Below are 121896 nucleotides of genomic sequence, written 5' to 3'. Positions count from 1 at the left end.
GAATTTTAATTTCTTACATCGCATGCAAGTAATTGCGGGTAGTGGCAGATATATACTGGGACTTAGGTGGCCTCAAGATCACTCAGAGTCTGAAAATATACAAATAAAGATCTTTCGATGGTCGATCCGATGTTTGATACAGGTATTTTTGTGCTCGCCAAGAGTTAAAGAAAATACCTTTGGCATGTTGCGTCCACACTACTCTTAGCATTCGGCGGGGGCGGATTGGCGGGCCATTCAAAATTTCAGAGAATCTGGAAATAGAAATTAAAATAATAATATAATTACATATCTGGAACATGCCCATCGTTTTATCTTTTTATTTATTTATTTATTGATAATTATGTCTGCCATTTAATTCTGATTAATTCTCTCCCTCTTCCTCTCTAGTCGCTGGCTCTGACACTTTTTCAGAGCTCTCCCAATTTTCAACCCCTCTCACAAGCGCTTTCCAGACGATGAAATTTCACAAAAATTAGGGTTTTGTGGGGATTCTTGTGATCCCGTCCTAAAAGGGCTTCCATTCCACTTAATTGCGGAACGTTGTAGAAGGGAGGATTTGGGTGTGTGGATATATATATATATTTTTTGAATTTGAATTTGAATTTGAATTCGAATATATATTGGGTGGTGTATGAAACAGAATCTGAGAGTTGAGAATGGAAGTGGGAAGGAGAATATCGGCAAGTCCTCGTCCGTGCTCCGTCCGGCGAGTGGTGGCGAAGAAGAGGGGTAGCTCCGATGGGTTTGTAAACAGCGTGAAGAAGCTTCAGAGGCGTGAGATTTCTTCGAAGCGTGATCGAGCTTTTGGGATGAGCAATTCCCAGGAGAGGTTCCGCAACATGCATCTCGTGGTTCGTTTTCTTTTCATTTATCTCATTTCCTATTAGTATTATTAATCCAATGCAATTGAAAATTTTCAATTCTTTTCGCCTGAAAATTTGTTGAAATTGTTTTGTGCTTGATGTTTTAATGGGGATTCAGCTTAGAGCAATTCTTGTAAGCAAATTAAAGACTTGTTTGATATTTTATTTGAAATTTTTTATCATTTCTCAAAACTTTTCTCGAAAACAATTTTATTTAAGATTCAAAAACTTGTTTGATATGCAATTTAAAATTTTTGAATCTTACAACTTAAACTCAACAGAGAGATTCAAAAAGAGAGGAACGAAAAAGAAAGAGGATAGAGGATAGAGGAGGAAAGAAAATAAGACATGATTGGAGGAAGGAGAAAGAAGAGAGGATCGAAGGAGATAGAGAGGAGGATAAGTGAGAGAAAGAACTGAGAGAATAAAGAGAACAGATTGAATGAGAGAGGAAAAAGGTTAAAAAAAAAATAAAAAAAAAGAGAAGTGGGGAGATAGAAAGAAGAAAAGAGAAAAATAGATTTAGAGTGAGAGGGGAGGAGGGAGAAAAAAGAAAGGTGTAACTTTAAGTTTAAAAATTCTAAAAACTCATTTTTTGTTTTTTTATATAATAGATTGTATTTTTGAGTTAGTTCAGTTTTTGAAAATAGTCATACTAAACAAGTTTTTAAGGTCTAAAACTTAAAAAATTGTTATTGAGTTTAAAAAGTTTAAAAAGTTTAAAAAGTTGGATTCGGATTTTGTGATAATCTTAACATTTTAGAGATGTTTTGGTCTGGTGTTTCCCACCCGACTCATATCATTGTGGCCTCGGTTTATGTACTTTATGAATGCCCAGGGTTTGTTTCTATAGAGTCTGCTGAAGCTGGCCTTAGAGTAAATCTTGTGATCATATTAATTACCTACTAAATATGGGGCATTAGAACTTAGAAGCTCAAGTTATGGAGAAATTTTATTGTGGCAGTCACATGATGTTGCTAATCCATGTGTTATGATATGAGTGGGTGACGGGGTTGATTTATTAGGGGACTAGTGCATAGTGTTGGGTAAACAATTAGAGTGGTAAAACATTGGTAACATCACGTGGGGATATGACTGTCACACTGTAAGCCTCTGCCAAATATAACCCAACATTTTTTATTTTATAGTTTAACAGTAAATTTGATATTCATGGTAATCCTTACTTTATCTGTCAAGCATATCATGGTGGTTATCAATATCATGCTGTTTTTATTTTATTTTTTTGGGTACCTAATTAGTTAATTTCTGCTTCAGGAGGAATATGATACTCATGACCCCAAGGGACATTCTTCGGCCATATTGCCTTTTCTGATGAAAAGGACAAAGGTCATTGAGATAGTTGCCGCACGTGACATCGTCTTTGCTCTCGCACACTCTGGTGTTTGCGCAGCTTTTAGTAGAGGTAATAACATGCCAAATGGTATTGAATATTGTACTAACCAAATGCAGAACTTTATATTCCGTATTTCCAGTCTAGTAAATATTACAATAGGTTAGGTCAGTCCATTTGGATTATAAATCACAACAGTTGAAGGAGGAGATACGCATTTTAAATAGAAGAAGATCCAATATATAATAATTGGATTTAAAATGACTAGAAAAGTAGAAATAAGACTGGGTGAGCAAGCATTAAGTCCCAATCGTGGGTGAATGGAATCTTACTTATTCTCAGTTGGCTATTCATATTGCAGAGAAAAACGAGAGGATTTGTTTTATGAATGTTAGTCCTGATGAAGTCATTCGGAGCTTGTTCTATAATAAGAACAACGATTCGCTCATCACAGTTTCAGTTTATGCTTCAGACAACTTCAGCTCTTTGAAATGCAGATCCACAAGGATTGAGTGGGTAGATTGAACTCAATATTTATGTGTAGTTTTTCATTGCCTTCATTGGTTATCTGTTTCTTATGTTCTGTTATTGTTTATCCTTTGGCTAGATATATAAGGAGGGGACAGCCAGAAGCTGGCTTTGCTCTTTTCGAGTCCGAGTCTTTGAAGTGGCCTGGGTTTGTAGAGTTTGATGATGTTAATGGCAAGGTGCTGACATACTCAGCACAGGATAGGTATGTTTTCATTGTGTGACATTTCTAATATACGATTACCAAATCCATTAGGATACTAACGGACATCCCTTTTTTGTGGTACTGGGCCAGTATATACAAGGTGTTTGACCTTAAAAACTATACCATGCTGTACTCTATATCAGACAAACATGTACAAGAAATCAAAATCAGGTATGTCTCTTTCTTGTTCCCTACCCCTTTTGAAACTGTTGTGCTTACTTTGCATAGTTTGTTGACCAATAGTGATGCTTAAGTTCTTAATACAATTCGTCTGTATTCACTATACCCCATAATTTCTGTTGTTTGTAACAGTCCAGGCATCATGCTGTTGATTTATAACAGAGCTACTAGCCATGTTCCTCTGAAGATTCTATCAATAGAAGATGGCACGGTTCTCAAAGACTTCAATCATCTACTTCATAGAAATAAGAAGGTGGACTTCATAGAACAGTTCAATGAAAAGCTTCTTGTCAAGCAAGAAAATGAGAACCTTCAGATTCTGGATGTAAGTAAATTATAGCAATTATGTCGACAGTTCTTTTGCACCCTTGATTATTCATGCCTAATCAACTTCTGCAGGTTCGAAATGCTGAGATGATGGAAGTTAGCAGAACAGACTTCATAACTCCATCAGCATTTATCTTTCTGTATGAGAACCAGTTGTTCCTGACATTCAGAAATCGATTGGTGTCTGTGTGGAACTTTCGTGGAGAACTTGTAACTGCGTTTGAGGATCACTTGTTATGGCATCCTGACTGCAATACCAATAACATTTATATAACAAGTGATCAGGATCTTATCATATCTTACTGCAAGGCTGATTCTGATGATCATTGGGCAGAAGCAAATGGTATCTCTTTCCACTTCCTTTTCAGTTTTTATACAACTAGTGATTTTAGAGTTCTTGGCTGGGCTCAGAACAACTATCTTGCTTAATGATAATGTGTGTCCACTGTCTAGTTAGTAACAAATATAATGGAATTTTACATGGCAAACTAGAACATCCTTTTCATGTCTAATTTTTTGAAGTTAAGCACAGTGTTGGCCTTGTTCTCTTCCTGCTCATGATGGTTGTAACATATAGTAGGGGGTGAAACCTGGAAACCAAAACTTCATTTGGTTTATTTTCAAATGGACATAAAAACACTGTAACTTGATATTCTGTGAGACTATAATGAATTTCTTTACCTTATGTTTCTGCTCGAGCAACTCTCCCTGGCATCTTTCTAGTAAATACAGACACCTATACACGCAGCTCATAGATCAAAAGATGATAGTTGACATTTTCTAACAACATAAGTTTGTTCATTTGATATGCTGAGCTGGTTGTTTTCATGAATGCTAACAGTTGTTGGAAGTTTTATCCGTCTTTGCATGTTCCAATTTCTCCATGAAGCAAGAACATAGTAATCGCTTTGTTTACTTGTCACGACTAAGCATTGATGTTATGAAAAAAGTTTGGAGGATATTATTTTGTCATCTCATATCTGGTTTTTTTAGCAGCTGGATCTATTCATATTAGCAATATCTTAACTGGAAAATGCCTGGCCAAAATAAATCCTAGCAATGGTGGTCCCAAGATCGACAACCGTGAAGGCAATGCTGGCTCCTCAAGGAAGCAAAGCAACTCATCTGTGGTGAGCAGCACCGTCGCTGACGCTTTGAAAGACGTAACTGCTCTCTTCTATGATGAAGATCGCAACGAGATATATACAGGAAATAGGCATGGTTTTGTTCATGTGTGGTCAAACTGAAGTTCAGGTTATCTTTTAGCTTTTAAGGGCTATGAAGCTGCTGTTAGAGAAATAGTCTAGTTTGGCAGCCTAGCTTGTTAGTGGATATGGGATATTGCCAGTGGCTTTGTATCATTAGCTTTCTTGAAAGTGCTCTCGCATTGTATCATAAAATGATTTCAAATTGCTAATGTAGATTTCAATAGAACTGGATTTTTGGTTTTGTAAAAAATGTTTACATGCAAGTTCTGTATTTCTTTCAACATGTGAGGTATGTTACTGACACTTCAAGGGTATTGTTTACTACACTTCCAAAAAATTCAAGGGAATGGTTACTAACATTCCTAAAAAAATTCATCATGCGCTATTTTTTTTTTTTTATTCTTTTATTAGCGAAGACAGTATGACGACTTTTTTGATGTGTCATCAACAACTCTCCATATCTATTGTGAAACTACATTTTTATGGATTGTTAACCACGAATGTCTAAAATGTCAGCTTAACCTTTTTATGTTAAATAGGTTATGTTTGCTTACGTCGTTAAACTCTTTACAAGAAATTTTAGTCTCGCGACAATTAAGGCGATCTAGTCTAGCAACGATATAGGTAAAGCTCTCAGCGATTTAGGCTCTCAATTTTGGATCTGATCTAAGACGGGCAAATCTGAGCGATATCAATAGGTTCTTGTTGGAAATAAGGTACAATGTCTTCTTGTAATTAATTGCACAACTCGTTTTTTCGGTTTAATTTTTTTCTTATGAGTTGAAATAAGTTGCAGCAATTCATTCTGAGTTTTTGTGCGAATTTGTTTTCTTTATTTTATAGTTTGTAATTCTAATTTGTTTTATGGTGTAGATGCTTTGTTTATCCAAGCCTAATTATGTGTTGCAAATGTGTCTTGATCTTTTGTGTGGTGGAATATTTTATATTTAGATGATGTAGCTGCTACCCATGTAATTACCCTTCGTGACTATTGTTTTTTGACTGAAATATATGAATTCTCATTTAATACAAGAAATCACATGATAATAGTACTTATATATATATATATGTATGTATATATGCATATATGTGTGTGTGTGTGTGTGTGTGTGTGTGTTTCCTCTTCTGCCACAAATGGCTAGACTCCTAAAAAACTGAAATATATGAATTCTCATTTAATACAAGAAATCACATGATAATAGTACTTATATATATATATATATGTATGTATATATGTATATATGTGTGTGTGTGTGTGTGTGTGTGTGTTTCCTCTTCTGCCACAAATGGCTAATCTCACGGATGAGTCTCGAATTTGTATGTGCGGCTTCACAGAGGAGGACGAGGCAAAGGCAATGCAGCAACAAGAACACAAACTCGACAGACTTAGACAACAATATCCTCGTCAACGTTTTGTCTAGGCTTCCGATGAAATCATTTGCTTGGTGATACTCTAAAATATATGTAGCAGCAAATTGTTCCTGTTGCACCATAAGCTCCATTGAATAACAAGAATCAAATCCTTTTCGTTTCTTGTTCTGCTCTCCAATATTCTCATCGCATCAACCAATCCTTCAAAGAACAATCGACAGCTTCTCGAGATCGTATTCCAAAGAGCTTATGCACCAAACTGCCACGATCGATGCAACTGCTATCTTCTAGGATGAAGATGTAAACCGGAAATAGGCATGGTCTTGTTCGTGTGTGGTCTAACTGCAGTTCATATTAACACTTTGGTTTTAAGAGCTATGAAGCTGCTCTTCAAGAAATAGTTTAGTTTGGCAGCCTGGTTAGTGGAATATGGGATATTATCAGTGGGTTGTATCATTTAGATTTCTTGGAAGTCTTATTCGATATGGTGATTGATGACATGAAAATTGCACTATTTATTTATTTTAACTGAAAAATTGTATAAAAACAATCAAAATCTACAGGCAATTTCATCAACCTGCAAAAAAAGAAAGTGATTAAAAATTAAAACCCAACCTTTAAAGATAAATTCCTACAATGAATTTTTGCGACAATGTAAACCTTCACTACTAGTGAGAAGCAAATCTACATTACTGGATCATCTTTTAAATTCCCTTAAAAGAAAAAACAACAAGATCTTTCTTTTTTCGTATTTTTTTTCCTAATTTTTAAATGCATGGTTCATTGTAACTACAATTTTTAATTTTTTTTTTTTCCAAAAAAAATTCATCATGCACTCATTTCTCTCTTATTTTTTTTATTACGGATGAATGCATGATAACTTTTTTGGTGGACCACTAACAACTCCCCTTATCAATTGTGAAATTACATTTTTATAGATTGTTGACTAATGAACGCCTCAAAATGTTAAATTTACCCTTTTATGTTAAATAGGTTATGTTTGTTTACCTTATTGGACTCTTCACTATAAATCTGGGCTCGCAGCGGTTTTGGATACATGCAATCTAGGCTCACGATGGTAAATAGGCTCTCGGTGATTTAGGCGATTATGGCGATCTAGTTTCTCGGTGATTTAAGCGATCTAGTTTCTCGTCGATTTAAGTGATCTAGTTTCTCAACGATTTAGGCAATCTAGTCTCTCAACGATCTAGGCTCACAAGTTTATATTTGATTTAAGACTGGACAAATCTGAGTGACAGCGGTGAGTCCGTGTTGAGAAATAAGGTACAATTACTCTTATAAATGTTAGTAAAAGTTGTTTTTTAGGCTTTAGTTAGCCCAAAAAGTTGCAGCAATTTATTCTGAGTTTTTATGAGAATTTGTTATCTCTCCTTTTAGAGGTATAGTTTTATTTTTCATGGTGTAGATGCTTTGTTTATCCAAGCTTAACTTTGTGTTGCAAATGTGTACTCTTGGTCCTTTTATGGTTGGGGTTGTGCCGGGATGAATTCTTTATTATTTTTTATTTATATGATGTAGATATATACCATTCTTGTAATTTTATTACCGTTTGTGATTATTGACCATTTGTGGCTGTAATTCGTGAAAACAAATCTCATTTGATTACGAAAATTAAATAAGATAAAATTGCATTTTTTATTTCTTTGATTGAGAATATTAAATATATATTTTTATTTTGTTTGAATAAGGAGCACTAAATGGAGACGCGGAGTATAAAAAGATTGAGACAAAGGCAAGGCAGCGACAGCAAGAAAACAAATTTGATGGACGTCGACAACGATAACCTCGTCGACATCTTTTCGAAGCTGCCGGCAAAGTCACTTATTCAACTCGGATGCATGTCGAAAACCTTGTCAAACATCGTCAGCTGCCCCTATTTTGTCAAGCAACACATGCATTTTCTGACTGCGACAAACGCCGCTTCTGAAGTGCCTCGGCTTATGGTTGTGGCACAATCAAAGAACAGGTACGCTGGAGAGCTGACGGTGTTGCAATCACTGCAATACGACGGCACTTCTTTGGAAAAGAGCAGGCATACCATTGTCTCAAAGGTTATATTTCGCAGGCAAAATTATTCTTTTGACCTAGAGTTTTTTTTCTGCAACTTGGTTTGCTTGAAAGACAGCAATTATGGTTATGGACGCCGGTGCTTGCTGTTGAATCCGTTGAAGGGAGAAGCTGTTATACTCCCAGTTGATAACACCATTCGTGCCGATGTTCCAGCAAATACAATTCCCAAATCCTATGAATATTGGTATGGGATGGGATTCGATAATGCGAACAACAAGTATAAGATTGTTCGTGTTTTTGGATACAAGTTTGATTATGATTTTGGGTATACTGTGTACAAATATTTGGTCTCTCATGTCCATGTGCTGGGAACAAGCTCATGGAGGGAGATAGACTCAGTTCCTCCTCGAAAAATAACTGATAAGAAAGTGTCAGCTTATGGAGATATGCATTGGCTAACAACGCACTCAAGAAGAGTTCAAGAAGATATCTTCTTCTACATAAGCATATTAACCTTCGACTTCAAGAAGGACAAGTTTTGTTGGAACATTCCTGTTCCCCCCTCAAGCAGAGGGCCCCGTAACTTCCCTCCTGTCGAGCGCTTTCAGTTGGTCAATCTGAAGGGATCTTTGTCCCTCATTGACGCTTCATCCGATAAGTACCTGGAGATTTGGATGTTGAACAATTATGATGAGAAAGAGTGGATTTTCAGCTACAGAATTGATGGCAGTGCGTTTATAGCAGCATGCCCGTACAGAAGTTTTAGGTTTTGGACTTGCGGTGAATGGGAGCACGGCATATTTTTTAAGAAATCCGATTGCACCACGCCTGATGTAATCTTTTTGGATCTAAGAAGTGCTTCCATCAACTGTGTAGAATGTCCGGTATCAAAAAGGGGATTGCATACGAGCGTACTGAGTTATACCGGTGGTTTGATTTCCCTAAGAAGTTATGGGTATCTGGTGGAACCGAAAACAAGCTCCCGGGATCTTAATGCATTTTCAAACCTGTGTAAGTTTGATTAGAGGAAGCTGCTTATTGTTATCTCATTATTTGTACCTTAATGTATTGTATTTTCCTTTTTGAATAATTCCTTGCTATAAATTTCAGGGTACTTTCCTTTGAATTTGTCTCTGATTAAACTGAATTTAGAGAACAACCTTTTAAGCTGTTCATCCATATTTCCTTTGAATTATATTCCCAAGAGTAAAAAGGACCATTACTCGGTTGTTTCTTTCTATATTTTTGCCTTTTGAGAAATATCGGGACTTCTCTGGATTAGTATTTTATTTTATTGGTACAAGAAATTATTATTCGCATTTCAAAAAATCATTACGCATTCATTCTTTCCTTTGTTTTCCTAATTGTTATTTTCCTTTAACAAAATCATTATGCATTCATTTTTTTCTTTATTTTTATATTAGGTAATGCATGAAAACTTTTTTAGAATGTCAATAACTCTCATTATCAATTGTGTAACGAAAGTCTCAAATTGTCAATTGTACCCTTTTATGTTTTGTTAAATAAACTATGTTTATTGTCTCATTGAAATCTTCACTAGGCCATATAGGCTCGAATCGATTTGGGCTTGCCGCGTTCTAGGCTCTCGAATATCTGAGACGAGACGATTTGATTTGCGACAAGCAAATCCAATTTGAGACAAGCAAATCTGAATTGAGACAGACATAGTTGAGCGACATTGGGTGGATCTTTATTTTTCTATTAGGTAATGCATGATGATTTTCTTGGTGTGTCAATATCTCCCATTATCAAATTGTAAAGTACACTATTTTATGTTAAATTATGTTTGTTTATCTCATAGGCTCTAGGCGATCTAAACTTCCAACAATTTTAGCTCTCGAATTTGAATCTCATCTGAGACAAACCGATCTAAACAGAGACATGCAGATATTATCTGAGATAGACTAATATAACCAACATTAGTGAGTGTTAGCTGAATAATAATTAAGGTACAATGGCTCCTCGCAATTGTTTGTACCAAAGTTGTTTTTTTCGATTTCTTGAATCCGAGCTAATTCATTATGAATTTGTTGTGCGAATTTGCTATCTCTTAATTTTTCTCCAATGTTGTTTATATTTTGTTTATCAAAGCATGACTTTATATGTTCCTAATGTGTCTGGCCCTCTGTGAGTTGTGACACCTGTTGTCTAGGTGATTAGATGTACCTTTCTTTCTTGTATTTGTATTGCCCCTTGAGACTCAAACTTATGAACAATTACCATTTGATAAAAGATTTTAAATCTTACAAAAATAATAATAAATAAAAAACAAACAAAAGCTTACCCTTCGCTGCCTCTTGGTTACGAGTTTAACTCTCAAATTTAGACCATTCTCTACTGGTGTTTATAAGTAAAATTTCTAAACCGCTCCTTCCCTTCTGTTATTGAATTTTTAATTTGTTTGAGTGAGACTATTAAATTTTTTATTTTGTTTGATTGAGTAGGACTAATGGAGATGCCGGGAACTAAAAGGATGAGACGCTGCAGCACCAGGAAAACAAACTTGATGGACCTAGATAACCTAGTCGACATTTTCTCTAGGCTGCCGGCGAAATCAGTTTGTTCCGTTGGATGTGTCACGAAACCCTTGCGAAACATAGTCAGCTGCCCCTTGTTTCTTAACCAACACATGAATTCTCTTGTTACTACGAACGCCCACTGCGGAAGTACCTCAACTTGTGATTGTTTCTCAGTCCAGGAAAAAGTACACCGAATAGCTAATTTCCATGCAATCATTCGAATACGATGGCAATACTTTGAAAATGACCAGCAGACCCATGACGAGGATTGTCTCGGAGATTTTGTCTTGGTGGTACGAACTTTCTTTCCAACTACATTTTGTTTTCTGCAACTTGGTTTGCATCAAGGACAGAAACTATGGTAGCCGGTGCGTGTTGTTAGATCTGTTGAAGGGAGAAGCTGCAATGCTCCCAACTTGTATTACCCAAATTCCAGAACATCTAAATCTGAAAATAACAGCGTTCTCTGCATATCGGTATGGTATGGGATTTGACAACACAACTTGTACGCACAAAATTGTCGGTGTTTGTGGAGATGCGGGGTACAACTGTTTCCTTGCTCATGTTTATGTGTTGGGCACAAGTTCATGGAGAGAGATATTCTCAGTTCCACCCTGTAAGTTGACGGATAAGAATTTATCTGCATACGGAGACATGCACTGATTAATTCGTCGTGCAACAACTGGAGGAGTTCAAGCAAATATTTTCCATTGTATAAGTATCTTGTCATTCGACTTCAAGAAAGAGGAGTTCGGTTGGAATATTCCTGATCCCCCTTAAGAAACATGCCGCGTAAGTCCCCCGCCATTGATGCTTCATCAAATAGATATCTTGACATATGATATGGATGCTCAAAAACTATGATGAAAAAGAGTGGATTTTAGGTCACAGAATAGAGGCCAGAATGATTAATAATGCAGAGTATCCATATATAAGAAGTTTTAGATTTTGGACTTGGGGCGAATGGGAGCATGGGATATTTTTTCAAACGTTCCAGAAATAGCAGCAACGTTATAGTCTTTTGGATCTAAGAACTGGTAACATAAATCCCATGGAATGTCCAGTATCCCAAAAGGGAGTGCATACGAGCATCTTTAGGTATACCAGCGGCTTGCTTTCCCTAAAAAATTATGGGAATTTGATTCCACTAAAACGTTGTGGGAAGCCAGATGAAGCAGAAGCAGATCACCGGAGTTGCAATCCCTTTTTCAACATTTGGCATAATTTTTATTGAAGCGCAAGATAAGACTCCAGTTTTCCACCAGTTTGCTAGAAGAAGTTGCTTATGTTACTATTTCATTAGTTTGCTAATTGTATATTCTCTTTTGAACATTCAATTTCTTGCTATGCTCTTGGTTACCTTCGAATTTATCTGATCAAACTGAATATATCAAACAACATTGTAAGCTGTTGATCCATATTTTCTTGAATTACAAACGAAGATCTTGGCTTAGCTCTGGTTGATCACTCCATTTTCCTTCGAAGCGGAAGCACATGAAGACTCGTTATAATTTTTTTTTTTATTCGAAGAAGGATGAACCGAGCTTAAAGAAAATCAGCCAAATCCGGGAAAAAAATTGTAAGCAAGATATCAGAAAAGTTATATGTATATGACGGTTTTATATACACGGACAGCTTTTTAATGCTTTTGCTTGCAGGAATATATGCAAAAGTGCTTTTGGCATGCATATTTGACTTCTGTAAATTGTATTCAAATTCCAGAGCTCCCCTGTTGCTTTAGAATCATTCTACCTGAAAAGCTTTCCCTCTCCAAGGTTTCACTATTTGAAATGAACAAAGCAAACTGGCATCGACACTCATCAATGCACCTGCATTGTTGAACTCTCCACAATAGTTTGGTGCCGAGAATATGGTCACCAACTGCCGGTCTGCAAAGAACTCATATCCGTCTTCTACGACCTGTCAACAAAGGAAAAGGAAGGCTTCAGCCTTAATGCGACAGCGGCAAAGATCATTTACCAAATGTGGACGGTAGATGTGGTACATAGGAAATGATTTCCACACTTTCTTTTTCACCTCTGCATTCCCCTCTTCTTTTCTACCCACTTTCAATTGATTAAATCAAAGGAGATTCAATTGACAGAAAAAAGGGTTTGCAGAAGGAGAAAAGGAAGTGCGGAAATCATTTCCGTAACATGACTCGTCATAAAATAATGCTTGAAAACTTGATGTTCTTCTTTCCAATCACCGGTTGCATACAATCAAGCGGCATACCTCTCTTATTATGTGATCTAAAACATGTTGAGACATAATTGTATACAACTGGTGATACGATAAAATTACTCTTTGGAACGTTATAAAATATAAAAAAGGGAAAGATAGAGACCTGGTGAGCCCGGCATATGAGATCCATATCATGTTTCATCAAGAACTCTGCAACCCTATCTGCCCCAAAGGTAAAAGAAACACCCCTATCATTCTCACCCCACCCTTTAATGTCCCTGTCCGGATCCGACCAAAGTAGGTCACACAAAAGCCCTTGATCCGGCACGTCAACCGGCCTTTCAATCGCTCTGAGCTGTTCCAAGCTGTTTAATTCAGGAGAAAGGCCACCATGCATGCAGAAGATCTTGTCATCTATGACTGCAGCCACAGGTAAACAGTTAAAGCAGTCTGTGAAGATCTTCCATAGCCGGACGCTGAAGCGGCGTTTACACTCATCGTAGAATCCATAGATTCGGTTGATGGAAGCGCATTCGTGGTTCCCTCGGAGGAGGAAAAAGTTGTCCGGAAATTTGACTTTATATGCAAGGAGAAGGCATATTGTCTCTGTGCTTTGTTTTCCTCTGTCGACGTAGTCTCCAAGGAATACATAGTTGGCTTCCGGTGGGAAGCCTCCATACTCAAATAATCGCAAGAGGTCAGGATATTGCCCGTGTATATCACCTGCACAACCGAAATATGATAAGTAAATGCGGTACAAATAGCAGGGCTCTTTAATATGATCTCATTGCTTGCATTCCAAGTCTACATTTTACTAGATCAACGACAAACAAACAATGCAACGAGATCGAAAAATCTAGCTGCCGGAATCATAAACATTTTTATTACCACAAACGTTGATGGGGGCTTCCAATTCGAGAAGATTAGGCTGCCTGAGGAAGACTTGTTTGGCAGTGATGCAAAGTTGCCGGATTTCGGATTCGGTTAGCTGAATCCTCTTACCTCTGTGAACCCTGCCTTCCAACAGTCTCTGTATCAGCGCATCCAATCCTTCCATCCCCCACTTCCCTATCTTCTTCACTATTTTTGTTTTATGATTTGATCCTACAATTAATTATGTATTAATTTTTTTATAATCTTGAGGAAGAGAGAGAGAGAGAGAGAGAGAGAGAATTGGTGGAATTTTTTGATGTTATTTGGTCAGAGGAATTAAGAGACTTGTTCTGTTTTTGGGTTTGTGAGTTGTGACATGAACCTTAATTTTATGGAGAGGTTCAAATGTTGCCAACCAATTAGAACAAGAAATCAGCACCCCACAACCTTTCCCCGACTTAGATGGGCCGTTCTTCCATGGAAAATGGGATAATTAGGCTGTAAATGATCTTGATATTGAGATAGATCGTAACCAGATTGACTACCTTCTTGTTTTGTTTAGTCAGTACGATATGGAGAAAATTTTAGCTTGAAGATCACACTGTCATGTGACGATATCGACGATATCTATTTATTAATACACACCCTAGGTTTATGAAATATCAAATTTGTCGCCCTTAAGACATAAGACATGGATTAGTTAACCAGTGTGACGGTCAGCTAAATTTTTTTTCCCTATAAACCATGTTTCCCGTAGTAGTAATTTTCTTAGGTCAAAATGTCACATCCCGGTCCAGAGCGGATCATTTTCCAGGTCCGTTCCACCACCATAGCACGATATTATCCGCTTTGGGCTTACCAATGGCTCATGGTTTTGTTTTTTTGGGAACTCACGAGCAACTTCCCAGTGGGTCACCCATCATGGGATTGCTCTAACCCCCTTCTCGCTTAACTTCGAAGTTCCTACGGAACTCGAAGCCAATGAGCTCCCAAAAGGCCTCGTGCTAGGTAGGGATGAGAATATACATATAAGGATCACTCCCCTGGGCGATGTGGGATCTTACAATCCACCCCCCTTAGGGGCCCGGCGTCCTCGTCGGCACACCACGGCCAGGGTTAGGCTCTGATACCAAATTGTCACATCCCAGCCCGAGCGGGACCAGTTCCCAGGCCCGACTCCATCGTAGCACGATATTGTCCGCTTTGGGACCCGACTATGCCCAAAGCGGTTTTGTTTTTAGGAACTCACGAGCAACTTCCCAGTGGGTCACCCATCATCGGATTGCTCTAGCCCCCTTCTCGCTTAACTTCGAAGTTCCTACGGAACTCGAAGCCAGTGAGCTCCCAAAAAGCCTCGTACTAGGTAGGGATGTGAATATACATATAAGGCTTACATGATCCACTGTAAAACAAGCATGCAACAAAAACCAAAGTCCCCAATGGCATAGCCATGTTAATATACACTCGAAATTTACTGTAAGCCTTATATGTATATACAAGGTATAGCCATGTTAAGGGCTACCCTGGCATAGCCATGTTAAGGGCTTATAGGGATGTGAATATACTCGAAATTTACTGTTAATATATACATATGTATATTCCCATATGTGGGATGTTACACAAAAACCAAAGTCCCCAATGGCATAGCCATGTTAAGGGCTACCCTGGGCTATAGCCCAGGTAGCTTTCCGTAAAAAATTAAAATTTTACTGTAATTTTTATTGATTTTCGAATGTAACCCATTATATATTTAGTCACTAATCTTAGTTTTCTTGGTTTAACCATATAAAATTATATAATACAGTTTACAAACCATCTCTTTTTGTTACATCATTTTTCTCATCGCTTCTTGTACATGTACAAGTTTGGATTTGTTTGAATTTTAACATGTATTTGTTTAATAATGAAATTTCTCGGCTCACCTTGTGAAATTTTCTTAAGCTAGAGCATACTCTAAAAAATACAGTTTCAAGTTTCTTTGTTTATAAAGATTAAAATTTTAAGTTAGCCCACCCAGTGAAAATTTCCTAGCTCTGCCATTGAAAGTACCTAATCATCCATGATTTTTCTAGTTTTTCAATCCTCGATTATAAGTTCTCGTTGACCACGGCCTACAAAAACTAGTGGGGTGCACGCGCCTGACAGAAAAAAAATACAAAAAGGGCTTGATGCCGGGCTAACGTCAACCCTAGCATCACATCCACTCGGGCTGGCAATTCTTCACAGGCCCGAAGCTCAGGCCTCCACCTCCACTCGGGCTCCTTCACGCTGGAGTGAATCCACAGGACCTCGGGCCCTTTTCACTGGCCTGTCCCCTAACAATCCACCACGGTGGAGTTGCTCTTAACCTTGTTTGCATAGGCTCGTGCACAGATTTACATTCAATAATCCCAAGAACTTTCACTTCGACACGTCATCGCTCGTGGTCGCTAAAAAACGATTCTTAAATCGATAAACGATGAGTACCTACGGCTATTTAAACAAGCATGCAACATCAAGAGATTCAGAAACAGTAAATTTCGATCTTTATATCTTCGCTATCGTCAACCACGGTTGCAAATTTTAATTGATTAACACCCAAATACGATACTTAAAACGACGATGATTTGTCTAACAAGGTAACCGTAATGTGATTTACATAGCTGCAAGCATCATAGGATAATTTTGAATCACCAAGATGATGACGGCTGACTTTCCCGGACAACGGTTGAAAAACGGCAAGGCAGCACTGAATTCATCTCGTCCTAGATATGAGAAAGCACTTCATGTCATCTTTGTGTTCATGGTGAAACCTCAGAACTGAGACTTATCGAGGGTGTCGAAATAGGGGTGGTCAAGGGCGGCTTTGGCCGAAATTCGCTCAGCTGGATCGTACTTAAGCATTTTCTGCATAGTCCAAAAGCAAGACAGTATTAGACTGAGCATATGGAGCAGACAACCAATGACACAACAAAGCTACAAGTCGATTCGAACTCCAAGGTTTCTAATCGATGTTGAGAAATGAAGATAACAAACAGAGAAATTGCTGGCAAACAGATAGGTAGATCATCATACAAGTAATTTGATTCTTATGCATCGTTCCATTGTGTGTAACGTTGCGAAATGCCAAATTCTTCGAAGGAATATATGAATATCAAACAAAACAGTTATGGGATTGAAAAATGCTGTTGAGAAGAGTAAACCCATCGTTGGTTTCTAAGCGATAAGTTAATCGAAGCGAAGAAAACTTACGGCTAGGAGGTCAACTCCTTCAGGCCCCAGAGCAGGAACAGCACGAGCCAAGTTCTGAGGCTCCCACTGCGGATACACATGCCAATCTCGCAGAGAAGAAACTCCTGGCCACTGCTTGTCAGATGGTGTTCCTAGCAGCCTACACATATAGTAAAACACCAGCAAGATTTTATCTTTTCCTTCTTCATAGTCCCAAAAATTAAATTTGAACCGAAATGCGAAGAAAAATGAGAGGAAACATAACACAAATACCTGAAAATGTGAAGCAGCTGCTGGAACTCAGAATCTCCCGGAAACAGAGCCTGCCTCCTCGCCATCTCGGCTGCAATTCAAGACCCAAATAATAACACAATCAATTGAATTGAACAATTAATCAACCAATTGAAGATATTTCAATACGATATTGAAGAAATTAGGAGTGCAAGAAAGGAGTACCGAAGATGCATCCGACAGACCACATATCAACGCCGGTGGAGTAGTGAGCCGACCCTAGCAGAACCTCCGGCGCTCTATACCAGAGAGTAACAATCTCATGCGTGTAGCTCTTGAGAGGCACAGTGAAGGCGCGGCCAAGTCCGAGATCAGCAATCTTCAGAATCCCCCTTTCCTTGTCAAGCAGCAGATTCTGGGGCTTCAGATCGCGGTGGAGGACGCCATGGGAGTGGCAGTGCGCCACCCCCTTGCACAGTTGGTACATAAAGCTCTGCACCAGCGACGGCGGCATCGGCCGCGGATTCGGCCCCTTCCGGTGCGAATCGATGAATTTCTTGAGATCGGTGTCCAAGTACTCGAACACCAGGTACAGGACGGGCTTCCCCTCCTTGCTGTCTACATGCTCGACACAGAGCAATCGGACGATGTAGAGCGACTGAGAAAGCATCTGGAGGAGCGAGACCTCGCGGAGGGCGGTGGGTGGCACGCCCTCCTCGTCCATCTCGAGGCGCGTCTTCTTCAGCGCCACCAATTGGCCGGTGGCTTTGTCCTTCGCCTTGTAGACCTTTCCGTACGTGCCTTCGCCGACCTTCTCAAGCTTCTCGTACTTCTCCATTTCTGACAGATCGGGAAATCGGAAACCCTAGAAATTTGAATTTCTGGTTCTCCCTCTTGTTTTCTGGATCGAAATCGGACCGTCCGCTCGTTCTGTTGGGGAGTTTGGATTTTTAAATTTAAACGAGGCGGAAGGGAGCGTAGGGGGACAACTCCAACGGAACGGAAAGGAGAGAGGGCCACGTGTCCCACCGTAGCGATTTTTTTTAATTGGTTTGTGTCGTTAGAAATTTGAATTCGCTTGCATATGAAAGATGATATAATAGCGGTGATTATTCTAATAAAAACAAATAATTACGTTCAGAGTCAATCAAATAAAGAATGTGAAAAATTAGAATTTAAATTTATCAAAACTCGTGCCAAATTATATAGTAATATTTCACGTTATGAAATACTTTGATTTCACTTGCATATGAAAGATGACATGCTAGCGGTGATTTATTCCACTTCCACAAAAAGACAAAATCACTTTCAAAGTTGATCAAATAAAGTAAGTGAAAAACTAGAATTCAAATTGATTATCAAAACTTGATCCAAATTATACAGTGACATTCCCGTGTCATGGAAGTTCTACTCTGATCACAAAAGAAATGACTTCCATAGTCGACCAAATATGAAAGGGAATGACGATTGTTGGAACGTAAGTTTGATTAGCAAAACCCGAGCCAAATTATATAGTGACATTCCCACGTTATGTAAGTTTTCGGCTTTGCCGGAAGTGAACGACAATTGTTATATCAATTAAGGAAGACGAAAAATTATAAACTGAGATTTAAACCGTCAATCCGAAAAACATCGTTCTTCATAAACCGATATTTCAAGACAACAAAACCTAAACGGTAATCGATAAGAGCATACAAATAGCAAAAATTCCAGTTTTTGATCTTTCTTGTTCTGTCATTCTCCTGAGAAAATGATCCAATTACCGGACCGGCTCACGGAAGCTGCTGTGAGCGGACATTGTTCGAACTTATTTAATAAAACAACAAACTGTAATCGACAAGCCTCTTTCCATGGTGTTCGGAAACCTAAGTCAAAATTTAGGAAATACTAGACGGAGTTCTCTTCTTTGCGCTGCTGCTGCCTTCCTAGTTATCAACAACTTCGATGAGGGATGGCTCGTAGTCGCTAGGAGCCTGGAACCCGTGCAGGTTCATCACGGTTGCAGCAACATTGGCCAGCCCACCACTAGGAAGATCCTTGCGGAAGCGAACTCCTGGTGCAAGTCCAGGACCTCCAATTGCAATTGGAACCTTCACAAAGAAAAACCAAAACAATCAAGGACTGAAAACCTGTGGAAGTCGACAATGTTTTATACTATGAATCCATGGTAAACCAACTGCGGCCTGGCCAATGACAAAGCAAAACACATTTGCTCGGCTACAGGCCCGACGTCCATTAATATTTCATTTGTTATAAATTTTCCAGAACGAATTTGAGAGTACTTACTGGCTGTAGAGTATGGGAAGTAAGAATTTGAATGTTGCCATTCTTGTCAAGAAGAGGTTGCCCAGTCTTGTTTCTCTTCACCATATCTTCAGCATTACCATGATCTGCAGTGACGACGTAAATTCCACCAGCTTTCTCGATTGCATCAAAAATTATCTGCATGTAGACAAGACCATCTCAGTAAGAAGACGTGTAACTCTCAATACAGCAAGGGGTGAGGGGAAATGCAAGGTAAGACAGTTCAAGAGACGAGAATTTGGGACACAACAAGCACAGGGTTTTTTTTATATCAAATTTGACTTCAAACTCTTACGTCGACCTATAGCTACCGTACCTTGACAGCTTCATCAGCAGCCTTGCAAGCTACAACTGTGGCCGCAATGTCGCCAGTGTGCCCGACCATGTCTGAGTTTGGTAGGTTAACACGTACCTAAACAAAAGAAAAATATCCAATCTGAAATATTTTCTTTGGATAATAGAGATTCTTAGACATCAATAGTTGGTCTTTTCATTACCTGCTCAAACTTTCCACTAAGAATAGCATCCCTCGCCTTTTCAGCAATCTCAATTGCCTTCATTTTTGGCTGGACGTTGAATGTGATTCCACTATCACTTGGAATTTCCACATACTCCTCCATTTTATCGTTAAAATACCCAGAGCGATTCCCATTCCAGAAGAAAGTGACATGGCCAAATTTAACAGTCTCACTGTACATACAAAGATTTGGAAGGAAAGAAAAAAGTCATGAGTACGAGGCCTCAAATTCGACCACAAAAAGAATATTCTGAAATAAGCAAACTGGTTAAAATCAATCACTCTCCCCAACCCCAGATATGGCATTGAGTCAAAAACAATTTTGAACAAAGAACAACGACAAAAAGAAACACTGATTGCTTCTTCCTAGTTCCAACTCATATCTGGGTTTCTCCAACACAAAGTGAAAATTACATTATCCCAACAAAAATGACGAAAACCGACACCTTTATGTGGGATGGGGAGAAATCGTAAAGAAATTTGTCGTCATTTGGAGAAAACACAATCCTAGCACTTGACAGATACACAGATAATTAACTTGGTGAGAAAAACAAACCTGCAGGCAAAAGTACGGACACCGTTGTATGTAAGATATTCACCAGATGTTCTATCAATCTCTGGGGGTTCTACAAGGTATTTGCTTGGAAGCTTCAGCTCACCATCATACTGAAGCATACCAGCATAACGAATTTTAGGGACTCTAACCCGATCAAACTTGTCAAAATCTGCATACTCAAGCGCCTTGGCAAGCATAACCATACGGTCAGCTCGGAAGTTGAATGTAACAACAGCATCACCATCCACAATTGGGCCAACAGGCTTTCCACTGTCGTCAACAATAACAAAAGGAGGTAGGTACTGGTCATTGGCGTTTGGTTCCGCCCTCAATGTCTTGATAGCTTCAACTACATTCTTAAACTTTATAGGGAGCTTCACCAAGAACTTGGGCATCCCATCCTCGCTTTACAACACTCCAGTCATTCTGCATAATAGCCAATTATCCATTAGAATTAATACATTTAATTAATAGACCATAATCTTGAACAGACCAATCTTAAATTTTCTTCATGGTTCCAAAGCAACAATACAGAAAAGTATTTTCAATCATACTGATGAATATATCATGCTGGTTCTCGGCATGGAAACAACTAGTACATTTTAACATTTACTAAAAAAACTACGGTAATTCTAGGAACACATAATAAGGGGTAATGCTAGTGAGACTAAATTTGCAAACTAAATGATGTGCCACCAATAGGAATGAGCAAGTTTATCCACGCTTAAGTAATAAATCAATCATCAACTTCCATGTCCTTTAGTTTCCAAAATTTAGTCTACACATTTAGTCTCCCTAGCATTACCCCATCATAAAATAAGTGAATGGAAACTTTAATAAACCCTTCTTAAGACATAAGAAGAAGGCCAGCAACATGCAGAACATCAGATTCAAAACACTTTGTTAATAGAGATTATCCACACATCCCAACTAATGATATAATGTTATATCCATGCGATACGTGCAAAAAGATTCATAGAAAGGAGTATACTTTAAACAAACTGGGGCGATGCTGGAGAGGCCATCTTTTTCGACCATATATTGTAGCAGTTGATAATGGGATTCTTTCTCTAAATTATTAAACATGGAACAACCGTCAACCGCCACATAGTTTGGTTTACAAAATATGGTCTCCCTAGCATTTTCCAAACAAACTGTTATATGCAATATACACATACCAGTTCAAAATACAAAAGAGAAGTTGGACCCAATCATGCATACAGAAAGACCTAAAGAGTTTGCTTCAATCAATACCTCATAACGATCCATGGTGACATACATACGACCACCACCAGATGCAACCTGTGCATCCACACCTTTCTCACGCAATTTCGCAAGGTCATTTTCAAGGATTTCTGCAAATCCCACACTTGAACCATCGAGAACATCACGTCCATCAGTGAGAACATGCACACGGATCCTTTTAGCACCTTGCTCACTAGCTCCTTTAAGCAACAACTACACCAAGAGAGAGAGAGAAAAAAAAAATATAAGACAAAATAGGAAAACTATGAAAGAAAGTAAACCAAATCCAAACAAAGGAAAAACAGCCTAGTGCTTCGAAAACTCACTAGCAGTTGATCGAGCCGAGAATGGACTCCACCATCACTCATTAAACCAATGAGATGCAATGTGTTAGTCGCAAAGGATTCCTTAATGTACTTAAAACCTTCTCCCTCAAACATTTTCCCGGAAGCAAGTGCAGCGTCGACAAGCTTAGCACTATATTCATTACAAACAAAGCAAACCACAATTGATCAACAAATCCGATATTTTGAATCAAAGCATCGACAACAAGTTTAGCACTATATTCACTAAAAACAAACCACAATTGCTCAACGAATCCGATATTTTGAATCACAGCATCGACAAACATAACGAAAACCACAAACAAACATCATAATTAACATAAAGTAAGCAAAACAAATTGAAGGGAGCCCAAAACTCACCCCTGGGCAAAAATACGCCCGGCACCGAGAGCATTGTGACCCACTTCACTGTTGCCCATATCATCTTCTGTGGGAAGTCCCACGGCAGTTCCGTGAGCTCTCACTAACCTCCATCTTTCAGGAGCACCCTATATCCATAACACACCACACCACACACACACACAATCAATACGCATCGAAATACAAATCTAACAACAAAAATCTGAGATGTAAACGAACAGGGCAATCGAAATTCGAAAAACCAGATCTGGAAAATCACGAAAATCACCTTCTTGAGAGAATCCATGACGGGGGTCTCGGCGACATGGATGCAGTTGTACTGGTCGGCGTTGGCCTCGCCCCACCCATCCAAAACGATGAGTCCGATCACCTTCCCCTTCGGCAACTTAGGGTGATCCGGTAACTTCCAGTCGATTCCTGAGCTCCCCATTTTCCTTTTTTTTTTCGATTTTTCTGATCCGAACACAAATCAAAATTCAATCAAAACCCAATCCACCAATCAATTTTATATCACAAAACTACAAACAAATCACTCTCACATTATTATCACTAATAATACAAACAAATCGCACTCGAATAATTAATTAAAAACAAATTTAATTAAATAAAAAACTTGGAAATTATGAAAAATATGGAACCTTGTGGAAGAGAAGAGCTGCAGAGAGCGAGAAGTAAAGGGAATGCTATGCTTCTCCTACGGCCGGTATATATAACGGAACCCAACTGACGGAAGAGGTTCGGGACTTAACAGCGAATCTGACGCCGTAGATTTTTTTAGTATTTTTTGCCTTTCTTGGTTAACCCCTTGGCGTGGGGGTAAAGCCCTGCGGTATTTGACTCGGTGGTTTGCGGTCCATGGCTGTAAGGTGCTCTAATTCAATCTTGGCGCTACAGGTGGCGCGTAGGATTGAAAAGTCGCGACCATTGGTGCAGCGGAATCCACGTGAGTCGAAAACCAGCGGCGGGGTAATGCACGTGATAGCTTTAGCAAAGCGGCGACCGATACCTACCTACCGTTTTGGCGTTTTAGCGTTGGGAGAACCGAATATTCGAGAAGCATCTAATTTTGTTCCAATTATGTACCTCATTAGTGAAAATATCCTGAAATTAGAGATATTTTTCAGTATGCCGGGAATACAACTTAATACAGCTTGATACTCTAAGTGTAATAATATAATGGGTTAGATACTTTAAAAAAAAATTAAATCAATTATATTATGATACTTAGTATACCAAAATCATATTTTCAACACACTAAAATCATACAACAAATGAAGTATAGATGTTGAACTTATTCCTTTTAATTGTGAGTAGCGAGATGTTTCTGGTTTGTGATGTGTTGGTGCATGCGTCTAATTTTGTATAGACAATTGACCCTTGTGTGTGCCTACTTCATGCTCTTGTTGTACTTAATTTAAGTTTTTCAACTACTTAACAAATATACTTCATGTTTCAATAATGTTGAGGTCATTGAATTACATTTTAGTAGAAGAGTCAAAGCACTAGAAAAGGGCATGCGTGCATATTTTATATAAGAATGTAACTCATATAACCTTCAAGGGGACGTATCCATCTAGTGATATCATTTGAACAGAGAACTACATTATTAATGAATCGTCAACTCAAATATGAGAAGTCTTGGAAGAAGACGTCTTGGATAATGTCGGGAGGGTCTTCAAATCAAGCCAAACTATCATGAAAACTAAGGCCAAATCTGGCAACACAGTGTGCAACACCATTAGAAACCGAGGGACATAATTAAAATTAGAATTCTGCACTTATTTCTTCTAAAACATAAGCTTATGATGTCAAAACAAAAGCCAATCGGACGAAAAAGAAATGGTACAACACTATAAGCATGCCTAGAAGAGATTTTTCAGTCTAATCGCCACCAAATACAGGAGATGTATTGAGGGAGTGTGTATGGTGTTTTATGTGTGAGGCCATGATGACCACTTGATTGAGTCGTTTGCATCGTAGTCTGGCTTCCTCCATACAAGTCAATTTAATATTGGGCTTGTATGGGACTTAAGTCCACACACACATAGATCCGTTTTGGAAGTAAGAAGCCCCCTTGACATCTCTTCATCTGAAAAGAATTCTCGATTTCTCCATTTTTGGTCAAAAACTTTTATGTAGTTAATGAGCAAATCGATACCAACTGAACTCGAAACTTGTTGGACTTTGAATGTAACACAACGCCAACAGGTTACTAGACAACCGGGGAAAAGCTTCCCTAATCTTGTGAATCGTTCAATCATCTCTTCGGCATTTGACATGACAATGAATTGTGGTTTTGCTTGGGCTCAAGTCCCTTATTTACGGTTTCAACGAGCAGTCATTTCTTCTCGGGACTTATATGGGCCCTAAATCCTATAGGATCTTCAACTTGGGGAGCCAAGGGTACTTCCTCAAGGCCCAATCTGGCTTTTGGAAAATGATGATGTCCAACGGCTTCCATAATCGTTTCCCTTACTTTCCTCTATATGGATCTTTGATTTTACTCTTAATTACACAGTTCTAAATTTTTTTGCCTAATGGACCGCCTAGCGGGTCACTGCCTCGTCTTGATTAATTTTTAAGCGTTTGAAAATTAAGAAAGAGCGTCTACGTTGCAACTCTTACTTTCGACAGGAAATAGATGACTTTCATTTTGCATTTTACTTTTTCAATAAATTGTAAGATACTTGTTTAATATTTAGATGACTCTTATTATATGCTTGATCTGCATTATGGGTCCTAATACTTATAATCTATATATCATTCTACTTTGCAATTTATGAATCGTAATACAATTATGTATATTTTTTTAAGTATATATAGATATTTATTAAATGTTATATAAAAACTTGATTAAATTTATCTATATAAAAAAAAGGCCTAAGCCCCCGCCTGGACTGGGCTTGTCAAAGCCGTTCTTTAACCCAATTTGGTGAACAACGTCAACATCTTGTCCTCCGTCAAACTCTTAAAGGAGGTCATCAAATCAAACTCTCCGATGGCTTCTTCAAAGGCTTTTAAATGCTTTTGATTTGGTGAGCCACTTCAACCAATAACAGTTCTAACACAAGAGTTTGGTCAATACTTTCTTAGTATTAAACTCAATTTTCTTCATCAAAAATAAAACGTTGTGCTCATTGGAAGAAGAGAAAGGGATAATTATAATAACGAATTTAAATTTTATAAACTAATCGAGTTTGAAGAGTCTCTTGCAATGTAAATATTAATCAATATTACCCTTTACATTGCTTAATAGTTGAAAACAAAGTACCATTTGAAGACTAAAATTTGTTTCTTGAGTTGGAGATGCTCTTAATAGAACGACTTTATATTCTTCAATTGAATTTATTTCTTGGCTGGATATTCTCTTTAAACTATCTTCGATGCACATGAAAAGTTACAGTTAAATATAACTTTTAACTTTTAAGTACGACTCATTTATCTTCAATGCATAAAAAATGGACTATATATCTCTAGAGTCCAGTGTAAATTCATATTTGATTTTGCAGATAACCTTACTTCTTCGCTATTTTTCACTATATAACTTTTAGGGTAAAAGGAAAGAAATTTTGGTTTTTAAAGCCAAGTTGTGTTTGAAGAGCCAGTTGTGAAGAGTCTTCTTCTAGAAATGCTATTGCACAATTGATGTTGATGTATCAACAATTCAAAACATGACTTGTTCTAGTATTTAATCACTAGTCCATCAATAGGGTAGTACTATCTGCACACTTATTTTTATTTCTCACACATTTCTCTCAATTTTTACCTGCTATATCGAATGAATTGAAGAAGATTAATGGAAAAAATTAACAAGGGTGTGTAAGAGGTAAAAATGGATGTGTGAATAGCACTATCCATCTATAATAAGTGAATTTTATAAACAAAATTGTATAGAATTAAGAGTGCGAGTTCATTATTTATATAAGTGGAAAAAATTAACAAGGATGTGTGAGAGGTAAAAATGGATGTGTGAATAGCACTATCCATCTATAATAAGTGAATTTTATAACAAAATTGTATAGAATTAAGAGTGCGAGTTCATTATTTATATATCTAAGGTTTTAAGCAATAGTCTAACTTACTCGAATATAAGAAGAGAGTGATTCGAACTCGATTAAACTTCAGTGTTTATAAGCTAAAACAGAAACTCATTAACAATACATATACCAGAATCAACTTAATTTCAATCGAAAACAGCAACAAGATAATTGCTGTAAAAATTTATTCATGGTATCAACTTTTCAAACTTACATATATTTTTGCTGAAATTCCTTAGAACTAAAATATAAATCTGCGTACGATAAAACTTTTTGGTCTCTAAATCATATTTACATCCCCACTTAAGAAGCTTGGTTTTTTATATAAAAGGAAAAAACAAAGCTTCTTGGATTTTTTTGGAATTAAAAAAAAAAAAGAAAAAAGGAAGGGGAAAAACGATAAGCGTACGTGGGAATTTTGGAGAGACAACAAGAGATCGACGAGATGACAGATTCAGACCCAATACAAAAACCAAAAAAAAAAAAGATTTTGAGCAGAAAATTTATGGAGGAGGAGGGGATGTGAATCCACCAAGGGGAAAAAGGTGGGTGACGAAGAAAAGGTTTTATCTTTTACCGCCTCGACGTCCCGTACATCTGGTCAAGCAAGATGACGAGTGACATGGCCACCGACGTGTCCATATCGGGCTGCACGATGAGGCGGAAGACGTCGACTCCCAACGCCACTCCGCCCACCGCCTCCTTCCTCTTGATCTCCGCCACCCTCCTCCTCTTGCTGTCGTACACCGCGCAGCACCGCTGCGCGTACGACCCTTCCATCTGATAAAATACCGCGTTCTTGTTGTCGTAATTTTTCGACGCGTCACTACCTTTGCGGCTGTTGGCGGAGGTCACGTGCGCCAAGCACTTGTTCTTGAGGATGTTCACGTGCTTGGTCGCGCAGAACCGCGGATTCTCCGTGGTTTCTCCGTCGTACACCACCCAGTTGTCTCCCAAGCTCAGCCGCTGATATAACACGTACAAAAATTATGCACAACCATCAGCAACCAAACAAAGAAAACCAGCAAAATGTACGTAACACTAATTTACTGTCGCCCGTAACGTTATAATTGCGAGTATATATACCTTGCGACGGATGGTGAGGAGAGGCTTGCCGGCGGCGTCCATGAGGACGATCTCGCCCTTATGGCCGGCCAAGTAATTATCAACCCTAAAGACCAGATTCCCCTTGGAGTCGAACACTGTGAACCCATTGCAGTTCAACAGCAAAGACTTCTTCCACACCGTGAGGACCGTCGCGGCTTCGTTGTCAGAGCCGGAACTACTGTTGAGCCTCTGAGGCTCGTAGGCGGGGACAATATTGGCATTAGCACTGTTTGGGTACACCTTTGTCATCCCTGACCTTCCAGAAATATGAAAGCTGCAAGTAGTAGCAGAAGAAAGGTAATTTTTTGTTTTTGTGTTTTTGGGGTGGTTGTGTGAGTATGTTGAAGAACAAGTGAGGATTTATATATATGGACACCCAGCAAAGTAGATTCGGGGGGTGGGGTTAACGGGTTGTGGTGGGTGTGGTGAGAAATTTGAGTGGTGCAAATTAAATGAGCGTATCATAAGCGTTGAACTCGCAGGATGAGCACCCAACCATTAAAGCACCGTCGTTTTGGGGTTAAAAAGTCTTACCACGAGTGCGCCACCGAGGTGTGACGTCACAAACTTTATGAACCAGACAGGAGAAAAAACAAAAAAAAAAAGCATTAAAAATATAAAATAGTAAAAATGAAGGGATGGGATGAGAAAGGTGGCTGATCTATTGTCTTTCTACCGTCCGATGAAAATTGATAAGGAATAAATTTTTATTATATACTTTTCTAATTTGGTCAGTGGAGGCCTAATCCTTACTTCTAAGCCAATGTAAAATTATTGCAATTACTTCATTTTATAAGTTTTGGTAAATAAAAATAATATATTTGTCTGGATTTCGACCAGTTTGTGGTGGAAAGGAGGGACACCTGTCCCTTTGTTTCCCGGAGGGCCGGAGATATTTCTATACTTCCTAGACCTAACAACGGTCGTGCTGTTTTTATGTTATAATTGTCGTATTAACCAGTTGTTTAGTTTCAAACTTATTATCTTAACAATTTTTTAATAAGTCACTCGATAATTATCTGATTCATTGAGAAGTCATGTTGTTTTGTGTTCGGATAACAGGTCATGTAAGAAATTGACAGGTTTAATGTTCAGCCCTGGAAAACGGATCATGTTTATGTTGTTTCATGTCATACACCTTATTTTATCAAATTCTTAATAGGCCACCCAATAACAATCTGACTTACTAATGGGTTGACCATGAACTTATTATTTTTGTGCCATTTCATGTCGCGTTAATGAGTCGTGCAAGAAATCATCAGGCTTATTCATAGTTATTTCTTAATTTATCATCTTTAATTCTCTTAATCATGCAAATAATTAGTTTTAATTTTTTTTGGAGTTCAATGATATATATTTACACTAAGAAGAGGGAAAGTTTGGCTAAATCACACAATCAATAACCTAATTTAATATTGAATTCGCTATCTATCAGATTTAAACCTAGGCTTTTAATTAGTTTAATCAAAGTGATAAGGATGCTATTTTTTTACTTATTTTGTGGAAAGGGATGCTATTGGATGGGGCGGTTTGTGCAGACTCCCTTACCCAATTAAGTAGTGGAAGACCTCTGACTTTTCTGTCGAATAAATTATTTATTTATTTGAACAAGATATAATTGAAAAATCAAGAGATTCACTAGACAAACTTTTGCGTATGTCATAGCTAGGTTGGTTTATTCCCATTCTAATTGGGCTTCCATTTCCCCAATGCCATGGTCTCCAAAAATTATAAGAAAAAGGAAAATTAAACTCTAATGATTCTAGAAGAAAATATTTAGTGTATTAGAAATACGAGTTCAGTACATCAAATGTTATAATATAAGTAGGTTAAAATTTATATTTTCAAATATCCAACCAATTTTATTATAATATTTAGCGTATCGCGCTGTGTTCTCGGTACATGGAAAAATCTCTCTAGTTTGAGATGACTTCTTTCTTTCTTTCTTGCATGATTGCATCTACAATTTATTTTCATGTCCTTCTTCGTAAGTAACTTTACCTGTATCTGAGATAAACTTAAAGTATTCTGACCATATCAGTCGTTGGACAAATTTTACAAAAGTATGAGATTTCGTTATTTTGATCTCATTTTATTGGGTTTGTCTTTAGTAATTCGAACAATATTCACCGTTTGATTTTTTTAGAGTAAATTCATTGTTTATTTTCCGAACTTAATTAAACAAATATTGTTCAAATCGTAAGTATTACGCTCGTACACAAAAACTGACGTTAGTTAACATTTTTTTCCTACAACATGCAAGTTTTCCTAATCTATTCGGCAATATTTTTGTTTGCTGCTGGAGCAACCGAGCAAGTAGAAATTAAGTTATATATTTACCATTGTGATGATAAAAGAGAGTGGTAAGCTATATAATTTATACTATTACTGCGCCTTCTATGTCGTTGTTGGCCGTCTTATAAATTTTTTAATAATCCCATGCAATTCAAGACTGTATGCAATGGAAGTTATGGAACTACTGCCGGTTGGTACAGTGATTAGGAACAAATTCTACGTTTGTATTTCATACGGCGTATCTTGAATTTGATTCCCGACACTAACAAGTATTGAAACCATCCGCTAGCTATTAGCTTAGCTAGGATATATAAAGATCATATGTAGGATGATAACTACAAATAGGTCCCAACAATAAGATAGAAACGTATCTACAGTAGAATTGTTATTGTGACAGTATCTAAACTTAATTACATATGTTATGCATTTTAACTACTCAAAAAGTAGGATAAACGACTATTTTCAAAAAGAAATAGAGTACTAAACCTAACAGACATCATCATGATTCCTAAATATCAATATATGATCAGTGACGGTGTTAGAAGTTTATCAAGAGACACGATAATTACCTAAAGAAACTTATAACCTCACAAACTCCAACTATCATGCCCTACAATCCTTAGGGGTCAAGAGTCGAGAATGAACATTGAACAAGATTAGTAAACCAGAGGGCATAGTCAATAGGGCCATTTAAACACATCGACCCCTTTCTCTCTCTCTCTCTCTCTCTCTCTCTCTCTCTCTCTCATTTGCTTAAAATATCCGATATTATGTGTGATTTAAGCATAGCCCCGACCCTGATGCTGTGTGTAATTTGCTTAAAATATCGCAAAACAAAAATTAATGAAAAACAAAGAATATCCATCAGAATTGCTTGATATTTTCATGAAATATCGCTACAATGTCATTTCATTGCATGAAACAACAACTTCACATTTTGAAGACCCCAACCGATGAATTATCACTGGATTCCATTCTCTCTCTCTGATTTGCTTAAAATATCCAATACTATGTGTGATTTAAGCATAGCCCAACCCTAATACTATGTGTAACTTGCTTAAAATATTGTCACAAAAAATAATGAAAAACAAAAAATATTCATTAAAATTGTGCGTCATTTTCATGAAATATCGCTACAATATCATTTCGCATGAAACAACAACAACAACACATTTTGAAGAGCCCAACCGATGAATTATCACTGGATTCCATTTCCAACACCAGAAGACAAGAACACATGGCTGTGGGGACTGCCCACCAATATTCCACACGGTAGAAAGTTAGAAACCGTGTTTAGAATCATGGGTAGCTGGCTGGGGTTGGGCATTGTACCAATTAGCAAGTTTGGTGAAGAGTTTAACCGAACTTTCACTGATCGCTGCAAAAAGGGAATATCTTTGTTCATCACCTTCAAGTAATAGCGATGCTAAAATCAGCATGAGTAAGCCTATGGAAATAACCGTTCTATTTCTAATAAGAATTTTATTCGTCGTTAGTACAACTAGGCTTAAGTCTTCTCGCCAAACAAAATTGCATTTCCGACAAAACTTGAGACTTTTTTCGAGGACATTATGTGCATCGGTAATAAAATTTTGTTTCATGCCATGTTACCAATGATCCATATTTTATGGTTGCAAAAGTGCTTTTTATGACGATTTCTTTGTGCCGTCGGAAAATCTTCATCAGTAATGACCTTTTTTTTTGTAGTATAAGTTTAAATTTTGAAGTTTGTGTAGCGGATAGACATAAAGCTCAAAAATTTAAACTCATTCAACGTTAATGATAATAAATAAGATAGTGAGTGAAAATGCACTGCTAAAAAAATGTATTTACATGATGATAGGGATAGAATGCATAAAAGGCATTGAAATTGATACAAATAAGGAGGTGGAAACAGAGGAAAACATGATCACGCTGAAAAGGACATGCGCATTTGTATGGTGTGTGTGGTGGTGGGAGGCTTGGGGCTTTCGAGTGAAAGGACCCCAATATTCGAATTCCAATTCCTCCACTTCCACCAACTATTCCTACCAAATAACACCATGAATCAATGATAAAATTCCGATCCCAAAAATATGAAATCGATTCTTCAATTCCATTCCAAAACATGAATCAACCTCTCAACGATCGATAGCCTTGTGTTTATGTCACAAAATCTACCTTTTCATGATTGCCCTTTTGCTTATATGCTTTCTGCACTTGGACCAGGGTCGACTTGTATACGTGATACATATTCCTTTGTTTCTATGACATGTTTGTAGCACAAGTATAAGGGTAAGTGATTTCTATACTCTTTCAGTTTTTCTCCTACACTTTTTCCGCTCTAGCTTTGAAATAGATTAAATCAAAGAAAAATTAACAAGCAAGAGAAAAAGAAAGAATTCATCAAGATAATTAGGAGTATGAGAATCACTGACCTACCGAAGTAGAAATATGTTTGTACATAAAGTTGAATTAAAAAAGTTCAATTAAACCTTTGGATGTGTTCAAGTAGTGAAGGTGAATGAGGAAATATGGTCATATCAAATATATCAAATTAGGTCAGAGGTCGATTTTCTCTTTACGAAAAGCAATTAAAGAGAATGCCTAGCCTAGGGTTGGCAATGGTTTGTGTCATGATTTACCCTTTTATATGTCAATCAACATGTTCATTGTTGCACCGAATGATATAACTGGGAGCTACCATTGACACTAAGTCGCATGCGCTCCTCGCTAATCAAATAAATAGAAATGAAAGAGTGAATATTTTAGTGCTAACAATCATCCTCTAGCACAACGATAAAATTAAAATAACTGGTATTCATGCTAACAACTCATTAGATTATTGAACATTGTTAGTTTTTTTAGTACAAACTATTACAATTTAAACTACGTTACTTGTGTTCGAATTTGCCACTCCTACCATGTCCTAACCCTAGATCTCCATACCAATGGATGGACATCCATATATTCAAATTCAATTGTCACATATCATAAATGCACAGAGACTATCTCATAACTACGAGGTTCTCTATATCTTGGATCATACAAACAACACAAAAAATAATAGCTCCAAGATTATACTTAATTGTCAATGAATAATGCTAGGGAGACTAAATTATAAACAAAATTTTGTAAACTAAATGACATAGAAGTTGATGATTTGATTATAACTTAAGCGTTGACAAACGTATATGCTCATTCCAGTTGGTAACATCATCATTTAGTTTGCAAATTGTGCTTACAAATTTAGTTTTCCTAGTATGACCCATTGTCAAATGCATAATTCATTCGATTTTCTAAATCAATTCATTTGATATAAAATTGAGAGATGTGTGTGAGAGGTAAAAAATGTGTGCAATAACATTTACCGTATTATTTTTGTAACAAGAAGTGTAATCCCAAGGTTATACTTACTATTTATACACATTTCATGTGCTAACCCAAATGCAAAACTGTAGAAGATGAACCATCAAGAGAAAATATCAGACCGACAGGATGATAATCTTCTTTATATATAAAGCCAGGGCCCAATGAACAGTGTTTTTTAGGTTTACAAACTTCACCCAAAAAAATTAGACAAAAATGCTACTCAAACAAAAAACTTCAAAAATGCTATATTTTTAAACACGTTGAAAACATCTTAAGAGGCTTATAATGCCGGTTATAAAAAATGTCTTTTGTTGTCAAATAAATTTTTTTTTTTGAACAAACGATATTATCTATACTAAGGGGAAAGGGGATGAGCTTAGTCTCACAATGAGCTAGAAATAATGTAATTCAATCAGTTGTTTCTTAAATATTATTTTCTCTATTCTTAATATAAATTCAATAGAGACCGATTTTATTATGTGGATTCAGCTGCTTTAATTGGTTTATGAGGGGTTTCTTCTAGCATGATCTATTTACTTCAAATATTTGACTTTTCTTTTGTCAATTTATGCATATAAATACATTTAAAACATATAAGTCGTACGTAGTATGCTGTGATTCAAAAAATATCTTCTCCGTACTCGTGAGAGCATGCATGAAGTCTAGTATCGAGAAATAAACGTGTGTTAGCTTTAGACTTGCGGCCGCGCATGTTTCATATGGTCCAAAACGTCCAGCCGACTCGAACAGCAACGTGCAGCAGTCAAAACTACAACGCACAATGATCCGGTGGAGACGGGTCTAAGGGTTTGAGTCAAATTTTAAAGTAAGACAGCATCAGATCGGCATGCGCTGAGGAGGACTGCTGGACTAATTAGTCCGTTACGCGTAGGGGATGAGAGAGCCAGTTTAGATTCAGTCACTTCAGTCCTTTGTCGGTTTGTCCTGGATGAGAAATGATATGACGTCGACTTTTCCTAATTATTCCAATCCCAAGCAATACTGCCATCTGCAAAACAACTAATAAGCTCTTAAACACCCCCTGTCGACATCTGCAGCAAGGCTTCGCAGCACAAAGGTGCCCTTAGACATGACGGTAGAAAGGTTGTATATGATCATACGGCTTGGCCATATGTTTATATCGAGGACATTTCAGACAAGTTGGGGTGATGGTTGGTTGAAAGTGTGTGTTACTATATAGGTGGTGAAAGTATGAAACGTTTGTGTTATATAGTTGGTAGAATGAAAAGTGTAATTTTTGAGCTGTTCAACGGTTTTGTGATTGATCCCTACTACTTCAAAAAATCACGTTTGTGGTGAAAACTCTGAAGTTAGCCCGGGTTGAAGATTGGTAAAAGTTGACAGCTGCTTTGGGGATTGGGAAATGTAGTGCTTTTTCAGAACGATTTATCGAATTTTTTTTTTTAGCATGCATTTTTCTATCTCTTATTATTTTTAAAATTAAATTAATCATAAGAAAATTAGATAAGTTCATTCTTAATATCCCGGGCTAAAATTTTAGGCCAGACGTTGGAGCAGAAAGTTTTTTGGGCTAAAAGCTAAATTCCGGGCAAAAAATTTGCTTTTAGCCCAACATTGGATGGTCTTAATATTTGTCATGGCTATTTGGACTTAAAATAAAGTTAGGCATGTCCAAGGCCGAACTGCCTTTATTTCGCCCAAATTCTATGTTAGTATTTATTTTTATTAGAAATGCACGGTGAATAGGTCTAAGAGGTTTCAAAAGTGCTTTCCACGTTGCATTGCGAGCGGTAATCACGCTCTATAGTTTGGACAATGATTGTCTTTTCATGCTTTGTTGTTTTATGCGGTCACGATTAACCCATGTTAATATTTTATATTATTTTTTTTATAGACATAATAAAACAAAAATGAATAGTAATATAAAATGTTGATGTGGCTTAACCGTGACTATACAAACAAGAGAGCACGGAAGAACATCGAAAGTGGAAGGGCAGACAATCTTTGTCCCTGTAGTTTAGTTAACCTAGTTGTTCTCCAAAAAAAAAAAAAAAAACTGGTTAGTTTTTACAGAGAAAAAGTACTTTGTCATGGCATTTTGGTAGTTTTATCGAAGTAACAAGCTCAAGTTGAGATGTAAATTCTTATCCCTTGTCTAATATCACATCAACAATTGGGAGAAGAGAGAATTATTTGAGATGGAGACTTAAACTAGAAGGAATGCTAGTTCTATATAAGGCAACAGTAAGACAAAAGAGAAGTTACACTCAACTCTTACAACTAAAAAGTTTCTTACATCTTAAAAAAGTTTCTTTCCAACTCTTACATCTTAAGAGACTAAAAAATGTCTTACATCTTAAAGAGGCTTTAAATGAACTTTTCTTTCCAAACCCCTTTTAATAAAGCATCTTTGTACTTGTATTTATGTTTTAGTTCTGCTACATTCTCTGTAGTATATATTTTCTTTAAGAAAAATTTATTTAAAGCGCTTTTTTAGTTTATATTTAACTATCAATAACTTGCTCAACTGCAAAAGAAGTTTGCCCGATCCCTTGTAATTTGTATTTCTTTCAAGTTTAAGTTGCTTTTACAACAATCCATAGAAAAGGATCTAACATGGATTATAACCCATCCATGACACATTCCATTGATTAGAAGCTTAGTTTTACTTGTGGTGCAACTTTTCATTCAAATAACAATGTAACTCAACATTTTTATTGGTATAAGTCAACAGTAGCACTCCTAAAATCACAATCATCTATTTAAAGAGCCTGATGCCTTCCTTAAGGTATCGAAAGACACTTTGAAACTGACAAATGTTCACCACACTCGCAGAGGGAACTGTGTCACCAACAGTGGCTAACTATTTCCAAGTTCCAAACAAACAAATTTAGAAAACAATGATCAAATGCATGCCAATGACATTAAGACATATATTGAGCCAGACATCCAGATTTAAGATCATTGCATGAATCATGAAAAGGATTTGACTTGGTTAGTGAACCAATTGTCATCTTACGCTCTTCTCTAACATAAAAAGTAAAGAACGAAGGTCAAAGTGGATGACAGAATACTAATAACAACTCTCGAATTTAAAAGACATTATTTTGTTTTTCTGAACTATGGATAGTTGGTAAACTTCGTGGTACTTGATTCTGCTCATGCACATTTCTATTTATTTATATACATTGATTTCTTTGATTTCAATTTGAAGATCAGAAATGCACGGAATGCGTAAGAGAAAAAATGATTATGTGGAATCACTTCCCTTATGTTTTTGGCCAGGCCGAAGCAAAAAAAAAAAAAAAAAAAAAAAAAAACAGGGGGAAAAAAAGAGACCAACACAAAGAAAATAAAGAACTTAACTATTTTATTTAGATTCTTTTCTTTCCTTTTTTTGTTGGTCAAATCTTTTCCTTCCTTTTAGAAAACAGATTTTGTTTCTCTTCGTTCAACTATATCTTTCCTGTTACTCAATTCCAATGCCAATTAGCATGCAAAAGGAGAAGGCTAATCCAAAATATCCCTATACATATACGTGTGTGTGTGTAAGTGAGGAGAAACACAAAGATATTCGACTCTGTAAGACTGGAGATGTTGCAAATCATGAAAGCCAATATTGCTTGGTTGAAGAAGTTTAGACTGAGACGACGCCGGAAACACACCAACTTAACTGACTTATCTTTAGACATCCTTGTCAATATCCTTACGAGATTACCTGTAAAGTCACTTTATCGCATTCGACGTTTATCCAAGATCTTGAAGAACATAGTTGACGACCAGTCTTTCGTTACACTTCACACGCAGTTACTTACTGCTACCAATGCTGTTGCTGAAGTACCTCAACTTATACTTATTAATAACATCGGCGTGACTTCTTTTGCGGCTGTACAATTATTCGAATACGATGGCAACTCCTCTTTGGAAAAGAGCAAACGTGCAGTTGTCTCAGAGATTGGACTCACGGTCAATCCTTGGAGCAATCGACAATTTGTTTTCTGCAACTTGTTTTTCTTCACCGTTGAGAACTTATCGAAGTATGGAAGCCCGTACGCTGTCTTATTTGATCCTTTTAAGGGAGAAGTTCTGCCACTACCAATGATTGACAGTCCAAGATCCCAAAGAACGCTATGGTGTGTATGGTATGGGATTTGATCATTTAACCAGCACCCATAAAATTATTCGTGTTGCTGTAAATACCCAAAACAATATGGAGGCCCAAGTTCTTGTCTTGGGCACAAGCTCGTGGCGGAAGATACCCTCAGTTCCTCCTTATCTTTTAAGTACATCAACAAGCTTATTATCTGCAAATGGAGAGATGCATTGGTTGATTCATCTGGTCGACGAATTCTCAAGTAAAACAGAAAGTTGTATAATTTCTTTCGACTTCAAGAAAGAGGAGTTCTATTGCACTCCACATCCTATTCAATCAACGCGGAATATGCACCTATTTATTCTGAGTGGATGTATGGCATTTATGGCCATCACAGGTACGCAGGTTGAGATATGGATGCTGAAAAACTATGAAAGAAAAGAGTGGACGCGTGAACACGCCATAGATCTTCTGGTTCATGGTCGTACACTTGAGGATTATTCGAGGATTGCTGGTTGTGGTCAGTGGGAGCATGGCATTTTTTTCTTAGATTCTCGCCGAAATGCATTGTTTTTCGATGTAAGATGTGATTCCATCAAAGATGTGACCTATCCAGTGTTATGTCCTCGTCCTAGAAGCCCAGTGGTGAATATTGTGCCTAGTATTCACAGTTGTACTCCGGGCCTGATTTCCCTCAAACACTATGGCAATGTGATTGACCAAGAACAAATGTTGTTCGGTGTTAATAATATTTGGAATCCGGCGAGTTCAAATGGACTTTGAAAAAAAATGCTATTCAATCAGAAGCACATTACCGGAAGCGTAAATTTATCAACAAGAACATTCTTGAAGTAGAAGAAAGAGTAGGAAGAAGTTTTTTAATAAATTTGGAGCTCCAATAATTAAGCTCCCAATTTTGTTAGATGTTATGTTGCTATATATTTTTACTGTTTTTTTTTTTTTTTTTAATTTGCTTCAAATAATAGAAATATATAGATTATGTTGCATCGAGACTTCAAATTTGGACAGGGGTGAGTATATGTCGGATACGTACTTACACTGTGCAATACTTCCGATACGTATCGGATACTCTATTTGGAGTATCGTCGACTTTTTTAAATTCCGTTGTTCTTCTGAGGTTGGTAGACTGATCGGGACATTTACAAATGGATGTAGCCCCATAGGGCAAGGATAATCATTCCGGCACCGAAAGAGGCGAGGACCAATCTCAAGAATAAAAAAGACTAGACACAATTGTATTTTATTTATGTTAAAAATAAACATTAATGTTTTACTCTTTTGTGATTTAACGTATATGATGAAATATGAACATATAAAATATATTTTAAATAACATATAGTATTTTATTTGACGTATCCTTATCTAATTTTTAAAATTTTACTGTATTGACACACAATATTGTACTGGATACCCCATCCAGGTACATTCCTATTTGCCTGTGAGGAAGGTTAATGAAGGGAAACCGAATTTTTAAACAAAATTTACAAATAAAGTGATGTATCACAATAGAAAATAAGCATGTTAATCAATACTTAAGTAATAATTTAATAATCAACATCCACATCATTTTGTTTACAAAATTTGATTTAGAAATTTGATCTTCTTAATATTGCTGTGAGGAAAGGCTAATTAATTTTATTATCCATTCCACGTGCAGATAAGTAGCTAGCCACTTTTTCCTACAAGGTTAAAAGAATTTTTCAAGGTGAACACGCATTTCGTAATACAACTGTTTTTCTTTCTTTGTAATCGAAACTTCTGTGTACGTTTTGGGTTCTAAACTCCTATACGTCTCGGATTCGAAACTTTCCATGCATATCGAGTTTGAAATCCCTATGTGTTTCGGGTACAAAAGATCAACCAAAACGGCTCAACACAAAGAAAATAAAGAAAATAATGTAAGGAAGGTTTCTTGATTCTGTTTTGATTTTTTGTTCTTTCCTTTTAGAAAACAGATTTTGTTCCTCTTCTTTCAACTGCGACACAAATTATATCTTCCCTATTCCATCCCGATTTTCTTACCTTTCCTATTTCCGAATTCCCTTGCCAATGAGCATGCAAAAGGAGAAAGCTAATCCAAAATTTCCCTATATATGTGTGTGTGTGTAAACGAAGAACACAAATATATTCGACTCAGTAGGATTGGAGAAGTTGGAAATCATGAGAGCCAATATTGCTTGGTTGAAGAAGCTTAGACTGAGACGACGCCGGAAGCACACCAAGTTAACTGACTTACCTTACGAAATCCTCGTCAACATCCTTTCGAGACTGCCTTTAAAGTCACTTCATCACATTCGACGTTTGTCCAAGATCATGAAGAACATAGTTGACGGCCAGTCTTTCGTTACACTTCACACGCGGTTACTTACTGCTACCAATGCTGTTGCTGAAGTACCTCAACTTATACTTATTCATAACATCGGCATGGCTTCTTTAGCGGCAGTACAATTATTCGAATACGATGGCAACTCCTCCTTGAAAGAGAGAAAACATGCAATTGTCTCAGAGATTGGATTCGACGGTTTCAACGCTCGGATCGTTCAACAATTTGTTTTCTGCAACTTGTTTTGCTTTACAGTTGGGAACTTCTGCATCTTATTTGATCCTTTTAAGGGACAAGTTTTACCACTCCCGATGAGTGACGTCCAAGTTCCCGTAGAACACCGTTATGATGTGTACGGTATGGGATTTGATGATTTAACCAGCACCCATAAAATTATTCGTGTTTCTGCAGATATGCAGAACAATATCGTGGCCCAAGTTCTTGTCTTGGGCACAAGCTCGTGGCGGAAGATACGCTCAGTTCCTCCTTATGATTTAAGCTCAACAAATTTATTTGCAAACGGAGATATGCATTGGTTGCTTCAACGGATCGACAATTACTTTAACTAAAAGAGAGCCGTATAACTTCTTTCGACTTCAAGAAAGAGGAGTTCTATTGCACTCCCCATCCTATTCAAACAAGGTGGAATATGCATCTATTTATTCTGAGAGGCTATACGGCGTTTTTGGCCGTCACAGGTACGCATGTTGAGATATGGGCGCTAAAAAATTATGAAAAAAACGAGTGGACGCTTGAATACGCCATAGATCTTCGGGTTCATGGTCATACGCTCATGGATTATTCGTGGATTGCTGGTTGTGGTCAGTGGGAGCACGGCATTTTTTTCTTGGATTCTGACGGCAGTGCATTGTTTTTCGACGTAAGATATCATTCCATAAAGCATGCGACATATCCAATGTTATTTCCGAGGGACCCGGTGGTGGCGAGTAACCCTAGTATTCACAGTTGTACTCGGAGCTTAATTGCCCTCGAACACTATGGCAATGTGATTGACCAAGAACACATCGTGTCCGGTATTTATTCGGAATCTGGCGAGTTGAATGGACCTTCAAGAAAAATGTTATCCAACCAGAAGAACATTACTGGAAATGTAAAACTTTCAAACGGATTGTGGAAACACTCTTGAAGAAGAAGGAAGTCCGAAGAATTTCTTTTTTCTTGAGAAAGTAGCACGAGGCTAAGGCTCCGAAAATGTCATTGGAACTCCTCCTTAAATAAATTTTCTGTTTAGCTTTTTATAAACTAAAGAGTGTCAATAACAATTCACCTTTTTATTACATGTTATATTCACGTTCCCTTTGAATTTTACGCACCCAAAGTTATAACTTTTGGCGTACTCTACACTGCAAAGTGCCGAGTGATACATGAAGGGAAAAACCATCTCGAGATGGATAATTGATAGCTTTATAGGACACTGATGGGATAATTTACAAACATTGAAATGCTAATACACATACAAAATCAACCCCAAGGATCCATATAACGGGGTAAGTTTTACATAAGAGCACTAACACAGCAGAGGTAAGATCAAAGGAAGTAAGCATGAGGAAAAATAAACACACGAAAAACATATCAGATTGCGCCAACGACCTATAAATATGAATTAACTGACCTATCGATGAACCACAGTCTACAGATGTAAAGATTTAAGGCAAAACGCGAGAATGAGCTTAAACATAGGCTGGAAATGCATGCTTCCATAAGAACTAATGCCGTTAGATATTTCATAAAATTCCAGGAAGATGTAAAAAAACGCTCGGACCTACACAAATTCAAAATTGAAATGAATTACAGACCTACACGAGTTCAATGTATGCCATGGGTGCATTGTCCCCTCGCCTTGGCAGAGTTCTGATGATTCTTGTATAGCCACCATTCCGCTCCCCATATCTGTCAGGTACCTCTGCAAACAAAGCATGGACAATCTGTTTCTCGTAGATGTATCCCAGCGCTTGTCTCCTCTTATGGAGAGATCCATCCTTGGCCAGTGTGATCATCTTGTCCACGTACTTCCTCATAGCACTTGCCCTTGCTCGGGTAGTTTTGATGCGTCCGTGTTTAAGGAGCTGAGTTGTGAGGCCTCGAAGAAGTGCTTTCCTCTGGTCAGGAGGCCTGTTGAGCTTAGGAACTTTCCTGCCATGTCTCATGGCAGAAATACGACCACCATTATCAATGATGGTGAAGTTGTGTTCAAAACTCATGGACTCTGCAAGACAGAAAAAAGCATTTGTGGGTCCTGCCAATAGACACCAACTGACAGAAAACATATCTATACAGAAACGTGACAGTAAACAATCTAATGAAAGTAAGACAAACAAAATCCACAACGCAATGCAGAGTGGATTTCACGTTTCAGAAGTCCCAAAACCATCTAAACAGAAACTTGACAGTAAATAATCTCTGGAGTGACAGTAAGATAAACAAAATCCACAATGCAATGCAGTATGGATTTCCCACTTCAGAAGTCCCGAAACCATCTAAACATATCTAAACAGAAGCGTGACATTAAATAACCTCCGGTTGAAACTAAGATACAAAATCCACAATGTAATGCAGTATGGATTTCCCGTTTCGGAAGTCCCAAAACCATCTCAATATATCTAAACAGAATCGTGACAGTAAATGACCTCTGGATGAAAGTAAGATAAACAAAATCTACAATGCAATACAGTATGGATTTCCTGTTTCGGAAGTACCAAAACCATCTAAACATATCTAAACAGAAACGTGACAGTAAATAACCTCTGGATGAAAGTAAGATACAAAATCCACAATGTAATGCAGTACGGATTTCTCGTTTTGGAAGTCCCAAAACCATCTAAACATAAACGTGACAGTAAATAACCTCTGGATGAAAGTAAGATAAACAAAATCTACAATGCAATGCAGCATGGATTTCCCGTTTCGGAAGTCCCAAAACCACCCGAACTACATCGTTGACATAGAAGCTGAACACCAAGTTGAAAATGAACACCAAAAGTCACTTAGGGCCCCGTTTGAAAACCATTTCATTTTTGTTTCTACTTTTCATTTTTGTGCTACAGATAGAGGAACAATATGTGGAAGAAAGGAGGAGTGAAGAAGGGTAAAGGAACAATGTGTATGGAATGAAACAAAAATTGAAGACTGAATACCAAAATTTTAAGTTGTTTTCCCTCCTCACTCCTACCGCCTCCCTTCATACTTCTCAATTCGTCATTTTCACACACTTTCTCTCTATATCTAGCACAAGAAAAGTAAATGACTATCAATGAGGCCTTAGAAATAAAAAATGTGTTGCTACAGCGCAATTGAAGTACTGTGAAGAGAAGGAAAACATACAAAGATACAAGACTGAACTGAACAAAGATATGAAATTGAGCTGAAATAATGCACAAAGATACCAAACTGAACAGAACCAATGCACGAAGATACCAAATTGAACATAACTAATGCACATAGATACCACAGTGTGAGCTGAAACAATGAACAAAGATACATAAATTCCCAATGTAAAAGTCCCCAAACAATTTGAACTACATTCCGAAATCGGAACTCAACACAAATGAATTTTGAAAACTAGAGTTACTTTGGAGGAAGTATAAACAACGTTGCCGCGGATACAATTAAACTGTTTGCTGAAGGAAATGAAAACTGAAAACATTCAAAGTTAAACAATTGAGCTAAATAATGCACAAAAATACTCGATTGAACTAAAATAATGCACAAATATACGAAATGGAACTAAAATAATCCACAAATATACCAAAATTGAAGAGGATAATGCAGAAAGATACCACATTGATCTGAAGTAATGCAGAAAGATAGATAATTGCACTCGAGAATACGAACCCAGTTGCCACCATTGATAAAAACAGAAAATTCAGCAACAAAAGGAAACGGAAGTGACGGAGAAGAGAGTGGTACCGGAGAGGCCGAGGGAGAGGAGCGGGTTCAGGGGAGAGAGACCCGAGAAAGACCCGAATTGGAGCTCGGGTTTGCGGAGTCCGACGCTGAGGCGCAGGCTCCGATGGCCGCACGTTGCCGAAGAAGAAGAAGAAGCGGTAGGAACGGTGAACCTCTCGGGCGGGGGTGGCAACGCCGCCTTCAGAGACGCCATGCTCCATCTGCTGGTTTCTGCTACTCCGGTAGCCGTTGCCAATGCCATTGTCGTCGCCATTGCAAAACCATACAACAATATCTCTGGTTCTGTTCTTCCTGTTTTGTCACTCCTTATCTGGATAACGCCTTCTGGGTTAGTGGGCAGGCCTGAGGGCCCAAATTCAGTCCTTCAATTTGGGCCTTTTTGAACTTTTGCCCCAATTAGTGATTAAGGAAGTGTGTGTCCTTAAAATTGCTTCGGCAAGTACTAAAAGCGTTATCTGATAATTAAAACCTTATTACCATGTTGAACGTAAAAATTTGGAAGCGTTTATAGTTCATAGAATCGCATTTTGGAAAAGCACTTTCCATATAGAAATACTTCCAAATATTTTTTCAATGTGTAACACTTGATTTTATAAAAGAAAAAGTTTAACGTGTTTACCATAAAATAAATTCTAAAAATAGAGCTTATGAATATATATTTTTTTTCCAACAAAAGCAGCATATATCATCTTCTTTTTTTTTTTTTTTTTTTTTAACAAACAATATTATCTATTTTAAGGGATGGGAGAGTGGGCTTTAGGGTAGTGATAATGTGGTAGCACGTATCCTCTTTAGAAAAGGAAATTACTTAAATTAGAGACCTTGAAGTTATCAATCTGTATCAAACAAGCAACAATTTGGTAATAATTAAGATCTTCTTGATAGACCGTTCACTTATTCAATACATATAAATGATTAAACATACCTAATTTTATTAAATTTTTGTAAAATAATATATAAACTATGATGAAAAAACACGATTTGAAAAAAAAAAATGAATGATATTGATTATAACGAAGAAGATATAACTAGAATTAATTCCTCACAACTTGGGGGACAAAGAATTATTGGACAAGGCTTCTCTTGTAGCCCTTCAGTTCTTCAACTTGGGCCTTTCGAGCTTTTGCCCCAATTGGCAACAAAACGGAATCTGTCTGTTAGACATAATTGGAAAGAAAGCAATTAAAACCAAAAGTGGTCCCCACAAACTGTAACAGCGAAGAGAGAGAGAGAGAGAGAGAGAGAGAGAAACAGGGAGAGAGGAAGAGAGAGAGAGAGAGAGAGAGAGAGAGGAGATCCAGAGCCATAGGTCAATCACCATCAAAGCTTCTCCCGTCACAGAGCGTAAGGAGAACCCAGATTTTAAAGCTTGCACCTTCAACCGCCACTGGGACTTGCAGAAGGAACCCATAGTTTCTTTACCCTCTTGGCCCTGTAATTTTCTGATTAAAACCCCATAATTTGCTTTGTCGGTTAAAAAATAGTGATTACTTACTAATTACAGTAGTTAATTAGTATTAGTAAGTAATTAGCAGGTGAGGGGAGGAGGAGAAAAGCGAAAGCCGTTGAAGAATGAGACTCTGCACCACCAGCAGAGTCGGAGAAGCACAACAACTTCATCATCCTCAGCAACTTCTGCTTTTACTTACTGCTTCTGCTGGAAGTGCTTTTTCTGCTACTTGTAACGGTCAAATTAAGTCAAGATGGGGAACTGCGGCACGAGGGAAGAATCAGCTGTGGTGACCAATGCTCAAGGTTGGTGCTTTGCTAGCTCCAGATAACTTCAAAAGTCCAGATCTTTCTGCTTAAATCTTGGGATTTTATGATTTTTCAGCTTTTGGCTTATGGGGTTTGACTTATGGCTTTTTTTGACTGAGCAGTTCAGCAGCTGAGCACTCTGGTGAAGAACGGCGGCGGCGAGAGGAAGCAGAATCACAGCCGTTCGATTTCAGATCTGATCGATCCTTCGACGCCACGCAACTTCGAGGACGCGCGGAAGAATGCGGTACTGTACACGCACGTCATCGCCTTCACGCTCTTCGAGCTCGAGACCATTACTAAGAGCTTCCGCTCCGACTACATTTTGGGGGAAGGCGGCTTCGGGACGGTGTACAAGGGCTACATTGACGAGAACGTTCGGGTCGGGTTGAAATCTCTGCCTGTCGCCGTCAAGGTCCTCAACAAGGAGGGCTTCCAGGGCCACCGCGAGTGGCTGACGGAGGTCAACTTCCTCGGCCAGCTCCGTCACCCCAATCTTGTGAAATTGATTGGATACTGCTGCGAGGACGATCACAGATTGCTGGTTTACGAGTTCATGTTCCGAGGGAGCCTCGAGAATCATCTTTTCCGGAGTAATTGAGCTCTTCGTCTTTCGATTTTTCAGGTTTTGTGTGTTGGGTTTTGGTGATTTGGTGTTGCTAATTAGGGGTTTTGTGAACATTTTTAGAGGCAACTGTCCCATTGTTGTGGGGGACGAGGATGATGATTGCTCTGGGAGCTGCCAAGGGGCTTGCTTTTCTTCACAATGCCGAAAGGCCTGTGATTTATCGAGATTTCAAGACTTCGAATATCTTGCTGGACTCTGTAAGTTGTGTTTCTTGAGTTTTAAGATTCTTTCTGCACAAGAAAATTAAGTGTTAATGATTAGTCTCACTGATTGCATGTTGCAGGATTATGCTACCAAGCTTTCGGATTTCGGGCTTGCTAAAGCTGGACCTCAAGGGGATGAGACTCATGTATCTACTCGCGTTATGGGTACCTATGGATATGCAGCCCCGGAGTATGTAATGACTGGTATGTCGCGTTCTTACATGTTCGAAATTCTTGAATTAGTTAATGTAGTAGTTGGAACATGATGAATATGGATGGTTTTGATTGAATTAGTTGAGCGGGAAAGGGTCTTGATTCTTCTCAGGTAAAGATGAACAACATTTAGTTCTAGTAACTCTAAATTCTGATTGCTTCAGAAAAAAACTGCCAACTTGGGATGATTGGTATCACCAGTGGTAATACCATGTTAGAAACACTGTGCTTGCTATGGAAGCTGTTTCTTTTGACTTTTGTCCTTCACTGGTGAAAGAAAGAGTCAGAATTTAGATTCATTGGTTTTTAAAGGGCAGGCCGCACCTGGTTAGGCACTTCCAAAGCATGTTCTTGGAAGGGGAGATCTAGAGATTCTCTCTTCTTGTGATAAACATAAGAGGTTGTGATAAATCCTGATTTTACGTAGTACTGAATGCTTGGCTCCACTGCACTGTCTGTTGAGATCTTTTCATAAAAACTTGGCTTCTTTAGCAACTGAAATTGATTTCGTAATTGTTGGCAGCTCTATTGCAATTTCTGGCCAGATCTTTTCATAAATGCTTAGAGCTGTACTTAAATTCGTGGATTCTTGTCAGCTTCAATCCACTTTCTGTTCAAATCTTTTTATAACTGCTAAAATTTCATTAAAAAGATAACAATGTATGAGCTGCAGAAATATCGTCATTTTTTGTTTAGGTAGGAATCCCAAACCTTAAGGTACAAATACGCATCAGTAATCAATTCTGACCTGGTTGATCTAAGATTAGAGCTCTCACTGTGATTAACCAATTCATATGCAGTTTACTATTGAAGTGATGAGGAACCTGTTGATCTGACTCGAGAGTTTTGTTATGTCCACTTACCCTGTTATTTCTTCTCTGTAACTTGCTGATTAAAAGTATTTCCGTGGTCCCTTTTTCACTTCAAAATTGTATCTATGAGCGGATGAAGAAATGCCGACATTAGTTGTCCATGTGTTTAGTTTTCTTGTTCACATAATGTAAGGGTATTAATTTGCATGTTTTGTACATGCTTATGTGCTGCTTTTCTGAAATCCATATGAAATGAGCAGGCCACCTAACTGCCCGGAGTGACGTATACAGCTTTGGAGTTGTTCTCCTTGAGCTTTTGACAGGAAGAAGATCTGTTGACAAGACGAGACCAAGCAAGGAGCAGAACCTGGTAGATTGGGCGCGGCCAAAACTGAACGACAAGAGAAAGTTGCTACAAATAATCGACCCTAGGTTGGAGAATCAGTACTCGGTCAGAGCAGCACAGAAGGCCTGCAGCTTGGCATACTACTGTCTCAGCCAAAACCCCAAAGCAAGGCCCTTAATGAGTGATGTAGTTGAAACTTTGGAACCTCTACAAAGTTGCAATGAAGCAAGCGACTCAACTGGCGGTCCATTTGCCATGACCAGAATCCCTGAGTACCGAACGCATCACAGGTTTTCTAACAACGTACGTCCGGGTGTTGTTTGTCGATCTCCCAACCCAAATTTATCGCCAGGAGGTCCTGCAGCGTGCAGAGTTAGATGAGAATGTCATCTGTATTGTATACTTGTATGTGCTTTGTATGAATTATCCCCCAACCTTTTTTGCAATGACAGAATTTGCTCGTTATATATATTATCGTTGTTGAGCATGAATCTCACATCGAAGGAAGGAGGGACCTTGGAACGTGTTTTCACATAAACAATGACAGTAAATCAAGAGCTAGTCTAAACTATTATATATAATTAATGAGAAGGGAATTTTTTGTAAGTATTAGGAATACAAGTCAGGGAGGAAGCCAGAAATTATGTTGAATATGGCATCTCCAAACCATAAACTACCATTAAAATTAAAATTATGTTCAATAGGGCAACTCCAAACCATAAAGTAACATTAACATTAACAAATATGGTTAAATATTTGTACTACTCGTTAGTCGAGACTAACGAAGACAACCCATCAGTATCATCAAATACCACCTCTGTTTATAACCATTTTATCATTCATTTTGATCTCCCATCTGATTTCACAACTCTATAATTTATTTCGGGTCTGTGTATGGGTAATCATTAATCCTGAGTAGGGTGTTGTCAATATTAACAAGATTATGTTATTTCATTTAAGTGTGTTGTATTACTTAGCCTTGTAGTACTATATGCAGATTTTTTTTTCCTACAAAAAAATTTGAGTGGGGGCCTATAATAGCTCCGTCATTGTGTAATGTATTATTTCACGTATTATAATTAGAATGAATGACAAGGTTGATATGTCTTACTTCTAGTGTACGTATATTAACAAATAAAACAAATTCATGTGTTATAAATTAAGTAGAATAGTAAGTCACATAGTCGTATTTTAACTACACATAAAATTTCTCGAACAAAAAAAAGAATTCAAATTTGTATACAAGAGAAGTAAGAACATTGCTTAATAAGAAGGAAACTGGACCTATAGTTTCCTTATTTTATATCTTCCTATCTTTAAGTTTACTTGTTTCATATGTGTTCTTTAAAAGTTAAATAACAGCAACCTTAAATTTCTTCTCTAATAAAAACTTCTCTTTGTTGCCAACCGACAAAAAATTGAGTCAAATCTTCACCACGATTAACATATACACCCAAGTAACCCCAGATTCCATCACTGTCGACCATTTTCATAAAACTTCCACTATATATACATAGGAAAAGTCTAAGAACCAAAGAAAATTAAAAAAATATATCCACTCTCATTGTTCCACTTCCCTCCAACAAATCTCTTCCTCCACTCCTTCCCACCACACACAAAGTTTCATTCTCCAATCATCTCTCTCTCTCTCTCTCTGGTGTGTTTGCTTGGCTAGCTACCAGACATGGACGACGCCACGAACAGTAACACCATAAAGTTGGTGGTTTTCTTAATCTTCATCATGGGGCTGCTATTAACCGTTAACCCTGCATCAGCAACTGGTAAGTTAACTAATTATATATTTGAATTTCTGCAACAAATACTTAAGCTTGATTTATATACAATCGCATATATAATTACTCTTTTTATCATGCAGTAGAGACGTATGAGCCAAACCTAAACCAATCAACAACAACGGAAACATTTCATCCCGCCTGTTCGACGGAGTATAAGCTATTGATCGATGGCGTGACTAAAACTCATCACGATACACAAAGGCGGCGGCTAGCGCCGTATCAGCTATGCTTGCAGTGCAAGTGCTGTTCAGCCACAACCTGCATCTTCATGCCTTGCTGCTTCGGCATCAACTGCCAACTCCCCAACAAACCCTTTGGAGTTTGCGGTTTTGTCCCCAAGACTTGCAACTGCACCAATTGCACAACTCCTGATTGATGCTATATATATATATATATTTATAAATTCTAGCTAAGCTAGCTATATATTCAGGTCTCATCTTTCTCTTTGAAAATATATACATCTTCTGGTATATACTTGTGTACTAGATCTTAGCAAGCCCATATTTGAGTCACACCAGTTGCCTCTCACAAGCCAATCAGGTATTGTCATTTGAGAAAGTTAGGATGTGTAACCATGTGTGATTGACTTATTGTGCTACAATAACACATTATAGGTAAATTTTCAGATTAAAGTGAGTGAAGGTAATAACATGTAACAAATTTGAAATTTGAGAAGTGCACTCTATTTTGTCCTATATATTTTACGTCTAGCCTATTAGATCTTTTCGCCGGCCAGCCAGTTGCTTGAGTTCCGCTGGTACGGCGCTTGACCGGAGGAAAGGAAACATCACTACACAGATTTGAAATTAGGGTTTTGAGCCGATGGCTAAAATACAAATGACAACCTTGCACTATTTGAGGCTTCAGAGGGTACAGATTATTATTCGATGTTTAGAAAATCTTAAAACCAACAAGTTCTTGTATAAAAACATCATGTTGTCACGCACCCACGTGGGCAACTTGTTATATAATGCTTGAATATTTGTACATGCATCGATCCACACAGTTCCACACCCATCACACATATATGATATATACTTGTTCTTGTATATTATTTTAGTACATGGTTGAATGGAGATGAATGGCCTTATATATAATTAAGTTTTATGAACAGCAGTTTTATTGTTTGTTGAGTGTGTTGGTAGGAATTAATTATGCTCATAATCGTTCTAATTTTGTTTGAAGCTCGTTTTGTTAAAGGTACATTTATATTTTTATAGAAATGAGTTGCACTTAACAGTGTTTTGAAGAGACTCAGGCATATATGCAATAGAGGTGTGAGGCTTAAAAAAACAACGTATATATGCACCACTTCCGATTGAAAGACAAATTCTCGTCATTCATGCAGCTGTGTATGAATTCTATGATTGAATGTCATTGCAAAGAATCTCTCCATATGAGAGATCCATTCCAAATAATGTAATACTAAAATTCTACAACTCCCATTAGAAAAAAAGTGGGTTAACTAATGAAAGAAAGATGGAATCAGATCTATTCTTAAAAGAAAGTGCTACCCATCATGAAATTACTGACAAAGAAGAATAGTACATTTCAGGCTTCTCCATAATGTTACAAACCCTTTTAATTTCTTGAAAACGCTTTTATGTAATATTTGAGATTGTTTGTAGGAGAGCTAAAATAGTTTTATAACAATTAAAAAACACTTTTGTGATTAAGTTTGGTAAATAAACTTAAAAGTATGTATGGCTCATCGAAGCAACTAGCGCTTTGATGTAGATTAATGAGTGGAATAGATTGAAAAAATAAAGGCGCAAATCTGGTAGCAGGAATGAATGTTTTGTATGTTTGGACTCTAGTGCCTGTTTTGGGCCCATAACTCGTCATTTCAAACTTCTAAGAACAAAAGAATAACGAAAAAGAAAATAAAGCCATGCATGCAGACCCATTTTGAGATTTTAAGAGCAGTGTGTGAAACTTAAAATGGGGCTTTTCGCACAATTTGACATGATAATACTAATGAAAAAATTTATCAAATTACTATCATAAAGGCTATTGTAGTCTCATTCAAGGTTCTAAAAGGTCATTGACGGGCAGCAAGTAGAGACCTAACGTTTAGGCGTGTGGGCGACATCTAGGCGACTTCTAATTTTAATTAAATTTATTATATAATATATAAATAAATCTTTATTAATACTTAAAAATATATATAATTATATTAGAATACATAAATTAAAAAATTAAATGACATATGCACATTCTCTTCCAAAGTTAAAAGTCCTCTTATAAAGTTAGAGTGGGTAGTATTGCCCCATTAGTTTATAGTCTGAACACCGAAAAAACAAAATATTGTGCCTTTTATTTCCTCAAAAAACAAACCGCAATACTTATCTTTGGTGCTAATGGACGTTATTGATGCTTACATCTTAAGATGATTAATGAATTATAATGGGACGACAAAGACCATATTGATAATATATAGTAAACGAGGATTGCTTTTGCAAATTTTAATTAGCTGACTATTTTGTTAGGTCATCTCCCTAATTAATTAAGGTACCGAGCTCATCGTGCCTTGTATGTTCGAATCAGATCGATCAAGAGAATGACCTCAATTATATATTTAAGCTAGTGATTTTAGCACTCATTGTTTAGTGTTTTAAATTACTTCAGTAAATGCAAAAGGATTGTAAAATGCTCAATTTAAAGTGAAGAACGTAAAATATATTGACAAAACGGCTATCTGTAATATGGATTCCTTTTGTCTATCCGATCCCTAGTCACAGTATACTACTATAGTAAGGTTCCTTTCAAAAGCAATTAGCATATAGAGATGGGACAACAAAAGCAGATTGCTGCCACCAGTTTAATTGTCACCGCTTATTTCAACTTTAAGTACCAATACATATTCTCATTAGGGATAATAAAATTTAATTATATTAGGGGTGTTATCAATTAATTATTGAAAGTGTGTGTATATCTGATTTAACAACATTAAGACATTCTCTCGTTTGATTTCCAGTAAAAGGATTTGTTAATCCAAATTAATGAAGCAGGGTAATATGCTTAACTAATTACTGGAATAATCTAAATGTCAGCATGGTTATGGAGAAGCAAGTCAAATTAGCAGTTGCACGCTTCTCACTAATGTTGTCACTAGTTTACTCTTCCCGCTCTCCCTGTTTGGGTTAATATTTGAATATTGGGTTTGAATGAAGGAAAGCCCAAGGATGTCAAATTAAAGGAAGACTTGCCCGAAGCACCAGCATCAAGCCCAGGAGCAAACTGAAACCTTCTCAGCCAAGACACAAGCCACGTATCTATAACTGAGGTGACAAGTGATTGAGACTAACCTACTATCAACCAAAAAACACTTTCCAGTGGCATTATAAGTAAAAAAGCTGATGACTCACTACTCTCCAAGAGCTTTCGGGCAAGAGCAATGCCCCAACCCTCGGGCCAAATCGCCTATAAAAGCAAAAGGAGACAACAAAGTCAAGGACACTTAACCAATCAAACAAACAAGCATACAAACTCTGCTCTCAAGCCAGTTCATACTCTTCAAGCTTGAAATCAACTCAGATTCAGTCTCTTTAGCAATAGTTTCCTAATAAAAGCTATCTTTTGTCTAGTATAAAAGCTATGCTACCTCCCTTAGTGTTGTAGTATCGATTCCCTTGTGTAAACCTGTTTACCATCCATCCCTTTTAGCATACAAACCCTGTAAACTTAAAGAGAAGTGGCTACAAGAAGTTCAACCTTACCAGACAAGGTGAAATCTTGCCCGAATCTCTTTGTTTGTTCTTTGAATTAGTAGATCTATTACTTAATGCATTCTCCAGCATGTATTCAAGTTATTTCCACCTGTTTTCCTATTTTAACAGTTCCATTTGCATATGGATCTGGTTAACTTAATGGATATGTTTTCATTAAGAGCAATTTGGAAACAAATAAATGGCTTAAGGGGCTCTGGACTCCCTCCATTCAAACATACATCATGAACTAAAAGTCCTTGTTTACAACGCAAGAAAAAGAACTTAATATAGACTTAACCCATCTGTGACAATCCTTTGATAACAAGAAGTTTGAGTAACTTGGGGCGCAAGTAATCGACTTGAAACACACTTGTTCTACATCTGCTATACTGAGATAGCAGTGGCACGCCTAAGCATTTAGTTAGTTTTCATTGCAAGTCTCAAGGCCTACACCTAAGGCCCCACAAAGGCACCATTCAGAACTAACTTCAAGCTCTTATTGCAGCACACAAGGCAATCAAGAGCCTGATTACCAAATATACACGTCCAAAGTGCCAATTCTTTGGGGAGCTGTGCTGAGGTCCAAGGACCTTCTTCAGATAAATCTTTGCCCAAACACTCCCATCAACATCACCACCAAAGTGGGAAAAGTTAACTAAAATTGAAGAATTAAAACGAAAGTAAAACAACACAAATTAATTCGGGATTAGACTAATATACTTATCCTAATTTGGGTGCACAAATTAACACGATGTGATGCATATCTCGATCAGTTGTGAAACCTGAAACCAGCAGCTATTCTTATAATTTCGTGAGGTTGCTGGTTAAAGGTAACTGTTTAAAAAAGTAGCAAGTTAGTAATTGAATTTATTTTTATGTTAAGGTATTTTTGGTATTTTATCTATTATGGTTTTTTAGCAAGATAAAGACCGCTTTCCTATAATATACTCGGGTTTAGGATTATTTTCCTTTTTTTTTTAACTGTTTTTCCATTTGTTTCATATTTAGATCTTTATAAATACACCTTTGTAAAATTCTAACAAGATGTTGTCCTTCTATTATGTATGTAATTATCTTAGTATATTTATAACGTTCTTCTTTATTTCATGTCTTATATATGTAACAAAAATCAGAGTTTGTAATTAGTGTTTCTTCTTTCTGTCCTTTAATTTGTTAAATGATATTAGAGAGGTGTGATCCCTCTAGAGGTAATTCGCCTTTGGTGTCTCGTTCTTTCTTTGGCTTTTGCTTTCCCTTCGGTTTGTTTTCTTTAGTTTAGATCTTGGGAATTTGTGAGTTTTCGTTGTGTTCCTATTTTTTATTTGGCTCCCTTTTTGGTTCTTTGGGCTTTTGCTGATCTATTTTTTCCTTGCTTTTGCTTTCATGTGTCAGTTTTCATTTGTTTAATTTCAAAGTGGGAATGATGAACTAAAAGTTGATGAACGAAAACGAAAAAATAACACAAATTTAATACCGGATTAGAGTTATAGATTCATACAATTAAACACGATGTGGTGCATGTCTCCGTCAGTAATTAATTCTTATAATTTTCTTTTTAAATTGATCAGGTGCGGCTATTTTTATAATCCTGAAAGCTGCAGCTCTTCTAACTTTATCCAGGTGGCTGGATAATGGTGAAATTTACTTAATGGGGCATTACTCCGATTACTCTCACCAGTCACCTCCGTCAAATAGTAAAAAGGCTGCGCTTTCCCCAAATATTTTATTTTATTCCGACCAAAGAACAGTTATTAGTTTAATAATAATACGTATTATCCACTATAAAATTGTGAAACGTTGTTAATCGCTATCCGTACGGATGCCACTCTTGCCTTAATCTGTTGCCGTATTTGAAGAATCCGGTGATCTAACTCATGTTGAAGTCTTACCACACATGTGTTCGCTTTAGGGTTTGATTATTAGGTTTAGTATTATATTTTCTCCACTTTTATTTCTTTTATAAATATTTTATATTTTTAAATTGTTGAAATTTTTATATTTTTAGAAACATTAAAAATAAATTAAAATCTTCTAATTTCATGCATCTTCTAGTTCCAATAAATCTACTTAATATCTTCTAACAAAAAACTAATATATTAACACACAAATATATCTACATGAAGTATGACCCTAACTTAAGTAACAAATATATATATATATATATATTATATCTATAAGCGAGATATGAAACCTAACTAAAATGTATAAAAGCATAATATACCTACAAGCCAGACAGATTAATCTATGATACTGATTGATTATAAAAAAATTATCTGTCATATAGGTAGATAAATAAAATTTACCTATGATATAGGTTAATTATAAAAATTAAAAAAATAAATCTATAAATGGTGTTTAGAGCAAGAAGAAGAACAAGAAATAACAACAAAAAAAGAAAAAAAAATTAAAGAGATAATTAGGAAGAAATTTATTTTTTATAATATTTCTTATCACCAAAAAGATAATTATTGATAATTAAATACTTCTAAACTTAGGGGATTTGACTTATTTTAATAAACTGAACTATTCTTGGCTCAAAAAATTGAACTTATATCAAATTTTTCCTTTAAAACTTAACTAGGATAGGGATTGGATTAGACTTATGGTAGAGGTCTTCTAAGTCGTGTTGGATTATAATTATCAAAGACTAAAGTGTATAGAACTCTGTATTGGCATGAGGATTAGGTTAGACCGTTAGAGGCTTTTGAATTGAGTTGTGGCGCTCTTTTACGTACGGACCTCTATAGCTTATGTCACTAATCACTATACATACAAGGGGTCCCTGCACGCCTAACATACGCATGAAAGTCACAAACTTGATCCCCATTAATTGAGTCGATAGCATAAAGGTTAGTAGCGTGTAGAAGTTTCCTTGAGGTTCAAGCAACCAAAAGCTTTCATCCATGCATGGCTGCTCCAGGTTAGTAGCGTTTTGTTTGTTTAAACCATTCAGGTCTAACAACTCAACCTAAAGTACTGAAGCTTTTGAATTATATTGGATTATGTTAATGTTATGTTTAATTACTATTTAGGCCACTCACGCCAATATATTACATAAACATTCATATATATCGTGTTTACACGTATACCATATCTTATTTTAATCTTAGAGGAGAAATTGATCCAACCCTTTTCAATTTCTGTGTCTGCGTTGTCATATCTCCATTCTCCACTATTCCATTACCATGAACCCGCGTGACTTCGGGATTTCTCGTCATGAAGGGATAGTTTAGTTAATATGCCATGCATGCACGTAAAAGAAGAGGAAAGTGTCATTTGGCTTGAACTTTTCGAATAATACATATTTTTCCGAATCCATTTTCATATGATATAATACACTTATCTTATAGATTTAATAGATGTGATATTGTATTGTGATTGATATATGTAGCGACCTTATTCATGATACCAAATTCATAATCTTTGTGAGAGTTTTAATAAAGAATACATGATCCATAGGTAAGTTACATGATGGTGTGTGTATACACACACACACACACACACACACATGAAAATGATATTGGACAAATTTTTTTTCTCTTTATGCAGACTCCTATTTATATGTTAGGCTTAGTTGGAGCTAACTCTTAGTTTAATTTTAGACCATAAACTCTCATATTAGTTTCTTTAGTCCTCGAATTTAACAACATGTTGCACCCTTGGTCATTTTCACTAACTCCGTCTATTTTTTTCTTAAATTTAAGTATATATTAAGAACTCAACTTAAAACTTAGAAAGAAAAAAAAAACAATGGAAGAAGCTAAGATTAAATAAAAGATTATTAAATAATAAAACTATAATACAAAATGAAATTGAACTATAATTAGACAAAAGAAAATGGGTAGACTTTAGCAACTCTTAAATATTATGCAAATGCAATTTCAAAGTTGGTAGGAGACTATGAATTCTAGCATTGTATTCCAATACCACCTTTTAGCTTTGTACTTAGCATAACATAAGAATAGGATAACAATTTACCTTTTTAGAATTATGTAAAACTTTTCTCCGTTTAAACGTTGGTGAAATAATTGACCCTTTTTAAAAACCCCAGAAGTAACTGGCCCTATTTAGACACATGCTATATACTCAAGTAAAAAGACGACATCATCATCATCTTCTTATCAAGTATGGTATACCAATATAACATGGATGTCCGAATTAAAGTAAATATTAGTGGACGGGGAACTCATTGGAGAGAAGCCGAATTTATGCGTGTATATGGGAATGGGGTATATAGATCGATGGCTGCTTGTCACCAAACTTTTAACCTTTTGAATTAATGGATGTCGGCATCCATTTGAGAGGCTCCCTTTTTGTTATTGTTCTATACGTACATGATAAAATAAAAAGAAATGTTCTTTAGGCATAAAATTAACCACATTAGTAATTAATTAATATTCTAATACATATGAATACCACATATATATGATAGGGCCTTGTCTTTTAAAAAAAAAAAAAAAAAGTTACCAATGTGATTAATTTTGTGTTTCTAACTAAAATTCATTATTTATAATAATTATAATTGACATAGAACTAGAAGAATAACTTAGATTTGGAGAGTTTCAGCGTGAATAGTGATTTCCATATTGTTAGTTTTTTTGCATTGAAGAGTGTGTTTGGAGTTTACAAGGTTCGCTTCCGGTTCAAAATACTTTTCTAAAAAGAGAACGACGAGACTAATAAAACTAATCTCTTTTCCACGACATACAATGAATTTCAGGCGTTTAATAACGTTTAGTGGGTCAAAAACAATTTTTTTTTATATTTATTTTGGGTATCTTCGTAATCTTCCTTTTTATTTAATTTCACTTTTCATTTTATTTTATTAACTATCAAAATGAGAGTTTGCCATTTAGTACTACGATATAGTGGTATTCGTCTTCACTTGTAAGTGAAATGTCTTAGATTTCGATTCTCGCTAAAGGCAAACTTGAATCACATTATTACTAGTGACACACCCGGACCCGGAATGTTCACTTGGACTCTGAATTGAGTTGTGATGGCCAATACCAGGAAGGTGACGAAGCCATAAATTGTAGTGATATGAAAAATGTGAGTAAATTTAAATCTAAAAGTGCCTAAATGTAAGAGTGCGCTAGTAAGTGGGAATGACCCCATTTCACACGTGATGTCAAAGCATAAGTAAAGTAGAGTATAGTAGACTGAGAATTGTACCATCGAACGTAACCTCCTATACCAATGTTTGCCAAGAATCCTTGTCGATACGAAAGCTTTGCTACTCAAACCTGGAAGGGCAAAAAACAAGGGTGAATGGGCCTAAAAATAAAGCTTTGTAAAAACCTTTTCGAAAACATAATAACCCCTCGCCGTAAAAAAGTATATTTTCCAAAATATACATACTACGTATAGTGTGAAAATACTTACTGTAGCCTGTAATATCTCAAGAATTCAATAAGTCATAATATTTCGTAAATAAACGCCTAACGTTCAGTATCGTGTAATCTCACATAAACAAACATCATATCAAGTGCTCATCGACATATGCTGACACTCGAGTTCATGCAGAGATATTCTGACATGAATAGGATTGGGTGTAATAATGATTTACGCTTTAGTACTACAATCATGTGAAAACTGGCGCTATGCGCATCACATACGAGTCCTAATTGCCTATAACAATCTAGGACAAGACTGGCACCTACAATGGATCCAAAGTGAGTGTGCGGTGCGATATGAACATACACGTGAAGCCTAGCCTTAGCCCGGTCGAGTATAATACTAGTGGAGCACACGATGAGCAGTAAACATAAATAGAAATATGCACGGTAATTCGATAATTCTAGTCTACATAAAACTATTCATAGTTGTAAATCTGATCAAGGTATCCCCTTAAAGAAAGCTTACATGTGCATCCCGTAGGATTATTTCCCAACAATACGACATTTCTTATAAATGTTAATTTAATTTTGGCATCACGTAGAAAATTCACTATTAAGTATATATGGAAACTAAATAAATATATGTATAATGTATAAAAGAAAAGACCCACTCACAGATACTGGCGAAGTCGTAGCCATTCAGACCTAAGTATAATAGAGACTCATTAGTAAAACTTAATCAATACGTTTGAATTTGGAGAAATAGACAGCAAATTCGAAATCAACGAGTCGAAATGCACTAAGAAGGGTCCCGAGCAAATTTTGTAAAAAGTAAACGACAAGTTAACAGTTAACCCTAAAAAGTCTATTGAGTCACCTTAGCAGTTAACTACGTTAAAACTTTGGAATTTCACTAAATGGATGTCAAAAACGGACTCGGGGCGTCTAAATTAACATAGGATGGCCCATGGATCAAGTTTTGGGCTAGTTTTATTTATTATTATTATTTTTTTAAATTGAGTCGGGTCAACCCGGTTGCAGGTTGTTGGATTTGGCCAGAAACTGGGCAGCGAACCAAAGCTCTGTTCGAGCTCAAAACTCAACCATTTTCAACGAAATAAAAATCAAAATGAAGCTCGTGAAGTAAGGGTTCGAAATATACCAATGGGAGGGGGGCAGTGGCTGGAGTTGGTCGGAAATGGCCTGCAAAACTTGGATGGTTCGCTGGAAAGCTGGGGCATATTTCCCCGAGGTATTTCTGCACCAAAACACGTTCATTTTTCACATGGTAATTTAGAAATCAAGCCATCTCATCAAGAGGAAGAGAAAAGGCGGACCTCGAGGTTTACCTAGGCGGTAAATGGTGGAGTCACGCTGGAGAAATTTAACTCGAGAATGACCTCTCCTCGGTCCGTGAACACCTAGAGAGTACAGATCTCGAGTAAGGGTTTGGGGTTTGGCGGCTTGTAAAGTCATGGTGGTTCCATGGTCTGGGTTGTTCATCGTGAAAAATGGCAAAAAAGGTGGTAGAGAAGCTCCGGCGTGGTGAAGCAAAGAAGGGGAGAGTTAGAGTGAGAAAGTGAAATGAGGGAAGGGAAATTATGGCAGTCGACGGTGGTGCTTGCCAAAATGGGTGAAGATAGCGATGGAACTACGTCTCATAGAGGAGGGGAGGAGTCTGGGAGGGAAAGAGGGTACTTCGGGAGAATTAGAGATAGATGAGAGTGTGTGTGTGTGTTTTTTTTTTTAAATAATAAGATGAAAAAGAGAGGGAGACACGGGGGCAAGGGAGGAGAATGGGGTGTGGGCCCTACTGCCTCACCAAACAAGACCACAAAAGATAAAACAAAAAAAAATCCTCTGTAAACATGAAATTACTAAAACGCCATTTTCGTTCGTAGTTTCATAAAATTTTAACCGTAACTCCGATTTCGATTCCACTTGCGCTCACACGTTCGTAGCGACGAGTACTACGATAATATGCTAGGAGAATGGTTCATACATGTTACGCGATGACAGTCATTGAAAGTCAAAGTCATTGCCTCAAGGGGCATTTTCGTCAATTCACTCTTTTAAAAATTAATAAAATTATAAAATTAGGGACGAGTTGCCACAACTAGCCCATTGTGAGGCTTAACCCACTCCCCCATCACCTTATTGTAGATAATATCGATTGTTAAAACATAGAGTTTCTTTCATTTTGTAGTGTAATAATTTCATATCCCGCCTTAATCTATAACTTATGATGTATCAAAAATTCATCATGAAAACCAAAATTGACTAATGATTTTAGAAAAGTTGTAATTTTTTCAATAGAGACATAAATATTATCAACACATTATAGTGATTTGTTAGTGATTCAGTGACTCAAAACAATGGGCACTAACACTAAGCAACTTGCTTAAATCTCTAAAACCAACGATATTATATTAAATAATACATTCCCTTAATCAAAACATTTCTTGTGTACTATTTCCCATGGTAATTAGTCCTTTTTTAAGAGTTTTTTTTTATGAACAATTAATCGGCTAACTACATGTTATGAATCACGACACACAACATCAGAACAAGAAATCTCTTGTTTTCCAACTAAATCCCACCAAAATATATTCTTGGTTTCGAATAATATTGGTCATATAGAGTAGCATATAGGCTGTTTAGCTTATATAATATCCCAAATTGAAATATACAAATGGGAATGATTGGTCCAAAGTTTCAGTATGCCGACAAATGGAGTCAAATGTATGCATGAAGTTTGGACTAATGAGCAACAAATATTTTTACTTGGGGCATAATTGTTTGAATTAGATCACTTTCATCATGGAGTCCATTGATCTTAAGCCAGATCGATCGAGGTTTATACTAATCATTATTTATAAAGCAAACAAGACAGTTCGTCCCACTTTGTATGGCTTTAGTGCCATTGATGCATTCTTTAGGTTCATGAGAAACATGAAAATTGATGATGTTTGCTAATTTATTCACAAAGCCAAATAATTAAAATGATTGCTCTGGCCTAACCCCTCGACCATGCACTTAATGTGCCCCCCAAAAGATTGAACATTACAACTTAAAAACATTCACAAAGCCAAAATATAATTCTACGGTACCCTTTAGAAAAAGTTATCGATATCATTTGTTTTAATAAATTACATTATAAATGTCAAAAGTTACCGTCTAACATTACATAATAATGGTGAGGTTTATAAAATGGTATTGTTTATTACACTACTAATGTCGATTATTAATTTTTATTAATATTTAATTTTTGTTATATTAATAAATGGTAAGGCAATAGTTAATAACACATACTAACATAACTATCATGGGATGGCTCAGTGGTTAGGGATGAATTTCATGCCTGTATTTCATATGGCACATCCTAGGTTCGATTCCAGCTGGTATTCGTAAATCATACGATGTGGCCAGGGAGGACTAAAATACCCCTACGGATCTTCTTGGACCCAAAAACAATCAATTTTCATGACGAAGCCACTAGCTACTTCCTTAAAAAAACACATAATAACATGCGAAAAATTCAAATTAAGCCCCATGTATTAAAGTACCAGATTATGTGACAACAAATATAAATTTACTATTTCAAACAACCTGTAAATATATGTAAAGTAGGTGGGCTGGTTACTGGTGATTTGGTGAGGTCAGAGAGTCTTGTCAATTGTATATAAATAATTGTAAGTTGCAAATAAAAATTTTGAATGTGTTCCTTAGTTATCAATATTTTTTGATTGAAATTTTATTTATTTTTAGTTTTTTATCGAAGTTCCTAAATTAATGTAATAGTGTAAGTTATCATATTTTTTAATTAAAAATTAAAAATTGAAATTTTTATTTGTTTATATTAATGAGATTTTAAATATAACTCATAATTTGTGGGATTAAAAATAATAAAATACAAATTAATACTCTCTATTATAGTGTGTGTGTGTGTGTGTGTGTTGGTTGGGGGGGGGGGGTGGTACATTCAAAATTAACCCAAAAAAAAATTTTATTGTACCAAAACATGGATACGTTCTCCAAAACATAGAAAAAAGAAGATATTAGGCTTAATAACGTTAGTAAATTAATGAAAAAAGAATGTACCCATATAAGTTTAAATATAGATTAAAAAAAATTAATGGATTTTATATTAAAAAAATTGGGTATATTTTATATAAAAAAAATTGTACATTTTATATTAAAAAAGGGATACATTTTACATATAACAAATTGATATATTTAAAAATGGGTACATTTAAGATTAAAAAATTGAAAATTATATGAATGGGTACATTTAAGATTAAAAAATTGAGAATCTTTTTATAAAAAACTAATGGTACAAACTTATTCTAATTTATTTATTTTTATTTTATAAATGTTTGAATTCAAAATTAATTAGGAGTTTAATAGAGGTGTGAGTATTAAAACCCTAAATCAATTACTAATTTTTATTTTAAAAAATATGTAATAAACATGTAAATTCATTATCACGTTAATGCTAGGGACTTCAATCAAAATTTGAAAACTAATAAGGTCTCAGTCAATAAACCTTAGTAACCAAGGACCGGATATTAAATTTTTCAAAAAAAAAAAGAAGGAAAACAGGCAGGCTCCATAGAATATTGCAGCGTTAAAAAAGTTGGGGACCTACGTAAGAATTCTTTGCTAACCACTATGCTAGACAACAGAGAACACAAAGCTCTCTCTCTTTGTTTCGACGTACATACGTCCTCAGAGTCTATACCAAATTCTATATATAGGCTCCTGCCTCTATATATACACACACATCTTTGGACATAGTTTTATTCTCAAGTTTCAGACAGCAAAACCAAAGCTAAGCCATTTGTCACTACTCATATTCCTCTCTACCATCTCTCTAGCTAGCTAGCCATGTCGAGGATACATCCAGCATCGGCGTTGAAAGAAAGGGTTCATCATCAGGTGGAAGATGTTCATGCGCCTCCGTCTGTGCTCACCGTGTGGAAGAGATCTAGCATGAGTTTCCAGGGAACTGATGGATTTACAGTGTTTGACGATCGCGGAATACTAAGTTTTCGAGTAGACAATTATTCGAGGAAGAGCTGTTGTGTTAGAGGAGGGCTTGTCCTCATGGATGGAGCTGGAAGAGCCTTGCTAACCCTCAAACCCCAGGTAATTATTTGTTATCAAATCCTCCTTTTAGTGTAGTATGCATGTTTAGTAGCCAATACAAAAAATAATAAGTCGAACTTATATGTGTTAAAGCAAGCGTGAATTAGATAAGTTGACCAGAGCAACATGCTCATCTCTCTATATATTATCTGGTACATGAAAGCTTATTCAAATCCATTTTTGTAATGAACAGATGTTGAGCTTGCAAGACCAATGGAATGCATATAGAGGAGAAAATGGATATGGAAAGAACCCTAAATCCAGCAGAGTCTTCACCATGAAAAGTGGATCAAATCTTTTTGGCAGCAGAAACAAAAGTGAAGCGGCTGAGGTGTTCATGGGAGGGCCAAGTCCAAATAATACACCAGATTTCAGAATTGAAGGTTGTTTTGGGAGAAGAAACTGCAAAATCAGAGATCGCAGTGGAGAACTTGTTGCCACTGTGTCTAGAAAAAGAGTAAATAATTCAGTCTTGCTTGAAAACGACGTGTTCAGCTTGGTGGTGCAACCTGGATTTGATCTTGAATTAATTATGGGTTTTGTAATGGTTTTGGATCGGATTTCTGGGAAGAGATTTACACCAATTTTGTGTTCTTGATTTTACCTTCTGATGTACAGAAATAAACCCATGTAAATAGGATATTTTCTAAGGAAAACTAATGAAAAGAGCTTAAAAGTTTTGAGTTTTAACGATAAGGATAAAATAAAGGGTAAAGTGAATAGTACCAGAATTGACTTTTTAGTGTAAAAATGTGATTTTTTGTTAAAGTAAACAGTATCTAAAGTTTTTCGTTAAAGTTTCTTATTTTTTACCCTACCGAATCTCATATTATGTAAGGGGAGAGAGCAAGCAATATGAGCCATCACTCCAATTTTCTTTTATCTAAATAAAAACTTGTATCTAAATGAAAACAGAAGTTTGCGTATTTGAATTAAGTCAACTGGCCATGACGGTTCCTTTTTGCACTCCAGTTCATATTTCTTTTCCCGAAAGTCGGAAAAGTTTGAATATTGCTTTCAAAGAAACGTGGAAATTGGCTAAAACGATCTATTTACAAATCTCGTTGAGGTGCTCTCTTTTTAATGATTGGTTGATATTAAGTTAAATCTTGATCCGTATATCACTACTATTTGATTTTGATCGGTTCAACAACTAAAACAGTAAAATGATAAATTCAATCAATTTCCCAAACAAAAACAAAAACAAACAAACAAAAAGAAAGTAAAATTCTCTTCAGGTCATAACGTCTACATCATCCTCTCACGCGTCATGCGAGAGCAGTATGACATTACACAGCAGGATAATTATATTGCATGCTAAATTTGTATTAATTTGAAAAAATATGGGCGTGAACTTGCAAACTCCGAAAAGCTTGCCCCGATCAACCCATCAAACTAGTTTTTCTCAAGCTCTAGAGGTTCTGGATTGAATCCGAAAATAGCGATGTAAACAACAAATAGATAGCTGCAAGATAACAAGACTCGGGAATCACTCGTAAAATAGGATCTGTGAATAACATCATGTGAATGTACCAAAACCCAGCTGTGCCATCTGTGAAGTTAGTAATATTTCGTAGAAGTGCCAAAACAACAGGTGCACTCAATGCCTAGCCATGTATCGGCCTCGGAGATCTACTTCTATCAGTCACCGGAAACATAACCCTTGCTTTCGTAATACCTTTTCTCACTTGCTGCCTTTTTCTCGTTACGTTTCTGCAGGAAAAGAAATAGTGATAAGCCATACTTTTGAAGCATGCTAAGTAGAAATCCAAACGATATCAAGTAAAACAATAGTCAAACATAAAAATGCTTTTTCTCGTTATATTTATAATGTTTGAAACTTTTATTATAAATGACGGGTCCAAATTCGAACAATAGTATTGCAAGGAAGCTCAGGTATAGGGGAAAACCTGGTATGCTTCATGATTGGATACAATCCTTCTAATTATTGTGGAAGTGGTGATATCGAGCGGGCTTTCCAAAACTTTGAAGATGCCTAAATTGATTGGGACTTCATATGGGTTGCCTTCTTCCTGCAAAAAAAAAAAAAATATGTGTAACTAACCAATGCATCTTGGCGGCTCCAGAATTAAGCTAATGAAGTAAAGACATCAGCATTAGGAACTTGTTTTGCAATTTACCTTTTCAAAGTTGCTATTCTCTGCTACCGTTCCATGGACCACTAAGGAGATGTTAAAGGTTGTGAGCTGCAGCAATAAGATATTCCATGAGGAATTATATAATACAAGTGTGAGCACTGTTTTAAACAAGTCAAGTTCACAAAAATATGGAAAGTACTAAAACGAGATTACGGGTAGACCCAAATTCTAGTTCAATTAACACTAATGCTGAGGGAGAAAAAAAAAGAGACTATACCCAATTTCAAGAATAAGAAAATTTTGCGATGAGAAAAATAACCAGAAGATTACAGGAAAAGCATGAAGGCTGACTAAATACATAATGAAGCAAATTCAGTACAAAATAGAAGACAAGCTCACCATGTCTTTTGAGATTACCCATGGAGCACCGATTATAACCTCATCCACATAGCGGCAAGCTAAAACACTTAGGCTTCTTTCGTGAAGGTTCATTATTGGCGATGTGCTCCTCTATTAGCACTGTAATGCAATTATTAGAAACAGCTATTACCTAGTGGGTTTTTGAAATACAGTATAAGAGATGGAAGTAAAAAAAGGATGTGTACTTGGAAGTAAAACAAAATACCCTAATCAGAGGTTGCAAGATTAAATGAACATCTGTAAGAGATGGAAGTTCATGAACTGAAGTATCAGTGAGATTTATATAAAGATAAGTTGCTTCCCAGGAATTAGAAATAATCCACATATATGGTGAGAGCAAAGTTGCGTTTTCATGTAACACCAAAATGCACACAGGGTAGGGAAAAGGGCACCAACCGTAAAGGTAGATTAAGTAAATCAACTTTCATGAAAGATAAACTGATACTCAGCCAAAATTTTCAAAGTGGTGACCAGTGACAAGGTTCTATTGCAACTAATATGCTACTGAAAACCCATTCAATGAGAAAACCTAGAACAATAGGTACAAAATTGACTTACGGATTAATTTGTTTTTCATGTGAAGAGATAATATACACACACGTGTGTGGAAGTCACTACTATTGGATTTGATTTTTCTATTATGGTCACACTATATATGGTTCTAAAGTAGACCCCAATGATTAAAGGGTTATTGGTCATAGAAATTGACATGTGAGAGTGAGAGTAAGATGGAGATGATACCTGACAGTCTGATCAGTGTGTATTCCAACAAGAAGAAAATCCCCAAGCTCTCGTGCTTTCCTTAAGATCTATATGAAAAAGATGGCCATGTAACCAAAAGGTAAGTTTTTTTCTCCCTTAATATCTTATCAAATCTATAGAAAAAATTGGAAAACAAAAGAAAAACAGACAAGAAGACTGTAATAGCATGAATATAGTAGAATGAACAAAAAAAAAAAAAATCCTGCGTCTAACAACAACAGTGCAGATATAAAGTGTAATGTGTCTGTGTAGTGTGTTTAGGTTTGTGTGTATGTGTGTGTGAGAAAGAGAGACAGAGAGACAGAGAGAGAGAGAGACAGAGAGAGAGAGAGAGAGAGAGAGGTGGCAATTTTCAGGAATCAGATCACTCTAAATAGATTTAAGGATAAATATCATGTGAGCAAACTCATCCACATTACCTCCACATGTCCAGCATGGAAAAGATCAAATGCACCATCTATATAAATTATGCGCGCATCCGATTCAGGCCCCTGCAGTCAGGCATAAACCATTCACTAAAAAGTGACAAAGTAGTAATGCAATGCCAGAGCGTGGCACTTAAAATAAGTATATGTAATAATGTGATGTGAAATCAAGTTTTGTCTTTCCCTTTTTATCTCCCTTGTTTATAAAGAGACGAACTTCGGAATCTAAGTGAGGGATTGAATACTAAAAGTTGCTCCACTTCAAACAACCAGAAGAGAAACAGTTACGTAGACAACATTACCTTGCCATTTGAAAACTGAACAATTCTTCGAGATGTCGGTAGGAAATGAGACACACGGGTTCCACTTCCAGACCCACCATCTTCAAACTTCTGGCTGTGACCGTGGCTGAATTGTCTTTGCAAGGAAGAATGCTGTTGGATTTCACTAACAGATCTCTCTCTTACACAGAGAAGCATACGACCTATACACGGCATTAGCAAATAACAAAGTTAGACTAACAAAAACAACTGTAATTCCATGCTGAACATAAGTATATATTATTTAATCAGCTCCAATGCTAGAAATAGAACTAACCAACAATGTCAGTGCTGGAAACGCCTTCTGTCCGCTTGATCTGCTTGTAGCGGCCGGCCTTCTTCGCAAGAGCATAAGCATCAGTCCCATCAGGAAGCACACATGGGTCATCTCCATGAATGATATAGTCAATATTGTATTCATCAAACAGCTTCTTCATGAACTCTTCGGTTATGGCATAAGGTGCATCTGGAATCACCTCATCAACCCATTTCACAGCATTAACCATAATCATCCTAATTAAGACAACTAATTAGGATTAACCACACGTTCACATAATGCCATAACCCAAAATTTCGAATCTAATCAGCTCCATTAACACAAAAAGTCGGTACCTTTCGTTGAGAGGAGTCACAGGGGGGCCTTTATTGACGATGATTTCGGCGTCGCTGACGACACCAACGACCAATTGGTCGCCCAGAGCGCGCGCCTGACGGAGGGCGTTGCAGTGGCCGTAGTGCATCATGTCGAAGCAGCCGTCCATATAAACCCGCACGGGTCTGTTCTTCTTCCTCCGCCATCGAAGTCCCAGAGGAAGATGAGGTCCGCCGCGTTCTTGTGAACCCAGAAGCGACACCCCGACGCCGACCCCCACCGCCACCACCACCCCACCGACGAGACACGTGGCCAGAAACCTCGCCCAGCTTCGCGCGTTCTCCGAGTTCCCATCTTCCAAACCCATCTCGCAGCTTCCGAAATTTCCCAAATAAAATCAAATGAAAGTGATAGCTTCAGTCATTTGATACAACCCAACATTTCTTTTCGGGTATCGAATCGGGAAATCGAATAAAGTCGGGCACTTTCTGATTTGCAAATTGTTGGGTTCGGTTCGGGGTTCTCCTCACTTTTCTCTCCCTCGCTCAATTTTCTCACTTTTTCCTTTTCATGTGCGGCGGGTGATTCTTGGTCTTGGGCTGCAGTCCAACTCAAAGTTTTGATTTTTATTGGGTCAAAGAGATTCTGAGTTGGACTTTGTTAAGCCCATTTTTCTTTCTTCAAAATGAAGTTAGTTGCGCTAAAAAAAATAAATTGAGTAAATTTTGAGAAACTTTAACAAAAAGTTTCCGGTATCGTTCATTTTAACGAAAAATCACATTTTTACACTAAAAAAGTCAATCCTAGTACTATTCACTTTACCCTTTATTTTGTTCTTATCGTTAAAACTCAAAGTTTTCAAGCATTTTTTTTCATTATTTTTCCTTAAATTTTGTAAGTTATTATTGATTTTAGGCATTTTATTCAAAATAGTTCAAATATTGATATAACTCTTTACTTTGGTAGTAGTGGTATGAGTTTGTCCACTATTAATCATTTTGGCCATTCGTTAAACATCTCTGTTTCTATAAGGACCAAAATAATAAGAATATCCTCAAATTAGTAAACAATATGCCAAAATGATTTAACAAAATTTAAGAGTATTTTTTATTATTTTGGTCTTATTTAAAGGAGACTTCTCACGAAATGACCAAAATGACTGACGTTAGACAAACTCAAGGACTATTCATATCGATTTTAAGTATCGATAACCAAAGTGAGAAATTATGTCCATTTTAAAAGTCATTTTGGCTATAAAAAAAAACCTTGAATTTAATCTACCGGCTGACTTGGATGTACTTTTAAAATGATTAAAAGCGTTTTTAGATAAAATGTTTTTTGGTTCCAAAAGCACTTAAAGTGCTTTCTGAAAGAAGCACCAGTTATATGCTTCTTCTAGGAAGCACTTTAAGTGCTTTTCGAGAATTTACTTGTATTTTTACTAAAGATTGGTTCTAAAAACATTTTCATCAAAAAATGGTTTCAATCATTTTAGAAGTACATACAACCGTGCTCTACTTTGTTGATTGATCCATTCACCAATTATCAACATCAATTTATTCTTATTAAATTGCGATAAATGTTATCACAGATCATCTTTTCATCTCTTCATCAAATTCATAACGATGTTTTAAAAAGGAGATAAGGAGGGGAGATTTGAAAGTGGTAGAAGCCTACAATTTGTAAACTTGCACTAAACCAGATGAGTTGAAATACAATTAAAAATAACTGCATCGGTGAGTGGAGGGTGCTGGGCGGTGGGCCGGTGGCGTGGACTTTACTACTCTCTGTTTCGTTTATTCCCTTTCAAATTCCGTTATTCCACAACTTCCCTTCCTCCTCTTCCTGCCGACGAACTCAGAAAGCTAGAGAGAGAGAGAGAGAGAGAGAGAGAGAGAGAGAGAGAGAGAGAGAGAGATCGCCTTGGACTGGTCTTGCTCACAAGTAACCATGGCTTCCACGGAGGGTATAGTACCAATAACCAGGGCTTTTCTCGCTTCCTACTACGACACATACCAATTTCCCCCTCTCTCAAACGGCGTCGCTCGCCTCTCCTCCGAGATTCGCTCCTTCACCGCCGATTTGCTCCACCACTCTCCGGCGGCTCAAGGTCATCGTAGTTTCAAAACCCTCTTGAAAATTTTACATATTTTTGCTAAAGTGATCATCTTTTTCAATTTTTTGCTTGCAATTTTTAAAATTTCAGTACTTTGGATAATGAATGAATAAAACGGGTGTGGTTTATAGGCGAGGAGAGATTGTTAGTGAGTGAATTGGAAAGTGAACCGCCGCACAAAGTAGACGAAAACATGTGGAAGAATCGAGAGCATATGGAGGAGATACTATTTTTGCTTGAAAAACCCCATTGGCCCCAAACTGTAAGTCTAAGCTAAGTTAATGTAAGCGGTTTTTACTGCGAAAGATGCTGCCTTTTCGTTGTTTTTTTATTCGTGTTTTATTGGGCAGCTTCGAGAGCAGTCGAGTCTTGATGATGCTGAACTTGCGACTGTGATTGATCGCCTCCGCCAGAAATTTCAAACCAGTTTGAAGACACTGGAGTCTTTCCAAGCGAAAAATTCCGAACGTGTGTTCAACACGGGTTAGTTCCCTATCGCTTGCCCGTGTTGTGTTTAGATGAGGTATTCGTGAATCTGCTTTGATCATAATGGAATTGCTGAATCTGCCTGCAGTTATGACTTACATTCCTCAGGATTTTCGGGGAAGGCTCATCAGACAACAGCGGGAGCGTTCAGAGCGGAATAAGCAAGCAGAGGTTGAAGCTTTGGTTAGTTCTGGAGCAACTATACGTGAACGTTATGCTCTCTTGTGGAATCAGCAAATGGAGAGGTGAGACTCCCTTCGTTTGCCAGTCAGGTTAAAAGCAACATGTGCTCCACCTTACATTCTACTTGGCCGAAAAACTTTCAGGAGGAGACTCTTGGCGCAGCTTGGTTCTGCAACTGGTGTCTACAAGACGCTTGTCAAGTACTTGGTTGGGGTTCCACAGGTATGCTCCTCTACGCAGTTGCTTGCCACATTATTCGCTGGGTTTGCCTACTACTCCATATCCACTGCTGGGTTTCGACCCGAATGTCCACTGCTAGTTTGTTCATTGGCATGGTTAACTTTCTTAACGGCGTGATAAATACTTAACAATTTGACTTGCCTATCTGCTTAGATTACTCGTTCTGCATTTGTATGTATCAGTGAGAGGGTGGTTATTCGATGGAGCTTCTATTTATAGTATTTGTAAATGAACTTCAAAAGTATGTTTTATTGACTTCATGTGTTGGTAACTGTTCCTGCACTTCCTCTTGGGTGCAGGTTCTACTTGATTTTATTCGCCAAATAAATGATGATGATGGGTAAGATTTTCGTGGTAGTAGTTTAATTGCATTTCCTATAGTAAATTAATGTCTCATACACTTATTGTATCCTTCATTAATAGGCCCATGGAAGAGCAACGGCAACGTTATGGACCCCCTTTATACAGCCTTACAACTATGGTACTTCTTATACGACTCCTTATTTCGCTGTCTTGGGGGCGCTTTGAGAGTAGAAAATTGTGAGAATCTTTTATCTTTGGCTTATGTTCAAGATGTAGTTCTATTTATCTTTATGGTGACACTTTCTTTTATTTTATGACTTGGGCAGAAAGAAGCAAGAGTTAGCTGTCTTGGAAGAAGCTGTTGATGTCTACACCACTGAGTTTGAAAGGTTTATTACGTTCATCAGGTATTACTCCTATCAATTTATATACCCCTTCCTTTCGCTAAGGTTTTGATTTGACTATCCTTTTGATCCGTAAAAAAGTGTCGAGGAAAAAATTGCTAATCATGGTTGCTTGTGTATTACACTGCATAATAGAACTCGCACACTTGAAAACCCAAAATAAAGCTGTGTTGTCTTATTGGGCTGCAAGCCTGTTTTTCCTTTGTTCTGCTGCTAGGTTGTGCTTATTGCTATATCAATTTACGTATGCATTTTTTTTTTCAGTGAGGTCTTTGCAAATTCCCCCTTTTTTATCCCAGCAGAGGTTGCGGGCGCATTAGAAGGAAGGTGAGGCACTGAAGCTCTAAACTATCTTTTGTAATTTTGAAGTAATAACTTTTGCTAATTTCTTCTATATAGGAATAACTGATGATTACCAAGAAACGAGTGTTCCAGCTGGGAAAACTCATGAGGTTTGTTTATATATCTTCTTGTGATACTTTTTCTTTTTCCTCATGACTGAAGATGCTTTGTGTTCACATGCATGTGTGTGTAAATCTATTGATTTATTTCTTAACAACGCTGGCCGTTTAACTATTACCCCAGCCAGTAATTAATGTGGCTTCACTACTCTTATAGGTTTTATTGACTGTGGATGCGATAAATTCATATATTGCTTGGGATTTCGCGCTTGTACAGGGGAAGATAAACTTGGTATTGTTCCTAAACGTTGTTGGTCATATGTTGTTTACTTAAAAGTTTTTACAGTGTAAATTCCATATTGAGATTTATGTTTGTTGGACAGGATATTGGATTTAGTGTCGAGTATACAAATTCTTCTGGGGAAAAATCTGTAAGTTTAACTATGATGTCTCCATTGTTAATTACTATGTTCACTTTGGTCTCCTCCTCTTCAACCTTTGTTTTGTTGCTTCCTTTTTCACTTTCTCGTTTCTGTTTCTAACTTAATTCTTTTCTTGTAATTACTTTGGGGCATTGCTGGTTTTACCACAGCTCATTTTACCTTACCAACGCTACGATTCTGACCAAGTAAGTTTTGTTATTTCGGGCTTTTTGTGGTGTCAGATCATCATTTGTGATATTAAATGTCCTGGCCTCAATATGCATGTTCGTTTACAGGGAAACTTCTGCACATGTGAGGCTGGAAACTACAAACTGATTTGGGACAATTCCTATTCGAATTTTTTTAAGAAGGTGCGCAGACATGTTTCGGTATCTTCTATATATTCTTATTTTGTTTTACTACGCCACTTTATGTATTCTTGCTTGAAAACGACTGGTCGATGCTACTTGAAAGCTTTACTTTGAAGTTTGAACCATTAAGTTTTGTTTGATCATAACTCATTATCAACAGAATTGGCGTCTTTTCCATATATTCTGTTACGTTTATTTTCAATCATCGTTTGTTACCGCATATAATGGCTGCCAAGTCTCCATCTCTACAAAAGTAGCTAAAGTAGTCAGATGACTTTATTATGAACTTGAGAGATCGAAAGTGAAATCCGACCATTTTTCAATCGTTGCTATGAGTGATCGCATTTGAACTCTACATGCATCATTGTTATCTTTTGGTACCAGTTTTGAGCCGATGTTTCTTGTTTGGTACGTCCAATATGGGAATTTTCTTACATTTTTATCTTTTCATTTTCTGAATATAGGTTCTGCGCTTCAAGGTAGATTGCATACCGCCAGTTGCAGAGTCGGTGCAACCTGCGAACGAGGTTGAAGAATGAGTGTTTTCGCATCTGCGCAGATTGAAGAGTGGATGTTTTAACTTCATGCCGCATGGATGCTCTCACTTTTCCGTCAGCATTGAATTGTATCACGTTATTCATTTCGTTTTTTTTACGTTGCATCATCGGGGCATGCGATGGTTGGATGGCGCACAGAATGTTGTATTATAAATCCTTCGTATATTACCTATCTGCCCTACAACCAGTTATCGAAAATTCAAGTCCATCAGCAAAATTCCATGACCATTTATTTGTTGAAATTTGTAACCGAGAAGTTTTAAAGTGCCGAAAGAATCCGTTCCTTTCTTTGCGCATCACCATTTACAGAGAGGGGAGCATTTCCTTATCTGCAAGAGGGCAGAGGGAGGCCCAAGTGATTTCTGTAAAGGCCCGATAAAAATTTGGCTTTCAGTGACAACGATTGTCATGACTAAAAGTACAAAATATTGTGATTAAAACGTTTAGTCACGAAAAAGATCTATAAATGAGACCGAAACCTGTGTGACTAATTGATTTATTAGTCACCAAAACAATACATTGACTAACTTAAAAGGTATTAGTCACAACACACCTTATTACTAGAAAATTAAACCAAAGTCTAACTTTTAGTCACAATATCTTTTTAGTTACAACCACTCTTCATGGCTAAAAGATTTAGTAACAACGCCCTTATAATAACTAATAAGTATTTAGTCACAAGTAATCTTCATGACTAAAAATCTTAGTAACAACAACCCTATATAACAAAAGCTCTATTAGTCACAAGAAAGCTAATAACTAAAATACAAATTTATCACTCACACCTGTTTTTCATTAGTAATATATTTAGAATATCATCAACAAACGGCAGGGAACTAGCATCAAGCTAATCAAAGCAATTGAAAGTTGTTTTTATAAGAGAAAGTCATCTAGAAAATCCATCAAGCCAAGTTGAATTCAACAGAAATGGACCATGATAACCTGGTTCGTACATATAGGAGCTTCCAATACAGTTCTCAAATGCCAAAGATGGAGAAAAGCTTCGACAGCAATCTCTAAAGCTGCCGCACTCGAGTCAGAGAGAGAGCTCAGGAGCTGCTGCTGCCGTATTGCTGCTGTATTCTTAAGTTTGGAGATGCATTAACTAAACACTGAAAATTATTCACCCACCATTACTCTTCAAAGTGAATATTCAAACTTGTAGTTGAAGTAGTAAACTACCCTACCCAGGCATGCAAATTAATTAAGAAGAATTAAATATTTGAATTAGAAGATCAAATATATGTCCGTGTATCTGTAGCAAGAAATACTTTTTTAAAAAATTCCCCCGGAAATAAAGAATAAAAAAAAAAAACAAAGACAACTGTGCAACAAGAAAAACCAAACAAAAAATAAGCAGTGAAACAAAACTGTGTGTGTATGTACATGGGTGGACAGTGAGAATCTCCCCTTGAGGAAATCATGGAGATATTATTGTGGAATCACTCAAATGTAATTTTCCTTCCAACACATCTCTCTTTCAATAATATTGCAAAAATACATTATATAATTTGCGTGGATCAGTGTATGGCCACATCACAGATCAATCAAATCGAACACGAAAGTGATCTTATCAAAACTTATATGAGAGAGAGGGAGACCTAGAGAGAGAGAGAGAGAGAGAGAGAGAGAGAGAGAGAGAGAGAGAGAGATGGGACTGGAGTTATTGAAGGGGCATGGCATATCATGGCATGCATGACTGTTTGTGCTTGCTAGCTTTTTGTAGATGAATTATGAATATCTTTGCTAAGAAGAACAGCCAGCGGCAAGTTTTGGCCTATGCTTTGAGCCACACTCTAAATTTGATGTTAATTTTAAATGGATGCCTTTGTTGTGTTGTAAATGTTCGAATGTTTTGGTACAACCTTTGTGTGTCTTTTTTCTATCAACTGCAGATTATCGCCTTCTGCATCAATATTTTTAACCTATATAATTCGTGCAATGCTCTAGACATCAATATCATCCATGTGACCTACCTCAGTTTTTGATCAATCACTTTAACAATATTAATTAACATGATAATGTGACATTGCCTGCGCTGCCCATGCCACACCGCTCCCTTTCACAAATTTTGATCCATCTTTCTTCACGTGATGAAAGAAATATATACAAAATCGTATATAATGAAAGAATTATTTTCTCTTCACATACCAAACAATATTATAACACGAGTAATCGATCTACTACATCATGAAAAGTTAACTTAAACTAATCTAAATTGTAAGGAATGAAATTCAAACTCACGCTCTAGTCAGTATAACAACGCATCCGGAACAAGAACTAATGGAAGCGAGATTGGTAGCTGAAACATCAAATATTCCAGCCCTCCATATGTTTCTAGGGTTTGAATGGAAGTCTTCATTGGTCAACATGTTACTTTTAGGGGAGGGTGTTTGTAGCCAAACGTGTCTTTTCAAAGGCCAAGAGTTATAATTGGGTAATTATTGGTATCAAAAGCTGGAGAGATTTTTCAGTGTGACCGTCACACGAGGTGATACATCACGTGTTCCTATATAAATAATGAGTTAGGTGTGTTAAAAGATTAATAACTTAAAAATTAAAATTTTCCACCACTTATATAAAAACACAAAGTGTACCATCCGTGTTTCCGTTATAACTAAAAATTTCTTCAAATGCTGAATGCATCCTAACCTTTACCCCACAAGTTATCTCATGTTACCTCCAAAAAAAGGTTTTTGTTGTCACCTTTGCAATTATATGTAGAAATTATATCAAAATAAATCACTATATCTTTCGCTTCTTAATGTAATCAATTTTCATAACGACAAGATAAATTAAACACACAAAATTAACACACAGAGAATGTGTTACTTTTGTACGGCCAAATAATAACATTTTTTAATATGTAATGTGTAAGTTAGGTAGTTGCATGGCATATTATCGTACTAGCACCGCACTAAAGAAATAGGAGACTTGTTGCACACAGTAACCTGTACTGTAGTCTTTTCTAAAAAGATTGTGAATCAAAATCGTGCTATAATAAATTAGTTCTGAGTTTAGTGATATTTATCCAAGCTCAACTCTACCAAATCATGATCCCTGCACTGGTTGAGGTCTGGGGATTGAGTTTGTGACCGGGGGTTCGAACTATTTGAGAGGTGAAGATGCTAAGACCATCTCCAACCGAAAGGTCCAGAGGACCTGAGGATCGAAAATGGTCCGAAAACTGTCTCCAACCAAGGGTCAGGCCAAAGGGCTATTGGACCCCACTGAACAAAAAAAGGTCAAAGGACCAACCGGCCAGTCCAAATGAGCCAGCCAACCGGGCCCGGGCTGGGCCACAATTAAAAAAACCAACAACTAGCTATTATTTTTCATTTTTGTTATTTTTTTACAAATTTAAATTTTTTTTTTTTTTCTTATAACTTCCATTATACAACATTAAATTAAATTAAACAATATGAAACAACATTAAATAACATTAACCAACATAAAAATTATACAACATAAAAATAAATTTAACAACATGAAACTTAAACAACATTTTTAAAAACATTTAACAACATAAAACTTAAACGCCTACTCCATGCTTCTTTTGGCCCAAAGATGTGCAACAAGATCTTATTGTAGGTACTTGTTTGTGGCACGAGAACCTATCATCCTATAACGCCTCATGTACTCATTTATAAAAAGGCTTTTTAGCCAAAATGGTCCCTAAGATTTGCATAACACATCACTTTGGTCATTGAGATTGAAAATCAATAGAAATGATCCCTGAGATTGTCCACCATCCATTATTTTGGTCATTTCATTAAAAACTCCGTTAAGGGTCCAGAAGCTCTTGGCCGGAAGTTTGGGCAATTTTCAAAGCTTTGTAACTCAATCATTTCTTAACCAAATTCGACCCATGATATATCAAAATGAAGGTAGGAAAGTGTAGAACAAGATTATACCTATTTGGAAGCTCAATGATTGCTAGAGATGGTGGGAAAATAGCCTGAAAGGTGACTGGTCCGAGGAAAAACTAGAAAACTAGCCGGAAACTGGGTGAATTTTAAACGTTCGTAACTTCTTTAATACTCAACAAAATCGAGTGATTCAAAAACAAAAATCATACTTCTTGACGAAACGAAGAGAATGTTACCTTTTCGACGGCTAACTCGCCTTGGTTTGGCCGGAAAACAGCTCAAAAGTGGCTAACTCGATAACCAAGATAGTCATTTTTGAGCCATTTTCTAGCTAAACCACGGTGAGTTAGCCTTTGAGAAAGGTATCATTCTCTTCGTCTCGTTAAGAAGTATGGTTTTTATATTTGAATCACTCGATTTCGTTGAGTATTGAAGAAGTTATGAACTTAAATGCCTACTTCATGCTTCTTTTGGCCCAAAGATGTGCAACAATATCCTGTTTTAGGTACTTGTTTGTAGCACGGGAACGTATCATCCTATAGTGCCTCATGTACTCATTTATAGAAATACTACCAGTTCTTGGATTGAAAGGAAAATTAGGCCTATCATATATTTTTGCACAAGCCATTCTTGACCTATTTGGATCCTCTTGGTCGTTATCGGACTCTCCATCAATATACCCATCTCGCTCATCCTCCACAATCATGCTGTGTAATATGATGCAAGACATCATGATAGAGTCCAAATTTTATCGACTCCATCCTCTTGCCAGTTTCTTAATGATTTTCCACCGTGCTTGTAGAACACCAAAAGCTCTCTCAACATCTTTCCGATATGCCTCTTGGTATAAGGTAAAACACTTTTCGGCATCATGTTTAGGGATTGGAATTGCTTGGACAAGTGTCGCCCACTTTGGGTAGATGACATTTGCCAAGTAATATCCCATATTGTACTGAAAGTCGTTGATGTAGTAGTCAAGTTGAGGTGATTTACCTTCCGTCATGTTATTGAATAGGGGTGAATGCCCAAGAACTGTAATGTCATTTTGGGATCCAGCGAGTCCAAAGAAAACTTGCTAGATCCATATGTCATACGAGACAACCACCTCTAACACAATAGTTGGCTTTCTCGACCTTCCGCTAAAACCTCATTGCCATCTGGTGGGATAGTTCTCCAATTCCAATGCATGCAGTCTAATGACCCTCTTATGCCCAGAAACCCACGGTCTTAAGCTTTGCGAATGAGCCGATCCAGATCTTCTTGATTTGGCTCGCGGAGGTACTCCTCTTTGTAAAGGTGAACAATTGTGTTACATAATTCAGTAAGAGTATCAGGGCATGTAGACTCAGATATACCATAGGTTTCATCCATCGAATCAGTTAGGGAGGCATAGGCCATCATTCGTAGTGCAACAGTAACCTTCTGATAAGGTGAGAAACCAGGGCGACCTGCTCTGTCCAGCTTTTGTTGAAAGTATGGATTTACTTGATGGACATCATGAAGTAAACGTTTGAACACATGAAGCCTCATCCGGAAGCGACGTCTGAAATCATCTTCTGTGTACACGAAATTGGAGTTGAAGTAGTTGTTCATCATATTGGCATGCGTCATCGCTCTGTTTCGTGGTTTGTAAAAACGACCAACAATAGAGCCACCCCATTGACGTTGTTCCTTAATTGGCTGATACACCATGGCCGCATCCATGGCTGCCACATATTTTGTGTTACACCATGCTTCATCTTCTTCATTAGACTCCTCATCTTCTCATCTCATCCGCGCCCATTTTTCTTCCAATTCGGAATTGCATGAGGACCCCCAGTTGGAATTCGAAGAGGATCCAATAATACACCTCGACCCGGAATGTCCACTAAGACCCCGAATTGGGCCGTGTTGGCTGACACCTGGAAGGTGACGAAGCCATAAAGTGTGATAATGTATAAAATGTGAATAAATTAAAATCTAAAAGTACCTTAAATACACAAGTGCGCGGTGAGCGGGTCTGGACCCATTTCATGCGTGATACAGAGCATAGGTATAGTACAGTAAGGTAATAGTTCATACGCCTCATGAACTAGCGATCAACAAAAATCAATACCTTCCATCTCTACCTAGCACGAGGCATTTTGGAAGCTCACTGGCTTCAGAGTTCATTGGAACTCCGAAGTTAAGCCGAGTAGCGCACGGGAGCACTCCCATGATGGGTGACCCACTGGGAAGTTCTCGTGTGAGTTCCTAGAAAAAAAACCGTGAGGGCGTGGTCGGGGCCCAAAGCGGACAATATCCTGCTATGGTGGAGTCAAGCCCGAGATGTAGTGGGGGCCCAGGCGGGGATGTGACATCCAAAGTTGGAATTCATTGTAAACTTGAATTGAAAGAGATTGAAATGAAATAGATTGAATTCAAAGGTGTGTGAATAGCAAAAAAAAATTCAAATCCAACGGCTAGTTAACGTCATGCTGACATCAACTAGCCATTGGATTTGAATTTGAATATTTTTCGGCCAAAATTTGTAAAAAAAAATTAAAAATTTCTCATTTTTTCCTATAAATTTAAGTTGTTATAGTTTTCAAATTTAAATAATAAATTAAGTTTGGCCCTATGATCTTCTGTTGAAGACGATTTTTTGTGACAGGGCTAAAGCGAGCTCTATAACCCTTTGGCCCTCGGTTTGAGATGATAAGAAATATGGTCATGCACTGTTTATTAAAATATTAATTTCTTGGAGGATCAAAGGGTTAAAACGAATCATTTGTCTTTCGTTCAGTTGGAGATGGTCTAATAAGACCAAAAAACACCAACACTTTTCACAAGAAGAGTCCACGTCCATGTCCATATATATCCAAACGGACCCCAACCAAATGGAATTATGCATGCCCTATCTCTATTTAGCTGTCCTTCAAATGCAGAGAAAGGAGCTAGCGCAATAGCATAGTAGGCCATGTCATCATCATGATTGTCGTTTTCCAGATTTTGTTTGTCAAGTTGCTGGTTTTGATCTTTCCAGTTTTAAATAAATATGGACAATCATAAGCGCTATTCATAGAAAAAAAGGCAATTGTGAATAATTTTCAGTGATTTGGATCCTCTCCGGATCCCCTCCCTGGGAATCCCGGGGATCAAGGTAAAATGACTATTCATCAAAGATCGTGTGGCCACAATTAAATGTTTTTTATATTTTTAAAAGTAAATCAATCTCGTTTTGTGTAAAAAGCATTTAATTATGGTCGCACGATCTTTGATGAACAGTCATTGTGTCTTGATCCCCGAAATCTCAGGGAGGGGATCCAGAGAAGATCCAAATCCAATTTTCAGAGGAACAAGAGTCTCACAACGTCGTACTATAAAGAAATATCTCACATTAAAAGTCTATCAAATATTGTTGCTTATAAAAAGTTGGATACTTCTCATATTGTCGATGAATTTTATGTAGAAATCTCAACTTTCTTTATAGTACCAGAATCAAGTTGCTCCACGACGTTACGTACGTATAACCCAAATGGCCACCCCTGGTACATAACATTCAATTTGTAGTGACATGTACTGTAGGTAAGAAAAAGGAAAACGAAAATGAAGTTGCATAAAAGAACAAGAACACTGAAACTTAGATAATGAGACATGCCTGCATGGTGAATGGTGATGGAGTAAAAAGACACAAGAAAAAGTGGTAAAAGAGGAAAACAAAAAGCTAATGAATTGAAATTCATCCAGAAATGTGTGAAAAGGACTAGTGTGGTCGAAATCTTCACATCTCAAAAATGAAGGAAGGGGTGGGTTCTGGTGAATGGTGATTAATTTGTCTCTCTTTCACGTGTTCTTAGCTTGTGACTGTCAGAAATGCAGAAACAGAAGAAAAGGAGAAGAGAAAGAGTTCGAGAGGACGACGGTCCAAAAGACGAATAACTTTTACATGTAATGCCCACACCATATTATGTATCTATGTACTTCTGATCGAACTGCTTCATCTATTAATCTTTTGATTATTTACAGTAAATTATTTAATCTTTTGATTACTTTCTCTAATTATGTATTAGGGATTCAAATAAGTCGGCTTACTTTTTTGTGGTAGAACGTGCTGCTTTTTGTTCGTATCTGTTTTTGGTTCTCTAGCTGCAAAAGTGTTAGATATTTACAAAAAAAAAATTCACTGTAAAAGTCTTATAACATATTTTACAAAAATAAGTTGACATTAGAGAGATTATCTAATTTGAACTATTTTTATAAAACACATAATATGTTTTATAAAAATATAGTTTAAAAATATGACTCTCTATAGCATTTTTCTTTTACAAATGTCATACTAAGTGCTCTTATATTCTTTTTAGTTTCAGATTTGTACGGAATTGTTTTTTGTCAAAAACACTTCTATTTATAAGTACTTTTATAAAAATTTCAAACAATTGAAAGCGTTTTTGACAAAGCGCAAGTGCTTTCATAAGAAATAGTAGATCCAAAATAAATTATGAATTTTTCTGCCGAACGTAGTTAGAAACTTAGAAAAAATTTTGATTGTCAGAAAGCGATTTGAAAAGTAGTCTTAAACAATATTCCTAACTTGTTACTGAGTAACAATGCTAAAGATGCTTTTGTACTTGTACCAAGTTTTCTTGTACCTCGTAGTTAATAATAAGGAAATAACAAATTTCGGCATATCAACTAAAACTTGGTTTAATAAATTATATGCTTAATATAATTGCGAATAATAACATGCTTTTCAATTATTAATGCTTGACGTTATAATATGAAGTATAATAATTTGAGTGAATTCATAATTACGTCATGTCAACATATTACCGTTACATCAAATAATAAATTTCTTGAATTCTCTATGTTCAATTTTGCCTAAACCCCTTGCTTAATGATGGTCATGCATAAGCCTAGCTAGAAAATTTAATTAGCAAATTCTAATCTCCTAATCTAGGGCAACATATAGCCGGTGGGAGAGGGTCAAACAAGGCCACATAGGTTTTTTACTGCTAGGCTTTTGTTGGCTGTAAAAGTAAGTAAAAAGTTAAGTAGTAAAATATACAGAAGAGATACTATACAAATAAAAAAAGAGCAAGAGGAAAAGGTTGATGGTGGTAATGCAGATGAAAGCAAAATGTCAACCACTAGGCTTCAATTTTCAGGAACTGAGAGATACTTCTCTCACTGGGTCGGTCACGAGGGCTCAACATTATTAGTGCATGTCGACAGCTTTTTACCCTCTTCCTTGTATTATATTCATTTTCTTACTTATATCGGAAACTTTTGACACTTCTTATATTATTATTTCATAGGTTAGAATATAAGTTAATGATATCATAGATGTATATCTCAATTTTCGTTTATATTAATAAAAAATAAATAAATATGTTATAATTTGAAAAACATAGTAACATCACGCCGGAGTATTCCTAAATTGAAACCCTTCTCCTCTCTACCTTTTCATATGATAGATGATCTTACACTCTTCTTTGGTTTCGGCCACTGAATGAAAAAATCAAACGAAAATAATAGCCAAGATTGAACAAGAGTGTGAAAAGTTAAAAAGAACGCGTGTTTATCATTTTCGCTTAATAAATTAATTAGGGAAGGACCTAAATGTAATTCACACAAGCTAGTTTACGATATCAACGCAGCTATTTTCCTCGCTGTTAACGAAGCTGCAATACAAAAATATTACTTTACTTTAGGGTTTGGCCTTGGAACGAGCATGATATATATATATATGTTTTGCTTGGTAATGTAATCACTAATTAAGTAATCAGTAGCTAATTAGCTTAGCCATAGCAACGTTTTCCCCCATGTGAATATTGGAATCGAAGACTTTGAAAACAATGAAAAGTTTTCCTTGTGAGGTCAAATACTTATTAAATGTTAATTAGTAGTTAATTAGCATACAATTACTGGAATTACGGGTCCTTTTCTTGGACCAAAAACTAAATTCCAAAACAAATATGAATTGACTAAACAAGGACGAATTCAGACACTTCATTTGGCGGAAGAAACAACAAACATTTCATGCGTAGCATGCATCTGCATGGATTAAAATACAAGATACATCACAATCTTTCGTGTTGTCATATGTATAGCCATTCTTAGAGTAAAACCTTGTAATTTTTGTCACAATGAACTTTGGCAACACGGAAATTGGATGGTTTGTCATGACTCATGCATGACGTTCATGTCATATAGTGATGTGGAAAAATATTTATTGCAAATAAGTGTCCATTTTCAGCTTATTGTCTTGTTTCTTTTTTGTCAAGTTCAATGATCAAAGCTTAGGAGCCGATTGATAACCATTTTGTTTTTAGTTTTTACTTTTTTTGAAAACTGAAAATTTATTTGGTAACTACTTTCAATGTTCAATTTAAAAAAAAAAAAAATGAAAACTCATAACTAAAATGTGAAAACACAAGCCCTATTTTGAAGGGAACTGTTATTGGGACTTTAAAAATCTCATTATGCACTCTAAATTTTCTATATTTAGAAAGAAAAATACACTTGAGGTGCGCACATTAAAATTTTTGGAATGCTAATAACAATTCTCATTTTCAAAAATCAATAAAGTTGTTTTCAGTTTTCATGTTTTTGAAAACTAAAAGTAGTTATCAAATAAGATTTCAGTTTTGGTTAAAAAGATGAAAATAAAGATAAAATTTTGAAAAGGAATTAGTTATCAAGCAACCCTTTAATTAAGTAGTGTGCAATATATAAAAATCGATTCTTTAGGGTATGTTTGGGTGAGGAACCTTGCAATTCCAAGGAACTTAGACAAAGTGATGAAGACATGGATCACAAAAAGTTAGATAGGAGGGATTATAAATGCATCTTCATGAATATAACATAACATGAGAAATTTGTACACTTTGTGATGCTTATATGATGCATTTTTAATTCCTCCTATTTAATTTTTTTGTGATCCATCTCATCCTCATTGTGCATAAATTCCTTGGAATTTGGAAAGTTCCTTACCCAAACATGCCTTAAGGAATTTGTCTACAATGGCTTGGGTTCTTAAGGTTTCTCAATATGTTTTTTTTCTTTCGGAAAATTGATAGGATATATGTAGAAAGATATTTTACATTGCCAATAACTTATCCATAATAAGCTACAATATTAAATTTTAGTACTCCTTATGAATATGTTGTGATCGTATGTTAGACAAACATGAGATCTCCTCAATCGAGTACTTGGTGCTGCAAGAGAACTGGTCATGTGTCTCAATAGGCGTTGAATGAAAATGTTTGTTATTCGAGACCATGGTACTTAAGTGAAACAATACGAAGCAAGTTGAGATTCCACCATAATTAAAATTAATTGACAATATTGAGAGTAGAGTCAAACTTCTTATATCCTTGCATGGTTTGGTCCCTACAATTTGGGACTTTGTTCTCACATTCTCACATGTCCCCTCACATGTGGCGAATTTTCAAGCCTATACATAAACAACACAAACGGGGTGACGTGTAGCACGTGTAGCAGTTAGCCTTCACACGTGTGGCCGTTAGCTTTCACACGTGGGTCAACCTGCTCTCATACCAACAAAGTTGGGGTTCCACCATAAAACCATTAATTCTTGTGCCAACATTATAAAACTTTGTACCAAAAGAATTAGATGACAGAGAGTCCATAGAAAGTTCCACTTTAAGAGAATTTCCTTAGCCTTTCTCATTTAAGAATGGTTGCTGCATCCATGAGTACTAGCAGTCCCCCAAAATATGCAACAATTTCATCGAAATAATTGCTCCCATCCAATTACAATCTGATGAAAGAAAGAGGTTAGCACGTTTAATTTGTGGCAGGTAATAAATTAAATGGAAGAAATGAGGTTTGGTAATAGGGTTTTGTATTCTCACTGTGGAGAGTAACAATAACGACGGACTGGTCTACCAAAGACATCAATGTGCATCGCCAGACATCATAGGAATGGTCGTTCCAATTTCTGAACGCCAATGAAAACGTCAAACGCTTTACGACAAGCCATGCAAAGAGCCACAGCCCACCCCCTTCCGTTCTTTTCCAGTTCTTCCATATGTTTGTTTCTATCGCTAGCTAGCCTGCATGGCTTCCCTTAATCCTTATGTGTGTGTTTGAGACTGCTTCTGTAAATTTATAAGTGGGTATTGGGTATAGAAGTGCCTTTTTCATAAGTACTTGGGGCTTGCGTTCTGACTGTTTTGAGCTAGAATGGTTAAAAGTGTTTTTTGACAACAAAAACGCTTTTTATTACGTTTGACAAAAAAAATTGAGCCATGTTTGAGACTGCTTCACGAAGGGATAAAAGTTATTTATGATAACCGAAAATGCTTATGACTACGTTTGACAAAAAAACTTAAATGTGCTTATGAATTGTAACTTAAATGTGCTTATTGAAGAAAGTTGAAGTTCTACCATAAAACCAATTGACAATATGGGAAGTAGACCAACCTCTTATAAGCCCATGCAAGGTCTATCCTTCCATTAATGTGTGACTCATTCTCAACACGCCCCCTCACATGTGGCTAATTTTCAAGCCTAATATGTGGACAACACAAAGGGGTGATGTGGAGCGCGTGTGGCCATTGACTTCACACGTGGGACAACATGCTCTGATATTATGAAGAAAGTTGAGGTTCCACCATAAAACTAATTGGCAATATGGGGAGGAGCCCAACCTTTTATAAGCCCATGCAAGGTCTAAGTTGAGAATGAGTCCCACATTAATTGGGGAATAGACCTTGCATAGGCTTATAAGAGGTTTGGCTACTCCTCATATTGCCAATTGGTTTTATGGTGGAATCTCAACTTTCTTCATGGTATCAAAGCAAGTTATCCCACATGTGAAGCCAAACAGCCACACGTGTTCCACGTCACCCCGTTGTGTTGTCCACATGTTAGGCTTGAAATTTTGCCATACGTGAGGGGGCGTGTTGCGTGTTGAGAATGAAGTCTCACATTGATGGGAGAATAGACCTTGCATGGGCTTATAAGAGGTTGGGCTACTACCCATATTGCCAATTGGTTTTATGGTAAAACCTCAATTTTCTTCATTATGAATTGTAGAACGTTTTCTCAAAAAGCATATGAAGAAGCACTTCCAACTCTTTTTTTAGAAAGCATTTGGAATTTCAATAAAAATTCAACGTGTGTCTAATAAAATACTTCTCGTAAGTGTTTTCTAAAGAATCAAATCCAAACGAGCCTTATTAGTGTGTATATGCGATTATGGTTTCTTATGGCACTTGTAGCATAAGCGCTATGAACAATAAATACTTCCTATAGAAGCAACAACGAGCAGGGAAAGCCCATGTCCTATGAAGAGTACCAACTATGAATTTCAAAATGTGCTTACGAGCAAAAATGCTTCCTACGACAGCAGTCCCAAAATATTTAACCTGGTTCGAATAAAAGTATTTACAAGCATAAAGTATTTCCGGCACAAGCTGTTGTAAACCAACCCTAGTTATTTAATCCATCAGAAACAAATTAAAAGTTAAAAACAAACGTTACAAAGAGATTAAATTCATCCATCCACAAACAGACGTTTAGCTAATCGCCATTAATCCCACTCTCCCACCACGAGCAACCCTCTCGCCACCCTCCCTCCCTCCCACATTTTCCTTCTCGGTTCTGGAAAAAACCAGATGCTTCCAAACGACATAGCTTCGGCGTACTTATATTATTTAAACTAGCATACCACTTGGGACCTCGTGTTTTGCTTTGAAGTACTTCGAGCTAGAGAGAGAAAGACACACTAAGTCTGAGAGATTAAGAGAGAGAAGAAGGAATCCCAAAGCCGCTGTCCCAATCTTTACACCGTTATCTGCTTGGGACATTGCAATCCCCCTTGTTCCTCCCATTGCCGAGATCCCATTTTTATTATATGAGTCCAATCCATGAAGAAACCCGAACATCAAACACCTTCCTCTCTCTTTGTCCCAGTACTATTTAGTCCCGTTAGGTCCTCCAGGATCTCCAATTATCTTCCCAATGGCTGCTTGTGCTCTCCTCAGTGACAATGGTGGCGATCGCATCAGCGGCAATGGCAGTAGTAACAACAACAACAGCGATAGCCTCGGCGGCGGTGGAGGAAACCCTTCTTACCCCATGAACAACACCACTACCAATTCCAACAGCAGCAGCGTCGAGCAGCAGCCACCCAAGATGGTGAGAAAGCGAATGGCGTCTGAGATCGAAGTCCAAACCACCCTGACAAGCAGAACCGCCGGTTCGGACTATTTCAGGCTTTCCCGCCGCGGGATTATTAATAATAGTCCGCCAGTCCAGCCGGTTAGTCAAAATCCAAACGCCAGTAAAGTGAATAGTAGTATGTTTTATCCCAACCACTCCACTATGCTGTTACCAGTACCATCTTCCACAAATTTGGCCGCTTTGACGTCACCTGGTGGGGCTTTTTTGTCGCCTACTTCTCCTTCTCCTTCTCCTTCTTCCGCTGCAGCAGCCGGCACCTGGGGTCCTATCGATCCATTGTCTTTTCATCGTCCTCCTCCGGTTCAGCCGACGACGACCACCCAGACCACTACTACTCCTGCCGTTTGTGGGTTTTCAGGCCTGCCGTTGTTTCCGCCGGAAAAGACTACTCCTTTGAATACTAGTATTACTGCTACTACTCCGTCGTCCGTGTCCATGGAAGACGGGTCCTCCGCCGCCACGGCGTGGATAGACGGGATCATAAAGGACCTCGTCCACAGCTCCACCAACGTCTCCATCCCCCAACTCATTCATAATGTTAGGGAGATTATCTTCCCTTGCAACCCCAGCCTCGCCGCTCTTCTGGAGTATAGACTCCGGTCAATATCCGAGCCGCTGCCGCCGCCTCCTCTGCCTCTTCCAGTTCCAAGCTTTAATCCAACCCCAATCCCCGACATGAGGAGGAGACAACAAGGTGGTCCTGGCCCTGGGGCTCTTAAGCTCAATCTGGACTCTGGTGCAATACATGACGTTGCAATCTTCAACCCATCAACGTTGGAAAACAATGACTTGTACTTGCAGTCGTGGTCTGGAGGAGCTGGCGGAGGAGGAGTTGGGCTGTCCCTACCCCAACCCAACCCTACTGCTGCCCCTATCACCTGCAACCAAACCAACCCACATCACCAAAGCCCTTCCTTCAATCAGGCAATTCATCAAACACAAGACAAGCAGTTGGAAAACTCTTCATCATCCTCCCCTGCGGCGGAGTCCACCACCCCAACAGCTGCACCCGCACCCACAACCATCTCCGCCACTGCCCCGCCAGAACCAACAACCTCAGCAGTATCCCTACTCAGAGAGAAAAAAGAAGAGATACGGCAGCAAAAGCGAGACGAGGAAGGCCTCCACCTCCTCACCCTCCTCCTCAAATGCGCGGAGGCCGTCTCCGCCGACAACTTCGACGAAGCCACAAAAATCCTCCTCGAAATCTCGGAGCTCTCCACCCCGTTCGGCACCTCCGCCCAGCGCGTCGCCGCCTACTTCTCTGAAGCCATGTCGGCCCGCCTCGTCAGCTCCTGCCTAGGCATCTACGCCTCCCTCCCTCGCTCCTCCGTCCCCACCACCCACACACAAAAAATGGTCTCCGCCTTCCAAGTCTTCAACGGCATCAGCCCCTTCATCAAGTTCTCCCACTTCACAGCCAATCAGGCGATCCAGGAGGCGTTCGAGCGGGAGGACAGGGTTCACATCGTCGATCTCGACATAATGCAGGGTCTCCAATGGCCCGGGCTGTTTCACATCCTGGCCTCCAGGCCTGGTGGGCCTCCGTACGTGAGACTCACCGGCCTCGGAACCTCAATGGAGGCCTTGGAGGCCACAGGGAAGCGGTTGTCCGACTTCGCGGACAAGCTAGGGCTTCCATTTGAGTTCTTCCCCGTGGCGGAGAAAGTTGCGAACTTGGACCCGGAGAGGCTGAATGTCAGCAAGAGAGAGGCTGTGGCGGTGCATTGGCTTCAGCATTCGCTTTACGACGTCACGGGTTCCGATTCCAGCACGCTCTGGCTTTTGCAGAGGTAACGTCTCTTCAATTCTACCCAGTCCATTCGACTGCAATGCGATTCCAACACGCTCTGGCCCTTACCACTTTTTCTGGTTAATATAATTATATATCATGAAAAATTCGAACTGGGTTTCTTTTGGGTTGCTTTTTTGGTGTCCTTGATCGATGTTGGTGATCAAAGTATCAAACTTTATTAAGCACTATAGCACTATTGCAGCGCTGACTAATTATTTAACAAATAGTGTTACGTTGGGTTTAGATCAACTGCAACTTTCATGCACTTTCCAAATCTGGTAACTGCAAAAAGCTGCACCTTCGTAGTGGGGAAGAAGCAAAAATTAAAGATTTCATACTTTTCTTTTTATTCCGTTTATTTCTGATCTTTAAATTGAAAAAGTTGAAGAAGACAGAAATAGAATTAAACATAAGTGTGCTTAGGAGAAATGAGTGTTCGAAAATAATTTTCCGTGTTTTAATCAACGGCAATATTCAAACTTGGATACATTTTTTATCCTAGATTGAATAAATCGAAGGAGGTTTTATGAGTAGAATTAAATAGGAGTGTGCATCAAAAGAAAATGAGTTTTTGAAAATAATTTCCGCATTTTATTCCGCGTGCAAGATTTAAATTTGGGTACAAGGGTCGGACTATGTCTCATGTCTGCATGCTTTATTAGATATTACAATGCACATGTTTTAAATATATAATTTATTTTTTTTTCTGTTACTATATATTGATTCAGATTGGCGCCAAAAGTGGTAACTGTGGTCGAGCAAGACCTGAGCCACGCGGGGTCGTTCTTGGGCCGGTTTGTGGAGGCCATACACTACTACTCTGCCCTGTTTGATTCCTTGGGAGCGAGCTACGGCGAGGAGAGCGAGGAGAGGCACGTGGTGGAGCAGCAGCTGCTCTCCAGAGAGATTCGTAACGTTTTGGCAGTGGGCGGGCCGTCGAGGAGCGGAGAGGTGAAGTTCCACAACTGGAGGGAGAAGTTTCAGCAGACCGGGTTCAGGGGGATTTCCCTGGCGGGAAATGCTGCAAATCAGGCCTCCTTGCTGCTCGGGATGTTCCCTTCCGATGGGTACACTCTGGTGGAGGACAATGGGACTCTTAAACTGGGGTGGAAGGATCTCTGCTTGCTCACCGCTTCTGCATGGCGGCCGCCGTTTCATGCCGCCGCTAATCCAAACCTACACTATTGAGATGCTTTTGTCCATGTATGCATGAATATGATGCTTGGCGTCGGCGGTTGATGAGTTTGAATGTATTATCTTGTTGTGCTTGCCCTACTTTAATCTTTTTTTAGTTGAAATTGATGTTGAGTTTTGGAAGAAAACTTGGGTTTGGGGTCTATGGGCCTTGAGGAGGGAGAGGCTAGGCCTTCTACATATATATTCGAAAATTATTTATCGCACATTTTTTTTATCAGTGAACGGTTGAGATTTAACTAAATAAGCTATAGTTAAATCTCAACCTTTCCTTTTTTTTCTAAAATAATGCTCAGGTGAGCCTTGCTCTTGCTCCGTCAGGCTTTGGACCATTGCCAAAAAATCTACCCTGTTGCATCGCGTTGGAGTCTGGTACGTATCTCAGTTTTAGTGTGGTTTGAAGATCCTCTGGGACCAACTACTGATCATTTTTAATAGAGAAATACTACTAAACTAATAATTCAACGTTCAATACCCTATTTACAAAACAAACGTGTTACGTTTGATTCAACACCGTCCAGGGCAATTTGGAACACTAGTCTTTTATGGAAGCGCTAGTAACATTTGCACTAACTTTTGCATTTAGACATTTTCACTTTTATCAAATATTATGTATCACTTCGTACATAAAAACAAGACATTTTAATGATTTCAGCTAGGGATTAAAGATGCAAAGCATAAAATATAATTTCAAAGACGTTAAATGTCTGGTTTTTGTGTAAAAATTAACATGACGTTTAATAAAGTAAAACAGCCTGAATGTAAAGATAAGTGCAAAGGTTGCTAGTCGAAAACTTTGCCACTTCCGAGTCAGGTTGTCTTCAACTCGTGCTTCTTAATTGTCGAAAAGCATAAGCTACTATCTTACCATGTTGCATTAACACGCAACCCAAACCCTATTGTGAGACCTCATTAGAGCAATTCCACCGGGAGGTGGTTAGGCCGACACTCATCCAAAAAACAAGGCTGGCACTCAGCCGATCCACTTCAGGCCGTTCCATTGCCTGGCACCCAGCCCAAGCTAGTCTCCAGGCCAGCCCAAAATTGACAAACCTTAAGACCGGTCCATCTGATGTCAGCGTGGCGTCGAAGGGCATATGATGTCAGCCTTTTTTTTTTTTTTTTTGCGCCAGAGATGGCGTTGTTGTGGAGGTGAGGAGCGGAGCTGGTGGAGGCGGGAGAGGGTGTCGGGAGGGAAAGAGCCACGGAGGGAGAAGGACGGGAGGACGAAGCAACGACATCGAAGGTGTGGAGATGCAGGAGGATGAAGCGACGGCGTCGAAGGACAGGAGGTGTAGAGGAGCTTGTTGTTGAGGTCAGCTTAGGATTTGAAGGACAGGAGGGCAACAGCATCAGAGGAGGTTTGGAGGTGGCGGTGGGAATGGATTATATTTTAATTATATTATTATTATATTATTTTTTTATAAAATCAGAAATTAAAAATAAAATTATTTTTTATTATTATTTTATAATAAAAAATAATAATATTTTAATAAATTGACTAGGCTATTTTTTTTAGGGATGGAGATGCTTTGGCCTATTATTGTTCACTGGAGTATATTACTGTTCACTTGAGTGGATAAATGCGCTGGGTGCTGATGCAAAGTCTTTAGGGATGGAATTGCACTTATGAGTATCATTCTCATTTCTGACGTATCTTTCATTTAACAAGCACAAACACACAAAGAATGAAAAAAAGTAAGATCTAAAGAGGAAGATGACAACACACAATTTTACTAATGGTAATTGAATTGATTTGTTCAGAGAACAACAAAACTGATACAATTTATAAAGTAGTTAGTCCACTGATATCACCTAAGAAAAACAAAAATTGAAAAAAAATAAATAAATAAAAATACAATCTCAGAAGAAATAATAGCTAGCCACCCTTTCCTGTGTGCACACAATTATTTGCACAGCTTTCCCCTAAGCAGAAAATTTCCCCTTCAAATCATCACGTCCACCGGATTTGCCCGTCGAAATCACCTTTCTTTCTCCTAATCCGGTAACCTCGGAAGCTTAAGCTGCCATCCCGGGAGCTTCGTCCTTCTGCTCTTTCCAGAAAGAAAAATAAATGTTTTGAGTCTTTTATTTACCAAAAAAATTACACTTGTGTGTTTGTGAAACTCGGCGCGGCTATCACTTCCTCTGCCTTCGAAGCTTTGATGAAAAATTCTCAGCACCCGTAAAATAAGGCATCCATCGGTAAGTGCTTCTGGAGCCCCATGCTTCATATAAAATCTGGTAGTGAACATGGACAATCAGCTCATCATGAATTCACATTGCAGTCGCTCAAGAACTGATCTTCTCGGCTCAGAAAAATCTTCCAGTATCGTTTATATTTTGGGATCCCTAACTCAAGCCAAGGTTTCATCTTCCCGTTATAGTGCAACACTGCAGCTTTCTTTATCGGATAAACATCTATGTTATAGTCATGACCTAGAGCAGAGAGAGCCCAAGAACCATCAAGAGGATAAATCAAGTCCCGAAAGGTAAGCAAACTCGCATGTAGTGCAGCGGCTTCATTTACTCCCTCTTGCATCATCACCTGCATATAAATCAGAAAATGCAAATAACTCACGGACAAAAGTTTTAGCAAACCAAAAGGTAAGCATAAAAATTGCTGGAAAGGTTTTGAAGAACAATAACATGTTGGGGTGTGTTCCAAAGATTGTTAAAGGAATTGCAATGATTATAGGTATTAGGTGAACTTAAAATGTCACTCACCTCCGCTACAAACTTTTTGTAAGTTTCAGTGAGATCGAGCTCTCTCCATTTAACCAGATCAATCACATTCAATCCAGACATCCAAGCACATGAATTTTTATCGAAACTGTTCTTGCCAAGAACGCTCTTCAGCAGACTCAACTTCACTGAGCACAACTGCACAGCAGCATTAACTTTCCCTTCCATGTTGAGGCTCCATAGTGCAGACAAGTCCTGCTGGACAACAACATCATCATCCAGAACCACAACTTTCTCCAAATTCTGGAATATCTCAGGGAGAAGATAGTGTGAATGAGAAAAAGTAGATAAGTATTCGGTCCTAGATTGGGCATCAATGCTATAGGAGACAAAGAACTCCAACGGCAGTGAAAGATACAGTTTGCGGTTGTCCAGATTAAGCTGCTCCATGTTTAACACCTCAACTGTGGCTTCCTTGTAAGTATTTCTGAAAAACCATAGTTTCATAGCAAAGTAATTCTCTTGATCTGTCAGCACATGAAAAACAAGTTTCCTGCTATCCTGAAACATGGAAATTTTTTTAATCGGAATCATCACTAGAAGTGAAGCTAATTAGCAGCGAAATACGTATGAGAGAATAACTAATACATACTTTTGCATGCATTACAGTTGAGTTGATTACAACTGACGATGCAAGTACATTAGTGGAGAATATGACATAGTGCTGCAATGTACGATCAATGTATTTGTCAGCCAGAGAGGAGTCGGTTTCGTCAAAAGGAGATCTGAAGTATTCCACAGTCAGCCTCATTGACAGGCAGTGGTGGCTCTTTGGCATCGTCTGGACAGCAAGTTGGTAGAGAAAGACACTTTGTCTCATGTGGAAGTTAGCTTCATCCTCAGTCATGTCATATATTTGTCTCAGTTTCTTGTCAACGTTATTACAATCCACATGGAATGTTTTGGCTTTGGCTGTTGAAGCTTGCAACCTTTGTAGCTTCTTCTCAATCCTGGTGAAACAATTGGCTTTGTGCTTAGTTCAGTGGGGAAGCCGGAAACATTGTCAATTCCCATCAAAAAAGAAATCTAAGAAAACCAGTATAGGACTGTCCCTAGAACAAGGTTCGAAAAATAAAACAGCAGCACAATTTTGCAAGAAATAAAATATGAATTATAAGAACTTTCGCATTTTCAAGGCGATGCGAGAACAAAATTCAACCAGTAGATCTTAAAACGTCAATTGCAAGTATAAAACCCTTTTATGTTGTCATCGAGTGGAAAATGGGGAAATCACAAATAGTTTCCATAACTTACTGTGGGGGAAGATCAGCATCTGTAGTACTTTCACTAAGTACACGCTCTACCTCCTGAATATTTTGTCTCATCTCACGAGACAACTTGTCCTGTGATGCAAGTTTCGCAATACTAGGAAAATATGCTCGAGCCACAAATAGTTGATCCTTCAATCTCTTCACCATAGCATCCTTCATGTCTTCTCTATGTTGTTCACGCCAAAGGCAGTAGCTCCCAAACTTCAACTCACATGATTTTCCACTTTGATCCACACCACCTTTGGCATAATCAATGATTTGAGCTGAGTCACCAGCTTTAGAGTTCTGCCAAAAAGATTCAAATTAAACAGAGCAGAAGACGAAAACTATACAAGGACTTCAGAATAGAATATGACTGACTCATACATACATTTTCAATGGGTTGTGATTGCGGATCATCATGAGGTGGCACTGAATATCCTGCAGTTATTAAAAATAAAATTCAATTTAATATCTATTACATGGCGAGTAAAAAGGATAGACAAACCTTAGAAGGCATTCAACATTAACAGACCTTTTGCTTGTTCATTGTTGTGGACGGCACTGGCTTGTTCATTGTTATGGATGGCACTGACATTTTTGGTTTCATTTTTGGCTTGATCTGAAATAGCTTTACGCGAAATATTCTTTAGTATATCCTGGCACAAAATAAATAACAGTAGAGAAAAAAATCAGGTCACTGATGACTTTAGATGCCTGCATCACATCCTACAATTATTGACCATGTTTGTAGACCAAATGAATAAAATATTGCTGCAATGGTTCCTATAGGTCTTAGTTGCCAAACGTTTCTGAGTCAAAAAATTAATTCTCACATCATGGATTAGTGAATGGCTGCCTTAAGCCAACCCACATGAACCTGGATACGTGGGTGTCCCAAGATACGAATTCTGTTAATTAGGCAGCAACTATGAAAGGAGGGAATACCCGCGAAGAAACTAGTATGGTAAATCATAAAGATATTTCTTCAGTGCGGATCTTTAATTTCCTCGTTTCAAAGATGGATTAAATGCCAAGACTCATAGAAAAAAGCAAATTTGTATGTGACCATAATTAGTTTTCAGCTTCTCCTAAGGTACACAATTCTACAAGAACCAACCAAATGCTGTTTAAAATGATTTATTCATTTTTTTTCTTTCCATATTTTTTTATTGAAAACAATTCATCCATAAAAGCTTATGATCTTCGGTTACTGAACAATACGGTCGTACTTGTCGTAATTCAAAAGGAAGTGTCTATTGATTACTATAGTGTTTATTCCTCAAGCTCCTGAACTAAAAGGTCTAAATCACATCCTGAAGAACTCTTAGATGTGTACAATAATCCAAAGCCCATTGGCACGTTAATCCAGTTAATGGATCTAGCCAATGCCTAAACATAAAGAAAGAAAAATCAAAACCTGCTAATTGCATGTGACTAATTAATTTGTTGTGATAAATTACAAGGTGCCGTACTCGGATATTTCAGAGCTTATTTTGTATTTTGTTATATTTTTCCATAGGTTAGAGCAGCTCAAGCGTGTGCTGGAGCCCGAGGGACAGGCGAGTGAACAGGGCCAGAGAGCCCGAGCAATCAAGCCCAGAGTGTGCTGGCAAGGGAGCCCGAGCAGGCCCGAGCAAGAGGCCCGTGGAGAGTTGCCAGCCCGAGAGGCCAGAGTGGGTTTGATGTAAGGCTGACATCGCCCTGACGTCAGCCACGTTTTTTCTTCTGTTTTGCCTCGGCGTCCGTTGGATCTCAACCAACAAACTTGCCGGAGTTTGCTCCGAGGAGGTGACCAAAAACTGGGCAAGGTTTCAGAGAAATTGCAGGGGGTTAAACCTCTGGTTTCAAACTGGAAAAACACCACAAATCTTGTCCCAAGCAACATTAAGACATAATGAAACAAGATTTGCATAGAGAACCTCACCTGGGTTCGAGTTTCAGATCTTGAAGCTCTTGGCTTCAATTGTGGTTTACACCGTGATGATCCAATGACGCATGCAACGGTATAGCTAGGATCCAAGTATTGAATGGAAAAGAAAACCCAGAAGTGGGATTTTTGTGGGGATGCAAGTATTGAAAGAAAGTAAAATATTTTGTATTATTTTATAAATAAAAAAAATACTAATATTTTATTGCCTATTGTCAGGGCTATTGATGTGCAACGGTGGAGATGCAAAATGCAGTTACTGTTCATTAAGGGCAGTTACTGTTCACTGAGTGGATAGCATAATAGTGGGGGGGGGCCTTTCCCACGGTGAAACTGCTCTTAGCACTTTTTAGAGGACCAAGCCAACACTTAAAAGTCCTTAGATGACCAGGGTTGATGAGGAAGTTGATGAATACCGTAGGCACAGGCACACGGCCAGAAGAATAGATGCCAGTAAATTCTTTGTCACCCCTTAGGCCCTTACACGTTAATAAAAATTAGACTTTTCGGGATAACGACCCTTAATTAGATGAACAAATTCCTAGCATAATTCATCTAAAATGAGGCCCAAGGTCTACTATCAAGAGAATATCAACACGAAACTATTCCCTTTATCAACAAATATCACACGTTTCAGTAAAAGTCGTCTGAAAGCGTAGTGATGATTCATCTAGAAGCCTATTTTCATTTGACTAATCACGCATTGTAATCGCCCAAACACAAAGTAATCAAATTGAAAGCAGGGGTACCATAAAGAAACAAACATCAGAGCAGTGTGCAACGAATCAAACCTTTGAAAGGGTTGGTGCGAACTTTTTCACGAGATCATCTACATGCTTCGAGCCAACCCCCTGCAAGAAACCAAAAAATCATTAATTTATCTCCACCAATGTGTATCTGTTCGTGAATTCGATTTACAAAGGTGGCTAGTATGGTATACCCCTGATATATTAGAAGCGTTTATGATGATTCTTGTACCATATACTCCAATCTGACACCGAATTGAAAAACCGAAAAACGGATTAAAAACAGATCAACACCAAGAATGTAGGAAACAGAAAAGAATTCCAAATTAACAAAACAAAAGTTCTAGTTCTTACTGAAGGCGAACTTCGTTGTTCTGGTACATAACCTGCATTTGTGAACAAAAAGAACAAATCGAGATTTGAGAGAGATCCAAAACTACCATTGCAAAAGCAAAATCGGATCGGAGAGAAACAGATCTAGAGAGAGAGGAAGTTACCGGGAGGGTGAAAGCCATTGTGAAGGCCGAGAAGGAAGAGAAGAGGAACGAGCATGGAAAGAAAAACCAGACCCAACACTCCAATCACCAGCCCCTTCCATCGCCGCTTCCCGGAATGACCACCGCCCGCAACCCCGCCCTTCATTGCTCCGCCAACCCCTCCTAATCCGATCTCATTGCAGCAATTAAGCACCAAATCCACGACAATTAACGATAATCAACACCAATCCTCCTCCTCCTTCTTCTTCCTCCTCCTCCGGTTGTTGTAGCAGTGCCGATATCAAATGCGAAGTCCCACCCGCACTCGCACTCCCAATCGCCGTCGCGGTCGGCGTCGCATCAACAAGCGAAACGCGGTGCTTCCTCTGTGGCATGAATCATTCCTTCTAATGATTTGATTGCTTGCTTCTGAGCTGAGTCTCTCCCACTGCGATTCCGAATCAAGGACGGGACGGGATTGGACTGGATTGGACAGTCCGGCACCGATTGGATTTTGCTACTTACAAACTGCGATTCTGTTCTTATTTTCTGAGGGAAAGAAAAAGAGAAAAGAAAAGAGAAGAGCTTACCGTAGTCTCGAGCTTTTTGGTGGGATTAAATTCTTTACCCGTTCGGTTGATATTTATTTATTTTGTTTGTTTTTATTTTTGGTTCCGTATACTATCAGGTAGTGTTATTATTTTGCATTATACAAGTGTGATATTCTAATTACTTTGCTCAATTTTTAATAAGACGTGAAATAATATGATATATAAGTTGTGTTTTTTTTTAATTTACATAAAATAAGTTCATCGTAATGTTCTAATTCAGTAATACAATTTCATATTTAAATTTCTTTTACATAATTCTTCATTATTGGATTGAGATGCAAATGACGATGAATATATTCAATATAAGAATTGTTAATTAATGCTAAGCAACAATTCACTTTAATGTCATACTCTTACAAGTTTCCGCTACTAAGCTCGACAAATTGTTCTGTATTTTATATGGGTAATATGTATTTAGTCTTTTCAACATAAAAATAAAAAAATATTAGAGCTCGTTTGGATATATTTTTAAAATGACTAAAAGTACTTTTAGAGAAAATATTTTTAGGTTTCAAAAGCACTTGAAGTACTTTCTGCAAGAAGTACTAGTTATGTGATTCTTCTAGGAAGCACTTTAAATATTTTTCCAGGATTTACTTGTATTTTTATTAAGATTTGGTTTAAAAAATATTTTCACTAAAAGTACTTTCAGTCATTTTAAAAGTATATCTAAACAAGCGTTCATAAACTAACCATAGCGGACTTACATTGCAGCGAAAATATGACACAAACTCAATTTCATAATTGTATTTGTATAAATTTACAACCCGACTATAAATTTTGAGTATTAGTCGAATTTTCATTTAAAATGCAACTGTTGAGTTTTCAAACAATCTTACATTCTTACTTACGAAGATTACGAAAAGTACTTGTGCCGTTTAAAACATTTCTGTCGCAATAACATGCATGGGTTCCACGTCCAAATGAAATTTTTAGTGTATCGAAAACATGTTTCGATACATTAAATATTATAATTCAAATACTTGTAAATTTTTTTTATCCAACCACTTATATTACATTTAATATATTGAGAAATTTTATTTGAACCCTAAGAACTTTTGTCCACACCCAACTTAAACATTTTTGCTATTAAGGTCTTTACTTTACCCCTAAATTAATGTGAGATAAGAAAAATACATTGAAAGGAGATGAACCCATATCGGCCCCACCAAAGCCCTGCTTTCCGGCGTCTTCTTCAATGAGGCGGGTGAATCTTTTGTGCTAGCGTCTTATCTTTTCAGGCTCTTTTTCCGTTCTCTTTGTTCCAATCCTATATTCTTCTCCTCTTCCTCCTCCTCCTCCTCTTCTTTATTGCTCACTTCCTTCAACCGACAAATGCCGAAAGCAAATCGAGGCCTACACAGTTTTCGAATGTTACAGAGTCGGTGATGTGGAGAATCTCGACCAAGGGTACCTCTGTGTTGTATGGAAAACGTTAGATGTCAAAACTTGTGGAAGGTAAATGGGCTGCTATAGAAGGCATAAGTTGCCATGAAAAATCACCAGCAAATCTCTGGTGGGGTTTGAGGTGGAAGTGACTGTGGGTGTAAAAAGATATTTTGATTTTGTTTATTATTTTTCAGTTTTATAGGGGGTGAACTAGGAATTTGAATAAAATATTTTAAAATTGAGTGTAAAAAGAGATTGAATAGGTTTTAATAAAATTTTTCTAATATATTAAACTGTAATTCTGTCACATTGAAAAATCTCTCGGATGCCTAGCACCAAAACTAATTTAACCGTTTTGGTCAAAACAAAAAAAAAGAAAAAAAGAAAAGAAGGTACAACCCTTTTTGGTGAACTTTCGGAGAAGTAGCTGAGTCATAAGCTATCCAATTGAGAAGTTGAGCAAAAGCGAAAAAATGTTGGTCGCAGAAAAGAGCCTTATCTTTAGCAGTAGCCGCAACCTCTCACCTTATCTGTTGCTGAAGAGAAAAAATGGCAGGGAATTTGGAAGCACATTCTTATTAGCCAAAAGGGAAGATATGCCTGAAGATTCGAGGAGATCGCAGGATCAACAGTCGGTCTTTCCGTTGAGGATTCGGGTTTCGAACACGGTTCTTGCGAGGGCTGCGGTTGCGGTGTTCGGGTTGGGATTCATCGATGCAGGATACAGTGGAGACTGGTCGAGGATTGGAGCGATTTCAAAAGAGAGTGAGGAGTTGCTGAAGATTTCTGCATTTCTTGTTGTTCCGTTTTGCTTGTTTCTCATAATTTCCTTCTCTAAAGAAGCTGAGGACTGAATTGTAAGCTGCCGGGGTTCTGTGTAATTTTGTATGCTCAAAACTCAAAAGCGCTTGTGCTAGAAGTGCTTTTATTAGAAGAGTGTCTAAAGTTTTGTTAGAAATTCAAGTGCTTGAAGTTGGAAGTGCTTCTCTACGAAACATAAGATACGTTTGAAACTGTTTTTGTAGAAAGCATTTCTGCTAACAAACGCTTATGTCACCTGGTTTTACTATAAACTTTTCAAAATATTTGGAAAAATACTTGGAAGCGCTTTCTGAAAAAACATCTGGGTACTTCTCAAGAAAGTGTGTATGCAACTCATGCTTAACTTTAAGTTATATGTTAAACGTAACCAGAAACGTTTTTAGTTGTCAAAAAACACTTTCAACTGTTTCAAAAAACAATTTCAAACAGACCAACCAAAGATTACATTTCTATGTGACCGTTGACACGAAGAACATTACATATTTTTTAGCTATATTTATGTATATCTGGATATAGGAAAAATTACAATTACAAAAGAAGAAATTAATAAACACCAAACTCTGCAGAACTCCTTATAATTACTACTTGGGTTCGATTTTCGCTGAAACTGCGTATCCACCACTGTAATCAAAGGTGCCGGAGCTGTCATTGACATCCTTTTTCGGCAAGCCATCGTTGTAGGGATGTTTTGGAGCACCTTTTGATGCTGCAAACTCTGTGGCTGATGAAGATGCTGATGTCGAGTTTGTGTTCATCCCATCATTCTGCAGAATGGTTTCGATAGCCTTCACAAGTTCACTCATTGTGGGACGATCTGCAGCTGAATCTTCGACGCATTGCATGGCTAGCTCCAAGAACCTCCCAAACCCGATGAGAGTCCCTGAGTTTCGAATGCTTCGGTCTATTAAGTCCCCCAAACCGCAATGCTCTTCGTCATTCTTGTCCATCACTAATCGTACCTCGCGGACAATGTATTTTCCCTTCTCAATCGGTTGCCTAGCAGTTATCAGTTCAAGCATTACAACTCCAAAGCTGTATACATCGCTCTTCTCGGTCAATTGTTGAGTCATGTAGTACTCAGGATCCAGATATCCCTGAAAGTCGAGACAGTAGCTTACAATACAAGAAATGTTGGAACTGGAAAACACGATTTTCCTGCTTTGCGCTTACCCTAGCAGATCACATTTCAGGCAGTTATAAATCATAATTTTCGAAATGCAAATTGTAAAGCTTACCAGTGTGCCTTTGACCTGAGTCGAGACATGTCCTTTTCCGCTGTCAGAGATCAGCTTGGACAAGCCAAAATCTGCAACCTTTGCAGTTAAATGTTCATCTAATAAAATATTGGAGGACTTAACATCTCTATGGATTATAGGAGGATTCGCAAGCTCGTGTAAGTAAGCCAGTCCTCTTGCCGAGCCAAGAGTGATTCGGAGTCTCCTCTTCCAATCGAGATAAATACCAGATCTCCCTGCAACTCATATTCAAGCAAAGCTCGTCATTACGGTTAGTGCCAAATGACGCGCAGATTGAAAACTAAAAAGTATGAAATAAAAGAAAAACGCAGAACTAACCCAACAAGCTTTCCCTAAGCGTTCCATTAGGCATAAACTCATAAACCAGCATCTGCTCTCCTTGTTCGAAACAGAATCCCAAAAGACCAACCACATTTTTGTGATGAACGCGTGAGAGCAACTCAATCTCAGTCTTGAACTCGAGGCCGCCCTGCATTGATCCTTGCTGAGCTCTTTTGATTGCTATTACTTGTCCATCAGAAAGGATGCCCCTGTAAACCTAGGGATAACCAACCAAAAGGTATATGAAAATAATCTTTTAACTTCAAGTAGAACTTCATAGATGTTACTGAACGAGTTTAATATTTACCTTCCCGTAGCCACCTGATCCTATCTCATTACTGTCGGAGAAATTATTGGTGCACTTCTTAAGCTCGTCATACGAAAACCATCTTGCTCCCTTTAACTGTGGTGCACCGCCACTATCTTTTCCGCTTGGCCCCCAAGAAGCTGGACGATAGAGAAGAGTGGTGAATGTAAGCCGACCAGTGTATAGTATTAATGACAGAATTTCAGTCTACCAATTATCCACAACAGGAATGATTACTAACCGAAAGGTCTGCTTAATCCAATGGCTCTTTCCGCACGTTTCTTTTGCCTAATGGCGTAAATGCCTACTACCACGAGGCCCAGAACAAGAACGAGACAACCAGCTGATATCCCAATAATAACACCAGTGCTCATAGAGCTTTTATGCGCGTCTGAAACAATTCGGGGTTTTTACTGTCAGTTTAACTGATCTTCTAATGCAGGGAGAATGTATACGAAGTAACACTGCGATTAAAAATTACCTGGGAAATTATATTGAGCTGGAATAAAAATGTAGGGTCCAAACTCCTTCGGCGGCTTGTAAGTCTGATTGCTCAAATCAAAACCAATCCTGATAACCTCTGACCTGTTAAAATGTGTTCCTGAAGATGGAAAGAGTGCCAGATGTATTTGAAGATAGTCATTGATGTCGAAGAAAGGGTTTTCAAGTGACACTGAACCGGGAGTGAGGCCAAGTTTCACCCATATGCTCATTTCTAGTGAGTGAAACAGATTCACATTTGTCAAATCCCTGAAAGAGGGTGCTCGGAAATACAATGTTCCTTCGAAAGGATATCCACATTGACAACTCTGAGGGCTTTGCTGCTGACCCCCGGGGCATGTAGCAGATGGACAATTCGTGCTGGTAGTATATGGTCTCGTATTTGGTTGTGGAAGCTGACAGAAAGCATTTGAGCTTGACCCATTGGTGCACACCGGGTTCCCCACAAGTCTGCAATATGTAAAAGTGACAACTAAGACTGATTGTCCCGGGAAGATGCACAATATCGTAGAAAATGAAGATCAAGGCGCATAAACCGTCTTACATTAATGTATTTTGGTATTCATAACCCAGAGTTATTCTGGGAATATCATTGTTCTGCAAATCAACAAGCGTCAGTTGCTGACTGATACTATCACCCATGTTTAATGTATCATTGAACGCATTGTTTTTCAGTTTCCTGTCAAGAGTGGGAAAAAGGATGTATGGTCAGTTTACTAAAATTACGGTAAAAGCTCAATGTAGTATTCCATATTCTCCTCACGCTTACACTTGCTCCAATGACGGGATGCTGAACATCTTCTCTGGCACTGTCCCTTGAAGTGCTCCATATTCTAAAACACTGGCGTCATAACAGTAGAGAATTTAAACATAAATATTACAATAAAGTTTTCAGAACCTCCTACGGCATTTTCGTGTAACTCCTACAGACTTACATAGTGGTGAGCGAGGGTAAGGTTGAGAACCAACGCGGAGCTTCTGATGGATCAAAGGAGTTGTTACTAAGGTCTCTGAAGAAAAACCGTTAGGATATATCAGTACAACACAAGGACAAGTGAACAATCCACAGAAATCTGAAATTGCAAATGATAGCTCTATGCCATGTACTCACACATAATTGAGGGAATTCAATCCAGTTAAGTCGGGTAAAGAGCCATTCAAATCGTTGTAGGCCAAATTTCTGGATGAGAATATAAAAACCATGTAAAAGCTGATTAACCATCACTGAGATCAAGGTAAAAGCACATCAAAGTATTTTCTTGGAAAATTTGTACTCACAGTTCACCGAGATTTATAAGGTTGGTGATATTTGAGGAGACTGGTCCCGTCAGAGCATTTCTATCAAGCCGACTGTTGCAAACAAGAACGGTTTTAGTCCAACAAGTGTCAAGAAGCGGTTACACTTAAAATGTAGAAGAAAAAGCAAAATCAAGATGGTTTTTTACTCACAGAACCTCAAGAGTCTGAACAGAAAATATTGTTGATGGAATAGTCCCACTGAATCTATTTCCATCAAACAATCTGCGAATAAAGAATGACGAGCAGTTGATGAGTACAAGTATAGAACATAAACTGATAGATAGGACCCGAAAAAATTAAAAACTGATTGTTCGGAGCGACTTACACATGGATCAGTACCATCTTGGAGCTGAAAAGTCTGGGTGAAATGATACCTGAAAGCTGGTTCTGGTTGAAATGGCTGCAAGTTCATATAACAGTTTAATGTTTACGCAATAAGCAGTGGCATAATCCTTACAAGAATTTTTTTTTTTTTTTCAGAATGGAGAGTTTCAAAACGTAAAACACTCACAAATGTTTAGCCTTCACCAGTTGATCTAAGCCGGGAGCAACGGCGGTTGAAACTGGGATAGGTCCAGTCAACTGATTGTCTGCCAGGTCCAGCCAGTAGAGGTTGGAGAGTTTACCAAGAGAAGCAGGTATCCTACCGGTGAAGTTATTCGTATTCAAAGCCCTGAAAGAAACAAAAGTTATATAAACTTCTGAAAAGTAAAACATCATATTGGTTTGCAATAACAGTACAAATTATCAGTCCGATTCTTACAAGAAGGTTAGCTCTTTTAGATTCCCCAATTCACTCGGAATACTTCCACTGAAGCTGCAACCAGCTAGGATCCTAAACGATGAAAACAGTCTCGTATACTTATCTGATATAAAAACTCATGTTGCATATATGAAGTTCAAAAGGTGCAGATGTGAAATTGTTCTTACAGGATGTTTAGCTTGCTCAGATCCCCTAATCGCGGAGAGAGAGAACCGGTGAGACCTTTGTTGAATGAAAGATCCCTGCAATGTTAACGTTTCAGATTCGTTACAAAAAGAATTCCATCCCTAATCAAAATTTAGCTAAACAAAACAACTGACACTGCAAAATAAATATGTTTTATGCATACGTTTACAATTAGACATCAAATTTGTTGTGTGTTGTTCAGTTCATAATATGCTGCAAACATAAAGCTGGTACGAAATGAGGAACAATCATACTCACAAGGATCTTAATTCAGAGAGGCCCCCGATGTCGCCTTCAATTTTCCCTTTCACGTTTATTGCTGATAATCCCCTGCACGGTAAAAATCAGAAGAGGTTCTGGTTCAAAACTTGATTAAGAAAGTAAGCGAGAATGCTCGTAATTACAAGGATCACATCAGAATTCAAGGATGAACAACACTCACAATGCAGTCACCCTCGAGTCGTTGCAAGTGACGCCTTCCCATTGAGCCCCACACGGATCGCTTGACTTGTCCCAGCTGGGTGGAACATTGCTCCATGTCTGCTTCAAGGATTGGAGTGCACTAGCTGAACCAACACAGTTATACGTCAATCAACTACCCTTAATTGAAACAATGAGGGTTTAGACCGAAGTTTAACCAAAACTTCAAAATAATTCACATTAAACCTAAATTAAATGGACTAATCGCTAAGTATCCATACACGCCCGAGAGAGAACCTACACCAAGGACCGATGTCATTGTACTCGTATCCCAAACCAATCACACACTGCCATCAATTTTTACTTTCCAACATAACAAGGTATGGTTAGTTTGGAATACAGACACGAAGAATAGAAGGATGAACATGATATCACAAAAAATCTCCCAAGTCAACGGATATGAAGGTATGCTTTCAAATTATAGACCAAAAGTAGAAACTACACAAAACCCAATTTTCCCATGAATTAGGATATATATATATATATATATATTAATTATATGAGAAATAATCATTGATAGTTAAGACTATACATACCATCATCCGGGTTTGTAACTGAGGAGATCACATGAAGCCTAGAAAAGCACAAAGCCAGAAAGAGCAGCAGCAACCGCATGGTTGCCATAGCAAATCAGCAGAAATGGTGTATCAAACTGTGAGGCCGATCAGCTAACAAGCAGAAGCCAAAAGCACATTTGTGCAAAATTCTACTTCCTTCAAATGTCAAAAAAAGAAAGCACTTTTCAAATATTTCTTCTTCCACTATACAAACCAACTACTACACCACTTGGACTTTGATTTAAAGAGGAAAATCTGGAGTCCCACCCATGCAAGTACATGCTAAATCTCCATGTTCCCACCAAGCAACCAAAAAGTGCTTTTCTTGGAAGCTCTGCTTAATTCTGAGCAATGAAGCTGGATTTTCTGAGTTGGGTTTTTTCAACTGTCTCCAAAAAAGGCCCTGCACGCTCCAATATCTAGAGAGAGAATCTAGAGAGAGACAGAGAGAGACGAGGAAAAAGGTTAGGGCTGGCTTTCTAGAGCTTCTTTTAAATGATTAAGCCTTGTCTTAGAAGCCAAAGCAATTGATTAAACCCAACAACCGAAATCATCATAGCTTTCAGGTTAGTCCAAAACAAAAACCACCATCACCTCATCACTACCTGCCGGGATCATTAATTCATAAATATTGGATTAAGGCTAAATTTAGTTAAACAAAGTGATTAAGTTAATTAAATACGGTGGGAGGTTTTACCGTTTCCTCCGCCCGCCCTCGCAATTTCTGACGGACAATTAGCATAAGACAAATACGGCGAAGGAAGCAACCGACAAAGCAAGCATCTTTTGACTATACAACCCAAAGGGTCTCACGATGATTAAATTATGAAAATTAATTAAGATTATAGCTTGCAAATTAAACAAGAGATTCAGGGTACAGTTGGCTTTAGGTGGAAGTGGGTCCCAAACACTGACTGACATGAGAATCAAGGCGATGGGGCTCCTTCGGCTGGGTCCTGGGACCCTTCCTGGTTTGATCCATTTTCTTTCCTTGTTGAATGGAATATGAACAATGTTCGGTCGTTTTATTTGGAAAATTCTTTTAAGTAATCTGAAAATTAAGTCCAATTAATTGTTGAAATTAATATCGATGACATAACAACCAAATATGATCATGTTGCGATCAGATGTTAAGAACATAAACACTAATCATTTTACTAATTGAGATATAATAAATGATAATTTTAATCAAATGTATTATTTTATAACTGTCAAATGCTAATTTGTAAGTAAAATGATGTTCGTCGTAATTGAAGAAAGAAGGCTCCTTACATATAAAGAGTTCAAAATAATGTTCTTTCTTATATGGTAAGCCGTCTTTGAAGTCATTATTTCTTACTTATAAATTATTGTATAATTAATACGAGAAAAACTTACACGTAATAAAAAATGATGAATATTGTCAATTTAGGGTCGTTGCATGAGAATCTAAACAACATATAAGTTAAACCCTAATTTATTAGGAACCAGTTTTCGTAAGAAATGGATAAGAGGAGTAGGGAGTAAGACGACCTATGCCTCTGGGGTGTGTGTAATTAATGTCATTGCCTCCACTAGGTGGTGACGGTTGAGGCCATTTTTATCATGGTAGGGTCTTCTTCCTCCTTTCTTTTCTTAGCATTCAAGCATATATAATTACAGATGAGATCCACATCATTTCTAGAGTGCAATTGTGTCTAGAAAACATCCAAATTCACAAACTAATAGAGTACAAATTGTCTAACAAATCCAGCTAAAGTTTTGAGATGACGTGTGTCATTTGATTGTGGTCAGGTGCGGTTGAAATACTTTTAGCTTTTTTGGGATTCACGATGATCGCCACCATAAGCAATCATCAACGAAGAAGAACACTGCTTCCGCCTTAGTAGGGATTAGTCCTAATCTTCGGGGTGTGAGATACCTCAGGCTTTGGGGGAAAAAACACCAATAACAACTCCAACTAAAGTTTTTTTTTTGTTCATAAAGAAAATGCAAGCTAAGGGAACCAAAGGCGCAACATTGTGTAAGAGATTTATAGTTCAAATAGTTAAGGGTATTTAAATTTGTAGACAACTTAGAGTTTGATTCTCTCCTTTTCAACGCCTACTGAGTTCGAATAGTACTTATTTAACGTATCTAACATTGAGTTTGACCTCATTATCTTAGATAGGGCAATTCCAAGCTAATACTAATAGAATGTGCCCCGCAAATGAGTCTCACATTCATCCGTATGGCTTATAGTTCTAGACTCTTGGGTGGCATGACTTGCACATGGAAGCCAAAGACAGAGACTGCACAGAGGCATAGATCAATAAGGTATCGTTTGGTATGCAGACGGGACGGGACGGAACGAAATGGGACGGGACGGGACAGGACAGGACGGAACGGAACGGAGCGGGAGCAAAGATGCCCTCGGATGGAAACAAGGAGGAAGAAGAAGGAGACGGAGAGGTTATAATTTTGTGTTCCACGGATGTGGAACGAGTCGTTCCAGGGGGGTGAGGCGGAACGAAAATTCACCCAAAACTCGTCCCTTGGAACAGCTCGTTCCACCCGTTTTAGGCGCACCAAACGTGGGACGGAACGCCTTGTCCCACTCTGTTCCGTCCCGTCCTACGTACCAAACGGTACCTAAGTGGTGCAGTTACCATTGTACTATTTGCTAAAGGTTTTATTTTATGTCAAATGATCAAATCAAACCACAAATATCTCAGCACGCCGTTGCCGAGGATCTATCATTGTTGACTTTTAGGCATCGTTTGGACAAAGATTCGTTCTGCCAAACCCTTTTCACTCCGCTTAGCCCTATTTCTCTTTAGGGGTGTTTTAGTGATAGGTTTTATAGGTGATAGTATGGATCGTACATGGGCAGTAGTTGGAGTCAGCGGCTTTTCTGAAGTTCCTTCATCTAGGATCCCTGAGGAAGATGATCAAGTTGGCCCTTGCGAACAGCTTGATGGATCCCATGATTCTAAACCGATCTTACTTGAGATCACACCAAAGGTGTCCTTGGGGTGATCTCGTAGTTCCTAAAGGATGGAGACGATGAGGTCTATCTATGAGTTTTTCTTCCTTTTGCCGCATTTCGCTTTGTTTTATCAAATGATTAGGTTTTCTTTAAATTAATAAGTTGAGTCTCAGTATTTATAAGTTCACAAAATAGCAGCAAGATATTACTTCTAAACCGAGCCACCAGATGGGCAATATTCACTCACATAACTGAGATTTTGAGTTCGACTCACCATCCTAAAAACCACTTACGTAAAAGCATATTCCTTTCCATCTGTACATATGGTTGATTATGAAAGAGAATTTACATGGAATGAGTGCACTGTTATTTGGCATCCAGGAATGAGAATGCATTATTTAGACCAGAACGTTACGATAGCTGATTATAAACCCGTTTCATGTAAATTGCTCTCCTAATTATAAGCATGTCGCAATAACTATTGTTCTTATCCAAGTGAGGAGTGACAGTTGTCTTGTGACTAAACTGATGTCTGGACAAGACATACAGTTGACACAAATTATGTCTACTTTCATTTGAATGGCTAAGAACCCTTTCATCCCAAACCAAACGTTGCTGGCTTACATCTGTGCTGTGAACACCTAAACCAGTAGCCTTGCTATTGCCAGCACTTTTGAGTTCGACACTTGTCCAAAAAAAATTGAGTTTGATCTAATTTTAGGTTATGATTCATGAATCATGTAGGACATATGCAACAGTTTTTTGGTACAATATTAAGTGCGATGTTTTCTTAGTTCTACTGAGACAACTTGAGTCACTTTAATGCAGCTCGCGCAGTTAAGTGGAAGACAATATCGATGCAATACGGGAGACAACATGTTTATCCCGAGAGGCTTCCGGTTCGGAGCTAGTAGCCTGGTTAGCTTTATCTTGACCCCCAAAAAAGGAGAAAAAAATTTCTGCATCCGTTTCATGAGTATGTTCATCTATATGCCCTTTAGTGTTGGACTTTTTAAGTTTATCACATCGGCATGCGCATGATGACATTGATTAGTACGTTTGCGCATGGATTAAGCGGTACCACACTGGTGTTTGTTAGGGGTTTGTCAAATGATCAAAACCACTACAAAAATATTTTCCACACACGGTTTTTCTTCTTTTTATAAACTCTTAATTAATTTCAATTCCATGATTTTTTTTAAATTTATTTTATTGAAAAATCAGAAATACACATGAGTGTGTAGAGGAAACAAAAAGGTGATTTTCACACACTTTTTAGTATCTCACACATCATTTTTTTTTTTAACAAATGATATTTATACTAAGAGGGTGAGGGAGTGGACTAAGTCTCACAATGGGCTAGCCATATAATGTGATTCAAATTCGCCTTTTACGAGAATTGAACTTAAGACCTTTAGGCATATAATATGGTTCAAATTCGTCATTGACGAGAATCGAACGAGCCTAATACATTATGCCATATAATGTGATTCAAATTTACCTATAACAAGAATTGAACGAACCTAAGACTTCTCACTTATAAGTGAAAATGAATATCACTAGACCGTAGTACTAAGTGACTTCACACACTATTTTTAATTTTTAATCATCAGATTAGATAAATCAAATAAAATTAACAGATATAATTCAATAAAAATATGTAAAACCTTAAAAATGACGTGTGTTTATCATTTAAAAAAACAAAAGTGGAAAAATCATTCCCGAAGTCCAAATATCTCAGGTCCAAGTCTAACCATTGTCAAGGCTCTTTTACAATTGACTATGAGGAGAAGGGACAAACCCAAAAAGCACCTTTTGACTGGTTCAAAAGCTAGCACTAGTTGGGCAGAGGGATTTCATGTGGAATGGAACTTTTTAAAGCACGAGTCCATACATTCCACCTGGTTCTACGGAAGATTCATCAAATAAAATCAGATCGTACGTATGTAAAGAACACACAGAAGATAAGGAGAGGAAAGACTTGAGTATATGATTCCCCATTTCACAATGTTGACTTGGAACTCAAATAAAAACCAATCATGAGAAGATTTGGAAGTTACCATTTCATCCTCCTTAGTTTCGAATTTAAATCCTCTCTGGACTTTATTGTCCAGAACTTAAAAATCAAGAAATTCGGATTATTCAAGAGACAGAAAGAGAGATTCGGGCCCTTAGTTTATGTGAGGTGGGTCAATAAAATGAGACAATGGGAATCGTCAGATTCAAGTTGAGTAGTCCGAATTTCTTGATCATGAGCTCTGCACAGTGAAATCTGGAGAGGATCCTCAATTTCATACCATCCTCCAAAAATTGGTCAAAAACTCTAATATTTTTATTCAAGCAATGTTTTATCTAATTTAAACTACAATATATATATATATATAAGCTAATTGAATGTAAATAGTGGTGCATTGTTCTCATCAAACTTGGCTGAAAGATCTTGTTTTGACCATTTAAGATTTCGTAGCTTAATGGGGAGACTAACAGAAAGTAACAGGCACCCGAACCACTGCATACCAGATTGCCGAAAAGTCTTCTACGTGTAAAAGTGTCAAGCAAGAGGGATTGTGACGGAAAATACATGCACAATATCATAGAAATCAAACGGCCCTTTAATTACGGTTAAACTTTGACGCATATTTTTCTTCGAGTGTTCTCCCTAAAACTTTCGCTGTAATTCTGGATGGCCGAAAAGCTTCTTTGGCAGAGGCCCCTGTAGTGATCCAAATTCTATTATCTTGTTGCCATGACAAAGTAGAGAGAGTTCAATAAATTTTCGCACGGTCAGTCTTGTTTATGTTTGTCACTTGATTATTGTTGAATATATTTGATCCAAAGATCTTAAATGAATAAGGATGTGCATAAATCATTCCTTCGTAATACCATGATAATCAAAGATTGAACGATATCAGAAAAAATGGACAGTTTGTTGCATCATGTCCAAATTCCAAGGATCTTGATTCAGTGAGTCACCCAATGTCACCAATAAGTTACCCCTTCTTGCCAACGCTTGATAATGCCCTGCACATATAAGCATAAATATGTTCCAAGAAATTTCCCTTAAGAACGAGGATCTATCAAATGTCAACGACAGATCAACGGTACTCACAGCGCAGACACCCTTGAATTGTTGCAGGTGACTCCATCCCAGCGCAAACCGCAGTCATGCAACCACACGTGTTTTGATCACATGATAAATGCTAGAAGAAGGCCATCTGATCAAATGATCCAGACCTTTGAAATTTCATCCAACGACCCACCTGTTTTAAACCTTTAAAAGCTATAATAATTTTTTACTGTTGGATGATATTTTAAAGATCTAGATCACTTAATCCAATGACTTTGGTAGAAAAGATCCGAAAATAATCTATTCTCAAATGCTAGGATCACTTAGAATAGTTAGTACTAAATTGGAACGTTCTCGAACAAATTGGAAGCAGAAATCACAAACTCAAAATCCGACAGCTCAAAGACGCATACCGATACAAACGAACAGAGAAAAACAATGGCGGGCACATTGCTATCTCGCGCCCTTCAGCTTCTTGCCTCTACCTCCACCAAGTCTAATCCTTTCTCCTCCGCCGTCTCCTCCCGCCTCGCCATAGCCGCCGCCAACCACTCCACCAGAACCATCTCAGAAAACCATCACAGGAGTTCGCTTCTTCCATTTCCACCGACTCCTTTTCGTTCCCATAATACCCTTAGAGGACGAAGCCGCAGCTGCTCCTGCTGCGATTCCACCACAGAAAGCCACCGTCGCCATAGCCGCGGCGGTGAACCCAGCACCAAAATCAACACCAAGGTTAACTTCTCCCTCCCTTCAGACGACGAAGACGATGACAAAACGACGCTGCCCGCCGCCGCCAAGGAGGTTGACAAGTCGAAGCTCCCTCCGCCTTACGACCCTTTCAGCAAGAAACCCGCCGTCGAGGACCCGGAAGATCCGAAGGACTTACAAGAAGTCTTCCACAAAATGCGGAGCGATGGCCTCACCAACAATGCAGTCAAGATGTTCGACGCATTGTCCAATGATGGATTGACTCACGAGGCGTTGGAGCTCTTTGCTCAGATCAAGGACAAGGGTCAAATGCCCGATGTAGTTTCGCACACTGCCGTCATTGAAGCCTATGCCAATGCCGGAAAGACGAAGGAGGCTCTCAAGGTATATATGCGGATGTTGGCCTCTGGGGTGGCCCCGAACGCCTACACTTACAGTGTGATGATCAAGGCGCTGGCGGCCGACCTCAGTGGCAATTTTCTTGGGGATGCCAAGAAGTACTTGCTGGATATGGTGAGCAAGGGAATGCGGCCTAATGCCAGTACTTACACAGCGGTGTTTGAGGGGTTTGCGAGGCAGGAGAAGGCGGAGGAGGGGAGGGAGTTACTGGAGGAGATGAAAGGGAAGGGATTCATGCCGGACGAGAAGGCGGTGGGGGAGGTTCTTAAGAGCAAGAGAGGACCTTTAGTTGGCACCGTCATTAACATTCTATTTGGTAAGTAGATAGATTTTGCTCATTTCATTTGTTCTCCGTTTCATCTTCGTTGAAAATTGAAATGTTTAGCATTTGAAATGAAATCCCAGTTTAATTCGAGCGATATTCTAATTTAATCAGTAACACAAGAGGGTTTGAGAGCACAATTACATTTAATGATTATAATGTCAAAACAAAATATGTATGTGAGAGCAGGAGAGTGGGAGAAAGCAGTCCAAACATAATTCCTATAACTCTTAAGTATGTGGTTCAATCTGGTTCTTGTAACACTCAGAAGAAACATCTCCCAATCTCATTGACCTTGCCCACAAACGCAAAACAGTAGACAGCAATGCCTGCCCGCGGTGGCAGCAGCCTCTAACCCACCAATGGTGCTGAAAACTGACGGTTAAACATGCACGGAACCCACCAATGGTGCCGGAAAACTGATGTTTAAGGATGCACATCTAGAATCCTTGTTTGGTAGGGCAATCTGATGCCCTGTGACCGGAGCGCCCACAATTGAAGCAGGAACCTCCAAAGCTTCTGGAACTGCAAATTCAGATATCATTTCAGTGTTAAACTGATGTGTTGCGAATTATTATTGTGCTATTTCTGACAAGAGAAGATCAGAAACTAAAAAGATGATACACCTGTCTCGGGATGGTGACCTGCTTGATCGTTGGCCTCCAATAAGCCAATCATCATCGATGCTTCTTGGACTCCGTGGTCTGCTGTTGCTAGATCCATAACTTCGGCTACTACTCCTAAATGAATCGTCGGCACCACCATCACTACCCCAACCCCTGGAGCTTCTAAAACCACCTGATGATCCTTGACGATCCCTAAAACCTCCACCCCGGCCTCCTCCGCGGCCTCCTCCCCGGCGATCTCTGCCTGAAAACCTGCCATAGTTGTCACTCACCGGTCCATCATCTTGCAGGGCTGGCAACTGCCAACACAAAATAGTGCATGCATACAATACAAATGTCAGCAGCTTTCCATGCAAAAGCTTCTCTTATGACGAAGTGACCAAAAGCAAAGGTAAACCTTGGATATCTTGGAAATAGTATTTCCAGGAGGTATTTGTCTGGTCAGCAACTCTTTGGCAATCTCCTCTGGAAGATCAAAAACTGCTCCTTGAATCTGATATCATCACCATCAAAATTTGTTTTAAGCGAAATGAATTGAAGCAATAATCAAAATACGCCTGAGATGTTGTAGATACAAACCCGTTCATCTGCAATTATATGTATTTTTCCAACTTCATCAGCAGCTGTAGAATAAACATCTGAAAGAAACCCAGTGACAGATCTAGCAGACAGGAACCCTCTGGCAAAAGATGGATCTCGGATAAGTTGCAATGTCGTCCATCCCTGCATATAATTTAACAGTGCAATTAATATAGCAACACCACAAAATACGTGAATATTTGAAAACATCTAGACGGAAAATTAAGCGTTTAATGACTTCAATTATTACCGCCTCATGAGTGATAAGGGACTTGGATGATGGAGGACGAGAAAATCCACTGAGCTGTGCAAGTGCAGCAGCAAGAGCACTCGTTCCCTGTTCATCAATCAATCTCTGTGCCGTTGGTGTGAAAAACTGTACAGATTCAGGGTGCACTCCACTAAGAGTAGCAACCACGTGCTGAGCAGATGACTCCAAAACCTCCTCCATAGTTGGTGGACTAGCAAACTCAAACTTGCACCCCACATCACGCTCAAGAGTTTTAATTGTTCTCCTCTGGTTGTTCGTAAACATCAGAACGGCAGTACCTTGTTTCCCTGCACGTCCAGTACGCCCAGAGCGATGCACAAATGTCTCTGAATCATTGGGAAGCTCGTAGTGGATAACCTGGAAGAAGAAGAAAAAATTAATATTGCAGCCACAGGCTTAGCAAGGTGTTGGCAAATGATATGTTTAGAGAACATCTATTACAGGCAAACAAAGTGGTAATAGTTACATACACACGTGTACAAGCATCCATAAAACCATACTAAAAGTTTGATTAGAAATCGTAAGAAACTCCTAAGCTTACCAAATCGACATTGGGAATATCAAGTCCACGGGATGCAACATCGGTGGCAACAAGCACAGTGAATTTCCCTTGCCGAAAACCATTTAATGTTCTCTCTCTTTGATTCTGTGATATATCTCCATGCAATGCCTCAGAAGCTATGCTACTTGTTAATGACATTGAGACTGCATCAGCCTCTCGTTTCGTTTGTGTAAATACAATGGTCTTCCCACCCTTTGCATACACCTGAAGATATGACATTCTTCAGTGCTATGTGGAAAATGTTTCCTTTCTGAAGTAATTTAGAGCTATGCAGATTCATATTATAACAACGTCACCATCTTCATCATAAACTAAACGGCTTTCGAAGGAAAACACCACAACAACATTAAAGATCATATTAAAAAGTGAGGCAGCTGTGCAGCATGCCTACAAATTATACGTTTGAGCCAAAAAAAGAGTCAGTAATGAGTTCCAACTCGTACCGTTATAAGATCACTAAGAATGGTCTTCTTTGAAGCTGAAGTGGTTGATAAAGCATAAAGTTTGATCCCTTCTGCAAGCTTCTCGTCTTGGTCGCCAACCTTTGGGAAAAAAGAAAGTGGAAAAGGAATTATTTAAGGCTCACTTTCCACTCTACAGATTTGGTGTCTACCACATAGCTTTAAACAACTACAACTTCCATTAGCTTTAAGCGTTTAAAATCCAGTAAACATATTTTAGGCATCACTCCATGCAATGTTCTAATGACACAGATTACACGAATAATGAAAGTTTTAAACTTAACAAAGGAAAGAAAGAAAAGAAAAATGGCATTTACCAAATCAATTGTCAATGGATTGTCCAAATATTTCCGTGATAGTTTTTTCACCCAACCAGGCATGGTTGCAGAAAAAAGCATGCTCTGCCTCTGAGCTGGAAGCTTTTGTAGAATCACTTCCACATCCTCCTCAAATCCAACAGCAAGCATCGAATCAGCTTCATCAAGTACCAAATATTGAACTTCGCCCAATTTGAGACTGTTCCCGTTTATCAGGTCAATAATCCGACCAGGAGTTCCAACAACTACATCAACTCCACGGGAGAGAGCACTTTGTTGTGTTATGTAGGAAACTCCCCCATAGACACAAACAGTGTTTAGGTAAGGGGCAGATTCTTTCATCTCCTTTTCAACTTGCTTTGCCAACTCCCGTGTAGGTGCAAGCACCAAAACTCTCGGAAGATAACCAGTCCGCCTACAAAAACGGAAATTCATCCCATGATTTTCGAAAGGATATGTCTTTAGTTGTACTGTGAATAATAAATTTCATCACAAATGGTACCTATGAGAGCCTCTCTGTTCATCATCCTCTGTGAGACGCTTGAGTATTGGGATTCCGAAGGCTAATGTCTTTCCAGTCCCTGTCTTCGCACGAGCAATGATATCTCGACCTTCCAGTGCAGGTACTAGCACAGCTCTCTAAACATTTTCAACAAAGAAAGCTATCAGTAAACCACTTCATACACCTACATATCCATACATATAGGGTAGGGTTCAGGGTTTATGCTATAAGGGCACCTTTCAGACTGTTACAAGAAGCTTACATTTTTATCACACCACACACGATTTCAAGGATAATGCTCAAAAGGGTTCCAACAAAAACTAAATTACAGTAATTTCATGATAAAAATAACACTAAAATTCAAAGGAAATAGATAAGATAAGCAAAACCAGAGAGAGAAATGAAGTACCTGAATTGGAAAAAGGCTCGAAATGCCACGTCTCTCAAGGCTATCAACAAGCCGCTGAGGCAACCCCAGCTTGGAAAGAGCGAGCTCATCGTCGTCACTACCAGCGGAACCCGGCTCAGTTTCCGACTCGTACTCCGAGTCGGAGTCAAGCGAGTCCTTCGAAAAGCCACCGAGTCCCTTAAACGCCTCTTCACTGAGCACCGAGTTCGGAGTGGCAATGGCCGAACAAACGACACCGGAGCCCTGCCTGACCAACCCACTCTTGCCTCTCAAAACACTGTTGAAGTGAGGCCTCTCGGGAAACGCCAACGAAAGAGTAGCACTGCTCGTCGTTGCCGCAGCCGGCGCCGCCGCTCTTCTGTACAGCTCGCTGCACGGAGTCTGGGCATATACAGACGAAACTCCAACAATAGAAGTCATCTCTGCAATTTCTGCAGAACCCTGAACGCTCTTCGCTCTGCTTCTTCCTTGTTCCTTCTCCTTGCACGCAAGGTGTTTGCCGAAACTCCTCGAAGAGGAGGAAGACAGAGGATAACGAGAGAGGGAGGCTCAATCTTTAGGTCTGTGGAGGATTGAGAGCGGAGAGGATAACGGCCGCTGTGGGTTTATATAGCGAGAGGGGCAGAGGAGGGAGATAAGGCCACACTCCAGTCCAGCCCGTTGGAAAATGTATGGCCTCCCAAACTTCCACCGAGGTTAATATTTTCTCGCACTAAAGCGGATATTTCTTGTCGGGTCAGCATTTCAAATGAAGACTTGACCCGAATACCCGGTTCTTTCTTCTACTTTTGTTTTTTGGCTTAATTATATATATAAATAGTCCTTAATTTTCCACTTAATTTAATTTTAGATATTGAATTTTTGTATTAGTTTATTTAATCTTTGACAATGTAGTATACCGTTGGTCATTTTCAATAATTCCACCTATTTTTTCGTTAAATCTAAAGATATATTAGGAACTTCAACTTCGAACTTTAAAAACAATAAAAGAAGCTAAAAATAAAATAAAAGTTTATAAAAAATAACTAAAACTTCATACAAAAATGTCACTCAGTACTACAGCCTAATGGTATTCCTCTTCACTTGTAAGTGAGAGGTTTTAAGTTCGAATCTCATAGATAACGAATTCAATACCAAATTAGGTTGCTTATTGTGTGGCTTAGCCAAACTGACACACCTCGACCCGGAATGCCCTATTGGGCTCCAAATCGAGTTGTGTTGGGTGACATAGGAGGGTGACGAAGCCATAAAGTGTAATGATGTGGAAAATGTGAGTAAATTTAAACCCAAAAGTAACTAAATATAAGAATGCACTTACGAGTGGTAATGAACTAATTTCACACGTGATATCAAAGTATAAGTAAAGTAGGATGAGAATTATACCATCGAAGGTAACCACCTATACCAAGATTTGCCAAGAATCCTCATCGATACGAAAGCTCAGCACTAAAATGTAAAGTACAGTAAAGTAAGATGAGAATTATACCATCGAAGGTAACCACCTATACCAAGATTTGCCAAGAATCTTCGTCGACACGAAAGCTCAGCACTAAAACCTGGAGGGGCAAAAAACAAGGGTGTGTGGGCCTAAAAATAAAGTTTTATAAAAATATTTTTGAAAACATTATAACCCTTCGCCGTGAAACAAGTATAGTTTTCAAAATATAAATATTACGTATAGTATGAAAATATTTACCGTAACCTGCAATATCTCAATAATGCAATACATCACAAACTTTCGTAAATAAACACATGACGTCCGTAATCACATATTTTGCATAAATAAACATATCATATCGAGTGCTTATCGACATATGCTGACACACGAATTCATGCAGAGGTATTCTAACATGAGCATGACTTGGTGTAATAATGATCTATGCTTTAATATTACAATCACATGAAGACTGGCGCTATGCGCATTACATACAAGTCCTAATTGCCTATAGAAATTTAGGACAGGACTGGCACCTACAATGGATCCAGAGTGAGCGTATAGTGCGATGTGAACATACATGTGAAAGATTGGCCTTAGCCCGTGCGAGTACTAACATTGTGCAGCAATGATGAGCATATAACGTAAATAAGATCATACAGCAGTAAATCAATAATTTACGTCGACATAATACTATTTACTATCGTAAATATAAATAAGGTATCCCACAATAATATGCATACTTGTGCATCCCGTGGGATTTGTAATAATCTCACAATTGTCATCATTGCAACAATTCTTATAACGTCAAATTAATTATGGCGTCACTTAGAAAATGAATTTTTAATCTATGTATGGAAACTCAAATAATATATATACTGTATAAAAGAAAGAACCCACTCACAGATACTTGCGAAGTCGCAGCCATTCGAGCTAGGAAGCCGGAGTCTTTGATAGTAATCGCACCAATATTGGGTCAAGTACGTAGTGGCCGGAAATGGTCGGGGAATGGCCTGCAGCTCGCGGGTCCTTCGTCGGAAAAATTGGGGAGATTTTCCCGAGAGGTTTTTACGTCCAAACAACACCAAAATGTCTTAAAAATAACCCAAGCGTACTTCTAGGCACAATATATGAATTATTAGGAAGATTTCAGGCTTTACCTTCGTCGGAGATGGCAAGAACTCGTCGAATCAGGTTTTTGCACAATGATGATACTGTGCAATGAGGAAAAGAGCGAAAACGATGGGGTCTCAACTTGGGTTAGGTTCGTGATGGGGGAAGTTTCATGGGTGGCGCTTGGCAAAACGGTGAGTGGTGGTGGTGGTGGTTTGGTTTGTTTGCAGAGAAGGAGAGATAAATAGCTAAGAAAGTTTGAGAGAGATAACTGAAAAAGATGAGAGAATGAGAAAGTTTGAAGGGAGAGAAGGGCCAAGAAAAACAAGGTGAAGTGGCAACAAGGGATAGGTCCTAGAGATCTGAAGAGGGACATGGGCGCAAGGGAAGAGTGAGGTGTGGGCCCCACATGGCTCACAAAACAAGACACAAAATATTTCTAAATATGAAATTACCAAATCACCCTTCACATTTCGTAAGTCCATAAAATTTTCATTGTAAGTTCGAATTCCATTCTGCTTGAGCCTATGTGTTCGTACCATCGCGTATTTCGAGAATACGATAAAATAATAGCCCATACACCTCACGAAATGACAGTCAACAAAAGTCCACGATCTCGCTGTTAGGGACATTTTCGTCAATTTACTCCTTTAAAATTAGTAAAATCGTAAAATTACGAACGAGTTGTTACACGAACAACCCCTCCCCTTAGTGTAAATATATATCATTGTACTAAAAAAAAACTTCATACAAAATGAAATTGAACTATAAAACTACAAAATGAAAATGGTTAGACTTTGAAAATGACAAGAATATCCTTGAAAATTACTATTTTGATTTTTATATGACCTAGTATAAGTACGTACATTGAAAATTTGAAAGCGTAAATAATATTTTATCTTTTTAGGTTTTCATCCTATTTTAAATACATACAATGTTTTTCAATTTAATACAACGTCTTACGATTTTCTTATCGTACAACCGTTAGTCAATTCGTCGGATTGATCATTGAGTGATGATTTGGCAAAGGCAAAGCTCATATTTTGCTGACCTGAAGTCTAAATTTGTGGCACGTGATTAAAACATTGCAAATATATATATATATATAAATAGGCATTTGCAAAAATTTTAATTTAAGAATTAAATAATTAAAAAAAATGGTTAAATCATCACGGGATATAAGTTAATTAAAAAAAATGTTTAATTTAAGCAATAATTGGCACAAAATTCTTCGATAATAATAGTGCAATTTTCCAACATAACCAATAAATAAAAAGAAAAATCGAATTAAATAAGTGCCATTTTTTGGAAGCATCAAAATAAAAGTTAGGAGGTGTGTTATCCACACATCATATTTTACTTCTCATATACTTCTTGATAATTTTTGTCTATTGATCATTTTCAATTTATCCAATCTGACGGTCAAAAATTAAAAATGTGTAAGATGTAAAATAAGATGTGTAGATATTTTACTCCTAAAAGTTAAAAAAAAGGGTCAGGACTAAATTTTCATAAAATTCTTTTGGTGGGGGTTTTTTGATTAGTTGTAAGTACAGCGGGACTGGAAGCCGCCATTATTAGGTTACAGACAGTAAAGCATTTCCTGTGGGTTGCTGCTTCTTCTTCTTCCTTTGATCTTATCGGACCAGGCTTCCGCATCTGGTTCGCAGATCTCCCCAAAAATTTGACCTTCACGGCTTCACGCAATCACCATCCAATTCCTAATTTTTTGGAATTCTTGAAAGGTAAAGTTTTTCTTCAAGCTTTCGCTTTCAATTTTTTCTTCCCCCAATTAATTTCAGTCAAAACCCTATTTTCCACCCAATTAAATTTATCTGTTTACAATTCTCATTTTTTTTAGTAATTTTTTAAATTTTGGGATTT

The 121896-nt window shown here is 37.8% G+C and overlaps 21 protein-coding genes across 25 annotated transcripts in view; 11 read left to right on the top strand and 10 right to left on the bottom strand.

The window, feature by feature from the left end:
* Positions 1-200: 200 nt before the first annotated feature.
* On the top strand, positions 201-4968 carry LOC103930253. Of its 3 annotated transcripts, XM_048583469.1 has the most exons (9): positions 201-563; positions 644-854; positions 2142-2289; positions 2579-2729; positions 2825-2950; positions 3041-3121; positions 3263-3455; positions 3530-3800; positions 4451-4968. In XM_048583469.1, exons 2-9 carry the CDS (start codon positions 660-662, stop codon positions 4702-4704), a joined length of 1419 nt encoding a protein of 472 aa, XP_048439426.1. In that variant the 5' UTR covers positions 201-563; positions 644-659; the 3' UTR covers positions 4705-4968. The 3 variants fall into 3 exon arrangements, with proteins under 3 accessions (XP_048439426.1, XP_009337831.1, XP_009337832.1); XM_009339556.3 differs by having other exon boundaries at positions 201-854; XM_009339557.3 differs by having other exon boundaries at positions 202-854; positions 4454-4968.
* A 2786-nt stretch (positions 4969-7754) lies between these two features.
* LOC103930277 (F-box/kelch-repeat protein At3g06240-like) lies at positions 7755-9092 on the top strand. The gene has a single exon (XM_009339587.2). It carries the CDS (start codon positions 7755-7757, stop codon positions 9090-9092), a length of 1338 nt encoding a protein of 445 aa, XP_009337862.2.
* A 3059-nt stretch (positions 9093-12151) lies between these two features.
* Positions 12152-13957, bottom strand: LOC103930257 (serine/threonine-protein phosphatase PP1-like). The gene is made up of 3 exons (XM_009339562.3): positions 13680-13957; positions 12955-13514; positions 12152-12527 (listed from the first exon to the last, which is right to left on the bottom strand). Exons 1-3 carry the CDS (start codon positions 13846-13848, stop codon positions 12351-12353), a joined length of 906 nt encoding a protein of 301 aa, XP_009337837.1. The 5' UTR covers positions 13849-13957; the 3' UTR covers positions 12152-12350.
* A 2215-nt stretch (positions 13958-16172) lies between these two features.
* Positions 16173-18052, bottom strand: LOC103930256 (cell division control protein 2 homolog C). Its single transcript, XM_009339561.3, has 4 exons — positions 17331-18052; positions 17148-17217; positions 16896-17034; positions 16173-16550 (listed from the first exon to the last, which is right to left on the bottom strand). The coding sequence occupies exons 1-4, from the start codon at positions 17941-17943 to the stop codon at positions 16458-16460; spliced, it is 915 nt and encodes a 304-aa protein (XP_009337836.1). The 5' UTR covers positions 17944-18052; the 3' UTR covers positions 16173-16457.
* Positions 18053-18722: 670 nt separating this feature from the next.
* LOC103930255 (2,3-bisphosphoglycerate-independent phosphoglycerate mutase) lies at positions 18723-23234 on the bottom strand. Its single transcript, XM_009339559.2, is given in 11 exon segments — positions 18723-19195; positions 19392-19547; positions 19726-19821; positions 19907-20099; positions 20483-20847; positions 20849-20908; positions 21737-21940; positions 22054-22204; positions 22432-22559; positions 22700-22884; positions 23070-23234. Coding segments are annotated over 10 exon segments (1680 nt in total). The 5' UTR covers positions 22862-22884; positions 23070-23234; the 3' UTR covers positions 18723-19030.
* A 3378-nt stretch (positions 23235-26612) lies between these two features.
* Positions 26613-27980, bottom strand: LOC103930254 (protein LURP-one-related 8). The gene is made up of 2 exons (XM_009339558.3): positions 27555-27980; positions 26613-27434 (listed from the first exon to the last, which is right to left on the bottom strand). The coding sequence occupies exons 1-2, from the start codon at positions 27822-27824 to the stop codon at positions 27042-27044; spliced, it is 663 nt and encodes a 220-aa protein (XP_009337833.1). The 5' UTR covers positions 27825-27980; the 3' UTR covers positions 26613-27041.
* Positions 27981-39477: 11497 nt separating this feature from the next.
* Positions 39478-40209, top strand: LOC125476830 (F-box/kelch-repeat protein At3g06240-like). Its single transcript, XM_048583391.1, has one exon. It carries the CDS (start codon positions 39478-39480, stop codon positions 40207-40209), a length of 732 nt encoding a protein of 243 aa, XP_048439348.1.
* Positions 40210-41326: 1117 nt separating this feature from the next.
* Positions 41327-43843, bottom strand: LOC103930258 (50S ribosomal protein L17, chloroplastic). Its single transcript, XM_009339563.3, has 2 exons — positions 43568-43843; positions 41327-41867 (listed from the first exon to the last, which is right to left on the bottom strand). Exons 1-2 carry the CDS (start codon positions 43818-43820, stop codon positions 41458-41460), a joined length of 663 nt encoding a protein of 220 aa, XP_009337838.2. The 5' UTR covers positions 43821-43843; the 3' UTR covers positions 41327-41457.
* Positions 43844-44807: 964 nt separating this feature from the next.
* Positions 44808-47998, top strand: LOC103930259 (probable serine/threonine-protein kinase PBL8). Its single transcript, XM_009339564.3, has 5 exons — positions 44808-45322; positions 45448-45918; positions 46014-46150; positions 46237-46360; positions 47442-47998. The coding sequence occupies exons 1-5, from the start codon at positions 45271-45273 to the stop codon at positions 47906-47908; spliced, it is 1251 nt and encodes a 416-aa protein (XP_009337839.1). The 5' UTR covers positions 44808-45270; the 3' UTR covers positions 47909-47998.
* A 1105-nt stretch (positions 47999-49103) lies between these two features.
* Positions 49104-49793, top strand: LOC103930260. 2 transcript variants are annotated; one of them, XM_048582880.1, is made up of 2 exons: positions 49104-49308; positions 49407-49793. In XM_048582880.1, the coding sequence occupies exons 1-2, from the start codon at positions 49212-49214 to the stop codon at positions 49697-49699; spliced, it is 390 nt and encodes a 129-aa protein (XP_048438837.1). In that variant the 5' UTR covers positions 49104-49211; the 3' UTR covers positions 49700-49793. The 2 variants fall into 2 exon arrangements, with proteins under 2 accessions (XP_048438837.1, XP_009337842.2); XM_009339567.3 differs by having other exon boundaries at positions 49143-49308; positions 49404-49793.
* Positions 49794-62949: 13156 nt separating this feature from the next.
* On the top strand, positions 62950-64220 carry LOC103930261 (protein LURP-one-related 5-like). The gene is made up of 2 exons (XM_009339568.3): positions 62950-63520; positions 63714-64220. Exons 1-2 carry the CDS (start codon positions 63260-63262, stop codon positions 64116-64118), a joined length of 666 nt encoding a protein of 221 aa, XP_009337843.1. The 5' UTR covers positions 62950-63259; the 3' UTR covers positions 64119-64220.
* Positions 64221-64734: 514 nt separating this feature from the next.
* LOC103930263 (ethanolamine-phosphate cytidylyltransferase) lies at positions 64735-68614 on the bottom strand. Its single transcript, XM_009339569.3, is given in 10 exon segments — positions 64735-65233; positions 65431-65553; positions 65662-65727; positions 66019-66119; positions 66122-66138; positions 66781-66848; positions 67221-67292; positions 67529-67710; positions 67824-68059; positions 68159-68614. Coding segments are annotated over 10 exon segments (1284 nt in total). The 5' UTR covers positions 68506-68614; the 3' UTR covers positions 64735-65161.
* Positions 68615-69798: 1184 nt separating this feature from the next.
* LOC103930264 lies at positions 69799-73849 on the top strand. Its single transcript, XM_048583664.1, is given in 15 exon segments — positions 69799-70248; positions 70386-70516; positions 70605-70737; positions 70829-70985; positions 71067-71145; positions 71463-71503; positions 71587-71703; positions 71793-71873; positions 72135-72202; positions 72270-72322; positions 72489-72563; positions 72655-72702; positions 72864-72899; positions 72990-73064; positions 73529-73849. Coding segments are annotated over 15 exon segments (1329 nt in total). The 5' UTR covers positions 69799-70088; the 3' UTR covers positions 73604-73849.
* A 4868-nt stretch (positions 73850-78717) lies between these two features.
* Positions 78718-79194, bottom strand: LOC103930279. The gene has a single exon (XM_009339588.2). It carries the CDS (start codon positions 79192-79194, stop codon positions 78718-78720), a length of 477 nt encoding a protein of 158 aa, XP_009337863.2.
* Positions 79195-86823: 7629 nt separating this feature from the next.
* LOC103930265 (protein SCARECROW) lies at positions 86824-90860 on the top strand. The gene is made up of 2 exons (XM_009339571.3): positions 86824-89456; positions 90187-90860. The coding sequence occupies exons 1-2, from the start codon at positions 87442-87444 to the stop codon at positions 90644-90646; spliced, it is 2475 nt and encodes an 824-aa protein (XP_009337846.2). The 5' UTR covers positions 86824-87441; the 3' UTR covers positions 90647-90860.
* Positions 90861-92367: 1507 nt separating this feature from the next.
* LOC103930266 (probable galacturonosyltransferase 7) lies at positions 92368-98345 on the bottom strand. The gene is made up of 10 exons (XM_009339573.3): positions 97821-98345; positions 97678-97709; positions 97518-97568; positions 97369-97428; positions 95183-95306; positions 95039-95088; positions 94652-94953; positions 93990-94347; positions 93380-93898; positions 92368-93200 (listed from the first exon to the last, which is right to left on the bottom strand). The coding sequence occupies exons 1-10, from the start codon at positions 97963-97965 to the stop codon at positions 92922-92924; spliced, it is 1920 nt and encodes a 639-aa protein (XP_009337848.2). The 5' UTR covers positions 97966-98345; the 3' UTR covers positions 92368-92921.
* A 1882-nt stretch (positions 98346-100227) lies between these two features.
* LOC103930267 lies at positions 100228-100823 on the top strand. Its single transcript, XM_009339574.3, has one exon. It carries the CDS (start codon positions 100273-100275, stop codon positions 100651-100653), a length of 381 nt encoding a protein of 126 aa, XP_009337849.1. The 5' UTR covers positions 100228-100272; the 3' UTR covers positions 100654-100823.
* A 202-nt stretch (positions 100824-101025) lies between these two features.
* On the bottom strand, positions 101026-107142 carry LOC103930268 (leucine-rich repeat receptor protein kinase HPCA1). 2 transcript variants are annotated; one of them, XM_048583468.1, is made up of 21 exons: positions 106989-107133; positions 106559-106896; positions 106271-106447; positions 105697-105820; positions 105513-105584; positions 105236-105310; positions 105069-105140; positions 104817-104978; positions 104631-104705; positions 104456-104527; positions 104285-104356; positions 104118-104186; positions 103942-104016; positions 103776-103847; positions 103551-103685; positions 102987-103456; positions 102747-102896; positions 102506-102645; positions 102196-102415; positions 101857-102092; positions 101026-101715 (listed from the first exon to the last, which is right to left on the bottom strand). In XM_048583468.1, the coding sequence occupies exons 3-21, from the start codon at positions 106356-106358 to the stop codon at positions 101203-101205; spliced, it is 2892 nt and encodes a 963-aa protein (XP_048439425.1). In that variant the 5' UTR covers positions 106359-106447; positions 106559-106896; positions 106989-107133; the 3' UTR covers positions 101026-101202. The 2 variants fall into 2 exon arrangements, with proteins under 2 accessions (XP_048439425.1, XP_009337851.2); XM_009339576.3 differs by having other exon boundaries at positions 106271-106723; positions 106989-107142.
* A 5477-nt stretch (positions 107143-112619) lies between these two features.
* On the top strand, positions 112620-113830 carry LOC103930269 (pentatricopeptide repeat-containing protein At4g38150-like). The gene has a single exon (XM_009339577.3). The coding sequence runs from the start codon at positions 112744-112746 to the stop codon at positions 113737-113739; it is 996 nt and encodes a 331-aa protein (XP_009337852.2). The 5' UTR covers positions 112620-112743; the 3' UTR covers positions 113740-113830.
* Positions 113831-113864: 34 nt separating this feature from the next.
* On the bottom strand, positions 113865-118038 carry LOC103930270 (DEAD-box ATP-dependent RNA helicase 3, chloroplastic-like). Its single transcript, XM_009339578.3, has 10 exons — positions 117465-118038; positions 117056-117192; positions 116554-116968; positions 116219-116317; positions 115755-115979; positions 115193-115570; positions 114943-115086; positions 114761-114856; positions 114364-114662; positions 113865-114262 (listed from the first exon to the last, which is right to left on the bottom strand). The coding sequence occupies exons 1-10, from the start codon at positions 117882-117884 to the stop codon at positions 114178-114180; spliced, it is 2298 nt and encodes a 765-aa protein (XP_009337853.2). The 5' UTR covers positions 117885-118038; the 3' UTR covers positions 113865-114177.
* Positions 118039-121547: 3509 nt separating this feature from the next.
* LOC103930271 (transmembrane protein 184A) overlaps positions 121548-121896 on the top strand; it is a 3955-nt gene continuing 3606 nt past the window's right edge. Inside the window, exon 1 of the mRNA XM_048583467.1 lies at positions 121548-121757. The gene's annotated coding sequence lies outside the window, so the exon portion shown is untranslated. The remainder of the gene's footprint in view (positions 121758-121896) is intronic.

Source organism: the organism of the source record quoted next, unplaced genomic scaffold, assembly GCF_019419815.1.
Source record: "Pyrus x bretschneideri cultivar Hongxiangsu unplaced genomic scaffold, Pyrus_bretschneideri_v1 Contig2, whole genome shotgun sequence".
NCBI lineage: Eukaryota > Viridiplantae > Streptophyta > Magnoliopsida > Rosales > Rosaceae > Pyrus > Pyrus x bretschneideri.
The sequence above is the reverse complement of the archived record's forward strand: the minus strand, read 5'-3'. Positions and strand labels throughout refer to the sequence as shown.

What these genes read in the sequence shown, in the direction of transcription:
- LOC103930261 (XM_009339568.3), top strand. Translation starts at nt 63,260, where the DNA reads ATGTCGAGGATACATCCAGCATCGGCGTTGAAAGAAAGGGTTCATCAT. An exon ending in TGCTAACCCTCAAACCCCAG is followed by an intron (nt 63,521 to 63,713) that starts GTAATTATTTGT and finishes TGTAATGAACAG; the next exon opens with ATGTTGAGCTTGCAAGACCA.
- LOC103930279 (XM_009339588.2), bottom strand. Translation starts at nt 79,194, where the DNA reads ATGGATGCGGCCATGGTGTATCAGCCAATTAAGGAACAACGTCAATGG.
- LOC103930269 (XM_009339577.3), top strand. Translation starts at nt 112,744, where the DNA reads ATGGCGGGCACATTGCTATCTCGCGCCCTTCAGCTTCTTGCCTCTACC.
- LOC103930258 (XM_009339563.3), bottom strand. Translation starts at nt 43,820, where the DNA reads ATGGCGACGACAATGGCATTGGCAACGGCTACCGGAGTAGCAGAAACC. An exon ending in CCTCTCCCTCGGCCTCTCCG is followed by an intron (nt 41,868 to 43,567) that starts GTACCACTCTCT and finishes TCTGTCTTGCAG; the next exon opens with AGTCCATGAGTTTTGAACAC.
- LOC103930256 (XM_009339561.3), bottom strand. Translation starts at nt 17,943, where the DNA reads ATGGAGAAGTACGAGAAGCTTGAGAAGGTCGGCGAAGGCACGTACGGA. An exon ending in GTCTGTCGGATGCATCTTCG is followed by an intron (nt 17,218 to 17,330) that starts GTACTCCTTTCT and finishes CTTGAATTGCAG; the next exon opens with CCGAGATGGCGAGGAGGCAG. An exon ending in AAGGAGTTGACCTCCTAGCC is followed by an intron (nt 16,551 to 16,895) that starts GTAAGTTTTCTT and finishes TGGACTATGCAG; the next exon opens with AAAATGCTTAAGTACGATCC.
- LOC125476830 (XM_048583391.1), top strand. Translation starts at nt 39,478, where the DNA reads ATGAGAGCCAATATTGCTTGGTTGAAGAAGCTTAGACTGAGACGACGC.
- LOC103930253 (XM_048583469.1), top strand. Translation starts at nt 660, where the DNA reads ATGGAAGTGGGAAGGAGAATATCGGCAAGTCCTCGTCCGTGCTCCGTC. An exon ending in TGCAGATCCACAAGGATTGA is followed by an intron (nt 2,730 to 2,824) that starts GTGGGTAGATTG and finishes TCCTTTGGCTAG; the next exon opens with ATATATAAGGAGGGGACAGC. An exon ending in AGAACCTTCAGATTCTGGAT is followed by an intron (nt 3,456 to 3,529) that starts GTAAGTAAATTA and finishes CAACTTCTGCAG; the next exon opens with GTTCGAAATGCTGAGATGAT.
- LOC103930259 (XM_009339564.3), top strand. Translation starts at nt 45,271, where the DNA reads ATGGGGAACTGCGGCACGAGGGAAGAATCAGCTGTGGTGACCAATGCT. An exon ending in TGTGGTGACCAATGCTCAAG is followed by an intron (nt 45,323 to 45,447) that starts GTTGGTGCTTTG and finishes TTGACTGAGCAG; the next exon opens with TTCAGCAGCTGAGCACTCTG. An exon ending in CGAGAATCATCTTTTCCGGA is followed by an intron (nt 45,919 to 46,013) that starts GTAATTGAGCTC and finishes GAACATTTTTAG; the next exon opens with AGGCAACTGTCCCATTGTTG.
- LOC103930267 (XM_009339574.3), top strand. Translation starts at nt 100,273, where the DNA reads ATGTTGGTCGCAGAAAAGAGCCTTATCTTTAGCAGTAGCCGCAACCTC.
- LOC103930277 (XM_009339587.2), top strand. Translation starts at nt 7,755, where the DNA reads ATGGAGACGCGGAGTATAAAAAGATTGAGACAAAGGCAAGGCAGCGAC.
- LOC103930268 (XM_009339576.3), bottom strand. Translation starts at nt 106,358, where the DNA reads ATGGCAACCATGCGGTTGCTGCTGCTCTTTCTGGCTTTGTGCTTTTCT. An exon ending in TGGATTAAGCAGACCTTTCG is followed by an intron (nt 102,646 to 102,746) that starts GTTAGTAATCAT and finishes TCTATCGTCCAG; the next exon opens with CTTCTTGGGGGCCAAGCGGA. An exon ending in GATCAGGTGGCTACGGGAAG is followed by an intron (nt 102,416 to 102,505) that starts GTAAATATTAAA and finishes GGTTATCCCTAG; the next exon opens with GTTTACAGGGGCATCCTTTC.
- LOC103930270 (XM_009339578.3), bottom strand. Translation starts at nt 117,884, where the DNA reads ATGACTTCTATTGTTGGAGTTTCGTCTGTATATGCCCAGACTCCGTGC. An exon ending in TTCTTAGTGATCTTATAACG is followed by an intron (nt 115,980 to 116,218) that starts GTACGAGTTGGA and finishes TCATATCTTCAG; the next exon opens with GTGTATGCAAAGGGTGGGAA. An exon ending in CTATTTCCAAGATATCCAAG is followed by an intron (nt 114,663 to 114,760) that starts GTTTACCTTTGC and finishes TTGTGTTGGCAG; the next exon opens with TTGCCAGCCCTGCAAGATGA.
- LOC103930266 (XM_009339573.3), bottom strand. Translation starts at nt 97,965, where the DNA reads ATGAAGGGCGGGGTTGCGGGCGGTGGTCATTCCGGGAAGCGGCGATGG. An exon ending in CAATGGCTTTCACCCTCCCG is followed by an intron (nt 97,710 to 97,820) that starts GTAACTTCCTCT and finishes TCACAAATGCAG; the next exon opens with GTTATGTACCAGAACAACGA. An exon ending in ACAAAAAGTTTGTAGCGGAG is followed by an intron (nt 93,201 to 93,379) that starts GTGAGTGACATT and finishes ATTTATATGCAG; the next exon opens with GTGATGATGCAAGAGGGAGT.
- LOC103930260 (XM_009339567.3), top strand. Translation starts at nt 49,212, where the DNA reads ATGGACGACGCCACGAACAGTAACACCATAAAGTTGGTGGTTTTCTTA. An exon ending in TAACCCTGCATCAGCAACTG is followed by an intron (nt 49,309 to 49,403) that starts GTAAGTTAACTA and finishes TTTATCATGCAG; the next exon opens with TAGAGACGTATGAGCCAAAC.
- LOC103930257 (XM_009339562.3), bottom strand. Translation starts at nt 13,848, where the DNA reads ATGGAAGGATTGGATGCGCTGATACAGAGACTGTTGGAAGGCAGGGTT. An exon ending in AGCCCCCATCAACGTTTGTG is followed by an intron (nt 13,515 to 13,679) that starts GTAATAAAAATG and finishes TCGGTTGTGCAG; the next exon opens with GTGATATACACGGGCAATAT. An exon ending in TCATATGCCGGGCTCACCAG is followed by an intron (nt 12,528 to 12,954) that starts GTCTCTATCTTT and finishes CTTTGTTGACAG; the next exon opens with GTCGTAGAAGACGGATATGA.
- LOC103930254 (XM_009339558.3), bottom strand. Translation starts at nt 27,824, where the DNA reads ATGACAAAGGTGTACCCAAACAGTGCTAATGCCAATATTGTCCCCGCC. An exon ending in TCCTCACCATCCGTCGCAAG is followed by an intron (nt 27,435 to 27,554) that starts GTATATATACTC and finishes GTGTTATATCAG; the next exon opens with CGGCTGAGCTTGGGAGACAA.
- LOC103930265 (XM_009339571.3), top strand. Translation starts at nt 87,442, where the DNA reads ATGGCTGCTTGTGCTCTCCTCAGTGACAATGGTGGCGATCGCATCAGC. An exon ending in ACGCTCTGGCTTTTGCAGAG is followed by an intron (nt 89,457 to 90,186) that starts GTAACGTCTCTT and finishes ATATTGATTCAG; the next exon opens with ATTGGCGCCAAAAGTGGTAA.